General features: G+C 39.7%; 4 protein-coding genes across 6 annotated transcripts in view; all 4 read right to left on the bottom strand.

Annotated features, from left to right (window-relative positions):
• Positions 1-704: 704 nt before the first annotated feature.
• Positions 705-19,734, bottom strand: gad2 (glutamate decarboxylase 2). Of its 2 annotated transcripts, none has more exons than XM_085468034.1 (16): positions 19,566-19,734; positions 18,410-18,472; positions 18,118-18,261; positions 17,235-17,468; positions 15,886-15,976; positions 14,790-14,902; positions 14,022-14,137; positions 13,524-13,603; positions 12,293-12,347; positions 12,004-12,120; positions 9,997-10,061; positions 9,799-9,877; positions 9,560-9,709; positions 8,186-8,293; positions 6,773-6,862; positions 705-4,280 (listed from the first exon to the last, which is right to left on the bottom strand). In XM_085468034.1, exons 1-16 carry the CDS (start codon positions 19,570-19,572, stop codon positions 4,107-4,109), a joined length of 1,686 nt encoding a protein of 561 aa, XP_085324160.1. In that variant the 5' UTR covers positions 19,573-19,734; the 3' UTR covers positions 705-4,106. The 2 variants fall into 2 exon arrangements, with proteins under 2 accessions (XP_085324160.1, XP_085324159.1); XM_085468033.1 differs by lacking the exon at positions 19,566-19,734 and adding an exon at positions 18,781-19,559.
• A 1,190-nt stretch (positions 19,735-20,924) lies between these two features.
• Positions 20,925-86,642, bottom strand: myo3a (myosin IIIA). Its single transcript, XM_085468895.1, has 34 exons — positions 86,475-86,642; positions 82,248-82,382; positions 72,399-72,503; positions 72,191-72,290; positions 66,150-66,226; positions 62,826-62,971; positions 58,969-59,034; positions 58,676-58,831; positions 56,708-56,801; positions 54,652-54,768; positions 54,146-54,250; positions 53,069-53,152; positions 52,596-52,798; positions 50,764-50,862; positions 50,543-50,657; positions 49,712-49,838; positions 49,058-49,265; positions 47,950-48,097; positions 46,194-46,347; positions 43,999-44,087; positions 43,779-43,908; positions 43,317-43,399; positions 39,414-39,494; positions 38,734-38,939; positions 38,528-38,639; positions 37,051-37,213; positions 36,878-36,964; positions 36,669-36,792; positions 35,370-36,576; positions 35,127-35,277; positions 30,272-30,363; positions 28,715-28,755; positions 24,367-24,678; positions 20,925-21,793 (listed from the first exon to the last, which is right to left on the bottom strand). The coding sequence occupies exons 1-34, from the start codon at positions 86,640-86,642 to the stop codon at positions 21,679-21,681; spliced, it is 5,400 nt and encodes a 1,799-aa protein (XP_085325021.1). The 3' UTR covers positions 20,925-21,678.
• Positions 86,643-103,243: 16,601 nt separating this feature from the next.
• On the bottom strand, positions 103,244-114,517 carry LOC146701717 (uncharacterized). Of its 2 annotated transcripts, XM_085468032.1 has the most exons (6): positions 114,351-114,517; positions 109,834-109,959; positions 107,139-107,356; positions 106,634-106,846; positions 105,491-105,697; positions 103,244-104,152 (listed from the first exon to the last, which is right to left on the bottom strand). In XM_085468032.1, exons 3-6 carry the CDS (start codon positions 107,344-107,346, stop codon positions 103,773-103,775), a joined length of 1,008 nt encoding a protein of 335 aa, XP_085324158.1. In that variant the 5' UTR covers positions 107,347-107,356; positions 109,834-109,959; positions 114,351-114,517; the 3' UTR covers positions 103,244-103,772. The 2 variants fall into 2 exon arrangements, with proteins under 2 accessions (XP_085324158.1, XP_085324157.1); XM_085468031.1 differs by lacking the exon at positions 109,834-109,959.
• Positions 114,518-116,297: 1,780 nt separating this feature from the next.
• Positions 116,298-119,208, bottom strand: part of anxa13 (annexin A13) — a 9,674-nt gene continuing 6,763 nt past the window's right edge. The window contains exons 9-11 of the mRNA XM_085468029.1: positions 119,047-119,122; positions 118,646-118,758; positions 116,298-117,577 (exon numbers count right to left, since the gene is read on the bottom strand). Of these exons, the coding sequence (XP_085324155.1) occupies positions 117,458-117,577; positions 118,646-118,758; positions 119,047-119,122 (309 nt within the window). The 3' untranslated portion in view covers positions 116,298-117,457. The remainder of the gene's footprint in view (positions 117,578-118,645; positions 118,759-119,046; positions 119,123-119,208) is intronic.

Raw genomic sequence — 119,208 nt, 5'->3', positions numbered from 1 at the left:
GTCTAATTTTTCCTTATATATTTGTTAAAGTCTAAGTTAAATTTATTTCGCATACATCCCACAGAGTCAAGGGCCTTTGTGAAACAAACATCAGAAACGGTGACACTGTGGGCACCATGACACATGCCAACACACCGTCTCAGACACGCGAACAGAACGACAGCGGGCAGCCGAGAAACGTCAGAGGAAAGCGCGGGGATACGTTGTCACTGCTACCAGAGGGCGAAGCGGAAGAGAAAGAGAGAAAAAGGTCGTACAGGCGCAGAGCAGAGAGGAGCTTTCAGAAAGACATGCTGAGGGACTACACATATAGATATAATACGCTACGTTCAGAGCTGCGACAGTCTTCAAGCAGAAAGACAGAGGATAGAGAAAGTCAGATCAAGCGCGGAGAGGAGTACAATGCTAGGCGAGGTTAGCATGCTGGCGGCACAAAGAAACTTTACAGGAAGCTCAAGACACAGAGATCACATGTAAAGGCTAGAGCGACAGCACTAATCTACAAGCTAAGCTATACATCGGACACTAAAGCTAATTACAGGAGCTACACAAACTGTATATATGTATATATATAGAGAGAGATAGATATAAATAGATATATAGGAGACTGTATATCAAACAAGCTGGATAGGCAAGGCATCGCATGCATGTCGTGCAAAGGAAGCAAGTCTAGCAGCAGCAGCAAGAGAAACAAAGTGTCTGGCTTTCCGAGACTACCAAAGAGAGATTTTATTGTCGCTGTAATAAATCATGCTGTCTGTGTCACAGTGTGGAAGCCAATTTTGGTTTGGGGCGAAACAGAAAGTAAAAATTTGAAACTTTAGGCAACTCTCCGTTGAGATGTAAAACATTTAAAGGAGAAGCTTTACAATATCTACAAACTGAGAAAAAATTAAATCCTTTCATTTCTGGCAGACCCTCGATTCAGTGCACATTCAGACCAAAGAGCTTAAATTACATATCTTGAGTAGTAGAATTTTTTTTAAACATCAACTTATGGACAACCATCGGACATTGCACGTTATTTGATCATGTGTATACTCTAAAGTGCACAACCTCCCATTTGGAGGAAAACTAGACAATACTGAAAAATTCATACTAAGGCAACACACTTACAAACACACTAAGGTACACAGTTGGCACATACCGTCAAGTATCACTTGTGCACGAAAAACACGGGGCTTCAGAGTCAAAATGGCTTTGCATATTCATTGAAAATCCAAACACCCGAGTCTCTGAGTAAGACTTGGAAGTATTTCAAAGTAAAATCTATCAATTTCTTTAAAGCCAGTCCCTGAAACACATCTTTGAAATAGCTAGAAGTCACAAATCAAGTATCGGACATACATACATACATACACACAAGGAAAAAAGCCTTTTGGACAAACCGGATGAAAATACAGGTAATCTATATTGGAGATAGAGAAAATATGAAGAACTTTACCTCACAAATAGTCTCTGGTTAAATGTCTTATATACACGTATGTATACACAAAGATATGTACTTAGGACATCTTGAAATACTATTTACAGTCTATGATCAAAAGTGATTGTTCACTGACCGACCATGTTGAGCTATAATTGTGCTTTTCTAACTTGTTCTAATGAAAATGCTACAGAACCTCTGCCTGATAAATCAGGGTTCACATTCCAACTAACCCGCCTACAATAAGCGTGCTTTTACTCCAGGTTTCTTTTTTTGTCCTTGTTTTTTGCAAACTACCATGGGTTTGGTCTGGAAACTTGATTATCATTTACTATTGATCCTTTTGATATTATGCAGGATACATATATGCGTATGTATATATATATAGATATATATATTGGACCCATACTCAAATATTGCTTGTGAATGCAGAAAGACAAAATCTCAGTTGCAATGCAAAGGGATGCAGCTCCTCCCAACAGTGATTTAGTGCAAGTAATGTCAGGTATACAGTAGCTGCAAATCAGGTTAAGATCCTATATCCCAACAATACCCCATTATTGCCCAATTCTTGGTTTCTTAAGATCCACAACCTTTCAGTAAGTGCTCATTCAAAAGCATGACTACAAAAAGAAAATCTTTTCTTTCATATTTAAAGTTATAATCCTTAAGATTTCTGTCCTGGTTTATTTGGCAGGCTAGCGGCAATTCGGTGCCACAAAGCTTTGGGAGCAGTGCCCAGAGATGGTACTGGAATTAAAGAACCTGATGGGGCGAAAAAAGGGGATATGACTTAAACTGCCACCTGGGCAATGCACCATGTACCCTGTAACATCCAAGTTCCAGTAGGTTCACTGCAACCAGCACTAAAAAGCAATTCATTTGTAACATTTTAAATAAAACAAAATATATAGGCATTTTTTGCCAAACGTTGACATAGACTCTCTGTACAAGGAATATCCACAAAGTTAGATAACAGATCCATTCATAGTGAATCTTTAGTACTGCAAATTCCCTGTATATAAATGGCAGTGGGCATGCAGTGAAGCCAGGGCTATGATGCCCTTTGGGGCACCTTGGTAGCACTTTGCCTAAATGATCAATTGGACATACTTCCCATATACTGTTGTGCAAAAGAAACAAGGCAAGGACTAAATTTCAACATGCTTCTTTGTACGTCTTCCCCTTTTCAAGTCTCAAAGATGTGAGTTAATGATGCAGGCTGGCAGGAAGGTAACCCTACGTATTTGGGGTATACCTCTACTGAGCAATGAATTTAATTTGGGAGCTGTATTGAAACATCAGGGTTGTGATCAAATAGTCAAACAATTACCTAATTTGTCCTCCTTTAAAATGAAAATGTCAAGCGGTCAAGAAGAATTCTAAGAGAATTTGAAGTAATTTACATTAGACTCATTATGTTGTTTGGACTAAACTAATGTTCCCAACACAGCCTACATAAAGCAAACTGTAGACCCTTGGACATGTCTGGTCATGTGCACAGTTGGTGTCCTTTCCAAGAAGAGAAAAAAAAAGTCTACTCAACTACTACCTTGGTGTGCTACTCAGTCCAAGGAAATGAATACATGTATGTAATGGCCCCTGGAGGCAGCAGATTGGCTTTCAGCAGTTAGTCTGTCAAATATGCAATGAAAAAACAAGGTTGTTAGGTGAAATGCTTTGGAAAACAACTGGTACTACTACCACACATAGCAACAGTAACAGGACACAAATACAGTTGATGACTACTGCAGAAAATCTGAAATCTATTCAATGCAGTTCAATACAGTGGAAACTTAAGGATTATAGCTCAAGTGCCGATCTTCATTCTAACATATGGAGCAAAGCTAATTATACAGCAAGGATGGAAATGGATCCCATTTCGATGTATTCATGTAGCAAGTCAACAATGTCCAGCGACATGGGTTTTACAAGCCTTTATCGCCTAAACATATTAGAAAGAGAGTAAAAAAGTCTTAATAATCAATAAGCAGAGCAGCATCATGAGCTGCAGGTTGAACTGTCAAAGGCAGAGGTGATGGGTGGTGAACTGGCTTGATTGTAAATGCTTTGAACTGCTCTGTTTTCACGTTTCCATCATGCAGTCTGCTCTGGCTGGGTTATGTCTTTAACATGTGCTGGCACTGCGTAACAACACCAGGTAAGAGAAGGAGTTCTGCCCTGCTTTGAGTGTAATGTGCAGATGTAAAGGCAGTTGATTAAGCTGAGGTAAGGTGAAGTGCTATTTTTGTTTTAAACGAGAAGTTTAAAATGCTTTAAAGTTACAATAGAACACAACCACGTTTGGCACTTAACAACGGACTCGGCAAATGAGAAATGATTGAGAAATAAACTCTTTCTCATCGACTTATTGCACAAGCATTTCATATCACAAAAATTACATATAAAGTTACGTCACTTACACTACTCTGGGATCTACTACACTACAGGAGAAGCAGACAGAAGCACTTTTACATAGCTTTGGACCAAGTCAGCCCACGGCAAAGCTACAATACGTAATATATGGATATATCTGCAGATCTTTTGTCTCAAATATACTCTTAAATATGAGACTTTGGAGGAAAGATTGAGAGAAAAGAAAATAAGTTTACCAGTACATTCACGACAAACAATTCATCCGTCAAGGGGAAAAGTACAAGAGGATTTGGAGAGATGTGTCTTATAGATCCTGGCCAAGTCGTTCAATCTCCTCAATAAGAAAGTCGATGTCCTCAAAGGTAGCAGCAGGATTTGAGATCACCATGCGAAAGAAGTTGACCTTGTCCCCTTGTGGCTGGTAGCTCACCATAGTTGTCCCGTACTCCATCATTCTGGCTTTTATGACGGGAGCCACCTGACAACATGCAACAAATACAGCATGAATTGCTGTTCCTTCAGGAAGAGAGAATAAAATATGTGAAAGATACACAGAAGGTCAGGGCAGAGACAAAATGGGCCATTGGGCGCAAATGAAAAAGTCTCCCAACCGTACCTCACAAACATGTAGAGCTATACAGCTAGATGCTTTGCAAAGTTAAGCATGTTAACAAAGAATAGGTAAGCAGGTAAGCATCCTGTGAATTCACAGCGTTACGTGTCTTACCTCCTGCGTGCTCTAAGCAAGAAACACCCAGACCAGCACACAGTATTTTCAATAAATAGAGCGGGCCTGAAGTGGACTGTCCTCTATTTAGTGTTAAATGTGAGACAGGATATCCTCAGACTATATCCTGACTTTGTGTTTGTTTTGAGTTTGTTTATGGTCATTTTGTGTCCTTCTTCTATCTACGTCAACTCATACTCTTTTTGTGCAGATTACTACAGCAGTTTATTAATTTTCTAACGAGGCTGAAGGGGAAATAAAACTAAATGCAAAACACAGGAGACAAACAACCACAAAACAAAAACAGGAAATATATTCAAATAAGGACAAACAGAACTCGAGTGAACTTAACAGAAGAGATGGAACGAGATGAGGAGATGAAGGGAAATACCAACGAGGCAAATAAAGCTGCAATAATGCATACAGTAAACAGAACTCAAATATAATGACACCTAAAGGCTAAAAGTGCTCAAGAGCAAAACAAAACCTAAACAAAACTAAAAAAAAAGAAACACAAAACTATTAAAGAACAAGAATTCAGCAAACCCTGCACGACTGTAGGATCTTGACATTTTCTCATAAATTTTGTGTCAGCATTTAATAAAATCACTGTTTACTTGCATTTTTAAATTTCTCAAATAAAAATGTAGGAAAATAATATTTTATTCTCAGTACTTTAAATGATTTGATTGCAGAACTACTTTTTTTCACATATCACATATCCCATTTTATTAGCATTTAGTTCGTGTTTTTACATTTTACATGGTTGTTAACAGTCGTCTAACTCAAATTGCAGGAACAGTTTGGGAGAGTATTGCCTGACTACTTCTCTTTCTGTGTAATCGGATCTAAATGGGTGCTTGTTTGTTTATACAAGTCAAAGTTCTTCCCAGATTCATCAGACCTACAGACCATGTAGGTCATTTACCCCCCATCGATCTGACAGCTAAATGTAACAGCAGCTGGGTGCACAGCCCCATGACTGCTGCTCCTGCCATGCTGAGAGGTTATCTCTAAGAGTGAAGCCAGGGGTGATGCTCATTTATTTTGTACTCAGCAGAGTCACGATGCTGGTGTAGATTCTTTGCAGTGATGAGCGGCGACAGATTCAATTTCATGTCTGAAACTCTCAGTGCTCGTTTTGACCGACGCTCGGCCTGTTAGACGGCTCACTGAGAGAAAACTCCTCTGCGTCTGTGTCTCTGGAATATCATTTTTAGGGCTTGGTTGGTTAGAGGATTTGTATAAAAAGGTTTCGTCGTGACCAACTTCAGGATATGCAGATGAGATCCAGCAAGTTCAAGTGACAGTTTGAGTGCAGCTTTAGCTTAAGGGCTTAAGTTAACCGTGGCTCATATGACCCAGAATAATCGTGCAAGAATTTTAATAAGTCTGTGGGTATTACCAAAACAGGCTTTAACACTCAGCTAACTTCTCGAGGAAGTTGGCTTCAGTTTCAGATTACTGCCTGCTAGATTAGTTAGTTGTTTCCATACAGCTCTCATCACATAATCAGTCATTTCTTTCCTAATGTCTTGCAGGTGTCTCACTGCAGTTGGCGTGCTTGCTGCAAAATAATTTACTGTGTGCTGATTTCCCTCAAATCAATCTTTTAACAGTTCCTCCCATTCTCCTCATCCATTAGAGGATGTCATTAAGACACGTGGAAACTGATGAGGGCTCCTTCAGTTCTCAGCTCTTCCTCAAAGTGCTAATCTGGCAGCATTACATCACCCCTCAGGCTCAGAGTCAGAGTGTGGAAAGCTGTCCAGTCAGTCTGTCTACTCGGTGAAGCATGACCATGGTGTTTTTTCAAGTAATTTTTCAAAGAAAACAAAGGGAAACATCTGCATTTGCAGAGCAATGATGAAGCTGGTAACGATTTCTAGTCAACAGGAAGAGAGAGAAGAGAGAGAAGTGGTCTTTGTATAGCAGACATGAACGCCATCTGTTTGTCCTGATTGTCAATTATGAGGCCCCTGCTGCTGTGGTATCCTCTGAATGGCCAGCACATTAGCCAGCTGAAAAGCCTCACTTCTTTTTAACCCGTACTCTGTGTCCTGTTTAAGACCGCTGCCATTTTTTTCTCCTCATGTGCAGGGCAAAGTATTATTTTAATCCTGAGTATAAGCTGCCCCTAATTAGAAAGATGTGTGATAGTCGAGCTGGATATGAATGACGGGGCTCGTGAAAGTTGTGTTGGGGAGATACTACAGTGAGACTCCTTATCTGAGAGTACCCACCTTGTGCAGGTGTTTCTTTCTCTCCTCTTTGTCCTCCATGTAGCGGATGCCAGGCGGCAGGTACCAGAAGCAGACGTTGGTGTGCTGAGGCTGAGGGGACACACAGACAACAAGATATCAGAGGAATAAACTGAGGAAAAACAAACAGCGACTGAGTGCAGTTGTATAAAAAAAAATAATTTAAAAAAATGCTGATTTATCTTGGCGTTCACGAGAGTAATGATTACTCATAAGCCCATTAAATTTTAGAGCAGGTCTTGGTGTGCATATCTTTAAAACTTCAAAATGACCCTGGTGCAGAATATGTTCTACTTTTTTATGTAATGGCGAATTATGAATTTAATTATATATGACAAAGTAAAAAAAATATAGTAGGCAGGGCCAGACAGCAGAGGTGATATAATTTAGCACTAACCAATTCTGAAAATTAAGGATTCAACATGGATGAGGCGGCTATGTCCATCTTTTATATACAGTCTGTGTGCGTATTACATATACCTACACCTTTATACACGCAGTTTAAACATGGTATACAGCCGTTTTGTAGAATTCAAAGCTATTCATGCCTAAAATCCTGCAGAAATCTTATGACATTAAAATGCTTGTATCCTAAGCCAAACTGATTTTGAATGAAAATGCTGATTTGCATCCCAGAGCAACAATCCAATATGAGTTCACAGCATTGGACAGGTAGCGTGCCTTCTGTCACTAGATGTCTGAAAGCTCCTCACAGTGCTATTTTCTGGCACCCGAATCCCTGCAAGAACTCCCCGCCTGCCTGTCTGCATAAGAGCGGAAGGGCATTCATTACCAACAGCTGACTAACCATGCACACCAGCCTCATTTATACAGCTGGGCTGGTTTGGCTGTAGTATATTCAACATCAGATTGATGTAATGGCTCAATGGAAGGCACAGACAAGTGAGCACCTGGGCCATTGCCCAGAGGACTTGGCTTTTTCTCATCCCCCTCTGGGTTATGATGCTCATAGCCTTTTTGGGGCTCAGCAGGAAAACAATAAGGCTTGAAACATTAAAGAGCTTTCATAATAAATTACCCCATGTGTCCAAGCACCCCTTTCATAAGAGAGTTTTCTTCATACCCACATATGTTTGTGTTGTACTTCAGTTTAGTGCAGGATATTTCAGACACCACGCTATTCATATGCATATGAGCAATTATGGGCCGTTATGCTATTCATTAAACATAATAGCAGCACATTACACTGGCATCTGGAGGTAAAAATGGCATTCATCCAACTCAAAGCCAGAACACTCTGCATGGAAATCAAGTCAGCAATAATGACACTGAGGAAAAAGGAGCGACATGGGCTAATGTCAGCTACTTTTCCATGATTGTGTGACTGCAGATGAATTATCCTTTAGAGAGAGTGAAAGATGAATGTGAACATACTTTGCCATCAAAGACCATCTCGTATCCTTCCCTGTCTTTAATCTTGTTGTAGAGGTACTCGGACAGCTCCAGACACTTGTCAATCTGAGCCTCGAACCCAATGGTGCCCTGTCAAAGAAAAGATGTTTATCTGTAATTGCTCAAACTCCACAGCAGTATATAAATTTATTATATAGTATAGAGAACATTTGGCTTTGGGCTTCATCAGGGTCAATCTAAAACGTGTTACATATGCAGCCAAATGCATTTTAGCCAATGAGTGACCAACAAGGATAGGTTGAATATTTGACCATGTGATTTAAATCTGGTCATCTGGTCCCTGGAAATGGGGCCTGTGTGGCATCTTATTTGGTCCATAAAACTTAAAAGTGGTGCTTTCCCCCCACCTGATGTCACATATCCACGACACAAGACACTTTCAAACAATAAATAAATACTGAATTAATATATATTAGTATATAGATTAAAGTATAAAAGCAATTTTAAAATGACAACAAACAAATAAAAGACATTTAGAAGTTGCTGTAGGATCTCAGAGTTTGTCCTCTTCTCCGAAATTAAACTCAGTTTCCGTCATTTAATTTATTTGACGTCCATAATTCAAAATTTCAGGTTTTTATTTTTAGTTTTGACTTAATAACTCACAAAGTTTTTCTCTGAGTTTTGACACATTTTCTTAGAAGGGTGAATGACTGAAATTTTGAGAAGCTTTCATATATAATCTATGCATAAGAAATTTTTTTTAAAAATGCATTAATATAATATAGCAGAGCCAAAACGAAGATGAAAAGTGAAACAAGTGGAAGCAGCTTAATTAACTGAAAAGAGAGAAAGCATTTGCAACAGTCTGACAACAGCTGGATTAGCTTAATGACAGCCAGCATCAGCTGATGGTTCATCTGATACTCTTCTAACCATTAGTCTGACAAATCTTGCACAAGATGCACTTTTTAAGACAGTTTAACATCCTTAAATCTGCAAGCTGCTTTGCAACACATCTGGATCCACAGCTCTTCCTTTTCTAGCTGTGTCTGACTTAACAGTATGGCTGTTGTTATTTATTTCTGCTCTGTAGCAGCATGCCATCACTTTATCAATCAAAGGTGAGGTCTTGCTGCTGCTCTCCCTGCCTCTAGCTTTCCATGTAACGATGCAGAAGGCCAAGGAGGTCCCAGAACAGACCCATGCTGCCAAATATATACATTTTTGCAGACAGTACACCAATCTTCATTGATTATAGTGTTCTAGCATATTATTATTATTTATACCCTATTAATAGCTGCTTACAATCATCAAACTTTATATTTATATTTATATTTATATTTATATTTATATTTATATTTATATTTATATTTATATTTATATTTATATTACCTTAGCTCTCCACATGAGCCACAGCTTGAAGATGTCCACATGACGTCCACACTGCAGCGCCTTGTCTCCGGTGTCGTAAGAAAGATCGTAGTGTTTGTCCTGCTGGAATAGGTAGCAGGCGTGCATCTGGTTGCAGTTCTGCATAAGACCCTGTGAAGTGAGAGCCAGAGCATTTACAGAATCACCTCAATAAACAAAAGCAGGAACACGCAGCATGGGGCTGAGAATTTGAGGCCTACCTCCTCTCTGACCAGCAGGGCAGAACACTGCAGAGGGACGGACATCATTTTGTGTGGATTCCATGTGACTGAATTGGCCCTGCAGTTTAAAAAAAAACAAAACAAAAAGAACCAACCATCATTCAACGTTATATCAAATGCTCATTAGCTTGTAATATTTGCCCATTTGGGGCCAAACCGCATAAAACAGTTACTTGCCTCTCAACTCCGTCCAGCTTCCACCTGTGTCTCCTGGACATGAGCAGACTTCCTCCCCATGCTCCCTGAAACACGAAGAGATGAAAGACATTAGCATCCACATTTAATAAACCATCCATGTATAAAACTGATAGTGAAATCCTGACGCGTCTTAAGAAAAATGAACTGTCTCAGTCTTTCCACAATACAAAGAAGTACTGCTGTAGTAAATAAAAAAACCTCAGCACTGCTCCTTGTGGTTAAACTTTCAAAAATTAAGTCTGAGCACAAAATGACAGACATCATACTGGCAGCTCATTACCCGAACTTTGTGCCATAAGTTTAAAAAAAAGAATTGCTGTTTTAATTAATACAAAATGTTTTTTTTTACTGTAAAAAAAATTTCTATCCGATTTCCTGTCATTTAATGGTTTGTGTACTACTGACTTCATCCACTCACACAGTAAATACTCCAACATGTATGCCAAGCTCCTCTGCATTTTTCCTATTTTGCAAAGCCATCTACAATGCCTGATTAGACACCTGGGTGGGCCAATTTTGGCCCCCTGGCCACATGTTTAACACTCCAGCACTAAAGCCTTTGATTTCTGTAGAAGTTCTGCCAACTAGCCAAACCTCATTTAATATTTAAGCTTTAAAAACACAACAGGGACTATTTTTGTGACACACACACACACACACACACACACACACACGAACACACACACACACACACACACACACACACACACACACACACACACACACACACACACACACACAGTAGTAGTATTAGTACACTTTAATATCACTGTTTTGTCTATGAATATATACACTGCATCTGTTCAAGTGCTTCCTAATGAATATATCTAATCAGCCAATCACATGGCAACATCTGAGTGATGTGGTCATGGACACTGACATGGTCAAGACGACCTGCTGAAGCTCAAACTGAGCATCAAAATGGGGAAGAAAGGTGATTTAACTGATGTGGGATGGTTGTTGGAGTCAGACTCAGTAATTCAGAAACTGCTGTTTTATCAGGATTTTCTTACACAACCATTTCTAAGGTTTAAAGAGAATGGCCGGAAAAAGCAAAAATATCCGGTGTCAGAGGTCTTAACGGAATGGCCACACTGCAGATACGAAGGCAAGAGTAACTCTAATAATTATTCGTTATAACCAAAGTATGAAGCAGAGCATCTCTGAATGCACAACTTTGACTTTTTGTCACCAGATCTCAATCTAATAGGGACCTCTGGGATGGAGTGAAATGGGAAATTAGCAGCATGGATGTCGAGACAACAAATCTGCAGCAACTGTGCAATGGTGTGATGTCAAAAGGGACCAACACCCCTGAGGAGCGTGTCCAGCACCTCGCTAAATCTATGTTTGGAAGAATTAAGGCAGACCTGAGGGCAAAAAGGGGGCCAAAGGTGTACCAGATAAAGTGCATTAATAAGTGAGTATATGTCTTTCTGGGAGCTGTAGCTAGAAAATTTAGCAGATAAACCAATGAAAATGATTAACAATCACAATGTGTGTGTGTGTGTGTGTGTGTGTGTGTGTGTGTGTGTGTGTGTGTGTGTGCGTGCGTGCGTGTGTGCGTGCGTGCGTGCGTGCGTGCTTTTTTTTACCCATCTCAGCTAGTTGAGGGATGACAGACAAGGCCATTTATTGCTCTTAATAGAGGTGTCCCCCTGTCAGGACTAAATCACTTTCATTAAGAGATAGAGTTCCTTCAGTGAGACGGCCCATGATGGTAAAGTCAGGGGAGGAGATGATTTACAGCCTCTGTTCCAGTTTTTCTAATCTCCAGTGTTAGATAGGAAATGGCGCGCTCTCTATCTGGGTCAACCGCAAGCAGTTAGAGGCGAGACAGACATAATAGATTTGTCAAACTCAGAGGTGAGCTCTTTGCTTCTGTGTATGCCTCCATTAAAATCCCTCTTGTGCACAAACACTCCAAAAATCCCACATGTGAAAGGTCAATATGACACTTTAAATGAATCAGGAAGCTTTACTCACATCCACGTGCATCCAGATGTTGTACTTTTTGCAAATGTCAGAAATGGCAATGAGGGGGTCAAAAGCTCCGTACACTGTTGTCCCAGCAGTCGCACTTACGAAGAAAGGTACAAAACCCTGCACAAGAGCAACCAAAATACTGCATATGAGGCCGTTATGTTGTTACAATATGTTCCCAAATTTCCCTCATCATCTCTGCAGTTTCAGTCGAGCGCACCCCATAAAATCAAAACTGTATGAAGTCATATCTGTCTATTTATAGCAGGGTAATAAATGTACATCATCTTACCTTCTGTTTTGCCTCCAGTATTCGCCTCTCAAGGTCAGCTGGGATCAATTTACCGCTGCAAAGGGAAAACAAGCTTTAGTTGGCTTTAAAGTTGTTTGTCATACTGTCAGTGGGCAAAGAAGGCCTCTACCTTAAAAACAAAAGGCAACACAGGAACAGAAATACAGAAAATATAAGTGCAAGTATTGCATTTGAAATTCTACTTAAAGGGACAGGACAGCGTCGGCACCAGAGCACATGGAGTGGATGGGCAACTAACTTTGACAGGGAGGCATAAGACTTGACTTACTCTGGTATTTAACCTAATAATTAACACTGGCGTGATTGTTACTACAACATTTGAGGTATTAAACTTTTTTATTGCCAAATTTTATTGCTTAATTTTACTTTTAGTTCTAAATGCCAGTAGAATTCAGCTTAGGGGGCACAGTGACCTTTATGGATGGACTTGGACCCCCAGAGCCCATAATGCTCACACTGTGACTATACAAGCCAAAGTCCACCCGCTCATCCATTTTCTTCCAGGCACGCTGTAAACATTAATGTCACCTCTCTTGACTTTAATGTTTAATGTTAGCTACTGCTTCCGTTGGTTGGGGAATGTGAGCAACGGAAACAGTTTTGTAGGTTATTCGGTTGACCTATTCACGATTACTTGAAAGAGACAATGCTGATACTCTGTTTGATGCTCTTAACGCCTCGAGGAGAGTTCCATCAGATTCAAGAGGTAGACATCTCTCCAAAACTGAGCACAAAACAGATAAGATGGATAAAGTGAAACACAGATGAGAGGGAGAAAACAATATAAATGTAATTTTGGGAGGAACTGTCCCTTTAAGTACAACTATAAGCAGTAATATATAAAGGATTTCATATCATATTATAAGGTTACAAATAGTCATGAGTCATTGTTAAGTATTGTAGTTACACATCATTGAGTGTTTTCCAGTCTAGGGTTTGGATTTCTTTTAAAGGGTCACAAGATGAAATATAAATTTGAATCCTAAGCTGAACAGGAGAGACACATCTTTACTGTTACTTGTGAACATTATCAGGTCTTTAGGCCTTATTGGTTCGGGTAAAACAAGTTTGTGAAGATTAGAAGGCTGTAGTGTTTCTCCACAATAATACAATAATAACTGTTTCTATATCGAGTGTTTTTAACATCAAAAACAATGAATATGCCTCATGGTTTAACTGAAGTATGATGCACGACTGAAGCCAGTTTTACCTTTGATCTGCTTTGATGCAGATCACGCTTTCGGTCCCAATGCCGAGAGCTGCTGCACCTTTTTTGATTGAAAAATGGCTCTAAGAGTTGAAGACAAGGGGGGAAAAAAAGATAATGAGTGACCGGATCCGTAAATATGTACGTCTTATGACAGATTTGTTTGTAATTTCATTGCTTTTTTCCTCACAGCATCTTTCAGCTGTCCTTTAAAGATGAAGGTGACATGCACACCAGTCACCTCGTGTCCTTCTGCATGCGACGTGCATAATGTCAGCTTTTTATCAGCAGCGGTGGAGTTAAAGTGACACGTAGTCACACATCAAGCACAGCCACAGTTACCATGAGATCTTTTTTGTGTTATTCTAGCAGCTGAAAGATACATTTTTTGACATTTGACTTAAAGAAATGTCCAAATAGTGTTCAGTGTTCACCGTTTGAGCCAAGCAGACATACACTGACGATGCCGTGAGGAATCGGATTTTAAACACGGATGCCTACATGTTCGGATGTGAAGGCCACCAGTCTGGGAACGGATGACATTCCCTTCTCTTTCACCTCAGGGAACATCTTGAAGCGGGCCAGCAGCATGGCGTACATGTTAGAAATAGCACCACCTGGAGGACAGACAGGATTGAGTTAGGGACGTGTCTCCAGGGAGTGATGCAGGGTTTCTAAACGATTGCTCCCTTATTCTCAAGGAGCTGCCACAGTAGATAGCTCTGCATGTTTACTGACACAACCCCAAAGGAATCTGTCTTCTCCTTGGATTGAACCACAAATCTTTTGCTTGTTAGGTAAATGTGTAAGCCAATAAACTACTGATAAAAAAAAAAGCAGGCTGCTACATTGTTTCAAGATGTCCATGTTCATGTAAAACAAACTTTTGTTCATCAAGAGCATATCAAGAAATGACAAAGCATCCAAAATTGCATCTCGCTGTCCACAATGTCACAGCCAATCACAGGCTTTGTCAGTAAATTCTCCGATGATTGCCTCTCATTATGAAGTGCATGGGAGAAATTAAAGATTGGGGTGGGTGAGGGGGAGGGGGCTTAAACTGAAAATTATTTTATGCTAATTGGCTTTGAAACACGTTCCATTTATATCATCAAAATGCAAATTGACACGTTACAACACACACACACACACACACACACACACACACACACACACACACACACACACACACACACACACAGCCAGTTCCATCTCCAGTCAAACAGAGGGGTGTCAGAGCACTCTGCGTCACCTGCCATGCAAACATACCAGGAGAAAAAATGCCATCTCCTCGCCCATCCGGCCAGCCAATGATCTCCCTCATCTTCTTCAGAGTGACGTACTCCAGCAGCACAAAGACAGGAGCTACCTCATAGGTGAACCTGCACGTTACACAAGACGCATCACATGGCGCTCGTTACATGAACACGGTGCCATCGTGACTCATCAACAAATAAAAAGCTGCCATTAAACTGACATTATTTTTTAAAAATCTGAAGTTTGGACGTTTCAGGAAAGGAGGGTTGTCGTTGGCCTGTGCAGAGGTTCATTTAAAAAATGCTCAGATTCTGAGGTTGTCTGGAGGTTTCTGGCTTCACTTTTGAAGAAGTGCAGAATTACTGTCAATCGTGTGCACACATTTTAACAGCTCTGATGCATTCTCAAGTGTTTTCCATTTATATAGAAACACTTAAATGCACATGAAAATATTTTTTCAAGCCAAACACCCAAAATTTTACTGACAAAATGCACTCCTTTAATATTTTGAACTCCCACATTTTCATCATCCTGCTCCTATTTAAAACTTGCATCTCTGTTGTGTGCTCCCTAATATTTCTATATATATATTTCTAAATATATTTTTGCATTAAGATATTGGCTGTATTCATTTGAACCTCCCTCCACTGTAAACAGCAGGTTTACTTTTCATTTCCTCACAGTTGCCAAAAGAGTTTATCTCCCCCAAAACACACATGTGAAATTAGCTCCAGATTAGTCTGAATTTAATTTCAGAGCTAATTTTCTCCTCTTGAATCCCCAGGAGGATCAGAGGTGAAGGGGGGGGCGGGGGGGGGGGGGATAAAAGGCTGAGGGGGAAGAGGGGGGAGCCTTGTGGGTGCAAGGAGGGGGCTGAGGGGTGGGGGCCTGCCTTTCATTTCACCCCTTTTCATTTGCCATGACTGAGTGTGTGTGTGTGTGTGTGTGTGTGGTGGTGGTGGTGGGGGGGGGGGGGGGGGGGGGGGGGGGCGCGCTATCAGGCCATGCAGACGCAGAGCAGACTGCTCGCGGATGGTCCGGAAATGGAATCCATTGTCATTATCGTTATCACCGCTTAAAATCGCGATGAAGCAGGCCACATACTTACATATTGGTGTTGGCGGTGGATGTTAGCCAATCGGCTGCAAGTCCGACCATGTCTAATCCCGTGGAGAGCTGATTGAAGTACCTGGGGTGGGCTGAAGGGAAAGGAGCAGAGGATGGAGAAGGCAAAGAGGAGGAGTGTGAGATGGCTGCAATTTTAAGGTTTTCCTTAGCGAGCAGAAGCTGTCATCTTCTGAGCGCTTAAATTGCGGGTTAGAATTGTAGCTGCAGAGTCAACTAAAAAAAAAACACCTGAATGAAAACACCAAATGATGAGAACATTTGGTGTAATGTAAAAGGTAAACACACAAACCATGTTACAGCACTGACACGTGATTAGATCTCAGTGTGCGTCATAAACACGGGCGTTAAAATAAAGAGTAATTTATGGGGGTGATCAAGCAAAAAAAAAAAGAAAGAAAGAAAGAAAGAAGACAAAGGAATTAAGGAAGGAAGATATAACTGTACTTATAAACCTGGTGCAAGTCCTTCTCAACACCATATAATTCCTAAATAATAATGATAAACATTTTTCTCGTAGCAGAGGAAAATTGCTGATAAATGGTTACAATAAATGATTGAAATCCTCACATCTTTGCTCATATCTGCATTACAGTGTGATTTTAATTGTTTTTAAGGTTGTTAAATATTCATTACCACCATAAACTATTTTTTCAGTTTTTCTCTTTCTTTTTTTTGGAGGCTGAAATCTGTCCTGTGGCGTTGCTGTAAATCCCCCCTGCGTGTGTCACTCAGGGGAGAATAATGGACTTGGCCTATGAAGCCTGGTTATTAGCCTATTATCTCCTACTTGGTGAACCAGATTTACTGCGTCACTGCATTTATCGGTCTGGTGGTCAGGAGGAGGAAAAGGAGGACAACTGTGTTGATGCTTTATAGGCATCATTTATCATTTTATTTATTTATTTATTAAACCCGGAACACGTTAAAGACGTTTTCTTTGTTTGCCTCTCTCTTTCCGGGTCGGTTTTTTAAGCTTACCGCTTTCGTGTTTCCAGTTTAGTTTTGCAGTAACTCGAGTTTTAAATAATTTTTAGGGTGTAACATAATTTTCACAGTGGCTCTCTGTAATTTATACAGCTTTTCTTTTTATTTTATTGTAAACGTGTTTTTAATTTGCCATTTATATGCGTGAATATTGGAATTTTGGCAGATTTCACACAAAGATGAGCGAAAGGCCGGGATTCAGGCCTGCGCGTGATGATACAGCCTGGGGGGAAATTTTTTCCAACACTCCGAAGCATCTATTTTTTTTTTAAATAAACATATATGTATATTAAAAAGTGAATTTATTGATTTGCATGCATGCAATAAAATCATACCCAGGCCTACCTGTTTTGATGGCGTATTTCAATGTAGCGCGACAGCTGATCAAGATGTCGTCCAGAGTCGCAGGTTCGTCCTGCAGCTCCCAGTTGTTCATCTGAAGCAGCTCGTTCGGATAATGAAAATCAATAACTTTCGTTTCCCGGTCGAAAGACTCCACTATGTAGGCCAGTAAAATATCCACAACTTCCTGCAGGAAGGTCATCGTTTTGGTATCACCGTCCGTGGCCGGTAACAGGTCTGCGAGAGGGGGGGGGTGGATTACAGTGGAGACATTTTGTGATTTTTATTTGAGGACGGAGGAATGTGTGCAAAAAAATGCTCCCACGCAATATTAAGATTCATATTTACACGAGTCAAAGTTTTATTTATTTTTTTGTCTTTGAATTTTTCCTCCATACAAACAAATAAATATGTCATATTGTTTCCACGTCCGAACACTGATTCTGCTTTATACGAAAATCTCGTGTTTTGCGCTCAACACATCAAAACACACGATTCTGGTGAAGGTGACCTCTCGGAAATAGCCCCTCTCTGAGGAGAACAGACCAACATAACTCCTCTTTCAGAATGTGGTGAAAAAATGAAAATGATGGACAAAACTATTCATCCAATACACAATGTGTTATTTTATAAATTGAGATTAAAGCGGATAACTTCAGCCAAACATTTCTCAGGAGTTTGTGCGATCAGATGCAAATATTTGAGAAGCATTTTGAGATTATTTCCTTTTATAGTTAAGATGATTATATACAAATATTGTATATAAACAATGTCTATTTTCTAGCCTACTTCGCACAGTGAAAACTGCTCAATGTAAAGCCAAGTCTGGACTCGGGGAAGAAAATAAATCTTAAAATTAATCCAGCTTCACAGTGCACTTTCGTACCTGTTGAATAGAGGTCGGAGAAGCCCACAGCAGCTTTGGTGCAGTTGCAGGATTTGTTGCAGCCGCAGGTTCCTGCAGCCGTCTCTGGCGGCTGCTTGGCGCCCGGCTCGGCGGCTTTCTCCACCTCCCCGACATTTAGCAGCGCTTTGGAAACCCACAAAAAATAGCATCGAAATATATATATTTTTATTACTCTAGGGCCAGACAGTTATGATGGAAATAGCTGGCACGTTTGCCTAAAAATAGCTTCCCCTCCGTCTCCACCCCCACCCCCGCTCCTTCCCCAACATACCACATAATTTCGATCCAATTCCTCCGGATAATTTCTGGGCCGCTGCTTGGCACCAAGCCCTGGCTGAAAGAGAGAAGTGGGATAAATCAGATAAGGGATGTGCTGGCTTCAGCTTCAGTCCAAGTTTAGGGAAACACAAAAGGCGCCATGCAACTTGGAATAAAACAGCTCTTTAGATACACGAAAAATGTCTCATGTGGAGAAAAAGAAGAAAGAAAGAAGCAAAAAGAAAAAAAAAGAAAGCAGGATTGTTGCCTATTATAAGGCCTGTCTGGTGGTTCGGTGAATGCAGGGCACTGGCTTGAGACAACGCTCAGGAATTACTGCGCCCGGTCCATCAGGATGTGGTTTGAAGACAAAAAGCCACTCACGCGTACTCGGGCTCTGACTCCCGGTATTGGCCCCGGCATTATCTCCGCCAAGAGACCAGAACCCGTGTGATGCCATTGTTGCCGGTAGTTAGGAGCTGCAGGAGGCGCGGAGACCGACAGAGCCCATCCACACGCGACGACCGGGAGCTGTTCAGAGCCGATGTGGTGCTGAATCTGACCAGACCTTTCAGACTGCTTGAAATCCAGCCGTGCATCCGACAGACGCTTTAATTCGCTGGAAAGACACTACAAATAAACCGACCCTCGTAAGTGCGTGTGTGAGCGTGGGGTGGGTAAAAAAAAAAAAAGAAATCACAAAAGGCGTCCTCGCTTCCTCCTTTGCAGGTGTCCACAGGTGCACGAAGCATGAAGCGCCGTGTCCAGAAAGAAATCCGCAAACACTTGACCGGCGCAGAGCAACCACGCTCTTTACTTAATAGGGGGAAAAATGCAATACAGCGCAAGATAGTTTGCGCAAGTTCCGGATGTAGTGAAATGTCTTTTGATGCAAAGCTGCTACATTATATAAAAAATGACTCAGAGAAAAACAATAAGCAAAAAGAAAATGGTGATGAAAATGGTGGAGGGGGAAAAAGCAGCTATGAGGCTACAGCTGCTGGTAAATATGCGGCGCACAAGCCATGCCTAATTGCAGCCAACCTAAATTTCACGTCACTAACGCAATCCCGTGGTGATTCACTTCAGGTCATGACGAGCCGCGCTGCGTCGTGCGTCGTGACTCCATACATCCCCGACATTTTTGGCCCCCTGCGCACAGAACTTACCCTCCATACAGACACTGAACGCCAACTAATTCATCTGCCCAGCAATCGCAGACCTATTTTTTCAGACCTCTAATTGCCCGCCTCCGGTGGAGGAGACAGCGGGGCGGAGAGGGGACTCGGTTCAAATGCACAGAGTGTTCGTGGGTCCCTCCTCTCTCCGCTCACTCCAGGGGCGCGTTACTCCGAAAATATTTATTACCGAGAGAGGGGCTTGCTTTACTTTCTTTACTCACAAAGTGGGTTTTTTTGTCTGATTTTGAGACACCTCCCTCCACCCACCCCATCCAAAATAAAGTTAAGCCGTTAAATCTGTAGTTTAACTGCGTCAAAATATCCGGATACAAGGAGGAAAACAAATGGGAATAGTTAAAGACAACATTAACTCTGTTTTTCTTTGCTCTGGTATTGTGTTGTGAAGCAGTGTGTGTTTGTCTGCAAAGGTGCTACAGAAATAACATTTTATGTTACTTACAATATCTAGTTACAAATCACCACGTGGAACTCCAACACTGTCACCTTCTGTCTCCACGAATTAGTGTAAATTAACCCTGCAGGCATCAAAGCGACACTGAGCCCCACCTGCAGTGATTTATAAATGCACTGGTCAACAGTTATCTAATACCCAAAAAGCCTCATTAACATAAACTGAACCCTTTAATATATATATATGTGTGTGTATATATATATATATATATATATATATATATATATATATATATATATATATATATATATATATATATATATATATATATATGGGGTCATAGTCTTTTGAACAAAGTCAAACTTTAAGTCCCAAATGTCAACATGTGACTATAAATTTGTGATGTGTCTCTTTGAAGTCAGAAGTTCCTGACACACACACACACACACACACACACACACATATATATGTATATATATATATATATATATATATATATATATATATATATATATATATATATATATATATATATATACACACACACACACACACACACACACACACACACACACACTCAGTGTGTTATGAGATCACTCTATTGTGTCATTTCCGAGTTTTTTTTCTTTGTTCAAACTTGGTGTAACATTTTGTAATATTTCTTTATTTTAAATAATTTGTCTGTGAATCCTGTGTGTGGAGGAAGCTGTAACAGTTTTTCTTCCGTAGTCTGCATTTTGTCAGTATTTCTTCAGCCCTACGTGTTTTTATGCCACTGTGCACTGTGTGCAGTCAGCATGTAGCTGGGGATTCACTAACAGCCCCCAAGGGGGGCTTCTCTTTCAAAAATGTCACATAAAGGTCAGAGGTTGAATCTGGCATCAATATTCAAATAAATACATAAATAAAAAACATTCTGTCCTTCTTACTTTTCCACCAAATATTCACAAGAATCAAAGGCTGTCATTTGAGTGAATGCTATTTCAAATGTAGTGATTATTGCGCACAAAGCAACAATTACGCGGGATGGAGGATAATGCGAGGAATTGATGTACTTTATACACACAGGCAATGAAACACTGAATGTCTTTGCATTTTTCCTTCTATGTTATTCATTTTGCACGGTTATGAAAAGTTTGCGATTTCGGCTAATTTGAGAGCAGCGAACTAAAAATAATGAAATGGGACGAGGAATTTAATATATTTTTTTGTTTAAGTGAACAAACTGAACATTTGAGCAGATAAAATAATGTACATTCTTCACAATATGAAGCTGATTAGTCTTCGGAATGACTTGAAATGCAAAGTTTTAAGAGCACAACCTGCAAATTTTTTGAAAGAAAATAAAGATATCGAAGAAAAAACATTGGAAATACAGAATACCAGTAACTAAACTGTTGGTCTCATAAATAAAACCTTATTTTACAGCAAGTTTAAAAGTATGACATCTTGTTATTTACATTTACTGTACTCTGTGTTCACTGTATGCATGAAAATCAATACAGTCTGTCCAGTTAAGTCCAGAGGAGTTTCATTTCCTACCCAAACTGTTGTACAATGTGTCTGAAGATCAATAAAATAAATGAAACATGTGCTGTGGTTAGCAGGACACCAGAACAAACTGCCACATGGTGCGATCAGCGATCCCGACCGATCAAGTCCCGAATAGCCAAAAGTCACTTCCTGTATTCAGTAATGTTTGATCAGCCTTTGTCTCTGCGAGGTCTTCCTCAGTAGATGTCTGAAGTCGTATGGATTCTCTTCAGTCCGGCTCTCTGTGGAGGCCATTCTGGGAACAGAGCGTCTGTCGATTACACAAAGGAGACAAATTTCAGCACAAGTAGATAAAAACAGAAATGTTGAACACAAGGTAGGACGTGGGGATGTAAACAAACAAACAAACAAAATTAAATGGAAAGGAGATGAAAAGATTCATGTTCAGGGTTCAAGGTTTTCATACTGGTTATCATATTTGGGCCATTTATCATGAGCTGTCCAAGGGAGCGGCCAAGCTGAAGGGAAAATAGATTAAATTCATGTATGAATTTATCCTTCGAGCAAGTAAAAACTAAAATTCAAAAACCAAACTCATAAACAGAGGTGCTGGTACCTCACAAGTCCTATTATGGAGTAAGGATGTGGCCAGACTAAAACTACAAATCAAGTAGCTGATTTGTAGTCCAGATCTGAAGAATCTTTAATAATATCTTTTAGTGACAGGCAGCAGAATAGCGCTGAAAAATAAAAGAAAGTTGAAGTGCCAAAAGCTGCAGTTCCTCAAACAGCCACTTGAGGCAGACTGCAGTAAGCTCATGTTAAACTGAACAACTTTCTGTAAAAATAAACATGTTTACAGCCCAGTCGTTGGCTCTGCAGATAATTTACCTCTTCACAAAAACTTTATTGTGGAGTGAAATTTTTATTATGAATCAGCAAATTAAATTTAGTCAAGGCTTAAAACTATGCATTATTATGGGTGAGACTGGTTTGAGTGACAGGTGGATGCAGGCTAGGCTGCTAATCTGTCTGCTAGGCTTCACCTCAGCTAATTAAAGTCACTGAACTGGAAGTTTTGACTGTGTTTGTGGTGTTTCTGCCTTTTGTAGCCTTTATGATGAAATTATTTGACCAGCTAAGTGATACAAACTCTCCAAGTCTACGCTTGTGATGAGTTAAAGTCTGGTATTTTATTTGCATGTTACAAAGCACTAATTAGTTGATATCTGTGAACTGTGCCTATACATTCAAGCACAACGTTAGAATTAAAGACAAGAGACAACTACATCGCTATTTGTGAAGGAATTTCAGAATTTCTGTCTTATATCTGTGAGGTTCTGACTGGACTATGAATATAAGTAATTTATGCGAACGTCTGTTGAATGTGTAGACTGCAACAGATTAGCAACGAATGACAGCAATTGTCCTTATTATCATAAAGACACTGCGTGTAATTATTTACTTGACCTTATTTAGCAGACTGACTTCATCTTATTGCCATTTTATTACCAACTTTAAAGCAGCAAAGTCACTTTGAAGAAAACAATTGACTGAGTTTTCATAGACTTGCTGTGAAGACTTTCAAAACTACAAAGTTTACTGTACACAGTTGCAATAAAATTGTAGCATGCCATGGTCTCTAACCACTATTGTCCTTACTGTAACTATAGCCTTACCAGCTAGCCAACATTAGCTGCTAGCTTAGTACTCCAGCCTCATTAAAATACGATCAGATCTGTCTCTTAAATCCAAGATGCTTCAGAAGTGGCTTCAGTGGGTGATATCATGGTGAGAACTTCCATCTTTCATATACAGCCTGTATAGCTTTGTCTTATTATGGTTATGTAGATAATGCTTTTCCCTCTTTCTGTAAACTAAGGTCTGACTTTACAAATCATCCAAATTCACTGAGATTACATTTATTTTTAAACAGTAGCAACAGTAGTATCATTATTATACTGAAGTAGAAACGTAACAAATTCAGTTAGCAAACATTAACAATGTAACTTGTGACTATATTTGTGAATCAGTAAAGCTGAACTGTAATAAATTGTACGTGCAGACGGTAACAAAGCGGTCAGCTGGACAAAAATCCTGAAGGCCATTACCTATCTTTCATCTGTTTCACATAATGCGAGTCGATGGAAATGATGACGAGATGGTTGGAAAAACAATCCCAAAAATGTCATAATGGGACCTCGTGGTTGGTATTGACAAAGATTAAATTGGCATCATAAAAAGTGGAAACTGATTTCCAGCTTAAAAGTGGTTCCACCTTGTTGAAGCTTATTGATGGTGCTGATTACAACATAGCTGATAGTTATCTCGGATGATCTGATATCCTCGTGTTGGTGTTGTTCCCAGACCATCATGAAAATGTTGTTCCAGGTTCAACATTGCAAGTGACCAATCACATTGTTGTGACGTTATTCTTTTGCGCGCCAAGCCATTCGTGCATTTATGAAATTCCAATGTTGCAAGGACAATATCAATTCTGCTTACAGTTTATTAAAGGGTTACGGTTAGGGTTAGGGTCCGTTGATTGGCGGACAGAGGCGGTTTCTCCCAGCTTAAGTACAGTTTTTTGTTTTACGCCGGTTTTTCCCGAAGTCGCAAAAGTATGACGTCACAACATTCTGATTGGTCACTTGCAATGTTGATCCTGGAACAACATTTAGTATGATGATCTGGGAACAACACCAACACGAGGATATCAGATCGTGCAGTTATCTCTCAGGTGCTTTGAATGGGGTTGGTTCAGTGTTAAAGCAGAAACAAGTAATTAATGCAGTCATGCACAGTTTCACAAAAATACAGGGACACTTTATAGGACATGTACTTATTGCCAGAGACACTATGAAGAGGACATAAATGACACACCTGTTTTCTTTGGCAGATTTGGGACGCTCCGGTTCAGTGGCGGCCCTCTCTCGGATCTGTCGACTGGGAGCAGTCAGTCTCTGCTCTACAGACTGCCTCCTGTCCCCAAACTGCCTTCTATCCATAGATCGTCTCCTGTCCATGGACTGCTTCCTCTCTACGGACCGCCTCCTTTCCATTGACTGCCTCCTCCCTATAGATTGCTTCCTCTCAGGCATGGATGATGTGTTCTCTTTGGACATGGAGGGTTCAGAACGGCTGGTAGAGAGGGCTGGGTAGTAGTGGTCATCCACATCCAACAGTTTCCCTGAGCTACAGCAAAAATAAGAGGACGGGGTCAGACAGACATTAGAGTGTCATCAAACAGTCTTTAAACAGGTTCTCCGGATGCAAATAGAGCACAGGTGTGACTGAAACCAGACACGAATGCTGTAAAAATCAATACAACGCATTTCTCATAAACACAATAACCTCAATAGTAGATTTTGATTGAAGTTAAGTGCTTTTCCTCTCGTTATGTTTTTCTTACTTTACGTTCAAATCTGATTATAAAGTCATTTGTTTAAGGTCAGATAAAACTCTATTCAAGTTTTTATTTTAAAATTAGGAGCAGGCGCAGGTTGGCTATATGGACTTCAATGCAGCTACCTCAGCAACTCTTTAAAGGGGACCATATGTGCTCATTTCATACTCAAATTTTTAATTTTGACTCGACTGAAGCTGCTCTGCATGAATCAGACTTCAAAAATAATACTTGTTTTTCTTATACTTGACTGTTGTGAAGCTCTTTGCTTCCTGTCTAAAACAAGTCAAAACATCTCCTTTAAGGCCACTCCCCTTTAGGCTAACTTTCCTTTGACTGGTTGCCCCTCATAAACCGAGGGTTTAGCTATTCTGCTCACATGCAGAGCTGTTGTTTTTTCTAACTTTCTTCGTCTATAAGCAGGTCTTTGAGATACTCATGATCTTCTGCTTTTTGTGATTTTTTTTCTTTTAGAAGCCACTAAATGCTGGCATCAATATAACTATTTCTTTATTGTAGAAAAGGAGAAAAATATTTTCCCCAAGTTAATTCACCAGCTGATTTCACATCTTTAAAATTTGTCTCTGTCATAGCAGTGACTATAAAATTAACTGAGCAGCAGAAAGAAGACAAATCTTATTGAGAAGAGGATAATTATCAAGTCCTCATCATCCAGGTATCTGCTCACCAGACTGTGTAAACTGTCCATCTGCACTGTGCAGCCCTTCTCTCAGCCGTCACTTTGACCTCCATTTGAACAGAAGTGTGAAAAGGACAGTTTCAATGTGCAGATCAATATGTCTCACACATTGTTAACATAAGGTAACAACCACTATCAGAATATATAGTCAGTACTACCAGTACACTGATCTCATTCTTACATTGTGATGTGTTTGAAGCTTGACCTGAACTTATCACTGTACTTTTGGAGGCGGGGTTGGCACACAATTATCCCACTGATGAATTACAATAAATGTGCTATTCTAAAGCTGAAATACATTCTTTCTCCTTGATTATAATTACCTCTCCTGTCCTCTAAACTATTAGCTCAATTATGTGATTGACACAGCACGGACAAAGAAAAACCACAATGACAATGGCTAGCACAAGATTTAGATCTATTATATAAGAGCTTTTAATTTTTTAAAAGTTTTTGTAGCACTAGATAATTCACAGAGGAATGCAGATGTTCAGTTTGTTTGTTAAGATGGCTCTGTGACAAAGACTTCAGGTTATAGCTGGTCGTGTTTTAACTAGCTGAAGTACTGCCATTCCCTACAACATCCACTGATTTTTCTTTTTTTATGCCATATACAACTCAAACATTACTAACACGACAACATAAATTGACTGAATATCTCAAGGCACCTGCCACATTGAACTAACCAGATATGGCACATTTAACAAGCCCTTCTGAACCCCTTATTGACCTTGGAGTGGCAGTGCATGAGTCTTATTCAGGCATACCAGATAAAGGTATACCTGGGTTGGGGGTCGGCTTAGGCCTGCCACTATTGGTAAAGTACAGCATATAGTCTTCACTGTTGTTTTATACTGCATCATCTCAATTTTTAACTTTGATTGTTCAGTAATCTAAAGCTCTGAAATCACTCTTCATTTTTTGTACTGGCTAATGAGCCAGGTCAGAAAATAAATGGGGGCTCGTCCGGGATCTTCTGGATTCTTCTGGGTTGACTAAACATTTGAGTTTCTTTGATAAGGTGAGAGAAGCTTTGAGGAGTGACTGAGCAAACTTTCTTTTCTTTTTTTTTTAAAGCTAGGTGGCTATTCTGCCATTTTACAAGGCCCTTAATCCAAAATAAAGAAGTGGCTTATAAGCTGGGTCAGAACAAAAAAGGGGGGCTTGTCTGGGATCTTTTGAATTCTTCTGGGTAGACTAAAAACTATTTTTTCTTTAATTTTTGGGAAGGTTGACTTTATATTTCTGCCTTTCTACACTCGATTTTACTCATATAATTTACATAGACATGAAGTACATACATGTATTACCACATTTCAGAGATTACTTTTAATTACTGTTGTCATTACTGATATATGTAGCCATGCATGGCTTTAGGGACAGCAACAGCCATATATCACTCCAGACTGAAAGTGAAATTGTTTTAGACAAATGATTCATTTGATTCAAGTGAAGTACCTTGATATGCACACGGAAGCATTTTTGGATGACTTCCCAGCATTGTATGCTTGATGAGCAAGATGAATGCAACTTGTGGGGTATCTAATTTCAGACCAAAATTAACATGGTGGCTTTTTTTGTAAACATTCTCTTACACTGAGAAGTAAAGCTAATGAGGTAAGAAATAGCTAATGTCTAAATCTGGCCTCATTTTAGAACACAAAAGGTTAGCTCACAGTTAGCTTTTTATGAGTTGTCTGTGGTGTAGTGGTTAACACATTTGCCATTTATACAAAAGATCCTTGGTTTATTTCTGGCAAGAAATCCAACCGCAGTGTGTCATATGTTAGTGTAGTCCTGGAAAAAAGGGACGTTTGCTTCAGGCAGATGTGGTGTAAAATGTAAAATGTTATCACCCCTTGGGGAAAAAAGCAGATGGAAGACTATTTCATACCAACAAGAAACAGGCAAATCTAAATGTCCTGAGTTCTAATAACTTAGATAACAACTTTTTAAAAAAAAAATAGGGTTACAGGCCTTTTTAATGCTCTAAGCAAATATTACCAGAGATCAACATTTTAGTATTTAGCTTAAAGTAGCAATATATCATTAGCCACAAGCATACATTAACCTATAGCTGCAGACTTGTTTGAAATGTCCCAAATAATATGACAGAATTAATTATGCACTGAATGCACAACGATTACAGACATATTTTTGAAATGCAGTGTGGTGAGAAGCCTATAAGGTTTCATAAGCTTGAAATAGGCTGAATAACCAACCAACTTGTAGATTTCAGAGTTCTGATAGTGGTACTAAAATATAGATATCTGTGCTATGCAATCACACTTTCCCTCCCCATTTCTCATGTATTCACTCTCATTTACTATCATCACATCAGTATACTCTCCAGCTTTCTATCCCTACCACCCACGTTTTCCCATTTCCCAAGCCCAATTGCTGTCAGCTTCAGCCAGAGACACTATTGTTCCTGCTGACCTTCTCATCCTTAATGATGCATGTAAACTGCGCCTGTCCATCGCTGACTTTATTTATTTGCTAACAAATTATTACCCTTGATGTCTAGCACTGTGTTGTATTGTGTGTGTCCACATCAAGGGGGCTCAGTGTGTGTGTGTGCATGTCTGTGTCTCCTCAGACTGCTGTGATAAAGTACCCAGGCCCCTGCTTGTTCAGCCAGCGCTATCGGTCTATCTTCAACCCCTCACTCTGTGCGGGATGCTCACCTTGTGGCCTGTACGGCACATACATATGCATGACTGCACACATCCACAGATACTTTCTGGTTTCATTTTCTTTTCTTTAACAAAAATGCTGAAAACATTTACCAGTATATTCGAAACATGTCACATAATGCAGAAACCCACAGAACAACTCCTATAAATGATACCAAACCACCAATTTGGGATTCCTTACGTTACATTTCTCTAAGAATATGATATTCAGCCAATGTAAAGAGGTAAAAGATGAGGGCAATTAATTTAACTGTGGATGTGTGTATCACTGTGGATCATTAAGTTTGGACCCTATGCCCTTGCACTGTCCCTATGTTGACACCAGGCTGTAGTTGTTACTATGGCCCAGGAGTAGCAAGCAAGGAGGCAGCATGCCAACCTCATAAAACAGTAGCTAATAGGTTGTTAAAATAAGAGTGGGACACTTACCCCTCTTTCCTGGGTTTGCGTTTATCATCTTGGACAGACCGCTGAATGAAGAGAGATGGAGAACTGATTATTAAATGTCAAACAGCCAACAGTAATATCTGGATGGATTTACCCACAAACACTCTATATTCATGGTTTCTAGATGACATATCTTGTTGTATAAGATGGTGACATATCATCTTATAGGAGAGCATTATCACTAATCACAATCAACTAATCTAGAGAAAAACACAACAATTTGGAAATAATGCGTTAAACTGAAGCATGATGGTCACTGATGTCTATGAGAGGCATTTCAGTCACTCAGTGAGAAACGTCAGATAAAAGACCCCCACTAGCCAAACTGCACATTAATGCAAGTATCTAATCAGCCAATTTGATTGCACCATATAGACACAACCTGCTGAAGTCCATACTGATCATCGGAATGGTGAAGAAAGTAATTTAAGTGACTTTGAATGTGGCAGACTGGTCTGATTATTTCAGAAACTGCTGATCTGCTGGGATTTTCCCACACAACTATCAAGCAGGCAACAGTAACTCAAATACCCATTTGCTGCAATCAAGGTATGCAGAAGAGCATCTCTTAAAGCACAACATGTTGAAACTTGAAGAACATGGGCTACAGCAGCAGAAGAAAAAACATTTTCTGGTCTAATGATTTCTAATGAATTATTCAGATGGCAGAGTCAAATCTGGGTGTAAACAACATGAAAACATCTCTCCATCCACCATAGTTTAATGGTGTCACTGTACATTTTCTTGGCACACTTTGGGCCTTGTAGTACCAACTAAGCCTCATTTAAACTCAGTAGTTAGTTTTGCTATGAAGAATTTTGGTTATTCTGAAGGTAAAAGAGGGTCCAACCTCATAGCAGCTAATAAAGGGTCCAGCGAGTGGATTTTTTTCCCCTTAGCCATAGGTTTTCTGTGACATGTCTCTTTTTAATGGGATGCACCACCATTTTAGTGGCTGTTCTCTCATATTTTCAACAATGCAAAATGAAATATTGTTTAAATATTAATTCCACTAAAGTTTAACGGAATTCTTCTGTTTTAAAACTACTTGAGCAAATGTGAAAGCACAGTAATCGATTTAGTAAAACTCTGCTGCTTTGAGTGTTGAATGCCTAAATGTCTAAAGAGATCGTCAGTCTAATTATCGACTAGATAGATTGTATCTGCAGTGTTTACTACACTACAGAATAAACAGAACAGTAAACAGCAATCAGGTGCTATTGTGCACCAAAATGATTAAAAGATTTCTAACAATAAACACTGAATAAAAAGGGACTACTTTTAGTACAAAAGGGAAACTTCTGAAGAAAATCACTCCATTGACAAAAATACTTTTCCAGACAGCTTCATAATAGTCTGATATTTCTCACCTTGGCAACATACGGTGTGTGGTAAAGAGCTCTACTACAGGGTAAAATTTGACAATCAATAGTGCATTATTAAAGCTAGATGCTGGGAAGGCGGTTACAGTTGCAGCTGACGGCAAAGCTTTGTTGTAGAAAATATCTGAAATCGTTCGTCGCCTTCTCTTAGACTTACATGAATCAGGTTGTAATAGGTGGAGTCCTCTGGTGTATTCAGGGTCTTTGGCTGCTGGTTCCTGCGGGGGGTTCTCGACAATCTTTTGTCAGCTGAAAAGTAACACAGACAGTTTAATGCATCCGGCACTGGTTTTGCTGATGATAATTGGGCAAAATGAGGCTGACAAAAATGCACAACTTTATTTCCTGATAAACTCTCAAAATGTCTTCAACACATGATCAGTTTGCATTTTTTTAAGTGTCAGTTGGTTTTCATGGCATGCCCACCACTGCTGCAGCCTCTTATTTCACAAAAGTACTCTTAGCTGAAGTATTTTGGGGCATTTTCTTCCCTTCTTAAAGAGCAAACATGGCAGATGAGATGGGGGATGGTGAGACAGAGACGACTGGCCAGAAATTGCTGCCTTCAAATCAGTTTGTATTTCCATCTTTTTACTTCCTACTTTTCACAGAATACGAAGTTTCTGCAGCCTTTAATAACAAAGAGTGCTGCTGTAAAATGCAGATTTCTGGAAATATATAAGGATTTATGTTAGCATTATGGTCAATTGGAGAGGAGGGAGGTATTTCTACTCTCTGATGGATTTCTACATCTGGAGGTTAGCCTCAGCAATTCATAATATCTTTCTCCTGCAAGATGCCAAATAAATTAGAGTAGAAAACTGAACATATAACATGCACATAATGCGTTTTTACATTATGATATATATATATCTATATATATATATATATATATATATATATTTTTTTTTTTTAACTTTTGACAGATGACTTTAGAGAGAAGTCGTGAAATGAAAGATGACTAGATTCAAAGCAAGAACCACCAGTGCAGTCCAGATTAATGATACAGGTATAAACATTTGATGTTATATATTTCAGTTATATCTTACTCAAGATTATTGTGTCATTTTTATGAGGCTCAGGAATATTTTTTAGTGTATATTTTCTAAGGCACTTGTGGAAGTGCAGTGTTTGATAACTTCGTAATGATCCACGTTTAATTCCGAGTACGGTATTTGAACATGCAGTGATTGGGTGGGCAGCTTTCATGCCTGACATCTCCCACCTTGCAGCGGCTGTACTGCAATCTATCATGTTTGTCATACATGATGTACTGTATCAACAACCCTCATCTATGTTATTGCAATTATAAATATATTACAGTGACCTTTGTTTGATGCTCATTATTAATCGCTGTTCACATACGGGAAAAAAACAATCCATCATGTACAGAAGCTCTCAGGTGAAGAAGGTAAAAAGTTTGTAACATTATTGAACAACTCCATCCAAAGGTCATTCTGAATTGCAAACAACTAAAGCCAATTTTACGTACCTACTTATTACTTCTTGCCATAATTGTTGGAAATGCTAACTCGCAAAACATGATTAAAATCTGATGACCTTTCCTGAAGAACAATGTGACTGGGATTCCTCTGCTCTCTCTCTCTCTCTCTCTCTCTCTCTCTCTCTCTCTGTGTGTGTGTGTGTGTATTGCAAATGATTTTGATTTATTATGTCAGTGAAATTCATGAGGACAGATTAGCGCCGTCAATGGAGAAATGACTTTGTGAAGCTGAAAAGGATAATTTCATAGGAGTTGCACTAGCCCCTGGAAATAACACTGATAATTCATTCTGCTTTACCTCAGGCAATGCACTGTGCTGGAGAAGAGTCTGTAAAGGGCAAACATGCCTGGATTAAAGGAAGACTGTTATCTGTGTAGCTCACTCTGTGATACCACTCTTTTGTCTGCAGATCTGTACACTGCCGCAAGTTAGCTTAGCCTAGCATACAGACTGGAAACAAAAACATCTATTCGGGCTCTTTCTGAAAGAAAATAAACTGAGTAAGAGTCATTAAATGCTCTCTAGTTAACACACTTTCACTGGCCATTGTATTAGGTACTTCTTTTTAGCTGCTTGCTTATGTAAATAGCAGAAGTGGGATGTGTAGCCAACAAATCAGCAACTGTGTAGTGTCAACGTGGACCAAATATCTGAGAAATGTATTCTGCACCTTCACGAATTCATGTCACAAAGAAGAAAAATTACTTGGAAAGACCAATGAGGATATAACCCAGTGCAATTGATTAGTACCAGGTTATCAACTGAGTTAGCTAGTTTTCTCTTTGTGGTAAGGCTTTAAGACTTACTTACTATATCTTTTTTATATTAAATATAGCATGGTTAAGGATAAAAAAGTATTATGTTCAGGACAGACAGAAACACCATAAAATAATGTAAACACTTGGTCAAAGGGATTAAGTTAGTGACAAACTGAAGGAAAAAAATAAAACACTCTTCTGCGAAATTAAAAAACTATTTGAAATCAAAGAAATGCAAGATCATTCAGTACATTCAAAGCATACAGTCTGAAACTCAAAGGCTTTACGTTATTCATTTGTCTGTGGGCAGTATCCTTTTGTGGCTGGCTTTTGGTTTTGTCTTCTCCCTTTAGATTACTGCTTTCATATTACTCTTTAGGGTACTAGTCAAAGAATGAATATGTATTCATAATACAAAATTAATTAAAATGTGGGCTTTTCTGGTGACAGGTGAAAGTTAAATGCTAGTCTTACTGAAGGTACCCTGGTGTACTGTTACAACTTCCAAAACAAAAGTGATTATTCAAAATGTTGACTACTAAAAAAGTTAAAACTGAATTTACAAACAGAGTATTACAAGGCTATCACACAAGATTAAAAAGGTACTGCAAATGCAATGCCCTTGTAATAAAACTCAAAAGACTCTAAAGATGACAGCTGTCATCTTTATTTTTGCAAAGTGAACTTTTCAAATTGCTGCCTCTCTTCATTGACCACCCCAAAAGCAATTACAGATATCACCCATGCAAATCAAATGTTATCTTTGATGACACATGAAGAAGAGAAATGCTTCCTGTTTGGCACTTGACCTTCTCAGGTTTCCTAATCTAATAGAGCTGCAGGACACAGAAAGAAGATACTGTCCATCAGTAATAGGGATGCACCGATACCGATACCGGTATCTGGTATCGGCCTCGATACCACATTTTCTAAAGTACTCGTACTCGTTAAAAGTCCCCCGATACCGGGGACCGATACCACGGTCTGAGACCTGTCTATGTTTGAGCGGCATGTAAGGGGTTAATCACAAGCGCCAAGTGCCCGCCCCCAGGCCCCGGCTGCAGTTCAGAGCTGGGAGAAGGCGAGCCGAGACGTGTGGAACTATTTCAAAGTGAATGAATACACGAAAACAAAGGCGGACTGCAAATTGTGCTCAGCGAAATTGTCCAGAGGAGGCTCAAAAGGTAGCGCATTTAACACAAGTAATTTAATCAAGCACCTAAAATCCCAACACAACAACAAGTACAAAGAGTTTACCCACGCTTATTTACCCACGCTTATTAGCACAGAGGAGCATAGCTGATGCTATAGCAGTGGGACGGAAAATAGTTGGGCATTTTAAACATTCCGCCTTAACCTACTCCCGCCTCGAGGACATTCAGGGACAGCTCAACCAGCCAATAAAGAGACTGCAGCAGGACGTACAGACGCGCTGGAACAGCACGTATTACATGCTCCAGTCCCTCATTGAGCAAAAGCGAGTGCTGGAGGTGTATGTGTCCGAGCATGAACTCCCTGACTATCTCACCGCTCACCAATGGGCTCTTATGGAGACAACTGTTGCCATCCTCACCCCCTTTGAGGAACTAACTAAAAAAGTGAGCAGCTACGACGCACTAGCCTCTGATGTCATCCCAGCTGTGACTGTGCTAGTGAGACTTCTAAACAGAGAAACAGACGAGGACCACGGTGTCAAGACAATGAAAGCAACCTTACAGGCAGCTGTCAAAAAGCGCTTCAGTGACGTCGAGACCAACCCACTGTACTTCATCTCCACCATACTTGACCCAAGGTAGTCTGTGTGCTATAGGTATTCAATGATAAACTACAGTACTAAATGTAAGATTATTTTACATCTGAAATATTATATATTTGTAACTATCCATCCATCCATCCATCCATCCATCCATCCATCCATCCATCTTCATCCGCTTTATCCGGGGCCGGGTCGCGGGGGCAGCAGCCTAAGCAAAGAGGCCCAGACCTCCCTCTCCCCAGCCACCTCCTCCAGCTTATCCGGGGGAATACCAAGGTGTTCCCAGGCCAGCCGAGAGATATAATCTCTCCAGCGTGTCCTGGGTCTATTTGTAACTAAAATACACAAATACAAATGTATGCAATATATATAATACATGAAATACATGAAATACATTTCCCTTATTACTACCAGAAAGTCAAATGGCTGGCATTTGTCAATGAGTAAGTACTCGGTATCGGTATCGGTGAGTACTGAAATGCAAGTACTCATACTCGTACTCATTTTCCAAAAAAGTGGTATCGGTGCATCCCTAATCAGTAACATGGTCATCTACCAGAAGTCAGCAATAAAATTGCAATCTCCTTGTTTTTTTTGTTTTGTTTTTTATCGATCAAAATTAAAGAACAGGGAGAAAATAGCTGGAATTTATTATCCTTCAAAATGAGCACCCACTCCTGACCCAGATTGTTGTTTTCAGTCAGTTTGAATAGACCTAATAGCTCAGTCGCATTTGACAATTTTCGGTCAATGGTTCTGAGCGCAGTTGGGCACCATATCCATTATCTTCAGTTCAGCAGACTGAAAAAGACTAGAGAAGCCGAGAAGACAGTGAGGATGGACAGACTGTCTTTCTTAATTATCTAAAGGTCCAGTGCATCAAAAGCTGAACCAGAACTTCAAATTAACTTTGGGTCAATCCATGACAGCATTATGAATTGTTTTTATTGCTTTATAATCTGTTTATCACCTAGCCAACCTCACTTATCTTACTTGAATGGCGACGCTGGGGAGTGAAGCTACCATTGATTGCGTTTCCTCTCACAAACAACATGCCATTGTTCTCAGGGTCTGATTGATGGGCCTGGATGATCTCATTCAGCTTCTGCTGCAGAGTCAGAAAGTCCTCAGACGTCTTTGCGATCTGTTGGAGAGATTAGAAGGAAAAAGGATATAAGACTGGAAAGAAAATGACAAGATAGTGAGTTTTCAATAAAATCTGTTTGAGGCTATAACCTGTCTGGAGAAGCTCTCCAGCCTTCTTGTCTCTTTCTGTGCAGCTTCCTTGTTGGCCTTCAGGTTCTTCCTGTCCTTGTACCCTCTGAAGTTACTCTGGATCTTCACTGCAGCGTGTTCTTCCTCCAGTCTTTGGTTTTCAACGTCTGTCTCATCTTTACGTTCAATTACCACATCAGTGATGTCCACAGCCTCCTCCTGTTCTGCATCAGTGGGAGTCCCAGATTCCTCCTTAGCTTTCAATTGCGCTTCCCTCTCAGCTTTCATTTTCTTTCGGTCCCGGTGGCCTCGGAAGTTACTCTGGATGACAGTAGCTGCTTTCTCTTCATCCAGCCCTTCTCGGTTCTCACTAGAAGTGTTCTCCTGGGGTTCTGGAAGAGATTCCTCTGTCTCTTCCTCCTTTGGAGGCTCTGATGGAACATCTTTCTCCTTCTGCCTTTTCTTGGGGAGCTTTCCCTCCTCTTCGAGTCGTTTGCGCTCCTTGTGGCCTCTGAAATTGCTCTGAAGCACTACAGCCGCTTTGGTCTCATCTGCATTTTCAGCTGTTGTCGAGGCTTCTTTTTCTGCCTCGTCACTACCTGGTTCCTTTTCCAGCACTTCGTCCCCTGCAGGACTTTTTGCTTTCTGTTTCTTAGCTGGGATTTTGCCTTCTTCCTCTAGTTTCTTCCGCTCTTTGTAGCCCCTGAAGTTACTCTGGAGAACAGTGGCCGCCTTGGTTTCCTCTTCTAAATCAGCAGCTTCCTCACCTGCAGTTTTTTTCTGTCCACCATCCTCCTGCTCTTCTTTTTTAGGCTCAGCATCCTGAATCACTGCTTCCTCTGCCACTTCTGTGTGCTCATCTTCTGGCACCTGAGTATTATCACTGTCATCATTCTCCTCTGCTTCATAAGTACTTTCTTCATCTTCCTCATTCTCCTCTTGTTTATCAGCTGACTTTTCACCTACTCCTTCTTTGTTAGCCAACTCTTGGACATCTTTTTCCTGTCCCTCTTCCGCTGTTGCATTTGGCAATTCCAGCTCTGCTCCAGCCATCGTCTTTTTTCTCTCCTTAAACTTTTTTCTCTCTTTGTAGCCCCTATAGTTGCTTTGAAGAACCACTGCAGCTTTAGTTTCCTCCTCCTCGTTCTCTGCATCATTTTCTGGTTTTGCTATCTGTTCCTCATTTTCTTTCGAAGCAGTCTCTGCTTTCTCTTTCTCTCTGGCTTCCCTGGAAGCAAAATAGACACATTTATGTTAAAAAGAAGAAAAGAAAAAAAGACATTTCACTGCTGCTTTGTGCATAGCTTCCATCTCTCTTACAGCTTTCTTTTAAAGCTCTTCCTTTCTTTATGCCCTCTGTAGCGAGCCTGAATCTTGGTTGCCGCTTTATTCTTCTCATCTACCATCTCTTTGTACCTCTTTTTTGCGAGATAGCCTCGGCAAACTAAAGAAGAAAATGGAATAAGGGTAAGCCAATATAATACGCACCACATATAGATAATGTAACTAATTTAATATCAGACTCCTACCAGCCTGAAACTGGATGATGAAGGCCTCCAACTTTGCTTTGCTTTTCTCATCAGCTACCCTCTTCCGAGCTTGATGTCCTCTGTATGCTGCAGCACAAAAAAAAATAAAATTTATGCCTCCTCTATAACTTGTTGACATTGTGGTACACAACCAGCGTGCACAGTTTACTAACCTGACTGCAGCACCAGGGCACTTTGTTCTCGCTCTTTTAATATCCGCCGGTACCGCTTGGCTCCAAGCCAGCCTCGAACACAAGCCTGGACCAGGATGATTCGCTGTGTTGTCTGCTGTACCATCAGATTCAGATGTTCAACATGGTAATACTTGAGAAACACCTAAGCCCAGAGGGATAAAAACAACTGTTAGTTATTGAAATACAAACATAACACTGTAGGTTTAGCCTCAAATGCAGAATCACGCAAGCACTGTTGGATTCCCTTTTCAGGCACGACAGTGCGGAAGTTATTGTTCTTTCACAGCAGGAGATTTCTGGGTTCAACAATTTAAGGTACCTTTGTATGTGGCATTTGCATGTGCGCGTCAGTGCAATATGAATGCATATGAGTCTCATAGTGCAAAGTGTTTTAAGTTGTTATCAAGATTAGAAAAGTAATAAATAAATGCTAATCCATAAAGCAGCAGAAGATAAAGCAATACAAAGAATTGAGCCTTCACTAAACTGGCTTCAGTTTGTATTAATATTTACCCTAACCCTAGGTAATCAGAATAAAAATACTGGCAGCTGTCAGTGCTACCCCTTAGCCTCCTAGTTAATGGACCTAAGGTATAAATTTGAAAATCTGACCTCTGACCTTGAGATCACGTCATCGGGATTCAAACTCCAAGATTTTCAGGAGCTGTCCATACTGGATGAAAACCTGACCTTTGACCATAACCTTGAGAAAGAGGTCACTGAGATTCAACATTTTCCAACGTTTTTAGTGGATACATCTATGGTATAAATTTCAAAATCTTATGTTGCTTTGTTCTCGAGCTATTTTAATACAGAAACTTGAGGGTCCATGCCACCCAACCACCTGACCGCTTGGCAGGGTGACGACCACACCCCATCAGCCTTTTACAGTTGTGGGATAATCACTGTTGTTCACTCAAATCTATGAAATTAGATGATGATGATCTTTGAAATGCTCTTTGGTTATAGATTTAAAATAAAAAAATAAAAAATCAGAAGCACATTCTTTTATTTTCATGCCTTGTTTAACCTAAATGGTTTGGGTGTATGAGCCTTCATCTGGAGTCCTTTATTAACTTGATTTGAATCTATTCATGACCATAATGTGTGGAAAAAAGTTTTATTTAGTATTGAAGTTTTAAATTGGCCTCTGGCAAAGGAGACTCAAAAAAATCTGCACAACTCTGAGCTCAATGTGCTACATTTGGATGTTTGTTCCGTATGTTTGAGATTCCTGCTGGATCATGAAGGGATGCAACAATAAAAAGGTGGAAAATTTCTTTTAATTTCTTGCCTCAACTTAACCAAACAGTGAGAAACAACAGTAAACACCAAATTTCAGGCAATTTTTGTTTTTTGTTTTGTGCATTTTATGTTCAATACAGGTATTTGTTGTGCCTGAAAATGAACAAATAAATGAAATGAAATGAATGAATGAAATGAAATCTCTCCTTACCTTTGTCTTTCCCATAGCCCAGTTTTCCAGCTTGGCCTTCTCCAGTATTGCAGCACATGTTTCTGGGGTTGCAGCGGGCTCCTCGTTAGCATGGTAAGCCAATAAGTAGTACCTGCAGCAATCAATGTAATTATCTGGACACTAATATCAAGGTTCTACACGCTGATTTTGTAATCACTTCATAAGCTCTGCTTTTCACCACTGACCTCTTAATGAAGTTAGCAAACAGGATGCGGTGAGAGTAACCCTGGCGTCTGATCTTGGCAGTCTCCAGAACACCAGTGTATCGAAGCTGGACCAGAACCTTTTCACGGTCAAACTTGTTGGCATGGCGATCGTTGTTGGGCTTGATGCAGCGCACAAAGTGAGGCTGACCTGCCACCATCTTGGACAGAAGGTCCATCAAAGAGTACTAGAAGGAGCAGAAGAAGAAGATTAGGGGTAGTTGTGGCAAATATATGGTAGTTATAATGTCTCTGGTGAGAGAAGGCACTCAAAGAAAACCAGCTAGAAATTTATGGTACAATTCTATAATGGTAGATGGTGGTTATCCAGCCCCGGCCCTAAAAGAGTATCTATATATCTGAGGTTGTATGTATCATTTCTATGTTTGTATTTATAATTCTGACCCTGTGTAGAAAATTCAAAATAAATGCATAAATCTTTAGGATCTTTGCTGTACAATCATTCCACCCTGGAAACAAAACACTTAAAAGAAATGATTAAAAGCTCAAAATTACTTTGAAATCATGCTCATGATGAGTGTATGTGAACTACTGAGTACAACTGTATTTGTTTGTTAATTTGTGGCTCTCTCTAAAAACCTCCCAAATAACTGATCCAAGCAAATAAAATAAAATAATTTTAAAAAATGTTCAAATCTTACTCTGAAGTAGGAGGCCACTGTCTGTGTTCTCATGTTGGTGGTTTCTCTAGGGTGGTAAGGCGTGTCTCCAGATTCACCTGGCTAAAAAAAACCCCAAAAACATAAAACATATTAAAAAAAGGCCAATAATACCGGGTATATGATATAATACTACTCTCTATAATTTCTGCTTGTACAGTATGGATATCCGACTAAATAATAAAACATGTATGTGGTTTATCTTTTTTCTCCTGTGCAAATTTTACTCCAAACATTTGATTGTGTTTTTGAAAAACCACCAATCACCATTTTCATTTGCTTACATCAAGCAAGAATTTTTTTGCAGGCTTTAATTCCAGAGAACGCTGCAAAAGAGACGCATAAAGTGGATAAACAAGTAGTGCCAAATCAAGAATATGGTCTACTTATATACAACAGTGTTACACCCAAATCGGTCACATGTCAATGACTCAATGCTTAAAAACTGCTTAGAAAAAAACAAAACAACCCCCCCCCCCCAAAAAAAAAGAAACAGACAGCTAAATAAAATAAAAAAAAATAACCACTTAATTGTCCTTTACCACATATTTGGTAACATTTTAACAAGCTCTACTTCTAATTCTCAACACAAACACAACGGGGAGAAGACCACCTTTATAGCACGCCATCAGCCTAATGCTGTTTTTTAGCATTTAAATCGCTCATCGTGGCTTCTCAAGAGCAAAACCTTTGATGAGCTTTTTCCCTAAAATATGCAGATGAATGGAAATTAATTCAAGAACTAATCAAACAGTTCTTGTAAATGTAGCCGCTGTCGATTGGTTTTAGGTGAGCAAATGGCTTTGAGGCTTACATTTAGCAATGGTGTACGGCTGCAATCTAAACTAATTCACACCGGCACGTAAAGCCACGCAATTGAGTTGCCAGGAGGAGTTTTATTTGGATACTGGCACCTGAAAGAGTCAGGCTGATTACGGAATGCTTGGAGTGCAAAATTTAAAGTTTTAACACTGTTTTAAAAGCATTTTAAAAAAAATTTGATTGACTATGTAAGCCATTTTTCTGAAATTGTGTAGCAGAATTAGGCATGGTGCTATAAACACAAATCCACCACAGTGATATACAGGGAGTGCAAAATTATTAGGCAAATGAGTATTTTGTCCACATCATCCTCTTCATGCATGTTGTCTTACTCCAAGCTGTATAGGCTGGAAAGCCTACTACCAATTAAGCATATTAGGTGATGTGCATAGCTGTAATGAGAAGGGGTGTGGTCTAATGACATCAACACCCTATATCAGGTGTGCATAATTATTAGGCAACGTCCTTTCCTTTGGCAAAATGGGTCAAAAGAAGGACTTGACAGGCTCAGAAAAGTCAAAAATAGTGAGATATCTTGCAGAGGGATGCAGCAGTCTCAAAATTGCAAAGCTTCTGAAGCGTGATCATCGAACAATCAAGCGTTTCATTCAAAATAGTCAACAGGGTCGCAAGAAGCGTGTGGAAAAACCAAGGTGCAAAATAACTGCCCATGAACTGAGAAAAGTCAAGCGTGCAGCTGCCAAGATGCCACTTGCCACCAGTTTGGCCATATTTCAGAGCTGCAACATCACTGGAGTGCCCAAAAGCACAAGGTGTGCAATACTCAGAGACATGGCCAAGGTAAGAAAGGCTGAAAGACGACCACCACTGAACAAGACACACAAGCTGAAACGTCAAGACTGGGCCAAGAAATATCTCAAGACTGGTTTTTCTAAGGTTTTATGGACTGATGAAATGAGAGTGAGTCTTGATGGGCCAGATGGATGGGCCCGTGGCTGGATTGGTAAAGGGCAGAGAGCTCCAGTCCGACTCAGACGCCAGCAAGGTGGAGGTGGAGTACTGGTTTGGGCTGGTATCATCAAAGATGAGCTTGTGGGGCCTTTTCGGGTTGAGGATGGAGTCAAGCTCAACTCCCAGTCCTACTGCCAGTTTCTGGAAGACGCCTTCTTCAAGCAGTGGTACAGGAAGAAGTCTGCATCCTTCAAGAAAAACATGATTTCCATGCAGGACAATGCTCCATCACACGCGTCCAAGTACTCCACAGCGTGGCTGGCAAGAAAGGGTATAAAAGAAGAAAAACTAATGACATGGCCACCTTGTTCACCTGATCTGAACCCCATTGAGAACCTGTGGTCCATCATCAAATGTGAGATTTACAAGCAGGGAAAACAGTACACCTCTCTGAACAGTGTCTGGGAGGCTGTGGTTGCTGCTGCACGCAATGTTGATGGTGAACAGATCAAAACACTGACAGAATCCATGGATGGCAGGCTTTTGAGTGTCCTTGCAAAGAAAGGTGGCTATATTGGTCGCTGATTTGTTTTTGTTTTGTTTTTGAATGTCAGAAATGTATATTTGTGAATGTGGAGATGTTATATTGGTGTCACTGGTAAAAATAAATAATTGAAATGGGTATATATTTGTTTTTTGTTAAGTTGCCTAATAATTATGCACAGTAATAGTCACCTGCACACACAGATATCCCCCTAAAATAGCTAAAACTAAAAACAAACTAAAAACTACTTCCAAAAACATTCAGCTTTGATATTAATGAGTTTTTTTGGGTTCATTGAGAACATGGTTGTTGTTCAATAATAAAATTATTCCACAAAAATACAACTTGCCTAATAATTCTGCACTCCCTGTATGAACAAGTCTAGTATTAGCACGGCATAAGAGATACATCAGAAGGAAGTAAGGGTTTTTAGGTGCATTTAGCATTTTGCAAAGCAAGGCTGCAAATACACATAATGATCTGCACAGAGACTTAATGCAGGAAAATACTTTTAAGTAGACCTTTTATGCTCATTTCCAGCTTTATATTTTTATGCTTGGAGTCCATTAAAATAGCTTTGAGTGATTCCCGTCAAATCACTCTCTGCTTCAGCTCTTTTCCCTCTTCCTTTAAGCCAACTATCATCTGATTGGCTGCCTCTCACAAACACATTATTTCAACAGCAGGTAGGCGGGGCCTCTGTTCAGACAGAGCTGTGTGCCTGAGATAACCACATTAGGGATACCTGCTCTCCTTGGCATCATAACAAGCTTTTGGCTCATTAGGAGCTCATGCTGAACTGATACTTTAGAACTTTTGTCATGTTAAACATGAGGAGCTATGCAAAGTTGTATATGATGACATATAAAATATCATCATATCTTTGTTTTAAAACTGATTATTGTGCATTTTTAATCTTTTAAAAACCCCAAACACGTTGATTAGCTTTCAGTTCTGGTTTTAATTAATGGAATTACTATTTTGTTAACACAGGAGGCACGGAGGTGTTGCTTGCACGTCCAGAGGAGGCCATTCTGCAGGTTAAAAGTCTTATATTATACATATATATATACTGTATATGATAGTTATGTTACTTGTGTTTCTTTTTTTTTGACAAGTATATCAAATAGAAAATAAGGAAATGCATAATAGGTCGCTTTTCACTTTGTTGAACTAAGTAACTTTAACTGTAACTATCTCAAACCAAGCTACAGGCCACTATATCGGGATCCAATTGGTTGTTATAAGGATATCTAGAGTGAGGAAAGGGTATAGTTATACACACATCTTTATTACCTCGCTAAAAGAAAAAGAACTGTATAAACTTAGCACTCCCATCTTTTGAAACAGAAATGCAGCGAAAGGGAAAAAGAAAAACGAAAGAAAGGTGAGAAAATAAATAAAATAAGCAGTAATTACAGTTGGGTAAAAACAGAGCGAGAATGAATGAAAAACACAGTAGACACAAGTATCTGAACTGTAATTCAGCAGCAGGTCTCGACTGGAGTAGTGAGAGTAATATGGAGAAAATAAATTGAACAACTTTTCAGAGGAAGTTCTTTATGTGGGAGATAATACAGTGATAATGCAGACAGTGCTGTAAGTACCTTGGCGAGGGTGATGGTGCGTGTCGGGGTCCGTGGGCTCCGTATTGTGTTTATGCCTTTACCCTTGGTGTGGGCAAGGTTGCCTGTGAAATGAATAGTGGATTAGAGAGCGAGTCAGTGAACAAACTGCCCTCAACAGAGAAAAGAGACTTAGTCACACATCCAGAAACCATCTGAAGAAACAGAGCAGTGCACGTTATTTTAATCAGGTGGGATAATTACTGAGGTTACATTAAGTCTAAACAGTAGGCTCCTGTCATGCTGAGAGTTACTGCTGATCAAGTCAGTGAACGTGAACAGAGGAGGAAGCTAAACAGGCTAAGAATGGCCTGTCATTTTATTTTAAGTACTTCTGCACCGTTTTCAAGTAATTGAAGCAAAAGTTGGAGCTTTTCACCTTCTACCTTTCTTTCTTAACTTGATTTTAACTTCATTCACAAAGAGCGGTTGTGTCTGCTTCACCTGTTCTGGTGAGGGGGTGAGTGACAAGCTTGCGAATGAGCTCATTCTCCGACGACCGCAGCAGCAGGATAATGTCAGCTGGAAGGGTTTCTCTGTTCTTGGCCAAGAAGCCCGCGGCATTGTAAATCACCTTAAGGTTTGGTAGAGAGGTATAAAGAAAGATATGAATAGCAAATGCCAAACAGCTTCAGTTTATGATTAGAATTAAATGTTAAATTACCTTTCCAGCATAGTGGTGAATCCCAAAGCCCAGGTCAACCCTCATTGGCCTCCAGAAGCTTTTTGTCTTGAGATTACCTTCAAATTTCTCTAAAATATCAGACTGCATGAGTTAATTATCCAAACACCCAAGGCCATCCGAAGGTCCCTACACACCCCAGATTCAAGTTATAATATCATATAAATATCATATAAATCTATAGTATAGTATATGTAGGGCACAGCAGCAGCCAAGCTTGTGAGAGGGTCAACCTAAATTTCTGATATTATCAAAATTTTGTTCCAAGCTATATTTGACTGTGAAACCGTCACAGCAGCCAACTTTAAACATCTGTCACTGTGTGGTCATCGTTTTGGAGCTACAACCTAAATGATCACCACAACTCAACCACACTTGTTATCTTGCTCTGGGACAAAGCAAAATATCAGAGTGTATACAGTGGGGCAAAAAAGTATTTAGTCAGCCACCGATTGTGCAAGTTCCCCCACTTAAAATGATGACAGAGGTCAGTAATTTGCACCAGAGGTACACTTCAACTGTGAGAGACAGAATGTGAAAAAAAAATCCATGAATCCACATGGTAGGATTTGTAAAGAATTTATTCGTAAATTAGGGTGGAAAATAAGTATTTGGTCACCTCAAACAAGGAAAATCTCTGGCTCTCACAGACCTGTAACGTCTTCTGTAAGAAGCTTTTCTGTCCCCCACTCGTTACCTGTATGAATGGCACCTGTTTGAACTCATCATCTGTATAAAAGACACCTGTCCACAGCCTCAAACAGTCAGACTCCAAACTCCGCCATGGCCAAGACCAAAGAGCTTTCGAAGGACACCAGGAAAAGTATTGTAGACCTGCACCAGACTGGGAAGAGTGAATCTACAATAGGCAAGCAGCTTGGTGTGAAAAAATCAACTGTGGGAGCAATCATCAGAAAATGGAAAACATACAAGACCACTGATAATCTCCCTCGATCTGGGGCTCCACGCAAGATCTCATCCCGTGGGGTCAAAATGATCATGAGAACGGTGAGCAAAGATCCCAGAACCACATGGGGGGACCTGGTGAATGACCTGCAGAGAGCTGGGACCAAAGTAACAAAGGTCACCATCAGTAACACACTACAACGGCAGGGAATCAAATCCCGCAGTGCCAGACGTGTTCCGCTGCTGAAGCCAGTGCATGTCCAGGCCCGTCTGAAGTTTGCCAGAGAGCACATGGATGATACAGCAGAGGATTGGGAGAATGTCATGTGGTCAGATGAAACCAAAGTAGAACTTTTTGGTATAAACTCAACTCGTCGTGTTTGGAGGAAGACGAATTATGAGTTGCATCCCAAGAACACCATACCTACTGTGAAGCATGGGGGTGGAAACATCATGCTATGGGGCTGTTTTTCTGCCAAGGGGACAGGACGACTGATCCGTGTTAAGGACAGAATGAATGGGGCCATGTATCGTGAGATTTTGAGCCAAAACCTCCTTCCATCAGTGAGAACTTTGAAGATGAAACGAGGCTGGGTCTTCCAACATGACAATGATCCAAAACACACCGCCCGGGCAACAAAGGAGTGGCTCCGTAAGAAGCATTTGAAAGTCCTGGAGTGGCCTAGCCAGTCTCCAGACCTCAACCCCATAGAAAATCTGTGGCGGGAGTTGAAAGTCCGTGTTGCTCGGCGACAGCCCCAAAACATCACTGCTCTCGAGAAGATCTGCATGGAGGAATGGGCCAAAATACCAGCTACTGTGTGTGCAAACCTGGTAAAGACCTATAGTAAACGTTTGACCTCTGTTATTGCCAACAAAGGTTATGTTACAAAGTATTGAGTTGTATTTTTGTTATTGACCAAATACTTATTTTCCACCCTGATTTACGAATAAATTCTTTACAAATCCTACCATGTGGATTCATGGATTTTTTTTTCACATTCTGTCTCTCACAGTTGAAGTGTACCTCTGGTGCAAATTACTGACCTCTGTCATCATTTTAGGTGGGGGAACTTGCACAATCGGTGGCTGACTAAATACTTTTTTGCCCCACTGTAGTTGGAGAAAAGTTAGATTAACACCTCATATGTAATCAGCCCCTGCACTAACAGGAAGTTGTGGTTACCGAGGTTACCAAACTCAAAACATGATAACATAAATAATAAAGCAAATAAAACAAACAATTCTCTATTGAAATCTGAGCAGCTCACCTACGAGTGTCTGGTCAGTGGCCTGCGGGAAGCGGCTCTCTTCATCCAGAAGTGACAGCATCCCCATGGGCTTCTGCAAGAACAGGTCCAGGAGTGGCCGGTTGTCCTCGTACTCGATCATCCGAGCATCAACTTCTTCATTCAGGTACTCATCCTGCACAGGAGTGGAAATAAGCACTCGTGATGTAATGTCTTTAATGGCCTCCTTTCATGGGTCAAAACACCTTCCAACAGCTTGATGAAAGCCTGAGTTTCTTAAGTTTTCCATCGATTTTCATGTTACCAAATAAAAAGGTCCAAATAAGATGTCAAATCAACTTCTCCGTGGAGTAGAAGTGTGTTTGGGATTCCTTTAGCTAACCCTAATATATGATAACATGTTAGAATGAATTATGAACAAGTGAATAACCTTTCATGGAATGCTGATCTCTCCAGTTGGCTCTAAATATCAAACTAATTCCAAGGTTAATCTCCTAATCCTAGCAAGACACTGTAGCTTTTCTGATCTCTGGTTAATGACACATATTCACTGTCACAGGACAGCCTTTAGGACTGGGTTAGTATACATGGTCAATAGTCATTACTCCTTGATCTCCTTGATACTAAGATGCTATTAATGCTGCTGCCTTAATAATAAAGCCGTATTTCTGCATGAGTGAAATCTTGTCTTACAATACCAAATGCACTTTAAGATCCATTAAACAGCAGTACAGTTTTATATCCTCGGTTTTATTTCTTTAATGTCACGCTTTAGCGTTCACAAAGGCTTGACCTTTTAAAATAAAAGCGTCTAGAAATTTACCTACATAAATTGCCCCAAAACAGCTGTTTATGGACATAACTATATTAAATCAACGATGTTGATTTGTTGTCTTTTATCTCCTCTTAACTCGGCTCTGATAAATCTGATCTGCAGGGCAAAGTGAGCAAACCTGATCACATCAGGCTGACTCAGAGCTGCTACTATGACTCAGCAACATCACCAGGGACTTCTACTCCACGGAGAACAGGTCAAAATGGGAACAAACAATATCAAATCAATCTGCTTATTCGAGCATGAAGTGCCACTGTGAAGAAAATGAAGTAAAGCAGAAAAAAAAATCAGCATGGATGCAGATAGATTGGGACAATATGCAACCACACGCATAAACATACATGAAAACATGAGGGCAGCGGAGTAAATGCACTGCTGATAAAACCTTACCATACAGCAATCCTTTAATTCTGCCTTATTTATGTAGAACTATTAATCTCACAGCACCATACATTTCCCTTATGCTCTGGATATACATATGATGGTTGCATAGGACAATATATTTCTGGGCCTGGTTCCAACAATACCCAAGAGTGAATTTAAGTCCAGCACTAAGTGTCTTCAACTCTTAATTGACCCTCGTTTAGAATGATTTATAACACCTCCCAATGGGTGACTCCAAATCATTTAACATTGGCAAACCATTCTCTGACCCCCCCCAAAGGCAAAACCCTCTCACGAGACTGCACAAGGGGAGAACAGAGAACCTCATTCTGCCGTGAATAAAGACAGCAGCATATTTTACCCTTGCCATCTCTTTTAAAATGCAGACTGACAAACGATGACATGTTATCTCAATTTAGATGGAAATGAGTCAGAACCAAGGTGAAAACTGCACACAGAGAGCTGTTCAGGAGGGATTCACGTTCTGAGAAAGTGTTATTTGAATTCAGTGACAGGCTGGGGGGCATGCTGGTGTGAGGTTTGTGGGCTGAACTTTACCTGTTCCCACGCAAAGATGTGCTGGTTGAAGTAAAACTGGATCTGCTCGTTGGCAATGTTGATGCAGAGCTGCTCAAAAGAGTTCTTCTTGAAGTTTTCAAAACCAAATATGTCCAAGATGCCGATGTTAAGGCCCTTGTCGTCCTCTCTGGAGAAGACAAGGATAAAATGTTAAATCTTTAAATGCATTCATAGAATAGCTAACCGTGTGGTGCTAGGGATGGCTATGTTGTTCTGGTAGCCTGACACTTAAATGGTAAGTGGACTGGTTCTTATTTTGCACTTCTCTACTCTAGCTGACCACTCATATACTTTTCTTATTTTTAAGTTATGATTCTTACTTGTGTAAAAAGCAAAAGGTCTTGGATATTTAGTTGGAAGCTTATCTGCCACTGATTTTTTTCCCCATCCATACAGAAAGTCAAAATTTCAGATTATTTTTTGTCAAAATTTAAACTTACTCATTCAGACTTTTGAGAAAATAATTCAAAATGAACAAAATAATGTAAAAAGTAAAACTTAAAGCCTTAAAATATTTTATTATTTGAGTTTTTTTTTTTTAATTTACAAACATACATCTGTCATAAAGGTGTAAATTAGCTAGAAATAGCAAAAGAGAAATTTGTAGCAGGCTGCAGAAATGTTTATTTCTGCTTGAAAACTGGGCATGGAGTGTATGACTCTAGAGGCTTCTAGAATGAGCCTCTAGTGGCCATTAGCGGAAGTGCAATTTTTAGCACTTCAGCTGAGAGGATGTTAGTAGACAGACATCATTTAAACGTTAGAAAGAATTAATAGTCTTTTTATGTTTAAAACTGTTAAACTGTTGGTTTTAACATCTCAAATGTACAGGTTTTTTTTGTGTTTTGACACTTCATTAATTCTTTTACAACTTAAACCAGTATAGTGATGCTCACGAGTATAGTGATGCTCACTATACTCGATGTAATATGTACGCAAGTAGATTTTAAAGTATATTCTGCAGTTTTAAAGACTTGGCAGTGAATCTAGTTGTGTATCTATTTTAATCCAAAAGCAGGAACTTTGTCAGACGACCTCATTCGTGACAACCAAACACACCATTACACTCTCTGCCCCCCCATCTTACCCTTGGCTGTCAGGCCGCAGCAGTGCGTTGATTCGGTTGACAATCCAGTTGAAGAGGCGGCTGTAGAGAGCTTTACCCATGGCGTCCCTCACCTCCACTGCTTTTTCCACTGTGTTGGGTCTGACGATCGTCTCTCCGCGGGCCACAACACAGTGGGAGGTCAGGGCTTCCTGCAGCTCATCTGAGCGGATACGAAGCAGAGATGCCACTGAGGTGACATGAGATAAGGAAGGGGATAAAAGTTAGCATTTATAGTGTGGAGTTTACTCAAAGCAGCACATCTTATGCAATATGTAGCCTCATTCTGACTGAGCAGGAGAATATTCATTCAATTAATAGGCCGCATCTATGTTGTTTTCTAAATTACCATTCAGAACAGGTGTTTGAATTCAGAAAATATAATGCAAAGCATGCATTATAATATCTAACCATTACAAATGTATGCTTCTTAATGATTTTTATGTACTAATGCAGTCTTGGGTAATTGATTTAACCAAATCATTTCCTGTATTTATCTAAACATGGAGGACTCCTGCAGAGTTAATGATGGTTAGCAAAAGAGGGAGGCGGATGAAGGGGGTGTAGCAGAGGAAATTCAGAGTCATATTTGGTTTTCTGTCATCATGCACTGTGCTTCTCTCTCTCTTTTCTTACCGTTCTCCAAGACAGACATGTTGCAGATGTTGCTCTTGTCTGTTTGGTGCTCTGAGGCAACTGGAGAAAACTCAATGTCCCCAGAGTTGAGGATGGCAGCCAGTGTGCTGTAAACATTTCCGAGCTCCTGCAAAAATTAGAACAAATACAGTTTGTATGGAAACATGTATCAGTGTGTGCAACTATCCCTAATATGGTCACCTCAGCTCAGACTCAAAGCTCTAGCTTTGAGCACAGAAGCTCCACCCACCTGCTGTTTAAACCTTCTGTTTGCGAGGAGTAGCCAATCCGAAAATAGGTGGCTCAATTATTATTTTGAACTATGAAAGCAGTTCAAACAGACCAAAAAAGGGCACAGTTTGTTAAAATCTTAAATCTACAAACAATACAAACAAACAAAAACAAAACACTAATTCACCTGCAGCACATATATTAAGGGATCAGCTTGAAGTGCATTTCATGGACGACAAAACGACACAGTAAAATAGCACTACCAAGTGATTATAACATAAGTACTATTGATGTGGAGATCCCAAGAGCAATCAGTACTTTGAGCCTCATTAGGTTTTCACAATGTCAAGAACTGATTGCCTACATGTGCCTGCAGCTTTATGTTCCATCACAAGCCATATACAAGACAAGAAGCCGGCATGATCACACTGATTCTGAAATGCCAGCAATACTGGTGCTATAGCTAGTAAGATTGTTTACATGTTATTTTTTACATAGAGTGACTTTAATGGGGAAGAGTGAGAACAAGTCAGTGTGAACACTGGGATCAAGGTTATACTGCTAAACCTGTGGCCCAGTAATGAATACATCAGTTTATACCTCCAGGGTGAATCCAATGACTTTGAAACACTGCTCGACTGCATCAAACTGCTCCTTGTAGGAAGCGTTGTTCACTATGTCAGGCCCAAGTTTAATGTTCTCGTGATACAGATACCTGCAAAACAAAAAGGAACCACTGGGGTCTCTGGAAGTTGGGAGTTTGCAGCATGGGACGCAGATAACAGTGTTTTGGGAAAATTGCTAAGGAATGTCAAACCTACTTAGGTGTTTTGCTGTCAGAGAGCTTGTAGTGGGCTAGCTTCTTCCTGTCAGCCAGACCAGCATAAATGTAGTAAAAGATGTGGAAGTTCCTCTCCCCCCTGTGGAAACACGCACATATAGTGGAAATCAAATTCCTGAAAAGGAGACATGCTAGGTAAATGTTTTCGCCACATGATTAACCAACCCGTTCTCACTCCCAAAGCGTAACATTTTACGCTAGGTGACAAATCGTCACCATATTACGTTTTCGGCTACCCACCACGTTCCTAAATGACGACCTCGGAAAAAGAGGAAATATGAGAACCGTCTGGACTGAACCTACACATGTTCGCTCTTTTTCTTCAAATCGCTTAGAAACACGCTATTTAACATCATTAAAGTCCTGGTTAAGGTCAGGAATAAGGTTATGGTCAGGCCTAGGGATAAGGTTAGGTTTAGGGCTGAAATACAGGGCTGGAACGTCTACTACCGCGGGAGCGTCATTGCACTGGATTCCAGCAATAACCCGCCGCGTACCATAAGAACGCCGAAGGTCTCCTTTCGCGTTCCTCAGGAACGCCGCGGGACGTGACAAAACGTCGACATGTTACGCCTCGGGAGTGAGAACGCTCTGGATTAACATGACTCCAGTTTTGTTTTCTTAAGAAAATTTCTAACAAAATAAACATGATCAATGCTAAAATATGCACAGGAATAGTTAGTTAACATGTTTCCAGCTTTTTAAAAACCTGAGTTATCTGATATCTCCATGTTGGTGTTACTCCTGCATCATGTTAATAGTGTCCAGGATCAACATTGCTACTGACCAATCCCATTGTTGTGATGTCATAGTTTTGGAATTTGGAGGAAAAACAGACAAACTAATATAATCTGCAAACAATCCTACGCCTTCCCATATTCGTTTGAATAAAGAAGGCTGACGATCCTTCTTTAAATTCAAAACCAAGTTGTATTTCCACCAGTAACACAAATTGTAAGACTTTATGAAATAAATTACAAGCATAGATGAATGATGATGAACACTGAATGCCTTTGGTTGTTTATTATGAATAAAATTTAAGCTTAAATTTATATTAATCATGAATATGGTGAAGGAAAACCTGTCTAATCTTTTGCTAAATCCATTAGTAAATAGCCATTTTTGTTTCAACAGGATAATCAAACTAAATTTGATTCAGGATACTGTCACCAAATCCCATCGGAAAGCATCAACAATCATTTCAGGTGTGTGTGTGTCATTAAAATATATCCATAATGAAGCAATTGAAAATTATCTTGCAGGGGTAACAAAATATGCAACATGTGAATAAAGATTAATTCATGAAAACATAAGAGTTCACCCTGTGTTCTATTAACCCAAATACGACAGCCATTAACAGACTAAATATTCATACAATGTACGGCCTAATCGAGCCCTCTCTGACATGTGTCTGTTTTCCAATACAGTACTTGAGTGTGTCTTTGAAGTTCCACTAAAGACACACGCAAGACCACAATCTTTGATCCAACAGGAAATAAGCTAGCCCTTCCACTTGACCCGGTCTGCTCCCCAGACACACGATAAGAAGAAATGATGGACCGAGTGAAATGCAGGTGAAAGCAAATGCCACCAGTTTCAAATGAAAAAGCAGATGTGAAAGAGAGCAAGAAAAAGAGACAATCTATTATCCGCTGATCCGTGGAAAGCGGGCAGAATAATAACCTTCATGGCAATGTTCTTTCAGAAAATGAACAGAGAGATTATTTGTATTTTTCTATGAATGTCACTCTCAAATGAAGGTAATAACAGTCAAAACCGGGACCAACACAAGAAACAGGAAGTGATATTTACATCGCCTGGTGGACAACTCTGGATTTTTCCAGCAGATACTCGGATATCTGTGCTCCGACCACTGTTCCACCACCGTTGAACTTCATTTCCAGGTACTTGCCGAAGCGGCTGGAGTTGTCATTGATGACAGTGCAGGCATTTCCAAATGCCTCCACCAAGCTGTTGACCAGCAGGATCTTCTCCTGGAGTGTCCTGTTATTGGCCTAAACAAAATATTCCACTTTAGTATGGGGGACTAATTAAAAAAAAAAAGTAAGTGTTACACTATGACAAGTAGCACTACCACTTCCTATAATCTGCTCATATAAATACAAAAAAGGTCAAGAGAAATGACATTTCCTTTTTAGTTAGCCTTCATATCATGACTGGCACTAACTGCAGCACCAACGAACTCATTACAAGATCTTCAAACTGCGTTAACAGAATATCTACCAAACGATCAAGCGTTGTGCTGGTTGGATTTCATGACTCACCTTCCCGAGAACCGTTAGCTGCTGCACCAGCAGATGAGCACTCTCTGTTTTCCCTGCTCCACTTTCCCCACTGATCACAATACACTGCACACAAGAAGTCACTTGAGTCACATTTAATTATATATGCACTCTGACTCCTGTGGTGTCAACAAAAAAGGCTTTGAGGCTTAAACGCGAATAATATTAATAATGTTATTAACAGCTTAACTACCATTGTCACTAAAATATGTCACTGAATGCAGACAGTGGAGAGAGAATAAACATACTGGCTTTCTTTTACAAAGAAAATTCAAATACAGAGTCCATATAGGACAGGCATATTATATTATTAGCTTTATTAACAATAAAATCATATTGCAAGACAATGATCCCAAGCACACTAGCAAATCTACAGAACGCCTGAAAAAGAAAATAATCAGTTTTTGAAATTTCCCAGTCAAAGCCCAGACCTGAACCAGATTGCAAAGCTGTAGCAGGATATTAACCCCTGGAGGGTCTTAGAAAAATGCATACACTATCGGTCTTAGAGCCACAAATCGACCCAAGACCCTCCAGGGGTTAAGCGAACTGTGTATAAATGAATGCCCACAAACCTCAATGAACTGAAACAACACTGTAAAGAAGAGTGGGCTAAAGCTCGACCACAGCTACTGGCTCTGCAAGCTATTGAATCGTGGGGTGTACTTAATTTTTCACAGTACTGTTCAGAGTCTTGTGCAAACTTTCTTTCTTAGAAAGGATGTACTTGAATTTCCCCAAAGACGATCCAATCAAAAGGCCTTAATTCACTTGCCAATTCTCCAATATCGAATAATAGACACACCATGCTAACCATCCTAGCAAACTAGATTTAGCATTATTAGCATCACACAAAATCACGCACAAAATCCCCCCAACCCTGCAAAAAATGAATAAATTAAAAAAATTAAAAAAACAGAACCTGCTTTTGGTACTTTCTGGTATCTGGTTTCTGTTTTTTTTAGGGTCTGTGTTGTCAAACTGCTGCTCTGGCATCGTGTGGAACAGCACTTAAACAAGTAAACTCAAACAGTTTGTAATAACTGAAGAGCTTATTACCTGATCAGCATTGTATGAAACCATAGATTGGTAGGCAGTATCAGCCACAGCGAAGATGTGTGGTGGGTTAGCTGTACGCTTAGCTCCTATGTACATCTTAGTGTGCTATGAAGAGAGGGAGAAAAAGATAAAAGCTTGTTAAAGACGTGCTCAAGAGTGTAATGAATACAACAAAATAGATATTTTTAGAAAACTAAATTAATGATTTTACAAAGCGGATTTGTAATAATCTCTCAATTAGCAACAAACTTGAGGCAAAAACATGATAATTGAGAGGAAAATAGAGCCACTGAGTTATGGACGAGGCAGAAAAACAGCGGTAGTATCTGTGAAAATGTGTGTGCACTGTTTGAAGCCAAATGGGATGCAGCAGACTGAAGAACTGCAGAGGCTCTAATGAGCTATGCCAGGCTACATTCACTGCATTATTGACCAAATGTAGAGATGCATGTACACGGAAAGAACACAGATCCAAATAAAACAAAGGTCTATTTATCTCCACAGACCTCAGGCGTGTATATCTCCATTGTATGGAAAGGATTGACTGCAATGAGGGTGTCGCCCACATTTGTGTAAATTTGATCATTTCCATAGCGATTCTGAAGCTGATCTGCGACAGTGTTCTGTAAAAAAATAAACAAAGACAATAAATATCAGTATGAGATGCTTGCTAAATGACAGTCAGAACTATATTTATAAAAAAAACAAAAAAAAACAACCCACAGAAGTTTAGTTTATGCCAACGTTCCCATCAAACCAGCAGCCCATTTCAGCTTGAAGGATGGGTGGAAATATCCGCTGGCAACTCATTCAATATGTCAGTTCATCCCTCAGATTTGATAAATTGTTCCAAATGTTCTTTCTGTCAAAGATGCTGCTGTGTATTTTTGCTTTGTTTTGTTTTGGTTCTTGAAAGACCAGAATGGGCAATTAGGAAAAATGATGCTAAATGTCATAATGTGACATAGTGTACCTTCAACAGCGCTTAAATACAAATATATCACAGTAGATGCAGTAAACGTTCAATCAGTGTTCATTTTTGATTATCATTTCTAAACTAGTTGTTTAATCACTCAAATATTGGCTATTTTGTCCAATGGTAAATGGACTTGTTCTTATATAGCGCTTTTCTACTCTGTCTGAGCACTCAAAGCGCTTTATACAACTAATTCATTCACCCAATCACACCCATTCACACAAGCACTTTTTTCTGACCTAAGTGCTAAGTAGTCTACCATTCACACACATTCACACTCCGATGGATGCATCGGAGAGCAACATGGGGTTAGTATCTTGCCCAAGGATATTTGGCATGCTGACTGGAGCAGCCTAGGATCAAACCACCGACCTTCTGGTTAGTGGCTGACCTGCTCTGCCACCTGAGCTACAGCCACCCCAACACCCAATGCAACAAGAGGACTTCGGACAGTATTAGTATTGAATATAATAAACACAGAATTCACCATATCATAAAAATATGTTCCTCTGCAAAAGGAAACAAAGCCATGTTCATTTTGGAGTTTTTGTTTGTTTTTGTGGCAGATAGTTGCTCCTCCCTGAGCCTGGCTCTGCCAGAGGTTTCTTCCTGTTAAAAGGGAGTTTGTCCTTCCCACTGTTGCTTGCTCGCAGGGGCCCATCTAATTGTTGGGGTTTTCTCTATTACTGTAGGGTCTTTACCCTAAATATAGTGCCTTTAGGTGACTGCTGTTGTGGTTTGGTGCTATATAAATAAAACCAAATTGAACAGAATTGAAATAATATGTGGTGACTTTTCTTGGTTAATGTTAGAACAACATGTTGGCAGCTTTTTACAGTGTATATTTTAAATTTACCTGACTTGTTATAAGTAAAATACTTTTGTAACTCATTTTGTAACTTAAACGCATTAATCACTATCTATCAAATAAACCAAATATTTTTTTCTCCATCATATCATACATGAAAATTTTAACTGTTGTATTTGTTACCATCTAGAAGGGCAAAAATAAAAGAAATAATTTTTTCCATTTTATTCCAGCTAAGTGCGGTGCCAGGATTCCAATTTTGATTGGGACAGAGCAGTTTGAGCTTAGCAGGTAATTACAAAGTTAATATTTTATTAATACCACTTATATGTGCGTACATACGGGTGTGTAAGTTAAGAAAACAGTACTTGATCTATCATTATTTTTGGTGTGGGTTGTGAAGACCAGCACAAGTTATCCTTTCACTTAAACACCAAAGTGCAATTAAAAAATAGATGAAAGTGACTGAGAGAAAGAGGCTGTTGGGTGAGCTACATTAACTCTATCAGCAAAGAGAGAGAGAGAGCAGAGCACTCTGCTGTAAATTCATAAATGTATCTCAATAGAAACTACCTATGCTTTCAAGGAGAAAAATAAAACAGGCAGAGATTTTCAGCTCTAACTCCCATCAATTCTCTGGGTTTTTTTCTTTTTCACCAGAAAATGTTTGCTGCATTCAGTGACTTCATCCTAACTCTAACTTGTTATCTGATGTTGTGCAGCCAGGAAGGGGAAAAAAGAAATTGTGTGAAAAAGCCTAATTCATTTTTTTTTTTACCTCATCTAGAACCTCAAGGGTGGCGAGGTCATCCACCTCGTCTGCGTCCTGTGTCTTCATGTGGCTTCCTTTTTTGGTATGAATACGCTCATGCCTGGAACACAACAATGACATCTCTTAGTGAGCATGCTCTGAAAAAATGAATGTTAAATTTTGCAGATTCTTCTAGAACTGCAAGCCCCGCTACTTTGCAGAGGAGCTTTTACTGGGACGCACTGGTCTGACTATGACTCTAACCTCAGGGACGCGTCTCTATTCAAGCATCTTCTATTTTAATCAAGGAAAGAGTAGACACAGAGAGGGATAAAATAAAACAAAAATAGTCCCACAGGGAGGATAAACTTCAGAAGTGGGTGACTTAAGTTTAGTAAACAAATCTTTTCTAGTTAAGTAAATGTGTCTTTCAAGAGATTAAATCTGCACAAGGGAATAAAATAATCCCACAAGATTCCAATTACCCACTGTAGGAATTGCAACATCATCTTATTACCACAAGTCAGTTCATTTACTGACAAGTGATATCAGGAAACCAGCAAATTTAGTGATGAACATAATTTACTGAACAAGCTTTTAGCTTTATTGTTATTTAACTTTTAGAAAGACAACATGACTCTTATGTTTCCTTATACTTACGTGTTGTTGATTGGGTTCAAGTAATTTTGTAATTTGGGGGTTTGTATGCATAACGTTCATTCCATGTCAGCTGACCACATGCTTCCAGCCTGACCATACCAGATATCCTTAAATAATTCCAAGATGATCCACTTTTAATAGGAAAACTGTCACATTTTAGCTTTCTGTGCCATTTTCAAAGAGCTATAGAACTACCTAAGCTAGGTCGCTCAAATGTTCATGTCAAATATTAGTTACTATATTATGATTTCAACAACATACAGTTTTAAGAGTGTAGCTGAAGGCTGTGGATGCTGCCTGTAAACAAAAATATCAATATGAAAATAATTATTTTGGGGAAAGTGAGGCAGAACACATCATGATGTTACTGTCAGACACCAACTCTTTTAAGAAAAGTTGGTTGTTACTTCATGTGCATGAATTAGTTGTCCTCTATTTTCAAGCTCTAACATTTTTTCATGGTATGAAGTACACCTCATTTATGGGATATGGCCTTTCTACAGGTTAAGCTGGTCAGGTGGTAAAGCAGGTCATCTATAAATCGGAAGGTCAGAGGCTCAATCCCTGAAAACGTTCCAGGGTCAAGTTCCAGGAATCCTATTTCACTGTGTCTCTACTGAAGCATCATTTATCTGATAGGTAATGCTGAACACAAGTGAGCTTTTAAGCTCCTGTAATTGATTTACAGTAAATATCATAACCACTGACAGCATCAAATGACATTACAGTATTATAAATGAAAACTCATAAAACAGAACAAACAGTGACAATAACATGATTTGAACATTAAAACAGACAACGATGTAAGAAGGGCAGGGTGGCAGTTGATGGCAAATACGTGTGCAATCACAACTATAACAAGAGCTTTGACTGAATTATAAAAGCTCCTACTGCGTCACAAAAGCATCCTCTATAGTTACCTGTCATTACTGTCTGAGCTTCTGTCTGTCTTTCCATGATGGCTTAAATGACAGAAACGGGATCGACATGTTATCACTGTACAGGGAGAAACTCACTTTAAAGGGCAACATTTTAACTTATGCTAAGGAGCCTACAGCTCAAGTGCAGCCGGTGCAGAATTGACCTGTTTTTTGTGTGAAGATGACAGGGCTTGTAAAACATCCAGCAAGTAGGGTAATTTGGATTATACTGTCGGCAAAAGCTAAGCAACAGCCTAGCATATAACAACTGCTGACAGGAAGGGCGTTATATTTTAAGTTTTTCATGGGCTTTGTATCAAAATCGATCAAACACTTTACGGTGTGGGAGTATTTGGCTCATACAGCGAGATATCGGGACAAAAACATAGAGACAAAAGCCATAAGGACACAATACCTTGTTTTTTCAATCACTCCAATTTGCTGGTTGAGATCAATGAGCTCAATCAATTGTTTTTGCAGGATTTTCTCTCTGCCGACAGTCTGTTTGATGAACACATGCTGGAGCAGGTCTTGCACATTCGGTCTCAGCTCAAAGTCCTTAATCAGACATCTGTGAGGTGGGAGAACGAGCATGAGGCAGAAAGAGGAGTGCAGTGCATTTCTCAGATTCATATTCAAAGCAGCGGGTTATCTGTGTAAATATTTATTATTCACACAGGAAGGATAAACACTAGAAGCCACACTCACTTGCAGATGAAGTCATTAAACTCATCTGACCAGAGCTCCGGCTGGTGGAGAGTAGGCGGCGGGTTTCTGTTACGGGAAGAAATGGAAAAGATAAATGGAAAGATAAGATGAAATAGGATTTAAGCGGGCAGGGTGGAGAACAGAAGGCTGGGACGATTCGTCACTGAGGGCATCCAGGGGTGTTTCTCTGGTGGCAAAAAGTGGTAGCTTTCAGCCATCAGAGCAGTGCAGCTGGAAACTTGTGTATAGACTCAAACCAGAACTTCTTAAATACTTTACCCTGAAAACATACACACATTGTTGTGGGGTTAAACTTAACAAGGCCTCACAGCAGAAAAACAACTCGGTTAATTGGATTCCCTGTTCGGCTTTAAGTACCTCTTTACGAGAGGGTTCCAGGTACTCGGCAGCGAAGTCACTGCTGCCTGTTAATGCATGGAGGCCTTTCGCACGTTGGCTCTGACAGCAAATAATTGGTCTAATGAGAGGACATTCGTCTCCTTTTTATCACACAACACAACCAATATAGACAGGAAATGCATCAGGCCTTTATTTTCAGGCTGTTCAGCTAATACTGTGATCATTAAAGTGTTTTTCTTATCCGAAAGACAAAGAGAGCCCTGCAGAGATAACTTGGGGTAGTTGCATTGGGCTACCTGAATAATAAAGCTACTTTTTAAAGCACTATAAAGGCTGCAAGGACTTGGACTGTTTTAAATATAATTTCTTGTTTGTACCCCAGTTCGCTAAAGCAATTTGTTCAGTTTCGCCTGCCAAAAGTTCACTTAGTAAAGTATTGGAGGCAAGTTTAAATCCTCTCTGTTACACATAATGAAAATGAAAGCTTAGCTATTAACACCTGAGCACAATTATAATAGCACTTTAAATCTTTTATCCACTCCAGAGACCGAAGCTTTGAGCACAGATTTGGCTTCCATACATATACTGTTGTCTTAGTCCTTCTCTGCAGTCCTCATTTTCTCTTCTTATTTAAATTCAAGGTTCAAGGTTCAAGGTGACGAATAAAGAACCTTGAACCTTGAAATATAAGGCAATGAGGAAACAACGTAAAAGACTACTGGACTTGTTCCTCTGTATGTTTACTCTTTATCTTTTTGGATTCAGCTCCATATGTTGAAATATGATACAATGTTTCCATTGCACACTCCTTTCAGTGTAGACCTATGTTTTTTCATAATTCATGATACATTGGCAAAATATAACAATCATGTTGAAAATAACGGTAATCCATCAGTACGTAATGAAAGTAATCTGGTCCGTAGGAGGACTTAAAGTTAGATAAATACAACCACATATGAAGAGCAACACATGACATATTACACTATTTACACAAAAGTGAAATCAAAATGCAGAAACATTGTGTGTGCTAAGTACAGCCTTCCATAGGAATAAATAGGAAACGTATCAGCCAGGTGCTGCTTATCAAATGCACTTAGTTAAATGATCATCAGCAAGTCTGATCTTCTCTATGAAAGCAGAAGATTTGTTAGTTTGCAGGTCTGGAGGATTCAGGTCTGTGTTAACACAATACCAAGGAGGAAAGAAACAAGTACTTCTGCGCATCAATTCAACACAGTTGCCAACCTTCCTAAATGGGAACAACCTTCCTAGAACAATGTTCTTGGACAGACAGGACCAATGTGGAGATGTTTCACAGCTCCACATTTGGCAAAACACAAACACAGCATAACTGTCAAGCACGGTGGTGGAGGGGTGATGGGCTGATTTGCACCTTGCAGCCGTTGAGTCAACCATGTATACCAACTGCTTTGTTTACCAAAGCAATCTAGAGTTAAAATTTGCGTCTTCTTAAGTGTGTTGGCTGCAGAGCTGAGCTGCGACTCACTTCAAAGGCGAAAATTCTCCATTTCTGGTTTATGTTTGGTTTGCGAGAGTTTTTAGACAAGTAAGCGCCTTCCATACAAACCACAGGGAGCTGCAGGAACCGTAGTAAACACAAGGAGGTTTTTGATGCAGTGCCAGCTTTGCAATCCATTTCACTCAGCAACAGCCAGCAATCTTCAAGAAACAACTTGCCAACCAGCAGGTTTTATGCATTTTCCCTCACAACTGTTGGTTGCATCACATCCAATATGGCAGACAATTCTCAAGAAACGTCAATAGAGAAACGGCATGGGCTTGTATGGCATCACTGCATATAAAATACATTATAGTATTATATGTTTGCATGCATTGTGTCAAGCTCTTGTGTGCCTCAATTAGTAGGTAAAACTGTACTAATAAAAATAACCATACTAGTTATTGATAGAAAATCAGGATTATAACAATCATAATAAAAATGAGGAATGGCTTTGGTGGTCTGCTGTTTGGGGGGTAGGGCAAATGTGTACTAAATAAGAGAGAGGGGATGAACTAATGCCCTCAGCGTGGCTTTTTCCAAGACTGCTTGACAAATGAAGCCAGAGTAGTGAGCGGAGGGAAGTGAGGAGTGTGAAGAGGGAGCCCGGAGCTCTGGCTGCAGCAGTCACATAGATTGTGAGAAAGCTGTGTGATGGCTCCGTTGGAGCACGACCCCCAGAGCAAACACACAGGACAGCCGTGACACAGCAGCAGTCTGTGTGTGTAGGCGTGTGCGTGTTTCAGGGCAGTGATGGACAAAGAGCTGTGCTGTGATGGTTAAATGCTCTCACACTGAAATCAGGTGAAGATAAACAATTAGAAAATCAGCTTCAGCTCACAGTAGAAACAAAGAGAAAGAGGGGCTGTGCCCGCAGCCTCCTCCCAGCAGGATCATTGGGATGAGTGCCAGGGAGGGAGTATGTAATGGATAAAGCCCTGCAAGCAGAAAAAAGCCATTTGAACTAAAAAGACTGTACTTAGTGTGGTGACAGTCTGTATAGAGGCACAAATCACTATGTTGGAAGTAGGAGAGGACTTTTCTTTATTGCAGTGCAAGCGCTATACATTATGCTATCTTTACAAGCCGAGGAGTCAGATAATGAAAACATGCCCAGTCTTGTGAGATGGTCCGTATCAGGGTAGTGAAGAAAATATCATCTTATTCTACTTCTGCCTGGGGTGAGCTGTATCTTAAGGCAAAGGCTATTTGCATGCATGGTTCCAGCTTTAAAAATGGAAGCAGAGTGGTTATAATCTTGTAGTTTCTGATTAAATTTTATCTTTATTTTCTTTCAGAGTGTATTTGACGGTTTTCGTTTAGTTACTTTAGTTTTTATGACTATTTTAAGTTCTAAAACCTACAGAATATAATATCCATAAACTCATATTGAGTACTATCTATGTATTTACTGATATAGACTGAAAGCTTAATACTGTTCATGCCTGTATTCGCATTTTCAATGAGCTGTGTTTTCTCAGCCCATAAACTGTAATTAAAAAGTCATGAAAAGTGTTTCAGAGGACAAAACAAGAAAAGAAAAGAAAAGATGCACAACAGGGTCAAATTAAAAGGGTAGTCATTATTTTATCACTCTGACAAAGTCAGTAACCAGCTCTATCAAATCCAGGGATGGCAAAACAGCATAATAATAGCTTTAATCTGTAATAGCACCTTTCAAGATATCAAAAATGTAAAAGCACATTACATAAACAAAATGCGAACACAGTACAAATAAAATTAAGTAAATTATTTATATGAGAACTTAATCATGTGCAGGAAAGCTGTCATTAGGCTTGAAGCAGAGTCCAGTTTGATAAAACATAAAATATGTCTTATTGAGAATCAATCTCATGTTTGAAGAGAGCACAACATGTTTTTGGTTTATTTGCAACCTTCAGCTCAGATTTGTCATAAGAACCAAATCATTTAAATTCATTCAGCACAGCAGAATATGATGCAATTATGGCAGGTTTACCTGGGTATTTTAAAAAGGGCTCTCATTGGGTGAAGGTCAGAGAGCGGTGGGTCTCCATCTCCTAGCTCTATAGCTGTGATGCCCAGGGACCAGACATCACAACGGGCGTCGTAGGTGGAGTCCAACTGCTGCTCACATGCTATTACCTGCAGGGATGATGAAATAAAGAACATATAACAGGTGGTCTAATGTCTGATTACAGATATCACGAGTAAAGCAATTAAATCAGGGTCTGCTTCCTTCTTTGAAAGTCAGTATTTAAGTTTTTTTTTATTTCTTCTTGTGCTTCTACACAAACAAATGTGAAAGAATATAAAATGTCATTAAAAAGTTGTGCACTAACAACAAAGGAACTAAACAAACTGCAGCAGCTCAGCCAAAACAACTTCGTCATTATCATTGGCTGTGAGCAGAACACACCCACGCGCGCACACACACACACACACACACACACACACACACACACACACAGAGTCCATCATCACTGTCCTGCGGGCAGTATGGCACTCAATCAGCAGTATGAATCATTCAAGATTCATATTGTTATTACCACACACTCACATATAATACACACATTTAACAGTAATCAGTAATTTGTTTTTCTAGTTCTGAACAGGCAGAGTCTAATGCATGCAAACCAGACAAATCATTACCAGATAACCAATAAGACACACACTCCACAAAACCCCAAGACTTTCATTATTCTGTCATGTTGCTGGCAAACACACTTAATGAAAACTAAAAGAAATCAATGTTAAATCTGTCCTCAAGGAGACTAATTTGCAAAGACATGACAAACTGACTTTTAAACAGCAAAATTATTTCCAACCAACACACAAATATAGACACATAATGCGGCCAAAATCACAACTCGACAGCGACAACCAAACACAATTATTCTGGAAAAGAAAGCTCATCTACATAACATGTGTATAACACAGTGCGGAAAAGATGCAGCTCACCTCCAAGTCAAACCTACATAAGCAAATCCTCTTTAGAAGTAGACTTTATATAAAGCCAGCGCTGTATATTGTCCCCAAAGTGTATATTTAGAAAGAAGAAACCTCCGCTCTGTCAAGTGCTTCTTGTCTACTCAGTCCACTCAGGTACATGCCCTTTCTTAGACCTTCGTGAATAAATGTCTTAAACAAATAAGATTAAAATCCTTAAGCCTTAACGACACCACGTCATGCAGCACCCTGCATTTGCACGGCATGCAAACTTCATGTAAAAGCTATTTTGATTTAAGAAGTGAACATGCAAGTTGATCTGGGGTGATCATGTATGCTGAGTATAAGTTTACCCATCTCATCCCCACGAATTCCGCTAATGACTCATCTAATCTTGATCAGTGTTGAGGTTAAGCGTGCAAATGGGTGGTTAACAGATTCCTCTACTTGTTGAGGGTTTCCAAAAGTGTTTGCTTCAAGTTCAATGAAAAATAAATGAATGGTGTCTGACTGAGAGACTAAAAGTGCATCTCCTAACATTCAGGTTATCTCTGTTTTCTGCTATGCCGTTGCTCCACTAGGGGTTGCCGAGCCTTTTTCATGATGAATCAATTCACTGCACAGTCCAAACGTCATCTGAAGTTTGTTTTCCAACATTACGCTGTTGGAAAACAGCGTAATGTTGGTTTTGCTCTGCAGTGTGTTTTGTTTGTTGTCCCTGTTTCATTCTAAGATCCATTTAAATGTCTTACTCCTTAAAAACCTACTGGGGGCTGCTGGCAGTTGCTCAGTAAAATTGGTTGCTATATTTGGTAAACTGAGACCTCCTTGTGATTGCTTTGGTCGTTAGCAGATTGTCATGGTTGCCTGTGGTTTGCATGCTAAGTTCTGACTTGTCTGCAAACACTTGCCAACTATTTGCTGAGCAGTAGTGAAACAGCAAAGACTGCAGCACAAACTGAAAATGGAGACAGTTTTGCACATTATGAAATGTGTTAAATCGTACTGATCCATTAAAGGAACTAAGCTTGAATTTCATGACAGCAGTGGATTGTTTCAGGAGCCGATTCCCCGTATGGTGAAGTCTCGACAGGAATGTCATTCTCACTGAAGCCTTTGGAAGTATGATGGGGTGTTTTGCATCTATAAAAGACTTATGGACAGCCTGGCTGCTTGTTAATAATGCAGAGACACACTGTGTTCCCTTATCTGGAGAGCCAATTCGGAGGGGGAGTATGAAAGTCAAAATATACAGGATACAAGACCAAATATGCTGGAACATGTGTGTTCACCTGCTCTCCTTGATATTAAGGGATGTTTAGAGCCTGACAAGTATAGGAATTTCAGGACCAATAATATTCCAGTATGTCAGCTGATTCCTACTGTTATTTTAGACACATGATTTTCTGACTGCGTGTTAGTAGTATCTCTAGTTATTTATTATTTATTACTCAGATCAGCAGGTTGTTGCTTTTCTGGTGCTCCAACCATGGTGCCATCAGGGAAGTTCCAAAGTGGCCTCTGTTGAATAAACTGTGCAGCATCAACATTCATAACATGGTAATGAGCACCTCTTCTTCGCTTTTAAAAATTTCATTAAGTTATGAATTATCTAAAAAGAATTACAATATTTTCTCAGTCAACTTAAAAGAAAAAATTAGATTATTTATTCTGAATTTTGACTTTTTACATTATTGAAAAACATTATTTTTTTATTCCATGCAAGTGACAACACTTGAGGCGGTTTAATGGACTTCACACTGATCCCTCTGGAGGCACAGAAGGTGTTTTTTTCAAATACACAGTAGCACATCCTCAAGACCTGTAAACAGACTTTGATGTGCAAACTCTCACCTACCACCACTGAACTTCTAACTTGCAATATAAAGGAAGCACAGCTTCCAACGCTGTCAATAAACATTGACAGTAGTGGCCACAGATAACAGCATACAAAAACTGCAAAAACCCTAATGCATTACTGAAGCAAGAAAAACACTATCATATAGAAACAGCCTTTCAGTCAGTGTCAGAGAGTCGTTAAGAACCCCGAGCTGAGAGCCCAGCTCACAGCACAAAGTCACATTAACCTGCTATAAAAAGAATAAGGTTCAAACACATACGACTGGTATAAAACGCTCAATTTTTGTTGCAGCCACTTCTCTACACAAGCTATACATACTGTCAGTGCACTCAGCCATGATTATACAAGAGATGAACGATGGAGGCTGCCCATTTCACTTTTTCCATGCACATTGTATTTGACAGTGTTATCTCTTTGATGATTATTAACTGTGGTCCACTGGGATCTGCTCCAGGCTAATGTAGCAGAAAGAGACGAGGCTGCGGGAGCATTTATAGGCCACTTTTACCGTACCTCGGGAGCCATCCAGAAGGGGGTTCCCACTGAGGTGTTCCTCCTCAGACGGGTATTTGTCAGTTGGGCTGAAACGCCTGCAGGGTAGAAAACAAGACTCAGTGGAGACAATTCAAAATATCTCAATAACATGTTTTTATTTCTACAAAGATCACACTGGCAGGTAAAAGTGATGCTCTGTGAAAAGGGAAACAGTGCACAGTAAACAGCAGGACATGGCTCAAATGATAGAGAGCCCAACGGCTCTTGAAGCGTGCACTGATAGAGCTGTCGCTATAGTGACGAAGGAAATAAACAATACACACGCATAAACATCTGCAGTGCTTTCTTTCTTTATCCAAATGATAGACTGCCATGAATTACAAATTCTTATTTGACTGCAAGCGATTTTGGCATTTCAAGAACAACATTTGAATACAATTCAACTGTGAGCACGATCTGGTGGCTGGAGACGTGTCACCTCCTCCCAGAACAAGACGCATCTGAGTGATTTATTGTCTGATGCTAGAGAGGCCCGAGTCACATTACAGCAGTCAAGTCAGAGGCAGATACGTTCAGCAGAAATGGGACTGCAGAGAGAAAAAGAGGACACGTGTGTCATTACGTGTGTGTGTGCTGTGTTAATGTGCCTGACAAGGAACATGCTGACCCACAATCGTGACTTCGGTCCAGTCCAGACAAATCAGTGTTACGCTACACTGTGATGTATCCCAGGGCGGGCTCTGCTGAAGCAGCCGGCCAGATCAAGAGCAGCGACCGGGACAAAAGCAAAGCCTCGAGACAAAAGCGGCAACCCACAAACAAAAGGTGATGTAGTGATGCACGACATGCTGCTGCAGAACCGCGTCTCTGTCTTCTACTTCATAGTTTTACATGAAGAATATGAGGCGCACAGATTCTGCAAAATGTGTTTTAGCAGCCAGACGTGCAACATAAAAGCTTTTAAGAAATGAAAGGGCAATTTGAGGAAATGTACCAACAAAACATCCAGATGGTGAACTGCATAAAAATCTGTTTAAAACATCAAAAGTGTGCAGACAGGCACAATCTCTAAGTAACAGAACAAAGCCATTTACACCACATGAATGTATTTCCAACCATGTCAGCAAATTTAGACATGGTGATGATTCTGCGCATCCATTTAAATGCTGTCACTGTTGGAGCTTGGGGGTTAAATCCAGGGGTGGAGAGAAATGCCGGGATGAGCAGTGTAAAGGAAAATGGTTCTGTGGCAAACATCAAAAGGGATTATAATCATGTGCAGGGCGGGGAGGTGTAGGCATAAGGCGAACATACACACAGGGACAGTCACATCGTGTCGTAAAACCACAAACACACTAACATCACACCACATTAGTGAGGACAAACTTAGAGTTTTACAGGGATTCATCCTTATACACAAACTTGTATGTGTTTGTTATGATATATAAGGCGTGTGAGGAATATCAGCGCGTGAAAGTACAAGTACACAAAGAGCCCCCTATTAAAGCTCTCTCAACCCCTCTGTTTCCACTACATTAGCCCGGAGTGCAGCCTGGTGGGCCACACACTTAATAATCATCACAGAGATAATGCCGTCAATTAGAATATTCATGAGAGACCGATGAACGAGCAGCTCTCCTCATTCTTCTGCTGCTCTTTTTTGGGTCCGTCTTTTTTTTGCTGTTCTGTTTCTCCGCCGGTGATGAGTCACTGCGGGGGCTTTATCTCTTCAGCTGCTCAGTGTAGCATGTGCCCCTCCACACGAAAAACCATTAATCCCAGCGTGACGCAGTACCCGTGGAAGCTCGAGTCGGACCCCCCCCCAACCCCACCATTTTCGTCACTCTGCGAGTTTGTTTCTCCTCCTTCGTGACGTCACAGACCTCATTCAAATCTCAGCTGTCAGCAGCGTACAAGCTGGCAAGCGGGACGTCACAAAAGAAGTTGGAGCTACTTTTATAAATGAGATTCAACCCAGGTGCCTGCATACTCTTCGAATCCAGCCTGTTGTCATTGCACTAAAACATTTCACAGTGACCTTGCAGCTTGTTGTAATTGAAATGGAAACTAATCAAATAATCCTGTTTTTAATTATCCGAAGAACAGAAGAAATAAATGAAAATGCTTTTTTAAGGTCTTTTTGCAAAAACTGCCTGACCTCAGTTCATGTTGGTAAGAATGGGAGACAAAGATGGCGATGCACCTGCTCCAATACTCTACGTTACTTGAAATGGCATGAGCATGCAAAACAGGAAATAATTCCAAAAGCAATTATTTCTGCATGGCCATGAACAGAAACTGTTGCGCTTTTTCATGACAGTCAGCATGAATTCCTGACTATTTTCACAGGAAGTCCGTTTTGTGTTTGCAGCAAGTACGATTGAAATCAAGAAACCAGAGTATTTTTTATGTATTTTAACCCAAGCCACAAAGATTTTTCTCATCTTGACCACATAGTGTTTAATGCTCAACGCTATGAAAGTAATAAAATATTAAAAAAATAATACAAAGAATGTATGATGTTTATGATGTTAACTTAAACCTCTAGTGTGTTCAGCAAAATGAGTCACTCCACCAGCAACCCCTCCACTCTCGAAATATACACATTCTTTTCCTTTTCAAAAGTGAAAAATATTCTTTTTGAGTACATGGGCATGAATCAATACATATGGCATCATATTGGACCAGACAAATGAAAACATCCTGTTCAAAAGCACAAATCAGTAGATTACAGGCTGTACTGGAGTATGTATGGAGTATATATATGTATAAAGTGCAAAACTGTGATGAGGCCAGAAGAAACTAACCACAGCACACGCAACGTGTTACCAAGAACGTGTCAAGTCAACAAAGGTTAGCAATGAAAAGCCTAACCCAGAGTGAAGATCAAGCAGCGACAAAGCAAGAAGTGTGATTTACAGGAGAGCTTGTAGTGGAGGACATGCTGCTGCTTGAATAGTATGTAGGCCTGCGTGGTGTCATGATATTATGGTAGATAAGGGTTTTTGCTGTAAAAGCAGATGTGTGAACCAGTAAACAAAGACTTTTCACCACAAACCACATTCACCGTTCACACACACATTCATGTGGCTCTTGATTCTGGGACTTTAAGCCCTTCCTTACTACCACACACACACTTCAGCATGTAGATTAGAGGACCAGGAGACTGACAGCTGTCTTTAAAATTGATAGACAAAATTAGGAATACAGTGGTGTCCCTAGTTACAACTTTAAAAGTAAATGGACCTTTTAATTTAGACTAATCTAGTGGACTAAAATTAACAACATTTGTTTTTGTGGTCTTATTTATTTTCCATACAAATCCTATGAATCTCTGTGCTGGCAGCACTCAAACCTAACAATTCCTGTAATGCATACAGCTTGTTTTACTTGAATGTGCTGCCTATGATGTGAACACTTCATAGAATAATAAGAGAAAACTTGAAAGCAGACAGTTTTTTTAATCTGGCAAAAATATAAAAACTTAAAAACTATAAAAATGAATTATTATTTATGGTGCAAGGGGAGCAAAGTTTAGTTATTGGGTAAACCCTGCTATTTACAGTGACTCTGACTTCCAACTAAGCTTTTCATTTTTTAGTTTTGTGGTTTTGAATACATATGTTAAAAGGGAGTTTTTGCTTGCCACTGTCACCAAGTGCTTGCTCAAACAGGATCGTCTGATTGTTGCCGTTTTCTCTGTATTATTGTAGGATCTTTACCTTACAATATGAAGCAGCTTGAGGTGCACAAAAATAAAACTGAATTGAATTGAAAGTTACAGGACAAATGACCGATTTGATCTGCTAGGGAATTAAAATAGATAAGACCTCAACCAGTGGGAACCATCCAGTAGATGTCGAGAGATTTCTGTCAGGAAAATCTGTGGCTCTTCTTCCTTTAAACCCACACTTCAATATAAACTTTATTTCCTCTTATAATACAGCTTCTTTTAACATCTTCCCTAAACTGATCCACATGCATTACTTCTAACCAGCAGCCACAAATATGGTGCGAACAGATAACAGTCATGCACAGCGGCAAATATTTATTCATAGAAGATAAGCTGATCAGCGGTGCCACTACTTTCTTATACCTTAAAGTGAATGCAGCAACAATTTACTGATGATAACGTGTCCCAACATTAAACATAATTACTTCCTGTGAGAGTTACATGAGCTTAGCACTAAACGCGGTGAATTGAAACTGGCTCTCTGGTCTAACCAACAATGTTTGTATGTAATAAATTATTTTCAGAGATACGATATCCTTCCTATCTTGGACATTCATTACAGGTTGAGCCAGAGAAACATCAAACACTTGATAAGATGTTCTTATTGTAAATAAGCAAGAGATGATATATCGCAGAAATAATGGCTGGATGCTGTTGGAGATGCCAGGATTGCAATAACCTGATTAATAGCTTCAGACAATTTGTGTGATATCGTCTGTGAGTGTTTATAGCATTTTAATTTAAATCAGAGTGAGGCAAAAGTTGCATAGACAGATACCATCTAGAACTGATTCTTTGCTAAGTTGTCTTTCATGTGTAGACACAACACTGGTTCATCGCTTGAGTTAGGTGCTTTTTTATGCTTGAATGGTTCATAGGTCGGGCTTAAGTGGCTTAACACACAAAACAAAAACAAAAAAAAATCCTCTGAAAATGGTCAAAGAAAATCTTTGAAAGACCTTCAGAGAGAGATGGGAGAACTATTTGTCAAGTACAGAATTAGAAGAAGGCCTTACTCCTTGGAAGCAAAATATAAAGACATGAGGGGTGACTCAAGACTTTTGCACAAGACTGAAACATTTTGTTTCACTTTAAAACTGAAACCAATAACAGGTTACTTTTTCTAGTCTATGAATACTCCAGCATTTCACAGTGTTGAAGATGTGACAGCTGATTTTCAGTGTACAGCAGCAAAAACTAAGAAAGCAACATGTGTGGTCTCGGCCAAACCACCAGATCATACAGAATAATTTGAAAAATTACAAACTCATGGAGGATTGTTTGGTTCTTCTTTCAGCATAAATACTTTTAAATGAATCACACTAAACACAATTAATAAATTAAGTAGAAAGAGGTATTTAATGTTTTTTTTTTTTAGCTAAATAAAGCAGTTTTCAGATGCAATAATAAGAGCCACTAGTACTGATGCCATAGTTTTGACCGATTACGAGGGATGTTTTTCTGCCATTCCGTTCAGAATATGTTGTATTTGTAACTGTTTTTAGTTTTTAAAGCAAATATGTTCTGTATATACAAATAAAACACACAGCACACAGCTGTTAAAAAAATCCAAGAATACCAGATCCTAGGATTCATCTCTTATCACCAGAAGCATTATCACATTTCTGTTTAATTATATGAATACTTATGTGATGCTTCCGGGTGCAGAGTTTGGACATCTCGATCTACTTCATCAGTAAACATCAAACAAACAAACAGGTGCTGAGAATCTCCATGACAGCAGCGCGAGGAGGAAGAAGCTGCTCTGGCTCAGTATTAGCTACTTCCCATTCAAGTATCAAGTGATTCCATTAATACCTCCCCACCCTCTAGTTCTTCTTGTGTAAAAGCAGTGCACTTTGTGCTTCATTGTTAGGAGAGGGCTTTTAAGAGAAGCCCACAATTAGCAGGAGTAAATGCAAACCTACGCACAAATGGAGAGGGGGATTTTATTTGTAATGAAAACAGGCAGCTGGGGGTTTTTGGGGGAGGGTGAGTCATCTCCGGAAAACCATCAGAATCAATTTGCCTATCCCGATCCTTGAGGCCAGGAACTACAGCGAGCCTCATTTGGTTAAGAAATTGCAGTGGGAGCAGCAGCAATGTTTGCAGCTGTTTGTGGCACAGTGGAAAAGTATAACCATCCACCACGTTGTTGGATTGTGTAAATGTAGTCCAGCCTCTCAGGGAAACTAATTGTTGTCACAGTTTATTTGTAAGACAGCTGAAGGTAATTGATTTCGTTAAATAGAGCTATAACATGTTCTTTGCTGATTAGAGGACAGGGATGCCAAAAATTTTTAAAAAGGCAAAAAGAGGCACATACCAAAGTCCACGAGCTTGATCCCTCCCTGCGTCGTCAATAGGATGTTGTTGCCTTTGACGTCACGGTGGATGGTCTTGTTGATGTGCAGGTGTTGGAGGCCCTGCGAAACAAAGAGGTTAACAGCTTCTTTTATCCTGATGAGCACCTGCCTGTAAAATCACCCCGTTTAATCTGGGGTACATCATAGTCACCCCCCTCCAATGCTTACCATGAGGGACTCGTGCAAGATGTAGGCAATAATGGATTCATCCATTCGGTCTCCTCTCTTCAGCATGCCCTTGGCCAGATCTGTCACAGAGCCACCATTGCAGAGCTGCAGTGGGGGGTGGGGGGTGGGGGGTGGGGGGGGGGGGGGGGTCCACAAAGGAAAGAGGACAATGAGCAAAAACTCACCATGAGTCAGCACACACTCTGCTTATACAATGTGTCAAACTCTGGGAAAGATATGCCGAATTTTCATGTGGAAACAGCACGGGGTGAAGCGTTTTGATCATAAGATTTCACAGCGAGAAAACAGGGGGATGATGCTGGAAGTAATTCTATCAATCTTTAGAGGCTTATCTTTCTCAGGCAGCTTAGCGGGAGAGAATGTACATTTTGTATGCAGGGTTTAATCTATGCGGTGATGACTAAGCGGGCTCAAATAAAGCAAATAATCGTATGCATTCAGACAAAGCCAAGATTCATATTAGAAATTATACACCGTTTATGGGACATTCCTCACTGCGGCAGAACACCTCCTCCCCCGAAAAATAGACTTTTGTGTTTGTAGGTGTTTCCTTGCAGCATACAGCATCTTGATATGGACTTCACCGTCAATAGCAATCCCTCCCGGAAAATTACAGAAAATTACCCAGTAGGTTGCCTTGGCAACAACAATAACCCTTAATTTGGGTCTTTCTTTGGGAGATGCCAGAAGTGCATAAAAAATAAAAAGCTCTAAGATGTCAATCAGCGACGCTGGGGGTTGGAAGTGGACTGAAATGGCGTCTCTTTGCATACGAACCCTGTTTGTAAACACAGACGCTGTTACTCTCTATGGTAAAAGATATCATCTACACATGCATCATTCAACTTTTTATGAGCAATTTTCCATCTTCACTCTTAACTGCATGCATAAAAAACATCCTTGACATTTTCTGGTAGACAGGAAATTTCCATTATAGCTTTTTGTAGTGATCTCTTGCTCTTTTATAACTACACTGATTTCCCTAACTTGTAATTTAAAAGCAAATCAGCCTATAAAATCAGCCTGTTTAAAATGTGTAACACGTGCGAGAAAATGTTAAGACTACCATTCACAATTAATACAACAAAAATAGTTTTTAACACACATTTCAAATGGTAGGTTACTGCAAGTGGAAGCACACAATGAGGCTTACAGTGTAATATTTATTTTCTCAGGGAAAGGGATGTTTACCCACTGTGTTGTGTAATTTGGGGTAAAGAAATAGCTCCTTATTAGATGGAAAATAATGATGCTAACTTGCAGTGTCATTACCTGCAGTCCTAAGAAAAAAGGTACAGCATAGCTCAACAATAGCACCACAACAAAAAGAGTAAAGTAAACATCTAAGGGCCCAAATAGCCAAACAATGAGTGATCTCTTTATAATTCAACCTACAGGGCTTTAAAAAAATGTTGTGCTGACAACAGCAAGCTACAAAGTCATTCCTTTATTTAAAGATCTCAGTGAATACTAACTAAATGTAGTTAATTCGTGGGTCACAAGTACCTAGCATTGCAATTACTGATTTTATTGATTTATTTAGTCTATAAACTAACTGGAAGACAAAGATCTCATCTTCAAAATGCTTTTTAAAAATCCATCCAACAGTCTAAAACATAATAAATATAGATGAGACGCTATTGGTATTCACATAAAATTGATATAAGCAGCAAATCATGGCATTTGGGAAGCTGGAAGTAATAAAAATTGGTCCATTTTCCAAAGCAGTAATTTTCTAGAGCTTGGTACAGAACTGAAGATGTAGACAAAGCTACTGATTTGCTGGCTGATCAACGTTCCTCTTGCTTACGGCTACAAACTGTAGTTGGTGGCCAAAAGAGTGAGATCACAAGGAGTAGGTAATTTGTAGAGCTGCTTTAAAGGATCGAGTTGGAATCTGACTATGGCAGCTCCTTGGTGAGGTGTTTTGGGCTGGAGATGGTGACTCGTGCGAGGGAGGTCTGGACATTCCTGCTTAGACTGCTGCCCCTGTGACCCAGACCAGATAAGCAGCAGATAATAGACTGATGGGTGGCATTTTAGCATTAACAGCTTTTTAAAATTGAGCTAGTTATTATCTTGTCCCAGAAAGTTCAATTTGTTCATCTGCAGGGGAAAAGTTTATCTAAGACTGAAATATGAGCAATGAAATGTTTCTCCTAGAGAGAGCACTGCGTCCAGATGAAAAGAAGCAACTTTCTGCAATTATTATTATCTTATACTGTACTGTAATCTTGCATTATACCTCAACAAGACAACGGTAAAAGGCCCCGGTGGTACCGGCGGAACAAGAGCCACTAAAGTCAAAGTTACTTCTTTGTGTATCTTGCATTTCCATATCTCTTTGAAACACTTTGTCTTTCTTTCCTTGTGCATTTCAGGAATTATATATCACTGCAAATACATTTTATTTCTCATTAGTAGTTTTGTGTCATGTTCATTTGACTTTGTATGTTAACCTCAAATTGAAATGCTGGCCCAAGGTTGGAATGGTAACTATAATCTGTAATCCTTCTACGACACTGAAGGTGAAGCAATTCTTTGACCTTGACGGTGCACTGGCATAAGTTTTCAATGATGTGCCTGTTGTCTGTTTTCTATCTGCCTATCAATCTGCCTATTCATCAGGAGCCCGGAGGACTGTTGCAGGATGGATGGCATGTATCTCAGCTCCCACATAGGAAGCTTAATCACGTCTCCTCCCGGCTATCAGACGTGCAGACAAACTGCAGTTAAGCAGAGAATACCGCAGAGGTTTTCACAGACAGCACAGCACTCTGACAATGAGCGGGGCCTGACGTCAGTCCACATCATTGCTGCCATATCACCTGTCATCATTAAATTACACGAGGCAGACAAAGGAATCCATATTAATGAGAGGTCCGATGTCCCGGATTTAGGTGAGCTAAACGTTAGTGCTCTCACCTTAGCCACAGCGGCCACATCAACAAGTGATCCTGGACATGAACATTAATTATTAGAGATGTGGTGAAGACCTAAATCTCTGCAGAAAGGAAACGACATTGGGAATGTCATAGATGATTGAATTTAATTGTTTAACTGCTTAAATCACATTTACTAACCGTTCTATGAGCTTTAGCACAGATATTCAAACACCTCAAGATTACGGTTTCTTTTCAGAGGCAGAAATTTTAACACTGACAGGAAAACTTAGCCTTTAATGTCAATCATGGATCTTAATTTTAATCTATGACCTCTTTGGTGCTCGTTGATTCCGGTTTCATTTTGTAATCCCATGTTGTCATGCAAACTGGTCAGCTTTACTTTACTTTTGCACTTGCTGAGCATTATCTCTCATGCATGAACTGGGCTGCTTTGAACCATGGCTTTTGCCATCTTCCAGTTAATCTTTGACGTTGTTTAAGCTTTCAGCCTAGAGCCCAGTGTTCATGCCCAATTAGAGGCTATGTTTTCACACTCTTATTAGTTTTCACTTGCTTTTTATCTTTACTCTTATTCAGTCATTATGTTTAGGCATCACAAATAATTGGCAAGGTTTAAAGTACCACAAAATCCTTGGTACGGTTAATGCAACAAAAACTGTTTGTTGAACTCTTGTTGTACTCACTTTTCAAGCACTTTTTTCTTGTGTTATAAATGAAGTACATCCCTTTCCTTTAGCATTTCCACTCCCTAAAAGTTCAGTACAAGATGATTGAAAGAGAGCCTTTTGTCAATCAGGAAGTAAAAAGAAGGAAGTAAAACTCTCACACTTCAGCAGCTAAATCTGGTTAGCTATGAGACCAGTTAGTAACCCAGTGTACTGTATTCCCAGGACACCGTTTCTACATTTGCAAAACCCCAGCAGCTTTGAAAAAAACCCATAGTATTTGACACACCGAGATCAGGAATGGGTTACTTGGTCAGTTTTTGTGGATGGCTTCTCATCTGCTCCTTTGCCTTATTGAGAAAAACCATGTTGACATGTTGCTCACTATTGAAGAATGTACCAGCAATGGGCTTCAAAATTATTTTTCTTTCTGACACTCATAAAAATCATGAGTCATTTTTACAGTTAGAGACGATTCAATGGAGTTTGATCTTTCCTTGTTACACATTTCACAGATTTGGAAGAGGAACGCACTGCAAGAAAAGATTTGTTAAGATTTGCGCTCTGTCTTGCTCATCATGTCAAAGAATAAACAAAGGAACACACTGAATATTGAGTGGTCTAGTCTCCATTACAAATGAGGTCAGGTGCTTGTTTAGTCATGTAAATGCAAGTTTTGCATCAAAGACGAGCAAAGAAGTAGATAAAAGAAAGGTAAAGATGAAACAAACTAAACACAGGTGCTCGCTTTAGCCATCTTTCATTAACAGTGTGATTGCATAAAAGTTTAAATTTACATTGTATTTTTTTAATTACCTCATTTATGGATGGATATACCGAGTTGCAAAAGGCTCGAAGAAACATGTTCCCTGTGTGTGTGTGTGTGTGTTTGTACTTGTTTAAATATCTTTGTGAGGACCAAGAACTGTCATTATACTTGTGGGGACCACCAATAAATATGAGGACCAAATGCCAGTCCTTGTGAATTTGAAGGCATGTTTTGAGGCTCAAAATGTTGTTTTGAGTTTAGGGTTACAATTAGGTTATAGTTCAGTTTAAGGTTAAGCATTCATTTCTGGGGGGTTAGTGTTCGTGTTAGTGAAATCGAGGCATTGTATCTATTCAATGTCCTCATTAAGATCTGAAAACAAACGTGTGTGCGGCATGCTGGACCATCTCCAGAGAAGAGCACTCCCATTGTTACCGTGGCCTTATCGTTTACACGGAGCATAATAGCCGAGGTGTCCACTTTCTGGCACCGTTTATCGAAAGGTCTGATAGAGGGAAACTATTTCAAAACATCATTGTCAATTAACGAGTGCAAAGGTTAAGAGGATGAGCTTGGAGAGAGAAAATGGGTTGAAAAATCCAGGACAAATTGTTGACTTTGACAGGGTGTCCAAGTAGAATGAAGCGAGGAAAGCAAAAAAGGGACAAGCAAAAAATTTTTCATGTGTTTTCAAGCACTGATTCAATGACTAGGGAATTTGTGAACTGATTAAGGCTCACATCCTAACACATGTCCTAAAATGTGTAGGTTAGATTAGTTGGTGATTGTAAAGTAACCATAGGTGTAGAGTTCAGAGTGTGTGATTTTCTGTCGCTCTGGGATAGACTAGCGACATGCCCAGGATGAGCCCTGATTAAGTTTCTCCTGAACCTTCGAGTCAAGTCCTCGTGCGATCCAGTTTTTGTGTTTTGTGCCACGCTGAAAGGGAAAGCTGTATAGGCTTACTAATGAGAAGCTTCGAGAGATTTATCTCTCTTTTCCACTTATCATTTATCTTTCCCCAGACAACAATGCTAATTATTGTTTTCTTCATGTGCAGACTCTTTATGCAATTTTGGTCCTGACAAAGAATCTTCATAAGCCAATTTCTCCTACCACTGCTGCTTGCTTTTGCTGTTCATTTCCTCCGTGATAGAAAATGATGGTGTAAAGGTTTGCGCTTCAATAGATTGAGTTATCTTTTTCTGCTTCTTCTCTGAGCTGCTCACTTTAGCGGCCGGGGTTTAATTTAATTAATCTGCACACATAGATGAATGACGAATGACATTTTTTTAGCAATCCCAATTTTTTTTTAAAAAGCACATCCCCAGAGTGATGCAATTTTGATTTAAAACTCCAGCATTTTTTATTTTAGCTCGATAGAAGATGGTGAACATTTAAAACAAATGACCTTTTAAAGTCTCACAAATGACATGCACATCTAAATTAGCTCCTTATTTCCAGTCAGAGAATAAAAGTCGCTCTAGCGTCACTTTCTTTGAAGTATTTTCAAGCTCTCTGGTAGCAATATTAGGCCTTTATACATGAAAGCATGCTCATCTCTGCCCACATCTGCTGTGATAAAGGAGAACACTACAGAGGCAAAGCCAAAAGCTCGTAGACCCCAATGAAGGGCTAACAAAGTAGCGGATGCAATTTGTATGAATTCTGCTCATAATGAGCGGTCTGCTGTCAGTGCAGGGCAGAGAAAGGCTCCTCTCAGCAGAGCTAAAGGATGGAAAATTACAGTTTAGAAAGGAGGGCCAGTAACCATGGTGAATGACCACCTCACTCCCTGCTTTCCTGTCTTTTTTACTGCTAAAACCCCATGTGCATCTACTTCAGAGCACAAAAACACACACGCACAACACAGCCACTTATTAAACTGTCAGGCAGTGATTTCAGCCTCAGGATTAGCCACCAGATTTGGACTGCTGGTTGCAGATTTGCAAGGGAAATTTTGAGTGGATATGTAACCACGGGGAATAAACAAAGATCACAGCAGATTTATAGTTTTACTCATAGGAATTAAGCCCTGGTAGATAATTTCACTGAACACTCACATGAAACTATCTTAAAAAAACAATAGCACTTTCTTTGTTTTCCTTCAAAAGGATGGTGCTGTCAGCATCTTGATATCTGAGAGAAGTAAATGCAGGGTCCTCTGCAAAGGTCAGGAGAAAGGAGATTGATGAAAGGGGAAGGAAACTCAAGATGGAGAGGTGAAAACTATCTATTGGGCTAGCATAACAGTGCTGCTGTTGATGTGAAGCCCACTGAGCTTGGATTACAGAAATATGGACACTTTGTTCTAGCACTGCTGTACCTGACAAAGGAAAAATGTTCAGTGTGAAACAATAATCTCCTAACAGTGGAAAAAAAGGTAGCGTAATAGAAGAACAGGATGAGTATCTTAAATGGAAATCCTGTCGGTCTTCATTTAGCTTTTGTATTTGGTTTTTTTTTTTAGCCTTAAGACTTTGTTTGGATGTTTAGGAAGGGAAACTGGTTGTAGATGGCCTGGGGAAATGGGGCTTTTGGTTAAAGGTTAGCATAATTTTTTGTTGGGTAAACAGTGGTACTAAGAGGTTCATTTATCTATGCCACAAGCTTGTACGTGGTTTTGTTTCAAGCTAAGTATCAACATCAACTATTTCAGCACATTTAGATCTAAACCTTTTAAAAAATCTTTTCACAGAAATGACCCAGGGGAGCTTTTGTTTGTTAGGCAAATGTATAAAATACCACAGCATGGAGCCACTGAGATATCCAACATCAGTAAAAAAAAAATATAAGCATGAAAAAGAGATTGAAAATCATTCTTTATATTCAACATCAGGCTCGATTTAAATAATGCTTTCTTAACTTCGTAAAAAGTAAAAGGTAACAAATAAACAGATACACCAATAATATCACTAACTAGGACTAGAAATTATTAGTAAGATGATAAGCAACAACAGCACAAAAATACATAAAGATTTTAAAATTGCATTTATGTTATTTACTAAATTTATCTACACTGGTCTCATATCATCTCATGTGAAGTGTGAATGTCACAGGCTGCTGCATACTGCTGTTATTTAGAGCCTAGCTGGCCTATTTTGTCCTACTCTCAGTCTGAGTGCACCTCCTTTTACTCCTCCTCACACAAAAACACTTAAATAATATTAATGGAGTTGGTGACAACATGTTCTTGTCATAGTTAAGTCTGAGAGTGACGTCAATATAGCTGTTCAGTCATCTCAGCTAATTTAATCACAGCATGCTGTTGAAATAAAATCCCGAGTTGCTGCTAATACACAGTGTAGTGAATACTGAATACTGAAGTGAATCGATTGGCCTGTTGTCACCAATATCCAGTCTAGTATCCAATCCAAATGTGAAATAGGTACGCCTAGGGATGGGTATCGTTTAGGTTTTATCCAATACCAGTCCCAAACCGATACTTTTGAAACGGTGCCGGTCCTTAAACGGTGCTCGAACCGGTGCTCGAACCGGTGCTTAAAGAATGAAGAACACAAACTTTGTCCAAAAACCTCTCATGTTTAGCTGTTTTTTTGTAAAAAGATAACAATGTTAGCCTTTTCTGCAGCTATAGGGGATTTATGATATCACTCTTGGCTGGAAGCAGTGCTTAAACAATGGAAAAAAACCCACAAACTTTGTCCAAAAACTTCTCATGTTTAACTGTTTTCCACTTTTTCTTTGGTCATTTTAGCCTTTTTGGCCAGGGTGAAGGGAGCATCTGCCATCAAACAAGAAGACAGCCGCATGTAACTACAACGGTGTTTGCTAGTTCACCTTACCTGCATTAATTTAATAACGTGGTTAGCCTACTCAACGTAAATTACACACGAACAACGAAAAGAAGTCCAGAAGTCCAGACGCTTTTCTTTGCAAGCTCCTTTGACTACGATGACCTGGATGACTGAGAACCTTCACAGACATACACGAACAACATTAAGCTACTCACGCAGAGAAGCACGGCTGCTGCTGCCATCATGATCATCATCATTTCTGCTACACTGGCAGGGCTAGGGGCCAGGACTCTCCTCTTCGGGTTTTTGGGGGATGTTGCTAACTCCGGGACCGATAACAGGCACCACACCCGCAGTAGATGTGCTCCATGTGAGGTCTCGCAGCAAGCTATCAAATACAGCGCATTTCTCGGCTTTTAAAAAACCGCTATGCGTCGCCAGGTGTTTCATCAGAGTCGAGGTGTTACCTCCTTTGCACAGTATCACCTTAAAGCACTTGTTGCAGGCTGCTGAGTTTGCATCTTTTGCTGTGAAGTACAGCCAGACTTTTGACTTAATCACCAGAGGACTACTTCAGCCAGCTCTGAAGGCTTCTCCTCGCCTATCCGCAAGTCTCCTCCCAGTGACATAAATTGTCAAAGTCATACAGAAAACAGTGGTTTACCAATGGCAGCAAGAAATGCTCTCTGGGGCTCATGCATGTGTATTTAAGGGATATTTCAGAAAAAAAGTGATTAATTAACCAGCAGACCAACATTTCCATCCCTTGAGACAAATTACATTATAGTCCATTCGCCAGAAACACCACACACACACACACACACACACACACACACACACACACACACACACACACACACACACACACACACACACACACACACAAAGAAACACATCAACCACCCTTTTGGACGATGGCTGTTTCATTTCTTATCAAACCTCCTTGAGATTGCTGACAGTGTTTTCCAGACATCTCCAGGTTTGTACTGCTCTCTATCAAAGCAGGAACACAAATTACATGGTCCGACTGCCAAAAGGCAAAGAAAACCAATATCTGACACAAACACTTTCTCTCCTCTGAGGTTGACCTCCATTACATGTTTGTCTGGAGCTTGACATTTCTAAAGGGCTACAGCAGAAAATGAAAAAAGGAGAAAGATGGAGAACGGGGGGAGCTGACAGGAAGGATTTTTGAGGAGTACTGAAAGCAGCAGCAGTAGCAAGGTCTCCTTGAACCTTCATGAAAATATCACGGCTACATGTGGCTTTTCTCGTGCATCAGCAGGTGCAAACAAGGAAAGGCTAATTCAAAAAAGGCAATTTCAGTGTGTTGTATCTTCAGTTCTACAACAGAAATCAACTACAACAAGGAACATTTCAACCTGTGCTCCAACTTTATACAGAGGGTGTATAAACTAATACATGAAGACAGCTCCTGTTAACAGAAATCCCTGCTGTGCTGCTCTCAGCAGGGCGCTCACAACACGCAATCTAACCTCCCCCCCTCCTGGTACTAACTGGCCTGCGACCAAATCCCCCAGGTGCTCTATAAGTAAACTCCTAGACTGCCCATTGTGGCTAAAACTGTTACATAATCCCTGACCGCTGTACATACCTGGCAAGACTTCCTGTTTGTAGTATAATAAGGCTTTTGCACCTACAGTATATGCTCTCTAAGATCCAAGTCAAATCTGCCTGTGACAAAAACACAGCCAATGTTGTGCTCTTACCTCTAGTACGAGCCACAGCTGATCCCCACATTTGATGTCCTTCTTGTAATACATCCCGTAAAACTTGACCACATTGGCATGGTCAGAAAGAGCTTTGAGGATGTTGTATTCAGCTTCAATTTCCTCATCGATATCCTGAAACACAAGAGCAAACATCAGCTAAATGTGTACGACACACACATTTTAACACCTACAATCTCATCTTTAGCTATTTTTTTTACCAGCCATATTTTATCTTTGAATGTTTAATGCCAAATAACAGAGTAATAGAGGTAATACTAATTACTACCTGGACTACTGTCTAGGCATGAGTTAAATAATATTAATACCATTTTCATACTGGTAGAAAAATTTGAAATTATGAACTGGAGAGGGTTACTTCACATAAGATAAAAGCTATTACTTTTTTAATAATCCCAATGTTGGGGAATTTTTTTGTTACAGAAGCTAAAAATAAGACCAAACACACCCAATTAATAGCCTGAATAATTTTAGCTTAATAAAATAAAATACAATCTTACTTTAAAGTAAAAAGTAATTTGTAAAAAGAACAAAAATTGTATATTAAAATAATTTTATGTTTAAATACAAATATTAAGAAATGACAAGAAATACATAAGAGTAAAATATCTAAAATTCAAAAAGCAAAAACCGAATTCAAATGAATTTAGTACAATAAATATATCAAATATCAGCTGACATGTAAGTGGCTCAGTAACAGTCATGCTCATTAATAACTAGTGTATGAAAGTGTTACATAATGTATACTTTTATCACTGTTTTTTACTTCAAAAACAACAAGCCATGTTGTTTTTGAAGTGATCTATAAATAAAGTTGGATTGGATTGGCTGATTGACAAGTTGTTACATTTACAAAGTTATTTATTGCTTGTTACAGTGTTTATGCTAAGCAGAGCTAACCATCCACTGGATCCTGCTTCTCGGTCCTCTTAGTTTAACTCTAACCAAGAAAATAACAATATAAAGATCAGCTGAATGGATACTTTGTTATTATTGCTTACATTTTTTCTTTCATTTATTTACCTTCTAGACTTTGTGGAGAAAACTGTAATTTATTTGCTTTCTCTCTCAACTTTTTCTATTCCTACACCAGTAGTGATGAGGAGGATACTCTCAACTATCTTCATTCAAGAGAACAGTGACAGAGTTGTGGTGATATCACAGATACACAGCCAATGCAATGTCCATAAACCAGACTTTGAGAATGATTCATTTCTTTGTCCTGTGATTTCTAAGACATGTATCTGCAGCTCCTCATTTAACTGCTTTGCAACCTTTTTAAATATCAAGAACGTCATCGGTTGCCTGATTTGATCAAAGAAAAACAGAGCGACCGACCTTCGGACACTATGCAAAGTCTCCACCATTTATTCTGCAATTTAATGTGGGCGAAAGGACATATCCAGGACATGTTAAATACAGCAGTCATCGTATACTCTTCTTCTGAATGTTGCACGGTTATTAAAGCCTAAAGACCGGGAACTTTTAGCATATAATGCAAATCGTGCTGGTGGACATTTAATCTTGTACAGTATTTAGTACTATATCACAAGTGATAAACAGTAGCAGTACTACAATAAATAGTACTGAGCAGAATCCTATTGTAGTTGGTGGCATCGGAAGTCTGACACCCCTCGTACAGAGTCCTGAAACCAGATTTTTGATTTCAAACATATGGTTTGGGGGTCAAAATGGGCACAGCAAAGACTCTAATTCCAACGGATGGTTTTGGAAAATGTGAAGGAGGGCATAATTTTTTAGACTTCCTGCGTTCATACTAAACCAAAGTAATTACATTTTTTTTCATGTTTTGTCTGTAAAAAACAAAAAAAAAAAAAGTTTTATAACTACAACAAAGACAGGGCAACAAACTACTTAACACTTTGTTGAAATTGCACCTTTGATATATGAAGATTTCTTAGGGACTAAATGTGCAGTTAAACTTTTTTTTACACTGACAGAAATGGGAATTTCAAAGATCCAGGCCACTTAAGATCAAAGTGGCTATATGTGGCCCACAATGTAAAATGACTTTGCTTTATACATTTAATGTAGCTTAAGGTAGAAAGCAAAAGTACAGAAAATTACTGGACTACAAATCGCTTTTCATCAAAAAAAGTAAAAAGAAAAAGATAAAGCTTGAAACTAAACATAACATACAGTATTTAAAAAAATCTGTACTGCATCTTCTATATGTGAACGAAATGAGTGCAGTGATTAAGATTATGGTAATGATGCGCTTTGCGTTTCTTAATAATTAGAAACAAATCCCCTCCCAAATTAATGAGACTTGAAGAGTGTGTTTAATAGAAGAACCCTGCTGCTCATTAAATGCCTCTAAATAAACCATGCACTATAACGTAGACTCAAAATAGACAACACAATCGATGAAGAACGGTAACAAACAGACTACTCAAATATGGTAATGCTCAGAAATGTAACACATCTGAAGTAATCTTCTGTAAATGGTAAATCTAGTAATTATAAAAAATGTTGACTCTATAGGACAGATCAGTCCCACAATGTCAAGTTTAACATCATGTTTCCCTGCAGCATGACAAAGTCTTCTTCTCATTAGGCCGTTTCTTTTTTTTCTTCTCCTTCTTCACACACTTCTGCTGTAATGCCAAATTTGTGTTTTGGCTCTGTGCTAAAGCACCCCACAAGCAACGCAAGTCCAAAATGATCAGAGTGCTAAACTGATATCATCAGAGGCAATTTGCTGAGATAATTTGCTGATGGTTGTAGATGGGAAGAATAGTTACAAGAATCTCGCTTGAGGTGTTTCCAACCTGCTTGGCTTTATTCTCTTCACAGGCTGAGAACAAAGCAGAGCAGAGTGATGTTTATCTTACCGAGGGCAGAGCTAATAAGTCAGACTACACTGACGATTTGATTTTTTGTGCTTGCAAAGCCAGAGGTTTTTCACATCATAAAGGTTTTTCTTTCTTTGTGAGATGGTGGGGCCTTTACTGTTTACTTCTCAGTAAGTTTTCTACCCAGCTATTTAGATTTCCTTTTAAATACCAGCTGGTATACATAGCCTATGGGCACGCTTCAGATGAAATGTAAAGAAAAATCATGACTTTTAACCTTGGAAGATCATGTGCACTCCCTGTTCCAGATATAAATCTCTAAAAAAAAAAAAAAGGTAAAAGGTAAAAAATAATGAAACATATAAAATACACATTTTCAGTTTAAAAAGATGAAATTTGATCACATTTAAGGTGTCATACAACAGGGAAAACTACACTAACAATCAACTAAAACTAAAGTAAAGATGTAGGAAAGTAAAAACACCCAGAAATCGATGATGTAAATTAAACACTTGCCATGTCACAAGACATAAACGTGTACTTCTTGTGCCATCACTAAGAGCAAAACAATATGTATAGATATATATACCAATCAGGCATTAACATGACATTATGCTTAAAATTGTGTTGGTCCCCCTTTTGCTGTAGTTGGGGCCTCACTTGTTTAACCAGCACAATCCACAGATGGTCGATTGTTGGCATCTTGTTGGCGCTTTTGGTGGCAAACAAGCCTCAGCATGGGCACGGTGACTGGTCTATAGCCCCATAAGCAACAAACTATAATGCACTGTGTATTCTGACACCTTTCTATCACAACCAGCATTGCATTTTTACCGATTTGAGCTACTCTCATCTGCTCATCTGTTGGATCAGACCCAATGGTCAGCCTTTGCTCCCTGTGTACATCAATGAGCTTTGACTGTCCATGACACTGTTGCTGGTTCATCTGTAGCTGGTCAGTGAGTCATCAGAGCTTTGGTAATTTTTACACACTGTGCACTTGGCACTGATCAGTTTCGCTCTATAAGTTCTTGGTCTGACATTTTGTGGCTGAATCACTGTGTTTTCTAAATGTCAGATGTGAAATATGTGGAATATTTAGGAGGGAAAAATTTCACAAATGCACCTGTTGCAATGGCCACATCCGTTGCAGTGCCATACTGAAATTCAGTGAACTCTATAGAATGACCTATTCTAAGCGCTGGATTCCCTGAAAACACCTGAATTCAAAGATTAAGTGATATGATCCAGTACTTACAGAAACAAATTACAAAAACATATTACAATTCCAGATTGTAGCCGTTACTTTCTTTGTTTCAGTCATAAAAAATATTGAAGAAGTCTTAAAGCTCTTTCACAATGTACTTACTATGTAACAAACTCAACTTACATGGATCGGATCCAGTATCTTCACAGCTGCTTTACTTCCATCTATTTTATTAAGCACCTTATAGACTTTTCCATAGGTCCCTTTACCAATTGTCTCGATGATTTCCCAGGTGTCGGTCGGATCTGGAAAGTTGTCAAAGACAATCGATTTCCCTGATCGTGGAAACATCTTTAGGAGATATCTCCTGCAGAATGGGAAAAACACATGTACATGTGGGTCAGTGATAGAGAAGGGGCAGGCGGTAAGTTGGGGGGGGGGGGGACATTGTGCTGTGTGTGACCTATATTATACACCAGTTAGTGCAGCTATACTGTTATTAATCCATGTCTGAACTGAGTAAACACATTAGTAAAGAGCTCAGATGAAGGGGATTTAAAGCTATTGTGCAAGTACATAATGTACAGTAGATCTTTTCCTTCAGATTCTAAATTCAACACCTGAAGCTTAATCAGATGAGTGTTCAAAGTTCACGGTTTGTTTGGGAATTAAACTGGAAGTGTTTTACTTGAGGATAATCCGGGGATGCAATATAGATGGGGGGTTAAATTGGGTCTTTAGGGGATTTAACGCCCATCTATATCTGCAGTAAATATTACATCTAGAGGAAATAGCTTTGATTTTCAGCAGATTGAAGCTTTATAACATAACAATGCATAAAAATAAAGGCAACAACTGTGCTTGCCTTCATTAAGACTCTTCAGTGTCCTGTTACAGATAAATGGGATGTCTTAGCTTTAAGTCACAGCTTTTCTGTAAACACTCAGAGGGGTGTGCTTCCTGCTTTCAGGTCCAATAAGACACATTCCCAATTTTTAAGGCTGATATCATTCAGCACCAAATTGATCAAGATATTCAGCAAGATACATCCAAAATGGCAAGGTGATAATATGTACATATATTTTAAAAAGCAAACAGCTATTAGTAAATAAACCCATATGTTGTCTTTGCATGGAAATATGCAGAAGAAAGTTCAGGTTCTGCAGATCAATCAGATAATTACATGAAATGCAATTACAGCCAAATCTCAAGAGAGTCTTTCGTGTATCCTTCAAAGGTGTCTGTCTGTCATCACAGATTTGTTCCCATAACTCAAAGAACCACATCCACAAAGCTAAAGCAAAGACAAAAGCACAACTCTCTAAATCAAACTTACATTATTCTCCGAAATCAATGCAGCACATTTTTTGGGGGAAAACAAAGCAATTAATCCATTTCTGTGCAAAAGGTTAGCAGTGGCAGGCCAGCCTGGCCCGGCAGTGAGTACCACAAACAGAGGAGGAGCTAACGAAAGCTAATCTCACTAGCAATTCCCCTGCTGCAGGGCTGCCATTGGAAACTAGCTCTGAGAGATTGGAGATACAGTGGGATTAGCAGGAATTAGTCTCTGTTGCAGCATGAGCCTTTCCCCATATAGATGCCCATTCACACACAAAAGAAAACTAGCTCGAGTGGAAGTGCACAGTGATGCAAAAAGCCTTCTTCTTCTTTTTATTATCATTTTTCACTTTATTTTGCGGTGAGAGAAGACTGCCACCCAGGGTGCCATCTTATACTCAGCTCCTGCAGTTATTTTATCTGAACTAGTTAAGATGATTTAAATTGTACAGATTCCTGCACACAGCAAGATAAAACTGGCAGACAGGCACATTATTTTGCAGAGATATCATCAGCCATTGCCCATGCAGAGCAATTAGACTCCTATACATGTATCCTTGTGTAGGTAATTGCACTTGTAATGTACATTGCCCAAGTAATCCACAGACATCCTCAATAATACATCATTGCCTGTGTGTGTCAACATGCTGCGACACATGAGAGGGGAGGGCGAAACCTAAGGACTCACAGTGGACACCTCCAACAGGATCACAAGCTGCAAGGAAGTAACCCTTTAGAGGAGGCAGTGTGCGTGAGTTTGTGACTGCATGCATGTGGTTATTTAAGCTTGTGTGCCCCAGAGTACTGGCTGCCTGTCACTTTTCATTAGCTGTTAAAGGTTGTGGCATTAACCATAGTCTGTGTGCACAAATAATGAAATGCAGATGTGTAACTGAGCATGTATTTACTGCTTTGCTATTATTTGATAGAAATAATACAGTTTTGTTGCTGTTGTTTTGTGTCTTGTTTATGTGAAAATTAAATATAAATGTGTGGGGGTTTTTTTAAGTCAAGTGAAGGCACACTCCTTGATCTGAGTGGCATCTGATCAGGACGTCTGGCCACTTGAGGCTACTCTGTAACCCTGATGAATAGGTTAACGTTTCAGCTTAACCTTGGCACATGAAGTTTGCCCGTCTACAAGCTGAGATAATCTGCCTCACTGGGCTCATCAAAGTCAAAAAACGCAGCGCTCCCACTCAGACAACATGAGCTTGGTAAAAGAATTCTGTGAAGCAAGTGGCTACGACTGGAAAGACACAGAAAAAGATCCTCATAATATCAAGTCAAATAAGCCCATGTGAATAGACGAAACTTGAAAGCATAGCCACAGAATTTATTAGAAATAATATAAAAGTACAAACAATAAGGCATGTCAAATCTTGCAAACAGTTCATCGACAGCTGTAGCAGCTTAACTTCTCCACATAGTAAACATAAGTTACACTTTACAATCTTTACAGACTTAAATGTTGCCAAATTATTACAAGTGAACTAACTTTACTGACCTTTGATGGCTTGCACACATGGATGGTAAGGATAAAGCATAGATTGCACTTTCACATATGCACGCGTACACACACACGGTATCCATACAGCCTGCACTGGGCTACTACTGAGCCACTCCCAAAGTTTGCAAATAAGAAATCCAAATGAAGCAGCCTTGATGTGTTTATGTTTGCAGTCAAAGCTGAAAACATGTTTAGGTAAGTCAAGAAGCTGGATCAGCCAGTATAAAAAGTTAGTATCATACTTACTCTTTCCTAAGTGCATTAACATGCTTGGGTATCAGTTGTGGATGGCAGCAGCAGCAGCAACAGACCAGAGCAGGATGTTGTTCCTGTGTGCCCCAGCCACCTCTGCTATGTATTATACATCAAGAATAAGGAACACTCGCAAAGTTATTATCCCCAAGTAATTGGTTTTAGTAATTATCTTAGGCATGAGGACATCCAGTAGCCAGCAGCCGATCAATTGATAGTGTCATAAATTAACCTGCAGAAGACAAGCTAACAATGGGCGAGTATACGGACGACAACAAGGAGCGAGTCAGGTGAAACAGGCCATGGCTGCTCTGGTGCTCCTCTCAGCATCATTCAGCAGTGTCCCATTACACGGGTGCTGCTGGGCAAAGAGTCCCAGCAGTGCCAGCAGAGCTCGGCTGAGAGTTCAGTTCAAAGGGCTCGAGTGATGTTATCTGAAACCTGCTTCACATAAAGTTTATTTAATGCAGTCATTTTATATCAGTAAATCCAACTCTTTCTCGTTTTTGACGCGTAGAATGAAGTCAGAGAGTCAAATATTGTAAGGATGAACAAAACCTGAGAAAGAGATTATATTTATTTTCACTGCATGTGAGCGCCCTGTTTGCACAGACTGTAAAAAAAAAAGACTAACGTGACATCATCTATTGATTAGCCCTATTATGAAAAACTGACCTTGATGTTTTCAGCGTTGCCGTCTTCGTGTTTTGAAAGCGAGGTGTGAGAAACCAAGGCACCACACCTCATTAGCCAATCAAGATATTCTGGATGATCTTCCTTCTTGACTCTAATAATGACCATAATTTACCAAATGAACGTAATGGTTTATTTAATATGACATTGAAATAGTGACTGAGTCTGTAAAGCCATCAGGGAAGCGTTTTCAGAGGTCTTGGAATGAGGGAAAGACTGACTCAGCTGAGCTGGGGCTAGTAGTTGCTACAAAATCTGTGCCATGACCAGTATGAATCATTGATACAAGGCAGTACAGAGCCATGCTTTCATGTACTTTGACCCAAATTTTAACCCTACAGTCTATATGTGGCAGCAGAAATCAAGACCCATCAGAGCAGGGAAGATTTTTCCAGTCTTCAGTTGTCTAATTCTGGCAAGCCCCTGTGATTGCAGCCTCAGTTTTCTGTTGTCAGGTGACAGGAGTGGCTGTTCTGCTGCTTCAAGATTTCATGTGCTGTTTGTTCAGAGATGCACTTTGGTAAACGTTGGTTATTCGAGTTACCCTTGGCACTTTTCCTCTGATGTCTGGCATCAACAAACCATTTTAACCCAAAGAACTGCCAGTCCATTAACGAGCAGCTGAACAAAAATACCTAATATAGTGGCCATGACTTTTAGAACTATATGACAGTCTTCTTAGAAAGTTGCATCCATTACACACTAATAGCCTCTTAAGATGTAAAGCTGCAGACATGATGGCTGAAGAAACTCTCATCACTCTTTAGCTTAAGAGTGACTCTTTAAAAGCTTCACAACACAGGGAAAAGCCAGTAAAAAACAAATCTATAACGACCTGTTTGTCTTCTTAATTTTGACAAAACCGGTCTCTATCAGTGCTCATGATGTGTGAAGCGAGCTATCATTTGCCTTTCAGTCATCTCGTTTGTTTACATTAATAGTACATTTGATTTGTCAGTGCACCAAACACTTAAAAACAATTAACAGTCCAGAGGAGAGAAGTGAGACTTCATGCAGCATAGTTTCCTTTGTAAATTATTGATTCTGCCAAAACTGTCAGAAAGTAATTGATGTAGCAGTGAAGCTGATAATTTATCAAACACACTAACAGATGGCACCGCGATTATTTTCTCCTGAACACGCAGAGGCGTGTCTTCATCGTGTCGTGCAGTCGAGTCAGGAAGGATATTACACGTGTTTGGCTGATTGATCATAACCAATTCACCACTTTAATTGGAAGATTCTGGGTACTGTACAGCTGATTTGACACAGTCAGTCAAAGATCACACAGACTTGCATTAGCAATCACTTGTATACAGACAAACGCTTTCAGTATGACAGTTTCTTACAATAAAAGTCTGGATTTTCTTCTGTTTAACATGACACATGCTCTGTGTAGCTCCACATATGCTTCGATTCTTTCATTTCTGAAATGAATAAGGCTTTATGCTCTCCACAGATACTGTAATTCATAAACCATCAGGCAAGCTGTGACCATTAGGGTCACTGTTATTTCCGTTCAGTAAAGGAAAACAACCCACTCTGCAAGATGACATGTAATAGGCAGTTAACTGATTTAGGTAACCTCACGCTTAAGCTGAAATATTCATGCAGCTTCTCAGGTATTATCTCACAGGAACACATGCATAAAGGCTCTTTAATGTTGTACTTTTGTCTTTTCTCTTTGCACAGGCAGTTACTTTATTGTTTGCATTTATTGACTCTTTTTTTAGGGAGTAAATTTGTGACTTGGGGAACTGTAAGCAATTACTCCTAGATAAACAGCATTATGAATAATGGAGGCATTTCCCTGATAACTAACACACACACAAAGGCTGAAATTATACTCTGATTATAGAAAAGTCCGGAGAAAGTTTGGTAGGATGGACTGGAAAAGACATAACAAGGAAACGGCAATTTCCAAGGAGAAAGAAAAATAAGACACCGTCCAAAAAACTAATTTCAAATGGCTCCAGTCTCATTTGAAAAAACCCCCCAAAAAAACAACAGTAGGTCCAGTGCTTAGACCATGTCACAAAGCCTCATCAATCATTTGGCTTTGCGGCGCCTGCTTTTTGGCCAATAATAAATCTGGCGAGCAGTGATGTCTCTGTCTATTACCGGCACTTTATGAATCCTAGTTCTGTCTTCAGCACCAGTACCCCCCACCGATGACCCACACTGTCCGGCCTTGGGAGGAGGGGGAAAGTGGGGGTGGGGTGGCTGAATAATCAACGTGCTGACTTAAAGTGTGGGTCCTTCAAGCACAACCTCCGGGCTTGGGCAACTGCAGTGCACCAACCTCATTTCCTGCTCTGCTGCTTCACAAATGGCTCCTGGAAGCTGAACCAAAACCAAGGATGGAGATGCACTGATGGCAATAATAGCCTCGTGATTAGAGCGGGCAAAGGTCCAGTACAGTGTGCAGACTCTCCCTGTGCTCCAGTCCTCACTATTTCACCAGTTTAGCACCAGAAACATACAAAGGAAAACAACTCAGGGATGATTTTCATTTACTGCTTGTCCTTGTGATTTTTATACAACTTGGTCATTTTGCCCATTTCCTCTGATATTAGCTAATTGACAGCACTGTTTTATGTTCACCAGGTACAAGGTAAAATATTTCAGCAACTATTATCTGTATTGTCATGAAGCTAAAGCACAAACTGTCACAAAATACCAACATTTACTGTCACAATCATCTGACTTTGATTAGTTCCCACAGCAATCAAAAACTATTCACTTACCAAAACGCAGAGCGCAGGATGTTTTGTGGATATGACATTTTCACTCATGGTTACTGGGCAATGGATCAAAAAATGGCAATGCTCTGACTATTAAGTTGATATTTTTGAATGTGTTGCTAAAAAATGCAACAACTCTTCTTCTGCTTTGTCTTCTGCTTCGTGGAGGCAAAGCTGCCTTCTTCACCAGTAAAATGAGCACATTACTATTAACACTGGTCTAACAAACCTGTTTATCTCACACTCTACCTTCATGTGTGAACAAGACATAAACTCCTCTGGCAATCCAAAAGGATACTGGCCTTAGAATTGGAGATTTGACTCTCAACCTGGCTGCTTCACTTTCAGATGTAAACACCTTGGCGAAGATTACCATCTGATTCGTCACTGTGTGCCAAAAGCACACACTGAAGTGCCGTTTTGAGATTCCTAAAGTTGACATCCTAGCGGCACCTTGAGATCCTGCATGCAGGGATAGAAACAGAGTCCACCACACACTGAAAATATAATGGACCAACACAGCTCTCACTTTGGTTACATAATAACCTAATGGCTGGAAGTACCACACCATTACCTTGCACTCACATATGAGCACATACAGGTTTCCCTGGGACACAAGGTTATAGGACTTCTTCAAGGGAATGAGAAACAGTCTGGACTTATTTAGCCTTAGGTTGCTTCTATAGAGGGCTTCACAGTGTGTTTCTCATTCACCCATTCACACTCTTACAAACGAATAAAACTCTGTAGTGTCAGTGGCTTAATGATGACCCCCCTCCCATGAAGCCTAACGAGCATTGGTCCTCTTGAATCTAAGGCTTGACATTTGAGAAAACAAACATACAGAGAACTGAAAACTAGAAGTATGAGATTGTTCTTTGATTTAAACAATTTTTTCCCACATTGAAACATTCACATCACTCTTACAAAATTATATGTCCAACACACACACAAGTAGGTTGTGTAACAACTTACTCCAAAGTACACCGGTTTAACAAAAATCCCTCCTTGCCAAATATCACATATGAAATATTGGACGAGAACCCACGTGCCCACAGTGAAATGTGTTACGTGTTACATAAGCGGTTAATAGGCTTAATTTCCTGACAGGTAACCTACATACTGCTCTGCTGCACTCTGAGTCGCTAGTCTCTACACCGTGAAGCATCATCCTTTCGCACTGATGCTGCGCTGACGAGATAGCTCGACACACGTAAGATGGCTGCATGATGGCTGAATAATCCTTTCTGCATACAGTATGGAACTGTGCATCCGTCTAGTTTGATCCGACACTGATTTTTTTCAGTCAGTTTAGGTCCTGCATGTTTTGTAAAAGCAGAAATATTACCTTAATTTTCCAACAAAAAGAAAAAAAAATCTCTGGAACACAGTTTAAGAAACAGAGAGTCTTACCTGAAATGAAAGAGGCTGCTTTCAGACATGTCTTCAGTCCTTTACAGGCAGATCATTTGTGAAATGTGTTGGGATTCAGAGTAGTGCAAGGGTTGAGAACAATTATGTTGTTGAAAATGAAGTGCCACTTGCAAGCAAGTCATTCAGCTTTGTCTGCTCTAGCCCACTCATTAAACTCTGGAATATTACAGATATATTACATTGACAATAAACTGGACTGGGCTAAAAACACCACAGCACTTTACAGGAAGGGCCAGAGTCGTCTCTATTTTTTGAGGCGACTGAGGTCCTTCAACATCTGCCAGAAAATGCTGAGGATTTTCTATGAGTCTGTGGTGGCCAGTGCGATCCTCTATGCTGTTGCATGCTGGGGGAGCAGGCTGAGGGTCGCAGATGCCAACAGACTTAATAAACTGATCCGTAAGGCCAGCAATGTTGTGGGGATGGAGCTGGACTCCCTCAAGGTGGTGTCGGAGAGGCGGATGCTGTCCAAGATAAAGACAATGTTGGATAACACCTCCCACCCACTCCATGACATGTTGGTCAGTCACAGGAGCTCGTTCAGTGAGAGACTGAGATTACCGAAAAGCACCACTGAACGACACAGGAAATCATTCCTGCCTGTGGCCATCTCCCTGTACAACGCATCCACTTAACACACTGTTTGCTGCTACAGCTACACATGTTTCTTTTCCAAATATTTATTTATAAGTGACTTATGTATGTATATATATGTATATATTGTACTATTCTTAGTTAGCGTATTGTCTGTCTTGTCTTAATGTTGGTTTAAAATGGAGCACTGTAACAAAAAATAATTTCCCCCAGGGATCAATAAAGTATTCTGATTCTGATTCTGATTCTGATCACTGCATTGTGATTTATTCATTTATTTTGGTGTTATGCAGAAATAATGAATATTGTGCAGTATATGAAAGCATAGTAGTGATTGGATAATCACAATAAACACTTAAAAGTTTGGTTAGAGCAAGTTTTCTTTAACATTACACAACTTTAGTGACTTTGACGTCACATTACAAAGAAAACTGAAGCATAAATGTTCATAAAGATTGGGCTCAATTTCTCCCTTTTATGCCTTTTCTAGAGCATGCTGCTTTAAAAGCAGCCATAAACATTTGTGTGGCCTCAAACCTCTGTTCATGATATGCTGGCCTGAAGGACAAGCAAGAATTCATTAGGTTTGATTGACTGATTGATAAAGATATTGATAAGTCCCATCTGACACTTTGTATGTGGAATGTAGGAATCGATACCGCTCTCATGATATTGGTAGCCATGAGTGTTGCACCACCATCGTGTCTTAGTGTTTTATTGCTTTATCCTTCAAGCTTCTATTCCGAAGCCACAGAAATGTAAATGTTTATGTAAATATCTTGAATTTCCTGTCTATTCGTTGACCTACATAAGCCCAATGTCTCCGTCCACCTATTTTGTGCACTGCTGCTAAAGTAATTAGTAGAAACAGTGTCACAGTGTCCCATTCTCCCTTCATTCGCTGTACTAATCACATGGACATACTTGAAAATGCTGAGTGGAATAATGGTAGGACACAATCAAGGGAAATCAGAGATCACTTCAAGGAGATTTAAGGAGTGACGCTCTGATTGTTGATGCCGCTGTCATGCAGATCAGTGGATGGCTGGCTGGGTCTGCAGCACCCGAGTCGACTCAGTCTGTGAAGACTGATTGAATAAGGCTACTGATGAGGCTATTGTGACCGTGGGTACGTGGTGTGAATGCATGACAGGCTCATGGCTGGCGTCAATGACTGGCCGCCATTGTGGCAAACCACTGGGCTGTGACTTACCCAGCTGTGGTGCACACATATCATGAAGCACTGAAATGAGTATTGGGATTGTGCAGTTGATAGAAAGATCATTAGGCAATCATTACTACAATATACATGCATGCTGCTCAATTTGGTCAGCCTTTGTTCAGCTGACCTGACAACCTTGCTCATTATAACATTAATGTGCATAGTCTGGGACACTTTTACTGCTGGGAGTCACATGAAATTAGACAATCTCTAATTGCAAATTGGTTTCTTTTGCTATCATGCAGGCAAGCACACCATGAAAACTGGGGAACTGCAGCACAACCTCAACATATATAGCTAATCTAAGTATCTCATGAGCTTCGTGAATGGATTTATTGAAGGCTGTAGGATGTGAATTGGATGAATGACAGTCTATTTATAGCTGCCTTTGATATTCAGACATTTAATTTTCATTTTGATCTCCTTAATCGGACACAGTATTTCTTTGAGACATTAGCACCCTTTGCAACTCTACAAATGCTAATTCGAGCTATTCACAGAAAGCTAATAATTATGTTGAATTATTAGTTTTCTATAAATATGCATAAGACTTTTACCACAGTGTGTATACTGGAAGGGTTTGATAGATATCAAATACTTGGTTCGGTGCTTTGAGTCAAATGCTAAACTTCAGCATGCTAACATGGTAATTTATCTAATTTATGCTAAGTCATGTTGTTTACCATCTTAGCCTTCTGTCACACATGCTTAGAGACTGTTCTAAAACCCACTGGTGCCTACTTATGCTAGGGAAAATGGTCATTCTCCAACCAGTTAATGGTTAGTTTCTGGCAGTTGAGGCTCTTCGTGTTGTACCAAAAACATGCTTGCGATTGCCTTGGTTGCTAGCAGACTTCTCTGGTCAGTGCTAGATTGCATGAAAGATGCCAGCTTGTGTGCAAACACTGGCCAACTACTTACTAATTAGTAATGAAACTGTGACACAAAAAGAGGCCATTGCATCTTTTAAAATGTGTAGATTTCAGCAGTAAGACACATCATTGACCTTGAAGGTGATTGGTCACTGTTTCGAAGATGTGTTGGCTAGTGTTTAAACGCTAGTCTGGATCTTTCAAACAAACTTACAGGCAATTATGGCAATCTGTTAGCAACCATAATAACCAAAATGTTTTGGTACAGTGCTTTGTGACTGACTTCACTAAACAAAAGCATAAACTTTGTGTGTGGGCCTTTAAAGTTTGTAGTTGAGTCATTTATGATATATGGAAATACATTTATGCCTCTTTGACAATACAAGTGTTAAATATATTATTTTCAACTTCTAATGACTAAATTTAAGAATATCTCTAATAAATAAAACTAAGGGTATATGTATGGAAACACAGCCATTAAAAAGTATTCCTATATTGAATATAATGTGGTCATAAATTACTTCAATTCTCCCCTTTTTGTTTCACCATGGTTTTCAAGGTGAAACAAAAAGGGGAGAATATATTAAAGGGTTAAAGGCTGACTTCATGATAGCACTAAATAAAAAAAAAATCAAATAAATATAAATCAAGTCAAATAAACCAATAAGTTAAATGCAAGAAAAACACTGCCATCCCCAGAGGCATAGTTAAAAAGTTTGTGGCCCAGGAATCTCAGTAAGTGCATTAAATAAAGTACACACTGTGAACAATAAACAGCTTTTGACCACGCTGTTTGCCCACTCCACTGTCATCCCACATTAGAAAAACCAGAAGGGGTTCATGACCCTGTGCTGAACAGTCCCAGCCATGACTCACCATCAAAACAGAGTTTGTCCTGTTCACCGGTAGAGAGGAGTTGCATAATTTGGCAATGCAAATGCCCCGCTTTGCGCTTCAGTATTCATATCTATCTATCAACAATTCTGTCTGTGATTTTGGGAGTTTTTGTTATAGCATCCCTTTAAGCCGTGGTAAAAGTTGACTTGACTTATATAAAGGATGACATCCAGAGAAAAAAAGTTCTGATTTTACTTATAGCTACACTCCCATATTACCTGTTACAAATGCCTAACATTAAAAGGCTTAAAAATATACCCATATGGCCTGGTTCTCCATCCAACTGCATATTGGAGCTTCATTAGAAGCTATGAAATTCAAGTATTTTAGTACTGAGATCTGGTGACTGTGCCTGAGGCCATTTTAGTGACATGTTCAGGAAACCACTTTGACATTACCGGGCTTTTCACATGAAGTGCTGTCCTGCTCATCAGAAGATGGCTACACTTTGGACATAAAGGGATGGACATGGTCAGCAAATGCTGCCATCTTTACTAGACTTGTATAGTCCCAAACAAATATGGGTACATATACAAGTCTTCTCAAGATATGATCTCACACATATGAAAAAAACTATAACAGCAACTGATAGCAAGAATGCCAGTTGTCCTTAAAACCTTTCATTATCTGCAGATATATTTATTTATTTATTATCCTGTGAATCTATAAAGGCACGTATAAGGGAACATGCAATGTGTGAAAACAGACAGACTGGAAAACCCATCACTGTGAAATTAACATGTGTTATCAGAACAAAGGTCAAGTTGAAGGAAAGATCTGCTGCTGCTAATTTGATAAAAATCCCTCCTCCATGAAAAACTGCAAACACTCATCCTATGAGAGAAATACCAGAGATGCTGTATGTTACACATCATCACGTCTTTCTTTCATTGCCTTTTCTGACTGGCTTTCTACTGTCATCATGAAAGACACTCGCATTTGCCTCGCGGCTAAACCTCACATCTGTCTGTGTTTCCAGATAATACGACAGCTCTGATCAGCGGTTAATGGCCAGCGGCATTTTAGTCATTTCACTCCTCCGCTTTCTTCGTTTTCTTTTAAAATAATCTACGCATTTTTTTCCTTATCATTAAACCCCAAAAGACCCAGAGGACCTGCAAATGAATCACTCATGCTGAAATACATCTGGGGACAAACAGCCACCGCTGAGATGATGCTGATTCGTGTGGCGTTTGGATGAAATCCAAGCTCGTCTCTGAAACATATTGTGATGCATTCACTGTCTAAGTTGTTTGTCTGCATGTACCCAGTCCCCTTCAAATGATTTTTTTTCTCTTTTTTGGCCCAAAGATGTCTGCTTTGCCCTGCGTCACTGGACGAATAACCAACAGGATTTAAGGGTGGGGTTGGGGTTCCTTCAAGCTGTCATTTTGCGTGTTCTTCTACGTCACAAGCATCACCTCTTAACACCAGTTTCTATGGAGAAGAGGGTAAAAAATAGTCTTTTCTGGGTTTTTTTCTTTTTACTTTTGTGGGAGAATGCAGATTAACAAAATGTCCACTGTTTGTGCAACTGCTATCACAAAAATGTGCACAGTTGGTCAGATATTAAAAGAACCTACAGCATATAACCATTCATCATTTTTTTCACCCCTCTGTCTGTCTGAGGACACCTAAGGGGTACAAACTAAAAAAAAAAACATGGAGTTGCTCTGACCCTGAAAATAGAGGTCACACAAGCTTTATATATTCCATTCAGTACAAAGAGGCAGAGCCATGGGGGCCTGCCACACAGGAACAGTTCATTTTAAATGTCCTGCAAACACCGACATATATCATGGATGTTCCGCATATGTTGTGACTGAATACTGCCATCCTGTTTCTTCAGGAAATAAACGAGCTTGAGGCAACATCATGACTATGTCAGCGTGATGTCCTCGCAGTACCATCCCTTCAGCACCCACTGGCTACATCGAAGGGGCTGTCTTTGCCCAAAATGCATTCAGAAAGGGGAAGATGAGGTTTTGCTTTATAAGGCCAAGCCTGCTGGATACCCTCAGAATACATTATGCCCCCCTCTGCGCTTTTAAGCTTGCGAGACTATTATCCAGCAGCTCCCAGTAAGTTCTTATCAGTGGCAGCCAGATGGAGAGCGCACCAGCAATACCTCAAGACTTGTTGATCGAGCAGTGCTGCCAGAAAGGCCGTCATTGTGGAGCGGTTCTGTGGTTTGAGATTAGCATCTTGGCTTTGTTTCCCCCTCTACATTTTATAATTGCTAAGAGAGGTCTCGTTAATGATTGTTCATTGGTTGGATTGATTTGTCAGCATGGACAGCTTGAAGGAGAAGAAAACTCTGGCGTTGCATTTTTTATGGTGTCCTTTTTAAAGCATTGGTCCACGTTGTCTTGTCCACACCTCCACATATTTGGCTTAATAATGGGATGTCACACATGTCCTAATAGCCTATCAAATGTAATCTAATCAACTGCAGTATGAGAAGATGTTCACCGAAGGGCTGTCTGCATGATAGGTTTGGCCACACAGACACCAGTACACACTGTCCTCTAGTGCTTCTTACCACTAGTGGCAACTCATCCACGAGATGTCCTGCAGTAAAGAAAGATTAGACATAAAAGCAGGCAGAGCAGAAATATGCCGAGTTAAAATCTGGAGATAAAAATATGATTGCATGTTGACATAAACTGATGCTGACTGCTCCACCGGCAAAACCATGTCACTGCAGAGAAAAGCACAAGAATAGGCATCCACCAGTGCGCAGTCTCTGGTCTCTACCTCAATTCTACCGAAGGGGTAAATACCCACAATGCACTACTTGATGCTTTTGTACTGAGTCCGCGTCACAATGGTGCTCTGACCCACTTTTTCAGCAGCCGGCAGGTTATTTTAAGATTTCATTAGCGGGAACATCAAGGGCAAATGAAAGGTGAAGAATCTCGTACCCGCAGTCAAATGAACTATCATGTTCTTTTTTCAATGGAATTGGTTTGAGCGTCTGTCCTGTTTTTATTGTGCAGCCTGGCTGGCAAAAGAATTGCAACCACATTTCAACCAGGTTTAAATGCAGGACCAAGTAACTTTGATGACAAGCGACGAGTTGTCAGTTATGGTTACATGTCCTCAGGGAGAACGTGTCACCCCTCCTCCTCAAAAGCACCAGACACCACCTGGAGACAAACTGAGTAAATAAACACATTATAAATAAAATCTTAAACTTAAATAACAGATTGTAGTCTGTTTTTTTCTATCAAGAAAAATAGTTCTGATCTAAAAAGGCATAACGATTTTCTTTTCTTTTTTACTCTTTTAGGAAATTTGCTGTCATGTTGAATCTTTTCAACTGCTCAACTCCTCATTAATGCAAATATCTAACTAGCCAATCATGCGGCAGCATCTTGGTGCATAGAGGCATGCAGACATGGTCGAGACAGTCTCCTGACATTTAAACCAAGCAACAAAATGAGGAAGAAAGTGCTTCGAGGTGAGAAGAAGGCAACAGTAACCACACATTACAACTGAGGTATGCAGAAGAGCCTCTCTTCTGGTTTCATAACAGATGAAACATTGAAGCAGATGGGCTACAGTTACAGAAGACCACACTAAGTGTCACTCCTGTCCATTTCTGCTGCACAAGCAACATAAAAGCACAGATCCTTCTCGTCTTATCGGTTGGGTCATGGGGTTGGTGATGTGATTGGTACAATTTCGGCTCCTTAGTACCAACTCAAAGCATAGTTTCAGGGTTTTCTAGAACATGGCAATGAGTTCACTGTACTCAAACAATCCAAGCGAAGAACCAAATTGTAAGAATGGCACCTCATGTTCTTACAACAGAGTGGATTATAAAAACATAACAGGGTCTCAATGGCAAAGGTTAAAAGTGATGCAAACACAGAAAACTAGTCTTTACATGCAAGACCCATGAACTGGGTGTTATGCACACGCTGTTACTCATTTTCATTAGATTATCATAGCACATCATTTAAAATCTGTTGAGACCTTCAAACAATAGGCCCGGCACAATACGTTACTCAACATCTCACAATAATCTCAGTAATTATGATACTGATATTAAACTCGCTGTTTTCAAACCCTATTTTCACCAGTCTGAGTGCTTTAGCTCCATTACAAGCCTCGTAATCCTTTATATAACATGTCTGAGGCATTTATTATGCAGCAGGTCTGAAACACCCCACCATTACAACAACAAAACATAACCCCGGCCCATTTGAACTCGCCAGTTCAAACACATTTTACTTGCACCATTAAGACTGTGATTGGTGGTTATTACAAGCTACTCTCTGTCAGAACGTCCAGATGCTCTTTTTGTCAAGGTCAGGATTATTGGAGGAGGCGGGGGTTTAAATTTGTACCCATCAGGCACTTGGAGCCTCCGCAGTGACGTGGCACCTGCAACCAGAAAAAGGCACAAAATGGAGTCCCAGCTGGCCTCACATGAGTGTGAGTCAAAGAGCCGGGGGAGGAATGGAGAATGCTTCAGGCTCGATTAGTCCCACATCGTATTTCCATCTTCTGCTCTGAGCTCTGTCACCCCGAGTCATTAGCACCAAATTCACAGTTGCCATTCTGCAGCATTAGCTGCTGCACGATGTGGCCTGTTTTTTTGGGGGGGGGGTTTTGAAACGTGCTGATCAACCTTGGAGGCAAAAAAGATATAGTCATCTACCTCAACAACGTCGTGCACCTTACTCGCTCTCTGCAGAAAAGCTGCCTTTACACCTCATCTCAGTGATGAGAGAGAGCAGAAGTGACATTGGCATGCCTCAGGAGGTGGGAAGAGAAGAGTGCTGGCAGGAGATACACCCACCCTTTTCCACCTTATGCGTCTGAGCAGACCAGCATGCACCTGTCCCTTCTGGCTGTACACAGCCTGAGAGAAACTTCAGGTCGCTTGCGATTGCCTCCACTGCCATGAAATATCCCTATACTGTCCAACCTTTGTATCGGGATAAAAAGACATAAAGAAAAGGATAAAAAGAGATGGAAGGAGCAACACATAATTGGAAATGACTGAATCTGTGCATAACAGAAGAGGGAGTATGCTGGGAGGGAGGAGGGATGTGAACGATAAGCAGATAGCGGGCGTGAGAATGGGAGTGACAGTGACAGAGTCCAATGCAAAGATAAACAGCCTGGGTGCAGCCCCTGTAATGGCTTTGCACAAGTAATTTGTCACTCCATGTGAAAAGCAAACAGCAGGAAAGGCAATGGCAACACTTTGCACTGACACTTAAGATTGGCCAAGGATGTCTCACCCATCTGTGTACAAAACTGGCTCGGCCTATTCCTCAAGAGCGAGAAAACACCTTGAAAACGTCCAGCCGCATTTCAGTTGACGAGATTATGTCAGGTTCATTATTTTAACTGGGTTTAAATAATTGTTGCTCCCTGGCTGAAGAAATACAGATTTAATAGGAGTCATAGCTTCTTGGTACAAACGTCTTTAGACATGAACAGAAACATAACTTATGTGAAATCTGTAGTGTTTTAATTCCTTCTTTAAAGGCAGCTTTTATATCACTTGCAGTATATGAAACTCTACATAATGAAACATATTTTTTACATCTTTAAAAGGCTTGAAAATGGAAATTGACCAGCCACCATTTTGAAGTAAATGACAAGCGACATAAGCTGTAAACATAATTTTGCATGTGAGCACTGCCATCTTGTGGCCGTTTCCAATACTACATGCATAAGGAAAAAATATTTGCATCAATAAAAAGCAGGTGCCGACATTTTTCATTATAAATGAGAATATTAAAAACATTCCTGAGCCATTGAGGCATCAGCATAAAGAAATAGGGAACAAAACAATGCTGTGCAAGTCATTCAAATCCAGCAGTTCATTTTGAAACAAACAAACAAAGAACAGAATTTTGTGAAGGCATTGTGCACCATCTCAATATATTATCACACCAACCATTAACCTATTAAAATGCTCTCTGCAGGACCACCCAGCTGCGGCAGGTGAGAATGCAACAACCTTGACCTTTTCCCTGAGATGGGCAGAAGCTCGCCGTTGGCTTTCATCTGGTCTATTTTCCTGGACAGGTCGGCGTCGCTGTCAATGACCAAAGTGCACCTTTGGGCGTAGCTCACCAGAGTCTCTTCCCCTTGGCGAAAATTGCCAACCAAGGAGACCATGTCTTTACCCGCCAGGTGGAGCTCGGCAATTGATGCCGTGTTGGCGATGGTGTTCCGGTCAATTCCGAGATGGCGGAACGCTTCGCTCATGCTTTTCTTCTTGATGAAAGCGGACAGGACTTGTTTGTAGCGGTGAATGACGTACTGGACTCCGGTGGCTTGTGGAAATAGATGACAGGTTATGAAATATATGAGTTGCTGTTGCTTTTTATTAGTTTTAGTAACAATCTCAACTCTCACTGGACACACATACAAATAATTCATGCATATAGTTTCAGCCTTCCAATTTTAATTGAAAGATTTTATTTTGAAAACAGGGAAATCGTCTAACTCACTGTAACATTTGTTTATTTATTCCTATAATTTTTAGCATTGCTTTTAGGATTCACTAAGCCTTCAGCTGCTAATATCCACAAACAAATCTTAATTCTGTTACTGATGCACTGATACCACCTTTGGGTACTTAACTATCCTTTGTAATAGTATATGACGTTGAAAATGTCACCTGCATCAGTTTGAGTGAAGAATTAATTTTCTGTTAATGTCCTTTTTAAAAAGTCATACACCTACAGTAAGACTGCAGCTGATAGGTGGGAAAACACATCAAACTTGTGTTTTATAACAGCAGCTAATTATCTGCAGTGTTGTCTTTATGAAAGTGTGGTTATTATGCAGAACCTGCTGACTGCTTTTCATTTGCCTGCTCAACCAACCAGTTACTGCTGCCTTAAAATGGTGATGCTGGAACAAGGCTTAGGCCTGATTCAGACCTAAGTGAATCTTTCTAGAGTCTACAATGTTGCCTATTTAAGTGCCGATGACTGTGCTGGCATTTATGCTTGTGTGCTATATTACGTGTTAATTACCAAGTGATCATTTCACTGTGTTTTATATGTGGCGACAGATGACAGAAACATGTAAAATACTAGGACTTTTTTCCCCTCCTGGGTCCCTGCGCTTTGTCGTGGTCCGTTTTTTGGGGGGGGAGCAAATACATCTATCCCTCAAGTTTTTGCCACTTCTTTGTACATTCCCTCACATTCTGATAGCTTCAGCAGCCTCCCTCCAGGAACCTGCTGACATTTACGAGTCCTTATATTGATGCTATGATTATTAATCCTTAGTTTCAGACAATGATTGTTATTCTGCCACTGAGAAATTCAAAAGCTGTGCACAAAAAAAAAAAAGAGCTGGAAATGCATAAAAGCAATCGATGGTACAGGACGGGCCAATCACAGAAGTCACCGACTGCATCAACCTGATGTGTTGTTACATTTCAAGGGCGGTGCAATTCAGGTTAAGTTGTGAGTTACGGCGTATGGTTTTACAGCAGTTTGTAGTTATGACGTAGCTACAAGTAGATTTCCCACTGAAGCATAAATCCCCAGTTACAAGAATACATATAGCTCATGAGTGAAGCATAGGACCAATGAGTACTGATTATACTGATGCATCGCTAAATTCTAGTCAAACTCAACACAAGACTGAATTATTACCCCTTTTCCTGCTGTAGTCCCTCCCTTTCTTTGATCTTTTCTTATCCTTATGGTGTTTCTTGCGTCTGTGTTCACTAGATGCTGCAGACACTTCCGATGAGTCGGATGCCTCAGAGCCGCTGTCGCTGCTGGTGGAGGAACTAGAAGAAGCTCTTTCTCTCTTTCGAGATTTATTTTCTGAATGCTGCACTCTGCTCAGCTTGGGAGCTGAAAAAAGACAAAAAAAAAAAAAAAAGCGTATAAGAGACAGTATGATAAATAACTTTGTGTGCACGATAATATTATACAGTATATGCTGTATACCTTAGTAGCGTTATAGTAACATCAAAGTTGACCTGGGCAGTTCAACCTACCAAAACATACTATCGATCTAACACCTAGCTGGCTAGCTGTTAGATCGATAGCCAATTGATGCCAATTGTTACTAGCATCATTCACAGCTAGTAACAATTGGCGCAAAGCAACATTGGAGCAACCGGTGGTTCAGGGGGCTGGGAAGCTCATCTTGTAACCGGAAGGTTACCGGTTCGATCTGCCGATCTGTCTTGGTCGTTGTATCCTTGGGCAAGACACTTCACCTACCGCCTACTGGTGTTGGCCAGAGGGGCCGATGGCGCGATATGGCAGCCTCGCTTCTGTCAGTCTGCCCCAGGGCAGCTGTGGCTACAACTGTAGCTGCCTCCACCAGTGTGTGAATGTGAGAGTGAACGAATACTGGAACTGTAAAGCGCTTTAAGGGTCTCGAAAAGCACTATATAAATGCAATCCATTATTATTATAACATTATTCAGCATAATATAGCAATACAGGATCAACTTAAATAAAATCATTTATTTAATTAAAAACAACAGTTTATTTAAGATGCTTTATACAGTAAAGATACTTCAGTATTATAGAGAAAACCTCAAGAATCATCTGATCCTCATACGAGCAGCAGGTGATGATGGCTAATGATGGAACCACAGGGGAACAGCTAAGAGGCAGTGGGGCAAAATATCTGCATCTTTTATGTTTTTTAAATGTAGTTCTTCAAGTAAAATAACTATAGACCATATAGAGGCAAGTGAAAGTTTTAGGCTAGTTCTCATAAAAAAAGGCCTGTAGTACAGTAAAGAAACAGTATACTTCACTTCAGTTACTGACTTTCAGTCACAGGACTGGGGGCAGCAAACGCTGGCATGGAGCGGTTACTTGTGAGGTTTTCAATCTGGCTTCTCAGGAACTTGCGGTCTTGCATCAAATCCTCCACCTGCCTCTCGAGAGCAGCGATGCGTTCTTGTTTGCTCTCCAGCATGCACTGCAGCTTGGTGATGGTCAGCAGCACCCTCGGGGGAAGACCCTCTACTTGGGAAGCAGCTAGAAAAGACAAGACAGCCACACAAAAGAGGATTACAAGCACACAAGTTAAACTTCTATCATTTTTCTATCAGTTTTTGTCTGTAGAAAGGATGGTGTGCTTTTCAGGCAGTCGTTTCAGTATTTGTTCAGGATGAGAAGATAAAATCAAACAAATTATTATCTATTTTCTTAACTATCAACATGTTTACATCACTGCTAAGCCAGAGGCTGATGCTGGCTCAGCTTAAAGGACCATAACCATAAAAAGTAAACTACATGAAGCAGCAAATACTGTCAGAGCTTCCCATACCAGACATGGCACTGCTGGGTGTGTTGTCCTGAACAGCATCTGCTGATGCTCCCGTTTGAAAATTCTCCCACTTAATGATGCGAAGGTCGTCTTGCTCCTGCTTTAGCCAGGCAGGAGAGCTGAGGCGCTCTTTGGTCCTCACGGAGCTGGAGTCGATTTCTACACAGGGCGAATAACATGACGGCTCCTGATGCCAAACAGATGACATCTCTTCAAACCTGGAAAAGGACAAGAAGGGGGTATCATAAGCCAAAAAGGTCAAAGGCTAAAGGACAGAATGATGTAAGAGTTCCTATATGGATGACACCCCAGAGAGAACAGGTTTTTCACCAATCAGAAGATTGGCGGTATAAATGACACCTCACCTGTACAAGTGCCCATTGGGAAGACAATGAATCTCAAAAATCACTCCTGATGCATTTATCAGTGAGTGTGATAGATTAAGTGCTTAAGCCTCAGTCACACAGTCCTTTAGACCAGGTAGCAATCCCCTGGCAACCACCAGTGATAAGGGAAAGGTAAGGTAGCACTTTAATTTGGTTTTTTTAAGGCAAACATTCGCAGTGTAAAGTTTGTGTTGCACGTTTTAGGGTTGCATTATCCCATGGTGAGTCGTTGCTGAGTATCTTCATTTTCCGTGCAAACTATGGGTAATTTGCTAGTGACCAAAGAAAGGAGGTTTTTGGTGCAGCAGCCTCTTTTGACCAATTTCATGTAGCAACAGCCAGAAACCTCCAGCAACCACACACCAAGCAATAGGGGAACACTAGCCTGTAGGCCTGCTGAGGCCTTTAGTACTGGTGATGACTCCAGTACTAAACCTAAAACAACTTTTACTGTGTCACAGAAATTTCAGTCTTACATTAATGCAGGAGCATAGGGGTAATGCAATATCTGGAGAAACATTGATTAAAACAACAAAGCAACTGAGGAGTTTTTTCAAAGTTGCAACAGTACTGCTCAGGAGAAGACTGAAGTGCTTCTAGGGAACCAGAATCAAGTTACAAAGGCGTTTTGATGTCACTGTAAAAAGGGCTTCAACCTCTGGAAAAAACAATGTAATGTCAGGGACTCATGTGTAGCCACAGAAGGTGCCTCGTCACATGCACTTCTTTACAAAATGTCGACACATTTTAAATAATATTTACTGGTTTTGAGAGTACTATTCAGCAAATGTAGTACTTCCTGTGCTGTTCAACGGGGCCATGCTCAAATGTTAACTAGTCATTACTACAGAAAGAAACCAGGATTCTTTGATTACCAACAATCTTGAGTTTGACTCTGCAAAATCATCTGCAAATTTCTGTTCATGGAGATTTACAGGATGCCACTGGCAGTGATTTTTCTCAGGACTGCAGCTGTATTTTTTTTGGTTTAATTAATGGATATGTGGACTTCCTTATGTTACTCATGTTAAATGTGACCACAGTTTAAAATGAAGAGGTTGGCCTATGTGCAAGTAATCCCTGTGAGCCAAGGTTCAGCCTCAGGTTCCAGACAGCTCTCGACACTCAGGTTTTCATTGTTGGTTTTACATGATGTCAGCAAGAGATGATACAAAGTGAGAACAATTCTGTACATTCGGTAAAAAGTTAAGACAATGAAGCATCATGAGGTTTTTGGACTGCCTGATGCATAACACAGTTTTAAGAATGGATCATTTAGTATTTCTTTATTGTTCAGAAAAAACAAGCAAATGTGATTTATAACCATGAAAAAAGTCAGCCACCCTCTGTTCCTGCACAAAGCTACAGGTTCAAACCAAAGGATTACTCACATGTGGTGGCTTGCATTGTTACAATGTTTACCATCAACAGCTCTCTGCAAGTAAACCTGCACCAAAGCTGTATCCATGGCAACTTGATATGATCTTGTAATTAAGCGATGTGTATCTTGTAATTAAGAGATGAAGATCTTGCAATTATGAGATATTTTTAAAAGATGCAGATCTTCTAATTATGAGATGGTACGTTAAAATTACGAGCTACAGAAGTCATAATTACGAGATAACATCACCAGTTCGTGCAACGTGCTACTGAGCAAATGAAGGCTTGATGTAAAACTGAAACATGACTCAAAGCGCTTTAGTACCTGAACAATGCTCACGCAGTATGACGGCCCTCTACGGCCTCATTTAATGCATGGCTGGCTGCATCAAGAGCTGTCACTCAAAATTAACATAACAAAGGCGATATTACTATCACGCTGTAGGTCATGCACAGCAGGCTTTAGTCCATACGTAGGTCTGAGGCATATAGTTTTAGCTGCAGTCAGGTTTACTCTGAGAAGAAAATAGATTTTATCTTCTAGATTCACTTGTAAAGAAAAGAACATTTTCCAAATTGTATATAAGGATGCACCCAGTTTTAGAAGTGTTGATGACTGAATTTGTCATCTGGATGAAGGACTGAAACAACTATTATTTATTAATTAGCAATGCTTAAAATAGCTTGAAACAAACTAATAAGCAAATATGACTTTTGTATATTAAATAATGAAAGAAAATCTGTTTATGCATTATGTTCATTAAAGAAAAGATGAACAGGATATTTTATTCTTCAATTATGATCTCTGTCATTCATAATTCTAATTTACTCACTCATAATTACAAGGAAAGGTCATCAGATGCTTGATTAGAAGTTTAATTATTATTATTTAATTTACCTCTATTTTAACATAACATTATACAGGATACCTGAAGAAGTTAGCAGGGTTTTTTCCATGTAGAATGACTCATGTGGCCTCTCATGGAAAACAGCCACATAATAGTTTCTGTTTCCCATCATCGTCATCATAACAGATCCAGAGGTTGACAGTGAGTCTAAAACATAGAGGTGCAAAGTTTTCCTCTGTGAGCTGACTGTTACCAAACATGGGAATGGTCACACACGGACTTTGTATAGTGAGAGTCATAGTTTAACATACTAACCTGAACGTATATGGCCACAATTATTGGATAAAGACTATTAAACAAAGATAGATAGAGATGTGGCAGATTTTTCAAGAAAAACAAACGTGTTTGCATACACTGCATAAAAAGCAAACAAAGAAACAACACAATAAAGTGTATAAGAAGAAGAAGTCACCACAACCAGTATGGATCTACATATTTGAGCTGGCCGAATATCTTAACTTCTACACTATTGAATCATTCACTACCAGAAACCAACAACAGTTTCTAAAGGGTAAAATTAATTTTGAGTAGAACTGACTTCAGCTTTTTGGTTCAACCCAAATAATCCCTGTTTGTCATGTGGCCCCTTGGGAAAATTACTGCCCACCCCTGGTGTAACATCACAAAAACATCTATGCTAGTGTGGGCCACAGTCCTCTGGTGGGATATGAGGGTACTGCAGGTAGGCCACATATCTATTTTCTTCTACATATCCAGTACATGTCATGTCAGTAGGTGTCATGGAGAACTGGGACCTATCCCAGCTGTAATAGTGCGAGAGGCAGGCTTCACCCTAGACAGGCAGTTGATCCACTGCAGGGGCCACAGTCATTTACAATAAATAAACTTTTTATTTGGTTTTCTGAAATTCAATCAAATCAAATCAAATTTTTATGAAATGTTTCTACTGTTCTTCTAAAGAACTTTTGATGAAGGTTTTCTAATTTTATTTACTGGGTGGCCGAAGATGTTCACATTTCAAACTATGTTCAGACATCGATGTTCAGACACCTTTCATGGATCAGTGAAGGGTGCTTGCTACTTTTTCTGCTCCTGAATGAAACACTAAACAGCACTATGAGATCTTCAATCCAAATTATGAGATAATCTCTTCTGTGCTAAAACACTGAAACAAAAACACTTAGTTAAAAGCACATGTATCATTAGTTATTGTTTTAATCAGTAGTTACTATGAATATCCACAGTGTGTCTTTTGTCCTGTGTCCCTCCTGTTAACCCCCATTGGTTGCAGTGGATGTCTGCCCCTCCCTGAGCCCTGCCAGAGGTTTCTTCCTGTTAAAAGGCAGTTTTTCTTTCCCCCTGTAACCAAGTGCTTGCCCACAGGGGGCCTTTGACTGTTGTGGTTTAATTTAACCCTAATATTGTGGCATTTACCTTAAAGTGGCTTGAGGCAACTGTTTTTGTGATTTGGTACTATATCAATCAAATTGAACTGAATAGGTATAAACTGCAAAACGTTTATATGACGTTTATCACGTCTGAAACACAGTAATAATGCATGAGGAATAGCGAGGAATAGCAACTTCTGAGTATCTATACATCAGAATAATGCACTAAGTGCATTAATGGAACCACTAAGGTATTTTTATCCTCTATAACTGACGTCACATTGATCAGAAATTGAGTGCAGTTAAATAAGTAAGTGACCCGAGTGTTAGCTTTTCATGACATCAGTGGGTTTGTGGGCCTTTGGTAAATGATTGATGATTAATGATTGAAAAAGATAAAAAACTAAACTAAAAATAATCTGTCTGCTTTACTGCTGCAGTGAGCATTGCTTTTACCTTTGTGCAAAGGCCTCGTCATTTATTAATCAAGAACCATGAGTTCATAACATATCACACATTACTACACTCAATAGGAGATCATGAACAAAGCACAAGTTAAGCATTGATTGATTATGTCCTAATTTCTGCTTCACTACAGTGTTATGCTGTTTTTCTAATTTTTTATCACTCATTAGCATGAAATGTACTTTGTTAGTCAGGAGAGGTTTCTGAATCAGACACACCTTTGCTGGGAAGATGTGGAAAGGAAACTCCAGGTGGAAAATATTTCTGAGTAATGCAACAACGCTCCATCTAAAGTGATGTATGTTTTAAGCTAAATTCTAGTGTTTACTGTCACAAACTTCTGGTAGCAGTTTCAAATGCGGCTCAGCCTCCTCACATGCATAAAACAAACAGCTGCTTCTGCAGATAAAGAAAGCTTTGTTTACCATTTCTACTGTGGCACTTACAGTGGGATCAAATATCAGAGGCTGCCTGCAACACATGAAGACGCACACCCTGTATTTACAAGACTTTGAAGGGTGAGCTTGGCTCTGTGTTGAAACGATAAAAACTCTTAAAGGTAGGAGGAAGAGTGGGTGACAAGCTATAAAAGAGATGTAAATAACATGACTTGTGAGTTTAGACACTTTTCTCTTTACATAATGAATTTTATGCCACCAAATGAACTCAAAATTGGTTTCTATCAATCAAACTTTTTGTCTGAAAGTAGCAAAGTGTAGCATGTACAATTATGCACTGAAAACCAAAATGATCTAATGTCTCTTTAATCTCTCTAATGGTTTAAGATGGTAGTGAGACATGCTATGATGTATGGTTTGGAAACAGTGGCACACAAAAAAAAAGAGCTGGAGGTGACGTAGCTGAAGATTTTCAAGGCTAACATTTTTACTGGGAATAACCAGAATGGACACGTCTAAAAATGAGCGCTGCAGAAGGACGGCTCTGCTGAATGTTTTGGAGACACAGTTGGAGAGGCAAGGCTGAGATGGTTTGGACATGTGCTGAGGAGAGATAGTGGATATATTGGACAAACAATGTTGAATAATAAACTGTTTGGTAGAGGGATGAGAGGAAGACTACAGAGAAGATTCATGGATGTAGTGAAGGAGGACATACAGGTGGTTGGTGTGACAGAGGAGGATGCTAGGGATAGAGTGCCATGGAGGCAGATGGAGTTGAACTTAAAAAAATGTAGATACATACAATTTTCTGTTAGAAATATGAAGCTTTATTTGCTGGAAGTTGGGCCAAAACTGAAGCAGAATTTCTCATCATATCTTAAACCAGTGAGGCCAAAACATTTCCCATAATGCAACTGAGCAGCACCTTTCAATTTCAGTTGTAGCACATTAATTCTGTTTAAACACTGTATAAAAGTCAACCAAAAAAGAAAAAACAAAACAAAATAATGAAATCACAACACACTGACTAAATGCTAAGCAAAAATAGTTCATCATACGTCTCCATAAATTCCTGCACCAGCAGACGCCAATCGTGAGAGACTGGACAAATGTCAGTGGTTAACGTTTGTAAGAAAAATCCCTTTTAATGAATGCAATATATGTATATATTATTTTAATCGTCGAAGGCTGGGCCAAAAAATGAAGCAGCTATGTCAAACCTCCATTGCCCAGAATGCAACCAAACTGTATGTTTTGTATTAAAACATCTTGAAGCATGCTCAATCATCCAGGTAAGTAAATCTCCAAAAGTTGATTCTGTTCATCTGAGACTGAAGAAGTCACTGGATGAGTGACGAAACGTTTCTCCCACTGAAAACGCTACGTCCAGATGAACAGAATCAATATTTGAAGATGCATTTTTTGTAGTTGTAATCAAAGTCCTCATTGTATAATTTCTCTCTTGCAACTTTTGTGGAAATACTAAAGTTTTGTGATGTTTGTGGCAATTTCTTCTAACCTCTTGGCCAGATCTCTCTGGAAAGAGATTCAGTCTCATCTCAATGAGACTTTAGTATATGTAAAATTAGCACAAAATTAACACAGAATCACAACATCATGATAAAAAACTAATGACACATCTGCATTAACTCCTGCATTAACTCACGATGATTCAGAATACTGGCCTTGTATTTACTAGGTATCTGATCTATACCAGTTATCGATCGATAATTTGCAGTATTGCACAGTATTAGTGTAAGATGTAATGGCTGCAGCCACAAGATAAGTGGTGCATTTAGGTGCTCAATTCCTTAATGCAGTATATCAAAATGACAGTAGTTTATCTGCTTGTGTAAACTGGAGGAAGTGGACATCACTGCTTAACTTGGTGTTTCCATGGAGATGTTGACTAACAAGCTGAAGCACCAAAACACAAGTAAGTGAGTAAGTGCTGCAGTGATTAATCTGAGTCCAAAAAACACATTAATATCCGTGAGGTGATCCTAAGCTACTAAGAGAAAAACATGGGGCTCAATGCAGAAGGAAGACCAATGTTATTTTTTTTAACCTCTATGTTAATTACAGAAGCATAAATGTGTTCGGCAACTGTTTTAAATAAGGATATTTAGCATGACAGAAGTTACAAACCTTATAAAACACACAAAGGTGCAACGTTTAGAAGACTACACAGGGCTAAACATGTCTCCTTGCAGTGGGTTTAATTAGCTCCTACCAAGATGGATGCTAATGACTGTAATTACCAGCAAAAAAAGGGGAAAGGGGAGCAAGCAACAAAGCCGGTGAAACACGCGGGACAACGTACCTTTAAGAGAGTCCAGTGGATAAAAGTGGAGGTGATAATGTCGTCCTGTTTGTCCTGCTGTCAGCTGAAAATTCACCTGGAGTAAATCACTTGGTTGGAGGGAAATATAAACAGAGACGGGTGAGAAAATGAGGGAGTACTGTAACGTGCGTGTCTGGCAGAGGGGCGGGGCCATGGAGCTGCCTTCAGGTGCTCCACAGAAAGTCAAGCTTCTCGTAACTGTAACTTTGATTTCAAAACTGTGGCGCTGTCGTTTCAGAGGTATAGCCAATGTAACTGGTTGCAAAGTTCTTGAAGTAACAGGAAATCATTAGTAGAGCTCCATGATTATAAAAAGCAATTTCTGGATGTAACAGTTGGAGTGTGAATGTTCTATATATCCAATATGTACCTTTTGCTGATGAGTTGTACACCGGATGCCCTGACTTGTGTCACCAGCTGGAAACAAACCAGACCTTTTACTTACCAAGCAAATGTGTGTTTTCTCGCCGGCTGGATTACAATGTATTAAATGCATTGTTGGACGTTGTTAATAATTAAATAACAATGGTGTTATATTACTGGAACAAAGATTGAAATGGTGACTGAATCAAATTTCTTACTAGCAGATCATAAGCTCTCTTGAAAATATAAGATATGGTGAATCAAATCTCAAAAAGCATTTTCTTTTTTGAATCTTGCTTTATCTCAGTTATTGTTCTGAGCTATGGGATAAAGCATATGACCTTAATTTGAAAACCTTAAAAAAAATTATAGAAAGAACAACTAGGATAATAGCCGAGATGGGTTCAGGAGATCCCACCAACAAATTGTTTCTGAGTTTGTAAAACTTTAAGATGTGATTGACTTGTGATCAAAATTTGATTAATCATGTTCAAAGCAGTGGCCATTTGAGGCTAGCTCCAAAAGCATATTGATTGTGATATCCAGAGCTAAAAAGTCGAACTTTAAATAATTAAAAATAATCTTTGGATAGTTTCTCCCTTTCAAAAGGTCTTCACATAGTTCTTGCAAAGCTTTGATGTGTGTCTGGGCTCATTATTCATCTCCATGATGATGCAACAATGACACAACAATCATGGCTGCATTCACTGTTGCAAATGTTGTCTGTTGCAAATGCCAATCACCCATGATCTTCTTTCCCCCAGAAATGACTGCAAATGTGTTTCTAAATCTTTAAACTTTCTAATAATACTATGGAAAATAGTTTTTAAACTCTTTCACACCATCACCAGAGTAGGTACTTTAAGTTCAGAACTAGAATAGGAAATAATATTTATTCATGTTTGACATTATTTCTTGTGCGTCTTTGCTGATTTTATGAAGGCCAAGTTAGGATAACCACATGTTTTAAGAGTTATTTTTTGTTTTGTTTTTCAAATGTGTATTTCTTTTCTTTTCCTTTTTCCACAGAGAGAATTTTCTCTGGCTAGTGTTGTATGGTTCTGATCACCCCAAATTTATGTTCCAGTGTGAGTCAAAGAGTAGGTACTTGTCTGTGTCTGGGGTTTCTGGTAAATTTCATTACTGAGGCTTCCATCTTCCTCAGTGCACACAACAATAGTAACCTATTTTCTTTGGTTTTTATTTGTTTTTATCCACAGAGTTAATGTGTTTGTTAAGTTACAACAAATATTCTTACAATCTCAAAGATATTTTGAGGTTAATAAAAGAAAGCTCAACACTTACCTCCCAACTTGGTTAACTGTGTCCTTTACATGTGAACATTTCCCATTTTGATTTCCTAAATTAAATTACATTTACGTGCTGTTACCATATTTCCCACTGTCCTCGAAAGCAGCAAAGGGGTGGTGACAAACTTGAAGGTGGGGTCTCCTTTCACGGAACATAAAATGATAGTAAGCCTTTTCCCATTCAGTGTAACATGTTCAGTGTTCATGTTCCAGGCCATTTGGATTACTGAGGTATGAATAAAGTCAGACATGATGACATTAAAGGAAACTTTATTAGCAGTAAGACTAAAATTCTTTGGCTATATAGAAGCTAATAAGCAGGCTGATGCTGTGACTATCTCATGTGCTGTAAGTCATTTGAGTATCTTTTTGCAATATGTTTATAATAGTGGTCACTCATAAGAATAAATCTCAGCTGCCATTAACGGACACACAAGTGACACAGACATCAGATTCTCCACATGTTAAAAATCAACCTGAACATCACGATCAGATTTCTTTTCACACACCCTCTGGTCTATTCTAAGCAGTATGCTAAATAATGCTCCGTATTAAACACTCTTCTTTGTTAGTCATAAAATATATAAAAAAAAAATACATGTATAACAAGGAGAGGTGTATTTGGATTTGTCAATTCCTTTTTTTTGCAACTAAATATATATCAATATATAATTTATTTCAATGAGAAACTGATAAAATATATAACCGCTGCTGTGAGAACAGTTCAGATTCAAGTCCATTGCATTGCATAGCCTTCATAATGCCAGCTAATACTCCTTCAACTCGAAATTTCACATTTCTTCATTTAAAAGCACAAAGCCATGCTGACTGATTGCATTAGTTATAACAGGCACAGTTTGGGGCACGGAGGGTGAAAAAGGTCAAAGAAGTATTTGATCTAAAGAAGCATAATACTTACATGAAAGTCTTAATAGATTAGTGAATGCAAGAGAATCAGGTAGCGAAGTAAATACAGGTCTTATGTTTTTAACGTCATTATCTTATCAAGTCTTAAGCCACCTGATCACACCACGCTCGATCTAATTGATTCAGTGTGACTACAGCTGGCTCCTGTTTGTGTTGTAGAAATCTTGGTGCTTTATACTGGCCACTATATAAATGCTGGTTAATTAAAGATTAAAAATTGACTAAGAAATGGGCAGTAATTGTGAGACACAGCTTCACTCACTGATAAGTTCTAAGTAAGAGAATCAAGGTCAGCGTCTGTGAAGGAGGTAAAATAGAGAGCCAACCACATTAACAGTAAGTCAGTTTGGACAAGACACGAGCCAAGTTAATTATTTAATCGCCCCACTACCCTCCTGCTCCGGTCACAATATCATACAGAGAGACCGAGTAAAGTTAGTTTGTTAACCAGACAACCCGCGTCCTTCCTGCCTGCCTCTCTGGCTTTCAGTGGCAGATAGCGAGAAGGAGGCGCTTAAAGTCACCGCTGCACTCGTCCCTCAGGGCGTCCTTAAGGGACACATCATACTTCTCCAGGTACATGTCCTTGATGGTCTCCAAATCATACTGTTGAAAAAAAGAGAACCACAAAATTAAATTAGCCTTTATGTCGAGCCTGCCAGAAGTCAACTCATGGGAATTTACCAAATATAATATGATGGAAATAATCAGTTTCAACTTGACCCTCTAACAAATGTGGAGAAGACAAACTCATGTTTAAAGTTTCACTCACACAGGCCTAGAGACAGGCCAGCGATTCCCTAGAAACCTCTGGTCACTAGGGAAAAATGTGTATTCCCCAACTGGTTGATTAGCAGTCACTATAAGTTACTGGGTGAAAGTGGTCGCAAAGACGGTGTGGCATCGACAACCTGGAGTTACTGGGAGTACTGCCCAGTTTCACTAGATAACATCTGGGAGTTAATTCTGAAGTGGTGCTTCTATGCAAATTGCTGATAACTGTGGTGACCAAAGCAATCACATAGAAGTTTTAGTTGCAGCAACATATACCTGTTTTTGCAACCAGTTTTTACAAAGCTAGAGCCACCAGTCTTCTGCAACCACTTGCCAACCACTTTGGGAATACACATTTTTCTCTAGCAACCAGTGGTTACCATGAGGTTACTGACTTTAAATCTCTGTGAGTAGGGCTTATACATCAGTTTCACAGTGACTGTCAGAAACCTAAAGCAACTACTCATAATTTATCTAGAATACAAATTTTTCCATAGTGACAAAAGGTTGCCAGGCAGTTGCCAACTGGTCTCTAACCTACGTGACTGGGGCCTAAATCATTTACATTTTCTGGAGTAGATTTCTGATCCACATTCTGCACTTGTTTGAATTCTTTTTGATTAGCATTTAAAAATGTCTTGTATACTATACGTTTGTATCTTAACATAAACCAGGGGACAGGATTTACCAGAGTTTGCCTGAAGATGGCAGTGAACAGTCTTATAAGTGACTTTAAAGTGTAAGAACATGCATACTGTAAAAACAGATGTAATAATCAGAGAGCTGTTTAGTAATCGCAGCATGTTGTGAATGTTTTTAATCATCTTTTATCGTGTATTTTAGCTTGACAGTCTTTGGCCCCTTCTTATAAACAAGGTCATGCATCATTAGCGGAATTACCTCAGAGCGACACACAATAATGCGAATCAGGGTGTCCTCATCAGTGCCTGCTCCTTTCATCGCTTTGTTCACACGTCTCGCAAAGTAAAGCTGGGGATTCTTGGCAACTCTTACTGTGAGGAGGAGGAAAGGGTTTCATTAAATTCCACAGCAGATTATGAACCATATGTTCCTGCAGCAACAATTTATTATTCTTCAATATGCTTATTAAACACGAAACTTTTATTTGCATAGCACAATAGGAGTTTACCCAACGTACTTTCCTGTCATCTAGTATACAAAAAACTAGCAGTTTGCCATGTGATTTTGATGCTACCACTGCTTCTCTAATCTTCTAATCAAATTAAATCAAATCTAGAATCATAGATTTTAATATGGACAGCTTTCTAATTCATACTAACCGAGAGCAGTGTAGCATTTTTTCAGTGTCCCTCCAGTCTCGTTCTCAATGGCATCGAGGATTTCTGTTCCAGAGAGCTGTTGAGATAGTATAACTAGCTGAGTTAAGCACTGTAAATGTCTTACAGAGTAACCTTTCACTTTCCATATACAAATATTTCTTA

This window comes from Copadichromis virginalis, linkage group LG9, assembly GCF_057382275.1.
Source record: "Copadichromis virginalis isolate Kocher_CV1m ecotype Utaka linkage group LG9, C_Virginalis_male_GT1.1, whole genome shotgun sequence".
Taxonomy (NCBI): Eukaryota; Metazoa; Chordata; class Actinopteri; order Cichliformes; family Cichlidae; genus Copadichromis; species Copadichromis virginalis.
This window is presented reverse-complemented; position numbering and strand designations above follow the sequence as displayed.

Excerpts from the sequence above, each read along its gene's own strand:
- gad2 (XM_085468033.1), bottom strand. The coding sequence starts at position 18,856 with ATGGCATCACACGGGTTCTGGTCTCTTGGCGGAGATAATGCCGGGGCC. Across the intron at positions 18,262-18,409 it reads AATTGGATCGAAATTATGTG|CGCTGCTAAATGTCGGGGAG; the intron begins GTATGTTGGGGA and ends GGGTTTCCAAAG. Across the intron at positions 17,469-18,117 it reads CTCCGACCTCTATTCAACAG|ACCTGTTACCGGCCACGGAC; the intron begins GTACGAAAGTGC and ends CCCCTCTCGCAG.
- myo3a (XM_085468895.1), bottom strand. The coding sequence starts at position 86,642 with ATGTTTCCACGATCAGGGAAATCGATTGTCTTTGACAACTTTCCAGAT. Across the intron at positions 56,802-58,675 it reads GGAGTGATTGAAAAAACAAG|GCATGAGCGTATTCATACCA; the intron begins GTATTGTGTCCT and ends GTTGTGTTCCAG. Across the intron at positions 35,278-35,369 it reads TGGAGAGCTTCTCCAGACAG|ATCGCAAAGACGTCTGAGGA; the intron begins GTTATAGCCTCA and ends TCTCTCCAACAG.
- LOC146701717 (XM_085468032.1), bottom strand. The coding sequence starts at position 107,346 with ATGTCATCTGTTTGGCATCAGGAGCCGTCATGTTATTCGCCCTGTGTA. Across the intron at positions 106,847-107,138 it reads ACCCAGCAGTGCCATGTCTG|CTGCTTCCCAAGTAGAGGGT; the intron begins GTATGGGAAGCT and ends TGTCTTTTCTAG. Across the intron at positions 104,153-105,490 it reads GGACTACAGCAGGAAAAGGG|CCACCGGAGTCCAGTACGTC; the intron begins GTAATAATTCAG and ends TATTTCCACAAG.